The following is a 121,896-nucleotide window of genomic DNA, read 5'->3' as shown; positions in this document are numbered from 1 at the left end:
TATGACGAAATAAAGAGCAGGATGGAGAATTGCAAAGAATAGTTTGGGGTGGGGTTGAGGATTTGCTGTTTTAAATGAGGTAATCAGCACTGGGCAAAGATTTGCAGAAAATGATGGGGTTTCTCATGCAGTTATCTTGGTGGACAACATTCTAGACAAAAGGAATAGCCAGTTCCAAAGTCCTGAGGTTGTGGCACACTTGGCACATGCTAGGAAAGAAGTTAATACATTGGATCCTAGTGCGTGTGGGACAGAAAAACAGAAGAAAGTAATAAGGGCCACATCATGAAGGTGCTTCTAGGGCATTGTAAGAATTTTGGCTTTTATTCTGAGTGATATGGGAAGCCATGAGGTTTTAAGCAAAAGAGTGAGATGATGCGATGCAGTTTTAAAAGAATCATTCTAGTTGCTTTATTGAGAATCAGCTTTAAGGAGGGTGTGAGATGGAGGCTATTGCTATAATCTAGGCAGATGAAGGTAGCTTGGACCAGGTTTGTAGCCATTGCTATAGTGTGAATCAGTGGAACACTGGATATCTTTTAAGAACTTAGAGGATTTCCGGATGCTTTGAATGTGTAGTGGGCTGTTGACGATATCTCACTTCCTTCTCTCTTTCCCCCTTCATGATGAGTTGGTGGGACAGGGTAGGGTATGCTTGTATCTAAGTGGGGTTAAGGGGCTGAATCAGAGAAGATGTCCTTGCAGCTGGAGGAAATGGAGAGGCGGTGTGGGTCATTGCTGCCTCCTAACATGGAATTGTCCTGGGTATTCTTCCTCAGAGCACAGGGGAGGAGGCGGTGAGAGAGCAGTCAGTGATGCTGCCAAGGAAACCTGAAAAGAAACATTTCTGCTTTTTCTCCCTCATCTATTATCTTCTGAAGTTGAACATTTTTATTCTTCAACCTAAAATGGCTGCATCTTTCCTAAGAAATGAGTTTAGTTGAACATGTCTGAAGCCACTCCTTCTATTAATTGGCCATTTCTAAGCCTTCCCCTTTACAATTTTCCCTACCCAGGGCCCAGGGACAAATGGCACATTTCCAGAACACGCATAAAATCCATGAGAGCTTGTGCAGACTCTGAAAACAGCCCAGGGCTATGGGATAGGAGGCTATAAGGCTAGTTATGCCCATCAGAGAGCTTTGGATGGGAACAGGATAATACAGGCAACAAGGGTTTCTTTAATCCCTCCAGTCACACAATAATAAGGTGATGTTTTTGAATATTTATTTAATGTTTGACTCTGCCTTATTCATGCACCAGCTCATTCAATCCTCACATTAGCACTTTGAAGAAATTTTCTCTTTTTTGCTGATGAGTTAAATGAGGCTCAGAGCAAAGAATCACTTGCCCCAGGTCCTGCAGCTACCAGATGGTGGGGCTTAGATTTAAACTTGTCTGTCGATTGTTAAAGCTCTGATGCCATGGCTCTGAAATGCTATGCTCCACACTCAACTACGTGTACTTCTGAGTCTACGTCCCAGTTCATCTGTTCCTGCTTTCTACTCAGAATATTTCTCTTCATTTTGATACCTTTGCTCCCCATAGATGCTTTTTCTGAATCAAGGTATTTTAGGAAAACTAGACATTTTTATAAGGAAAAATAAGGGAGGAAGCACAATATAGTTTTGAAGGATGGTTAGGTGAGTGTGTTTAGATAAGATACGACCTTCCAAAACATATGATATGTTAACCAGTAGGAAAATATTAGGGCTGCTTTTATTTTTAATATTATTTTTAATGTTCTTACAGGGAAAAGAAGAGAAATCAAATCTGTTATGTATTACCACATATATAAAGGATAATGAATGTATTAAACTTACTCTATAATTACCACAACTTAAAAATACTTTATCCACTAGCTACAAACTTTATATACATTTATTTTTTATGTACACAGGATTTTTCCCAAGCTATTTTACAACACAATTACTGACTTTGTTCACAACTATTAGATGTTATTCTCCATTTCTGCTTGGCGCTAAGGGAAATTATTACAACCTGGTGAGTGTCATTCTTGAATTTTCTTAACTTTTGGCATACTATCAACAATAAGTGGGAACTCAAATTGTTACTGGTAAAAGTGTTAAGAAATTGTTGTAATTCTCCTGCCTTTGTATTTGATGGGGTAATTTACCAGATACTAATCAGAAGTTTTCTGATGAAATTCTGCATTAACAAAAATCAAATTCAAATTCTGAGCTGGCCAACATTGATTTTTCAACATTTATTTTGTGCTTCTGAGGTTTGATACTGAGCTGCTTGGCATTCTCCTGGGTGCTTTGTAAGAGTGGAGTTCACTTTGAAGTTGATCAGATCTCTGTTTTTAAGAGATTGGCAGGATCTGGAAAAGAGTATGAATTTGTCTGATGGGTCAGAAATGTCATCATCATGAAGTTGGGAGATGAAATAATGCAGCAGCATACTGAACTTGCTAAAAAAAGAAAAGATATTAGATTGGACTCCATAGTAATCACATTTGCTTTAATTTTTTCCCGTGCAAGTAATTTCAAAAACACTTTGTTTAGATGCAAAATATTGAAAATTCAATGTTTGTGATTTTTTTTATTTTTGCCTTTTAAGAAAGATTTTTTTGAGTCATTCAGAGTTCTCTCAGAATAGTTTGTATTTTTCTGCTGCTGATCCAAGTCCAAAATATCTTAGGATGTTTTGACCATCTGCCTGGCATTTCTAATGAGTGTTTGCCTGCAAACACTGAAAAGATTCACAGTGAACTTGAACATCAGTGGATAGAGCGAATTTTTGAGGCAAATCTTTCTGAACTCTGAAAATATGAAAACACTGGCATAGCTTTATTTAAAATGACTCCTACGAAAGCTTATTTCCATGTGTGTTATTCTACAATTCATACTGTCAAAATTCAGATGAAAGGACTAAAATCTTAACTCTTTCATTCTTTCATTTTGTACTCATTTATTCTATTATTATTTCTTTTCAAATTTTTGAACTTAAAATAGTCTGCTTTATAAGATCTTGGTTTATGAGTCATGAGTACTGAGGAAATAATGTCAATTTTCCCTAAAAAAGTATTAAAAGAGATTGGACCTCGGGTATTTCTGTCATGCGGGAAGAATGATACTTAGCGAGCACAGCAACATCAAAAACAAAAACAAAAACAAACAAACAAAGCAGATGATTGGAGCGATATTTTTCCTTAGAAGTTCTAGTAAATCATACTGAATTTCCCTAGCATGTGTGGAGGCCAGGAGTTATGTTTTTCAAATGTATTAGTGTATTTTGGTGATGGCTGACTGCACTGAATTTGAGGGCCAAACTCACACTCCTATTCTACAGCTGAATACAGCCCCATGTACCTAAAACATTCATTGGTGCTAGACTCACAGTTATTGATAAGCTAAGAAAAAGACATGTTTGCTTTAAAATATTAGGCTTTTTCTTGACTTTCACATTGTATGATAAGCATTTCCGTTTTTTGGAATGAACACTTAAAATCATTATATGCATGATTCGGTACCAAGTGAGAACACATTTGCTTGTCTAAAGCACGCATGCAAGGCGCAGTGACTTTACTGAGCTGTTTGTAGCAACTCAGTAATGACCACTTACTATTTCAGCATTCGGCTTTAAATTTAAGTCTTTGAAATGCTTACATACAGTAAACTCTATGTGTCTACGCACTTGTATGTGTCTGTGTTTATGTGTGTCTATTTATTGGTATAATCAGAAGAAATTCAACTTACACATATATGATAGGGGTTGTTTAGACTTTTAATGTTTTAGATATTTCTGGCTTTGGGTCCAAGATAGTGGGGAGGATTGGAAAACTTAACATTGTGGCATCAATAGGCCACGATATTCTCTTGAAATAATTGCTTTTATCTTGTTCTTAAAAAACTAGTGAGTTCTATATTGGTGGAGGCATAACACTCCAGTAGTGTTAGAGATCATTATTTTACCTGGATAGCTTTAAAAATCTAACTGAATATTTTAAAGGAGAAGTTTGTGCTGCACATCTACATTCTCAGAAGGCTTCCTGCACAAGAAGAGCAGGACTGATGGTATCTCTAATTCAAGAAGAAAAGATGATTTACAAGCACTGAAATCTGGAAGATAAATTCAACGCTTAATGGTGTACCTTGTTTTGTCATGGCTCTCAGAAATGTGTTAGTATATTTTTTTCTTGTAATAAAACAGATGCTTCTTTAGGACCATTAGCTCATTTCTTTCTAGGGGAACTTCTAAATTATCTAAGCAGACAAGAGGAAAGCTCTCTCTGTGGAAAGGTGTGTGTTGTACTTTGGTTTGCCTGGCATTAGTTGTCATGTATCCAAATATTGCCCTGCTTCCTATTCTAACAGTCGATTCAACTTTCTACATCTTTCTTGATTTACCTGTATGTCATACTAGTATATATAAGTAGTACATAGACTTTTTAAGGATTTGCATATGAACATATTTTCTGATACTTTTCCCTGGTCCTTACACTTTTTTTCAGTGGGGAAAGAGGACAGACTAAGGGCACTGTACTGTCGTTAAGTTGATATTCACCTTAAACTTTTTCCTTGAGTTATGGAGGAAAAAAACTTTTTTCTTTAGAACTAGTAGATGCTCTTGTCTGCCATCATAACTGAATTACTGTCTTTAATTCTTGCCTAAAAATTGGTAGCTAGTTTCAGAGATAAATGGGATTCTTCCCTTCTTCCTTAAGAAGCATCTTTAGTGTTTTATAATCTACCTATTTTTTAAAAATTAAAAGTATTTGTGAAAAATAAAGTAAAGAGGATCATAGGGATTTGCTTTGACTATTTCTTAGCTTGACACCCTAAAATATGTAATGGTCAAAAAGCACATGATTACTTCTTGTCTTTTGAAGCCACTTTCCCAGAAAAAAATAATAAAAAGAATGACATGTACAGCTGCCTAATAATTTGCTTAGGTTTCTTTTTCAGTTATATTTCATGGAGAAAATCTTTAGATCTTTAAAATTTTTTATTCCACAGAATGAGTTCTTCTGTGGAAAGATTTTTATTAAATCTTACTTTTGGAGGTTAATTTTCCATCATTCTAGTGATAAAATTAATCATATAACTTTTTCCTGTTTTACAGCTGAAGATGAAAAAGTTTAATTTTATATAGGCTTCATTTTTATTCACTTTTATTATATTTTAAAGCTTTTAAAACTTGTTTAATCTTTTGGAAAAATTGTGTGTCACTTTAGCGTCACAAATGTATACTGCAATTTTTAAGTGAGAAAAATGGAACACTTTACAAGAATTTTCAGATACATTTTTCTGTTACATATAATAATTTAGAGTTTTCAAAGAGTAAATTTAAAGCCCCCTTTATTTTTGAGGGGGCAAATATCTTAATACTGTCTTTGTTAATTTATATGCTACCTTTCTCATCTGAAACAGCTACCAAGAAATTGCCCTTCTGTTTCCAGAGAGTATTCAGGACAGAGTAGTAAGCAGTCAGGGGCATGCGGGCCTGTGGTGGCACCGTGGTGGTGTCATACTACTGTTTCAGCTCAGGAATGGATTTAGGAATATTCATCCACAGAGGTGTGGGGTGAGCTTATGAAACTTGAGGTGGTGGAGGCAGATTTGGAATTCCTGCGGGAGCAGCCATGGGAGCTTGGGTCTCTTGGAGTCACTCTCTTCTTCCGACTGGATTTGGCGTTGTCCATCTCACTGGGGTCACACACCACCGTCATGGACTCCATCCTGGTCACAGTGTACAGGCTGCTTTGCCGAGTCGGGTGAAACCTGGTGGTCTTGAGCTCCAGCTCATCATAGCTAGAAACTTTGATGAAAGGACACCAGCGAAATGCTCTCTTGAAGCCAGCTCGAAATCTAAGGAGAAGCAGGCCACGAGGAGAAAAAGTCGTGTTTTCAAGTGGAAATTTCCTTCAGCTGCCACAAAAAAACTCTCCTTAATGCCCTTAAGTGAACTCAGTTTTTTAAATTTAATTTTCTAGTCAAAACTCTTAGAATTTATGCCACAGTATTGGTACTAGTCTTCTAAGTTCTCCTTTGAATTGAAACTTAACTTTGCGTCAGTGAGAAGCAAGTCATCAAAGAGTAAGCTCACAGCATCAGTAATCAATATGCCAAAGAAATAGTGTATATTTCTTCAGTAATGTTATATATTTGCATACGTGTAATTTAATTAGGCTTGCTGGTTAAGGCACTTAAAAATGAAAGTAGCTTCTTACAGAAATAATTACACATTTATAAATTAAAGTCTCACTTAATATTAAAATTAATTGCTAATCTAGATGGTTTTTATCTAATCATATATGAAAGTACAAAATCCTTGGCTTTGTAAACCATTAAATAAAGTTAATTAGAAATAGATGTACTACTTATGGAGTGGCTTGAATTGATATATGGCTTATGCAATTAATGAAAAATAGCAAGAACTAAGTAGTTTTTAACAAACCTAAGACATAGTATGGTAGAAGCCCAACTGGAAAGAGAGCTTTGGATTTAGGTCATGTAGTTACTTACTTGAAGTTCCATTTCTACTTGTACTAAACCACACTGATCTATTAAACAAATTTACCCTATGAAATTTAACCCTACCCCTCCATGTGCTGACCTTATAAACAAGGTGTTTTTTTAAGTCTGGAAACCACAGTTTTGTGTTTTTTTTTTTTTCCTGCAGTCTTAAATTTAACTGTAAATATTTCTGCTTTTTTTTCAACTTCATTTTAAAAGTAGCTTTCCCCCTGACCACCTCAGTTTCCTCACAACCCATTCCCTAAAGGCTGCACCCTCTCTTACCCACTGACCTCGTTATGCAGGAAGGAAGACTGGAATTCTTCCCCTTACTCTTGCTTCTATTACTGTCATAACACCTTCTATTTTGAAGACTACTTATAAAACATCCTCTTTAATAGAGTCTACTCACATATGCCATCATCTCTCCACCTGTGCATTTCTACAAAGCGTCTTCATTTCTTTGAGGATTTGAGCACATTTTCAACTCCCTTCCTTTAATAATAGGTTATTTCTTTTTCTTTGGCAAGTAAAATTCTGAAGAGTTTGGAGGGAGAATTTGGCCTATATAAAAATTGCCTAGTTGTGGGAAGGGTACAGCTCGGTGGTAGATTACATGCTTAGCATGCATGAGGTCCTGAATTCAATCCCTAGTATGCCCATTAAAGCAAACAAACAAACAAACAAAAAACCTCCTAATTTCTCCCCCTAAAACAAAAAACAAACAAGCAAAGAAACCCAAAACAGACAAAAATCATCTAGTTAGAACCTCTAAGAGCATTGTTTTGAGGATATAATTGTTAAGGTGAGATATTTCATTAAAAAAGGGAGAGTCTAGAAAAGTATCTCTAGCTCTGTGCTTCTCTCACTGACTTTTTCAATTTTCCCTTCCTTTTGAATTTTAAAAATGCACCAAGAAGCTGGAACAACATTATATGCTTTCAGCAAAGCCAGAAGTGACCACGAACTTGCACTTGGTAATCTGGTTTTTACCTCTTATTCAGACAGCAGTAGATGATGGGGTTGTACATGGTGGAGCTCATTGCCAGCCAAAAGCTAGCCAGGTAGACCTGCTGAATATATTTCCACCTATTTAGTTGCTGATAGATTGCAGTGAGGATGAAGTAAATATGATAGGGCAGCCAGCAGACGGCAAATGTCACCACAACAATAATCATCATTTTTACAACCTGGAAAGAAAGAAAGAAAGAGGTCATTTCTGGCAAATGTAAAAGTTATTACGTATATATTAGTTCTAATAGCTTACTGCAAATCATGTTTTTCTGCCAATACAGTTAAATACATAGCATTCCTGAGGAATAGTCAAAATATTAAAAAAAAATGGTGAGATAATACAGGGACAGTTACCTAAGGTAAATTTCAAGAAAGCATGTTTGTGTCACCTAGTGAATAGGTGGCACTAACTCAAACGGAAACAAATATATTTCAATTGGCCTCAAGAAAATAAGTGTTTACAAAACACCAAAGAACCTGAGGGAGAAGGAAGCAAGAGTTAGGATTGGGCTGTGCTAGCCTACACAGTAAAATAGCGAAGACAATGTATCTAGAGAAACTGAATTTTATATCTAGTCATTATATCTGGAGAAACTGACCCAGCTCTGTGATTGTTGAGTCACAGTGCGGTACATGAGGCCATAATGGCTGGGCAGGTTCCTAAGTATTTATTATAGCCTGAGTATAGCTTATGATTGTTCAGATGTCTTTAATACCATGCTCTCTAGACAAACTTCTGAATTTTAACTTGGTTTCTTTTGTAATCTGATATTGGGAAAGGTTTCTCTGGATAGTGATAAAGAATATTCACATTAGTCTGAGGAAATATCACTAACTTCAAGTTTATAAATAGGCAATTGGCTTATACAACTGATTTATATATCAATTTCTGTGAGTTTGGTTAACATGGCTCATTTCCTCTATTTTCACACTTCTGAACCACAAATCCTGGAAGGCCATAGCCAAAGTAGAATGTCAATCTCTATTTCTTCTCCACTAGTCTTTAAATTTTTTAAAGGCATAGATAATGTCTTAACTGTCTTAATATTCCCAGCATCTAGTGCAATCCTTAGTATATTGCTGAAAGTAGATAATTAGATATAAAGTGAATGAATAATGAACGATGATGTATAATTTGTAACAGGAAGTTGAATAGGAGGATTTTTTTTGTCTCTAATGAGATAAAATTTGTTCCATTGTTTGTATCTATAAGAAAGGTAAACACAAAGATACTGAATACTGAGCAGCTTGACTTTCTAAGTAAAAGGAAATAATAATAATATTCTAGAATAATCTCATTTAATATTTCTCATTACCAGTCTGTCCAGTAAATTTGTTCATACTTCTTTTGGTAATTTGGAAATAGGAAAAAGTTTAGAATAATATGTATTAAACGAAATGATTTTGAGGCTTACGGTCACGTTTGAACACAAATCAGAGTAAGTCCTGGCATAAATGGCCTATGTGGCTTCTGAGAACTGTGAAAATACGTTACTTAAGTCCTGGACTCATCATTTGATTGCAAATTGGGATTTAAATGAAAGTTATGAAGGTTAAAAATCATGAGAGACATGATTTTAGAAATAGACAAAGCATGAAATGGATCAATGTATAAGGCAGAGCTTTCCTAAGGGTCTAATCAAGGTAACATCCAAGTATCTAGTATGAGCTGATGGAAATTGGCTATCAGAGCTGAAAATCCAGGTCAATAGCTCACAGAATGTCATCACTGGCCACATCATGCAAAGTGTTTTGATTTTCTCATTGTTACTTGCATTTTTTTTCTGAAGAACTGTATTCAGAATCCTGCATTTTAGCTCTCCTATTTTTCATCCATATATTTGTAAAATACAATTAAGGGCCATATTTTATTATAATTTACATTAATATTGTGTTTCACACTCCTAACAACTTATTAATTGGTTTTTAATTGCACTTTATGAAACTGAGGCAAAGGCCAAAGAGTTGACCATTACAATTCATGGAATGTAAGTTAGAGTCTTTAAACTCAGACTCTTAAGTCTGTTTTTCCTGCTTACAACTAATAACATTTATTGAATGTCTGTTGGGTCTAGAAAACAGCATAGAGAAAATTCATGAGTAGAAGACCGATTCTTTATCCTGAAAAGATTGCAATATAATGGAAAAAATGTAGATTAAAAATGCATGGAAATATGGTAAACATACGCATATGTAAATAAAATTGAAAATAATATTTATGAGAACTTACTAGTTTATTATAGGCAGGAATGACTCAATGCATGTTAACTGTAGGCTCACAGAATATTAGACTGAATGACATGGATTTGATTGACATATTCACATTTGACTATGTGAGCATCATACCATTCCTTGTACATGTTGGACAAACTCCTGTGCAAGATCATCCCCCTCGGCTCCTCCCTCTGGGACACGCCTCCAGCTGTTATTCTTGCTGGCTAACAGCCTCATCTCCTTCCAGCTGTTACACAGTTGTCACTTTTTCTGAGAATCCTATTCTGACCAACCTATTTAAAATTGCAGTCCGTCCTTCTAGCATTCCCCAGACTCCTAGCTTTTTCTTTATTTTCAGTTTATTTGTTATGTCTGTTTTTCACTTTGTGTCTCCTTTTGCTAAAATACAAAAGGGCAAGAATTTCCTGCTTGTTTTGTTTGCTGAGGTATTTCAGACATATAGACTGGATTTCACAATCGGTTTTCAAGTTTTTTAGAAATAAATAAAAGTGAATACAAAAAGAAAGAAACTAAAAGACATGTAGTTGGTTAATCAGTGTTCATAATTTTACTCTGTCATTAATTACTGGGTCATTTGTCCTCCAACTTCAAAATGAGCCTGTGTATATATAAAATGAGATATTTCCCTTTTCTAGGCGAACAAATTCAGGTAAAGAGAATGAATGTACAATATAACCAGTGTAGTATCTTGGATGCATGAAAGCATTGCATTTTATTCTGAACAAATGTTAAGGGCAAGAAAAAACATTTATGACAATGTGAACATGGTTCAGGCTACTATGTTAAATATAGTATCAGCAAATGTACATAAAAGCTTATTTGAATGCTTTTATACAGACTGATCACAAACTCCCTTTGTATGAAATTGTTTTTCAACAATAGCTGAAGAGCTACAAAGGCTATCAGAGTCTTTTAAAGTGACTTGCAACCATCAGTGTGGAAGAATTCCAGAACGTGGGAAAATTAAAGTGCATATGGAGAATTAAATGAAAATGCATCTGAAATGGAGATATCAGATAACTTATAATTCACATATATATATCCTTAAAGACCCTATTGCAAAACATTTAGAAACTTGTTTGAAAATTTTTAGGAAGAATCTAAAAGAACCTAAAAGAAAGAATCTTTTGCAGTGAAACAACTGGTATAATATATTTTATCTATTTATTGCTATAAAATAGGTTTTAACCATTACCTTGGGTTTCTGCTCACAAAATCTTGTGCAGTGATTTCAGACATCAAATTCTCAGCCCACCAGGTTTGACGTAAATGCAAAAGCAGGCTCTTGGGTGGGCAACATTGCCTTGCTTTGTGAAATGCTGGAATCATGAAATTGTAATCATGCTTTTTTCTCATAAAAAGGCAAGGGAATGAAGCACAAATCTTGAGCAATGATAGATGTGCAGCTGCTCTGTTCCCTTGTGTCTCATGACTGGACCATGGCACTGACACAGAAAGGCTATAAATGCTGAGCAGGAAAATTGGTAGACTTCCTGAAACTCCTGCTATTTTTTAGGCAAGATAAGAGACTGAGATAGAGATGATTCAAATCTTTCACCATGTCTTAACAAACTTTATTGTAAATTGATTGAAGTTGGGTGTTTCTTGAAGCTGAAAGACATATCCAGCTTCTGAAACAATGGGATTTACTTCCCATGACATGGACAGTTGTGGACACCCATTGTCCTTGGCACGGGAAATTACTAGCAGGAGGAAGAAGGGAGGTGGGACAAGGGAGGTAGCTCTTGCACAACATAGTCTCTTTTTAATAGTTTAGAATCCACTTTACTCACGTAGGCAGGATTGAAATGCGTGTCATACATCAGTGAGAATAACCTTTGGGCACGTTTTCTTCATGTATCAAAGGGAAAAAGCCTCCCTGCATAGATGAGACTGGGATGCCTGCTGCAGCCGTTCTTATCTAGCACATTAAATTGATGCAGGATGGGTGCTTTTGAGGTTTTAGGTTGTGAAAGAAAAAGAGTCAGCAGAGGAAATTAAATACTATATTACTGACCCTAAAAAAATCTAGGAATTATATTCTTTAGGGAAAAATTTATTCTTTTTAAATGCCTGACCTTGAAATGATTAATTCTAAGTGAGACGAAACTTCTTGTTTTGATTGAAACTTCCTCAGAGCATGTTTTGGAGAACCAACCATGGTCCACACCTTACCACTTCTCTATACCTTTTGTCTACACAAATATTCTTAAAGGACATTATATCTCTTTAAGTCAGAGTTACAATCCTGCTTATTCTAACTTCCCATTAGCAAATTCAAATAATGGGAAAAAAATTAATGACAAGCATCAGAATCTAAAGTACTACTTTTAGAACTATTTAGATTGGGCTTTTGCTGCTTCAGAAATCATGCTAAAAAATTTCAATCCCAAGTGAGAAAATAAGAACTAAGCAGTAGCACTTGTGAAAAAAGTGCAGGATGGTCCAGAAGATGAGTTGAATTTTGCCAGTAATTTCAGAATTAGATGAAAATATAGGCGTATTGTGTTAGTGTCATCCAAGGAGTTTGACACTGTTGCCAAATCCAACTAGCATGTCTATCCAATTAACATTAGCTTAGAGCAATGCCTATAAGAAATTATGTGAAGGCCAAACAAATGAAGAAAACCCTGTGAATGTGCATGCAGATATGGGAAATATTTCTCTCTGTGTATGTACGCAGTATTGCGTTAGTTTTATTGAAGGAAAAGTTGATTTACAATATTGTGTTAGTTTCAGGTATAAAGCAAAGTGAATCAGTTATACATACATATGTATATATATTTCTCAGATTCTTTTCCATTATAGGTTATTACAAGGTGTTGAATATAGTTCCTTGTGCTATACAGTAGGTCCTTGTTGTTCATCAATTTTATGTATAGTAGTGTGTATCTCAAACTCCTGATTCCTCCCTTGGTATTGTGTTTGGATTCTACTTATTTACATTTCATTGCTCATGTTTCATTTTTAATGTGATTTCATTTTTCCATTGGAAACTTAGAATTTGAAAGTATTATAAGAATTCAGGTTTACAGTGATCTGAAGCCAAAAAAAAGAATTCAGCCACAAAAACGAAAGCAAGATAACATTAGAAAAGGAAGCACGTTAAGGCAAGAGGAATAAAGACTTATGTTATGGGATCATGATTAGTGATAAAACCTTATAGAGGCTTGTTATGGATTGAATTGGGTTCCCTACACCCATTTTTTTGTTGTTGTTTACAAGTCCTTTTTATTTAATAAGATTTTTTCTAGATTTATTGAGGTATAGTTAGCATATAACATTGTGCAAGTTTACAGTGTACAATATGATGATTTAATACATGTAAATATTGTGAGGTGATTACCACAATAGGGTTAGTTAACATCTCTGTTACGTCACATAATTACTTTGTGTGTGTGTGTGAGAGCATTTAAGATCTATTCTCTTAACAACTTTCAAGTATATGATACAACATCGTTAACTATAGCCATCATACTGTACATTAGATCTCTATGCTGTACTTAACTTATAACTTGGCCAGTTGGGGGACACACAGGTGAGGCACCCCCTGTGGCTTGTGAGCTGACTTCCTGATGGAGCCTAGGATGTGTTAGTAGGATCTGAGTCCCTTTGATATGTTCAGTTTGGAGCCCTGCCTGCTGTTCTCCTAGCTGCTCATTGCCCCCTAGTTGTGCAGCTCACCACAGTCCTCTGGATGGAGGGAGAGAGAGGAGGCCCCATTGGCAGGGCCCCACACCGCTGAGGAACTGGGCACTCACCCCATCACATGCTCTTATTACCCACCAAGGAGAAATCACACATGAGAAGGCCATCCTGGTACTGAGCTGTGTTGCCTTGTGGCGAGGGGTGACGTGTAAAGTCAGTTTGTTCCTCTTACTCTTTCCGGTGCATCCAGTCTCAGATTTATTGGCTCCAGTGATGTGCTACAATTGCTCTGCTGGACTCTTGGACTTCCACAAAGGCCCTCTGGTCTGTGGGTGATTGTCTAAATCAGTTAGTTCACGGGGCTTTGGTTTGTGGCTGAGGGAGGGCGGAGCTGGTTCACGGGTTCACAGCAAGACCAAGGTCTGTGTCTTTCACCTGACTCTGGGTGGGCAAGGCCCTTCCCAGATGTGGTGCTGGTGACATAGCCAAAGCCAGATGAGGCCATAGCCACGTCCTCGGAAGTACGGGGCTGTTTCTGGGTGTATAGCCGGAGCCATGGTAGGCAAGTCACCAGGGAGCAGGCCTGTCTTCTCAAAGTGACTCTCCTCGTTCTTGGACTGTTTCACAGTCTCCTACCTGCATCCTCCAGCTCCCACAAAGGGACTTTGCCCATGGATGGATGTCAGATTGTTGTTGTTGAGTGGGGATATGACGAGGGACATCTTGTTCCGCCATCCTCCTGATGTCACTCTTCCAAATTCATATTGAAGTCCCCAGTACCTCAGCATTTGACTGTAAGTGGAGATGGAGTCTTTGAAGAGGTTAATTAAGCTGAAATGAGGTTGTTAGAGGGGACTAAACCAAAATGTTTGGTGTTCTTAAATGAAGATGTGATTAGGATAAGACACACGGAGGGACGATCATGTGAATTCAGAGGGTTACAGCCATGTGCAAATGTAGCAGTGAGACCTTCTAAGAAATCAACCCTGCATGACACCTTGAACTCAGACATCCAGCCTCCAGAATTGTGAGAAAATATTTCTGTTGTTTAAATGACCAGTCTATGGTATTTTGTTATGGCCTCCTGAGCAGATTAGTACAATGTTTGAAATGCTGAGGACAGAATATTATATGGTTTCATTCCAGCAAAGTAGGAGACCAAATAGATTTCCAGAAAGGTTTGGATTGCCTGAGAATTACTTTCGGCGATGTCAAGGACAGACCAGGATCTCTTTTTCCATGAGTTGAGCCTCCCTTAGGTTATATGTGGTCTTCCTCACAAGCACTGTTTTCCATGATAATTCCTTTGCAACAGAAATGACAAGCACACAGAAAGCTCACTTGCTAGGCAAGGTGATAGATTCTTCATGGTTGTATTACAAGTCAGAAATCCAATTGAATCTGTCACTTTAGCTTAGACTGAAGAGTTGTTCCTTTGATTAAGGCAGAAACTTCTTTGTTATCACACTTAGGTATTCACTTCTGAGGAAGCAGAGCTGGCTTGTTAGTATTTAGAGGAAGATAATTAAAATAGAAAATAGCCAGAAAAACTTCTATTGTTTTTAAAACAACAGAAGTAGATTTATTTACCATTATTTCAGGTATTCAAATAAATAAGAGCAATTTCAACAAGAATTAAAAAAAATAGTCACAAATTATGAATATTGGGACCAAGTGATGTTTTTGAGGCTTCTGTTATAGTAGAATAGGGAGGAATGTCAAAATATGGTTAAAAATGTGGTTTACTTTAAAGGTATACATCTAGCAAATAACACAAAAATGTAATAAAGCTATAGTATTTGCAACATATAGACAAAATATATAAAATTACCATTCATAGTGGACTACAAGATGGTAGTCTGGTAATGGGACTGGAATTTGGAATTTTTTAATCAGTATCTTCTGCTCTTACTTGTGGAGATGGGCTGGGCTGTTACACTGTAACTGGAGAGCAATAGAGAACTCATTCCTGACTCTACATTTCAAATTTCTCTCTCATAAATTCTAGAAGGTATAGCAGTGTTTTCAAATTTCTCATTCTGTGCCCTACGTAAGGACTTTCTCATCCTGCTTTTCAAAACTTGTATTTCCTTATCTTCCTCTTTACTACCTTCCTGTGCCAGTTTCTGTTGTTACAGGTTCTTGCTATATAAAGCAGTGCATAGCTTACTGGAGGGACACACTCAGCCAGGTAGTTCTCATAGTCATTTTGAAATCATCAAAGGAAAATCAAGCTGAGAAGTACATTGTCCTTTGAGAGAAGCAAAGCCAGTGGATACATTTGAGGGAAGCACTGGTGGACAAGTCAGTGGAGTTGTATCCATTTTTGATTCTAGTAATAGGCTTAGTGCTTTATATATTCATTAGAAAACCTTTCAAATATATGAATTTATTTAATCTCCATGATAAACCTTTGACCATATAGTTTCTCCATTTCGTCGATGGGAGACTTAAAACAAAGGAGGTTAAGTGGTTTATTAAGATCTCAAAGGCAGGTTCAGAGATAGGATTACTGGACCTCTTAATTCTTCATTAGCTAGGGATCATTTTGTATACATTCTGCTTCTCAAGACCCTGAAAAATAGCCCTTGCTTCTTAGCATTCTCAGGGGATGCTTAAGCAAAACGTAGTCAAAGATATTCCACCAAGGAATGGCCCAATTGAGATTTATGTGAGATAAGATATTTTCCTAAAGCTGGAAGAAGTGAAAGAGTGAGAAAAGAAGTTGGAATGGTGGAGTGGGCTCAAGAACTTGAGGTTGGAGTCTGACTTATCTAATGCTACAAGAATAAGGACAGATTTATCTGCACTAGTACCATGAAATAGGGACTCAGGACTTTACTGTGCTCATATGGTACCACTTACTTCCACATTATTTATTTATATCTAGCACATTTAAAGACAAATGGAAAAAAGCACAAATCTGTGACAATCTGATATGTTCCTTATATCTAGAAACCATAAAGCAGGTCTGCTGAAAGGACTGTCTTAGTCCCAAATAAATAGTTACTATTAGGGCTTAGGATCTTTGACACTCACAGAATGGGAGAGAGTCGAGAAGATTTCTGCCTCAATTACCTTTCTGGGGAAGAGGTTGTAAAAGAGGAAAGAGCTGCCATCAACTGTCAGGTCATTTAATCTTTCTCTGTTCCAGGAGTTGCAGGGAGATATCTGGTATATTGAGTGTACTTGACCCTGTGAAAAGGACTAGGCTGCCACCATTGCCGGAACAACAGATTTTATGTCTCGCTATATATTGACATAACTTGTCCTTTTACAAACACAGTGTTGTTGATATATTGCGGTCTGAAATGTTGAGCCAACCAGTGTCTTTTGCAGTTGGCTTTTTATCTTGAAGGTGTGCATACTTTGTTTTTTGGAAACAGTAAAATCTAGAATATTTAAGATTACTTTTTTCTGTATTTCTATAGAAAATAAGATCAGTCACTGAAAATTAATGTTTTTCTCTGCAGTATATGACAGACTAAGAAAGCATAGTTTATAAATTACATTGTCCTTATTTGTAGTTACTTTGAAGTAAATCTACATGATTTGCACATGCTTACCCCTGTAATGCCCTGATCCAGTTTCTTTCCCTGTAAAATTTTCTAGCCATCCTTTGGGAGGGTAACTCAAGTTCACCTCCCCAAGTAGCCTCCCTCACTTCTTCATGTAGGTAGTGTAGATACTTCCTAATTAACCTTAGGATTTTATAATTATATCTTATAACACAGATACACAATATAGTCATGTGCAATTCTGTTTCCTTCCATCTGGATATGGGCACATGCATTATTCATCTTTGTGTCTCCAGAACTTAGCATAGTTCTTGACATTCAATAAATACCTGTTGACTGAGGGTATCTGATTTTCCCATCCATTTTATGACCACTTTAGCTGCAAGAAATATCATTTATCTTGTGTTTTTCCCTATCATGCACATAATAAGAATTCAAAAATATTAAGTGAGTAAAACAAAAATAATTTTAAATATTTTACACCTAAATTAAAAATTATTATTGCCCTTGGCTTTTGTGTTTAGCACAGGAAAGCACAGATATTTGAACCATGTGATGGAACAGCCTTAAGAAAGAAGCTCTATTATGTTATCTTAATTAATCTAGTATATCCTTAGATTACAATTGTTCTTCAACAACACCATTTTTTCTAAAGAAACCAAGGCCCTAAGCTCTAGAGATACTGTGCTAAATTAAAAAAAAAAGTTGTCTAGTTTCACAGCACTCACACCCTATTAAAAATGTCATTAAATAATAAATACACAAATACACATGAAATTACAAATTATGATGAATTCTATAGAGAAAAATAATTATATCTAGGTTGTAGAATACAGTGGAAGTTCTATTTGGGGAAGTAATATTTAAGCTGAAATCTGAAGGATGTGTAGAGAGAAGAATGAAGGGCACATCATTCTGTGCCCTGATAGCAGTGTAAGAGGAGACTGGGAAGTGGGGAAATGTTTGATGTGCTCAAGCAACTGAGATTAAGAATCACTGGAACATAGTGTATGAATAGTACAGTTGTATAGAAGTAGGTTGGCAGAATAAGTGGTAGTAAGATTCCGCAGGACCTTGTAGGTTATTTTCAGGGTTTACAATTTCTTTTATCTATTTTCTTATATATATCGAGGAACCACTGCAAAACTAAGCAGATTGCATGAGTTGATTTAGAATTTCAAAGCATTTTCTTGTACAGCATGGTGACTGTAGTTAATAATACTACATAGTGTATTTGAAGGTTGCAAGTAGAGTAGATCTTAAAAATTCCCATCATAAGAAAAAATTACAACTATATGTGGTGATGTATATTTACCACACATATTGTGGTGATCACTTAGCAATATATACAAATGTGGAATCATTATGTTGTACACCTGAAACTAACATAATGTTTATGTAAATTGTATCTCAATTTTAAAAACCACATCTTGGATGCTGAATGGAGAATAAATTTGAAGAGAACAAGTGTAGATCTGGGGAAATGAGTTGGAGAGTTAGTTCTAGTGGATCTAGTGGCTGTTATAGTGATAGTCATTTCATGAAAGAGTTATTTCAATGGAAGAGTTATTTCAATGGAAGTGGAGAGATGTACAGAGATGGGAGGTATTTTGAGGGAGGAGAATCATTAGGGTTTAGTGATGAATTAGATGGTGGTGGGAGGGAAAAGGAGGTTTCAAGAATGATTGTTTTCAGAATTTAATACCTGGGTAAATGGAAGTACCAGGTACTAATATTTGGATGACTGTAGGAAGAGTCTACTTTTATGACAGATGTGAAGACTTGAAACTCAAAGATAAGTTGTGTATATTATAATTTAAAAATACCTCGGAAATAACCAGTGCAAAGACATAAAGTATGCAGCTGATTATTATGTAACTTAGAGCTCATAGAGGAAGTAGATTTGGAATATACATTTCAGAGTCAGTGATATATAGATGATATTTAATGTCATGGAAATGAATGAAAATAGTAATGAATATAGAAATATAGGAATGAATATATTCTGTACTTTTGGTTCTGTTTCTCTGGAGAAATCTGACTGATACAGCTACGATATCCATTATACTGCACAGCTCCCTACTATATACTCCGTATTTTTGGCCTTCTTAGAAGGAGTAAAATTTCTGAGCAATTTCATTTTCATTTAAAAATATATTTGATCTAAGGGAGAATACATTTCTTTTCTGATCATCTAATCTCTTCCTCGTCAGTTTAGCTGGTGGCATTATGGCATTGCTTCATACTTTATTAATTCATTGATTCTGCAAATATTTGTTGAGCATTATATGGTATGGTATTGACTCAAACAGTTATGGAGACTGAGAAGTCCCACAACTTGCCTGTAAGCTGGAGACCCAAGAAAGCTGGTGGAGAAAACTGATGTACCAACTTAAGTAGTTAGGCAGAGCAAATTCAAACTTCTGCTTTTTTGTTGTATTCAGGCTCTCAGCAGATTAGATGATGTCCACCTACATTTGGAGAGGGCCATCTGCTTTACTCAGTCCACCAGTTCAAATGCTAATCTCTTCTGGAAACATCCCTCACAGACACACCTGAAATAATACTTAACTACCTATCTGGGTATCCCATGGCCCAGGCAAGTTGACACGTAAAATTAACCATTGCAATAGCAAAGGCTTCATTATGCTATTGAATTGAACTGTAATATGTTACTAGTAGAGAAAGATAGGTACATGTTTGCATCATTCATTGCATTCTGTTTCAATGGTGGCTTAGAAACTATTTCCATACACCAACTTATTTTTATGGAATATGATACTATGTCAGTCTGGATTTATTTATATCCTAATGTAAATATAAGTCAAAATATATATTCTAGAAGCTTGTACTTTCTTCCCTTAATAGCAGCAATGATAAAAAGAAGTTGCTTTTATTGAAAGGAATTTTATTAGGAAGGAATAAAACATGGAGGTACATTTAGTTTTATAAGACTGTTTAGAAAAGAGGAAAATCAATCAATCAATCAATTAATCAGTCCTAAAAAAGTGAAAGTAAGGGACATTTGCCTCCGAGGCAGAAAGGAAACTAAAATTGTTGAGTCCCTGTTAAGCAAGGTACTGTGCTTGCACTGTATGCATTGTATACTCACTTTAACTAATGCTATTGGTACATATTGGAGGTGCCAAGATAACTGTGTTTCAATTACAGTGAAATGTCTAGTAGGTAGGAGTTTCTTTTCTAACAAGGAGTGTTGTCAAGAAGTTGAAGAGGCTGATTCTGGAAATAAAGGTAAATAAAACATTTTTCTGTGCATTAAATTCTATTCAAGTGAATGAATCCGTATCACTGAGCTAGACCTCTCCTTTAACCTTCTGTTATTTGTTTCCCTTGTGATCCTGGTTTTGATATCTGTTTGTGTTTTGAAATATTTCTTCACTTTTCAACATGACATTTTCTTTTTTGACAATTGCAGTTTTAAATTTTAAAAATGTTATATTTTGTCTGATGATTTTCATGCCATAATTAAGAGATTGTATCTTTTGTGTTTTAGTCCATGAAGTATGGCTTATTCTAGGTGCTCTGCTTCTTTGTCTTATTTCCAGCAACTGGGTTCCCTAAGGTCTGTTTTTATTTCCTTTTTCCAATTCTAGGCTCTGTCTATCTTTGCCTGTAAGGATAAACTGAAAGTGTTCTTTTCAGGGCTGCAAATCTGGACATCACAGAGGGAGCGCTGTTTTCTCTCCTGATGGCCAGCTGTGTGTCCTCGGAAGATGGCAAAAAATCAGTCTGCTCCATGTGTCCCTAGTGAGTGTGTTAGCACCCTCATAGTCTCAGGAATAATGCGGTTGATGCATAAAACCCTGTGCCTTTCTCTCCTTGACTGTAGCACCCTCTGGACATCACATACCCCTCTGAACTCTGCCCACTGTCTTATCACAGTTGCTACTTCACTCAGGAGAATTAGCAAGTGGTAGATGAGAAGGCAGAATTCAGGACACCATCTTCCCCAGAGAGGTGATCCATCTGACTATCACAAAGACATCTCAAAATTTTATGTGTTAAAAAACAGCTCCCTCCATTCTCCACTCCTCCTGCCCCCCACATAGTTGTTCTTTCTGTGAACATCCCTATCTCAGTAAGTGACACCACCACACATCTAGTACATGAAGCTAGATACTTAGAAATTGTGCGTGTCTCTTTGTATCCCCTCATTTCTACCACCCTATTCAATATCTAGGCAAGTCCTGTTGGCCAAGTCACCAAAATATGTGGGTAAATCTTACTGTCTTGTCATCTCTATTGCTAAAACTTCTTATAAGGCATCTTTAGTTTTCTCCGGGACTAATGCAGTAACCACTTAATTGGACTTTGCTGCCAAAGCAGCAGGTACAGTGATTTTTTAAAAAAATATGCAAACTAGATTACCTCTCTGCTTTAAGTGGTTTCCTCTTTGTATCTGGAATTAAACCAAATTTTCATACTTTTGCTCAGAATTTCCACTGTATTTTGCTTTTTTGCCCTTTTCTCCAGTCTCACCCATTACCTACTCCCATTGGTTCTTTATGTTCTGTACTCTTACTTTCTCATCCTTAAACACATCAATAACTTTCCTTTTCCAGGCATTGTTCCTGTTGTCCTTCCTGCCTGTAGCACTCTTCTCCCAGCTCTTTGGGTACCTGACTCATTCTCACTGATAAGCGCTCAGCTAGTCATCTTCTTCAGTAGGTATTTCCTAACATCCCATTTAAAGAAGACGCTCATTGCAGTTATTTTTTTTCATATTACTTGTTTATTTCCTTCAGCATTCCCAGCAAAATTTCTCCTTATTTTATTTGGGAGGCCTCTCTGCTCTACTTAAATGCAAATGCCATGAGGGCCTTGGACACTTCAGTTTTGTTTATCCTTATATCTCCAGCTTAGAAGACTACAAATAGCCCATGATGACTTCCTTTGAATAAATGAATACATAAATACATGAATGAGGTAGTTCTGGGTAATTCAAGATGGAATGAGTGGCATTCTCATATGTGGTCTTGGCTATGTTATGCTTAATAAAATACACCTTTAATCTCATACAGGCTGCTGAGAGAGCATTATAAAGTTTCTCTTTAGATTCTCTCTATATTGCAAAACTAATTAATAACATATGGATAATTTTGTACCATTCAAAGTGGTTTATAGTATTAGTCATGTTTTTAGCAATTATAGACATCGCTGGTGATACTGAGTCCTCAAATAGGAAAAGTGCTTACTATTTAGTATCACAACATAGGTGTTGTGACAGAAGAATGGATGAGGAGCCAGGAGATGTGAATTCTAGTCACAGCTTTGCTAGTAAATAATCTGTGTAATCTTGTGCAAGTTATTTAATCTCTCTAAGCCTCAGGTTTCTCATAGGTAAAATGGGACTAATCTCATAGGATTGTGATGAAGATTACTTAAAATAATGCTTTCAAGCATCACAGAGCTATTGTTATATTTTAATAGCTAATAGTAATTATCTTAATTAGCTTGGGCTGCTATAGCAAAATAGCATTGACTGAATGGCTTCAATACCAGACATTTATTTTCTCACAGTTCTGGAGGCTGGAAGCCTGAGCTTAGGGTACCAGCATGGTTGGTTTCTGGTGAAGTTCTGCTCCCTGGTTTGTAGGTGGTCACCATATGCCCACGTGACCTCTTTGTGTTTTTGAGGAGAGGGAGAGTGAGTGAGCTCTCTGGTGTTCCTTCTTACAAAGACACTAATTCTGTTGGATCAGGGACCCATCCTTATGACTGCATTTAACTGTAACTATCTCCTTATAGACCCTGTCTTCAAATACAGTCATATTAGAGGTTAGAGCTTTAACATGTGAATTTGGGAGAGACACAATTCAATCTTTAGCAATACTAATTGTAAGATATTCTAATTTCAGATTCTCATTTGTGAATGTGTTTAGTTCTATTATTTTCTAGACTTTCCCTTTGAGTTGGTAATTACCTATTGATGCTTTCCAGAAAATAATGTTTTTCTTCTAATATTAGTTTTAGTATTTACATTAATGTACCATAATTTATTGTTTGGCTTGGGAAGAATAATTCCCAAATTGGGAGAGACACACAGCTTATTTAGGGAGTTGCTGAGATGAATTTTTTCCTGTGATATTTTAAAGTGAAGGTTTTATTAACTTGTTTCTATTTAGTATTAAGGCGGAGAATTTAAATGACTCATCAAATGGCTGATCTGTGGTATCAGTGGAAACACAGAACTTTATGGAATAGAAGCAGACTTTGAAGTCTTCATTGCACAGCAGTGTACAGCAGTGTTAAGAGCACTGGACTCCACGGCTTTGATTTAAATCTAGACTCTGTTTGTAAATAGCTATGTAACATTGGGTGAATTACTTAAATCTTTCTGGACATCAATAGTTTTATTAGCAAAGAAGAGATAAGAACACTCGTCACAGGGGATTGTGAGGATTAGATGGAAATGAGGATGCTGGGCTCATAAACTACTCACGGCATGCTGAGATACTCATTTTTCCTTCATTCCCAAGATCTGACCAACTTATGAGCATTATTTTAAATTACTGATATTATGCCCTAAATTGGTTATGAATGTGCTTTTGTAAAGGCAAAGGAAGGCTATGTTGGTGGGTTGGGGCACAATGGGTAAAATGAAGATTGGGTACTGAAGGGCCAAGGTCTTCTGTCAAATTTTGTGACATGCAGACAGTAAGAGTTTTAAAAACAGTTCTTTTAAAAATTATAATGCCTGCTATCTGTGTATGTGTGTCTGTGTGTGTGATTTGAATGATAGAGACAGAGATACGTGACATCAAATCCATATTTTTCATTACAGCTTAAAAAATAACAAGCCTAATCATTTTAAAGTCACAATGGCTTTGTCACTTCTCCATTATGGCATATTTCTATAAAACAACAAGATAACAGGTATTCCTTGAAAAACTTTCTTATAGAAAAAATTATTTAGATGATTACCAGTAATGTAAATGTTCTGTACTTGGTATATATTTTAGTTTTATAACTGGAAAATCAGGAACTTGAAATGTATTAATAAAATATTAATTGAACAGTAAAAAGACCACAAATTTTTTTTAAAAAGTTAAAAATACTTAGACTCTAATGGACATTTAATTGTTAACTGTAATATTTAGGGCATAAAATTAATCCAAAATATTTAATCTCAGTATCTTTCCTATTGGTATTTAAAATCTCAATTTGTTTGAAAAGTTTTCTGAGAAAAATAAAAGTAACCTGTCTATATATTTACTCCTTTAAATGCATGAATAATTTCTGGAAAGGAGAAATATCCTCTACCCTCTCAATTCCAGAAGTAATATTTTAAAACATTAAATTTAAGTCCTCTACATAATATGTCAGGACAATTGGTGCTGTTCCAGAAAATTAAACTTTACGGATTCAGTTAGATCAGTGATGTCAAAATTTAGTGACTTGTGCTAGAGGAAACTCCTAGACAGGATATTGGAGAATACCTAATTATAAGTGCAATGTTAGTACAAATTTGTGCGTGACTACACAGCATGAAAGACACAACAAAGCAAAAGGACAGGATATATTACAAAGATCTTTCTAATATCAGAAATATCAATACAGTGTATAGTTTGTACATACTGTATATATATAATACACTGTATATATATATATACAGAGTATATATTGTGTATAGTATATACAGAATAGCTTGTGTGTATATTTATGTATATCTATATCTATCTACTTATCTATCAAACTTTTTTTCCTGAGAACAACTATTAACTTTGGAAAAAACAAATTACAATAACAACTACAAAACTGTTTCATGGCACTGGAGAGTGATCAAAAGAGTGCTGAAACTGGAGACTATATACCTGAGTGAGATTCACATATATATAACCATCTCCTAAATCCTTGGCTGCTCCTGCACTGAGCATGCACAGGACAAGGGTATGAGCAGCTTAAGAGTGAAAAACAGCTGAAAGGCTGTAGAGTGGAGAGATTTTTAGCAGCCACTCCTCCTAAGGGAGACAGAGTTTAGAGTTTGAATCTCATGAATCTAATAAATAACTTGGGTTTTCCCAGAAGATCTAGGCTTCAGGAGTAAATACTATGCCCAGGATTAAGAGATCAATCTTAAACTAAGGGCAAAACTAAAATAGATTCACCCTAACAAAGTACCAAACCTCTGCAAATTTGAATGATCCACCAGTAATGTAACTGCCTGCTAAGAGAAAGCACAGCATCTTTCAGATGAAGGCATCAAAAGTCTTAACATCGTATCTCACAATATCCAGTATACAATCCAAAATTACCATACATGCAAAGAAATAAATATCATACATGTAAATAAACATTTTAAATGTGACCCATAATCAAGAAAAAATGAGTCAGTAGGTTTTGCAGTTAATAGGTAAGGTCTTTAAAAAACTATGATAAATATGTTAAAGCATTTACAGAAACGGATGGCTATAATGAGTTGAAAGATCATTTCAGGAGATACATGAAAACTGTAAGACTGTAAAAAATTCATATGGAAATCTTCGAACAGTATCTGAAATCAATATAAAAGCATTAGATATTTTGTTTCAATTCAGACTCTGTAAATATTTGATAAGTGCTTGATAATACTTGATTCATTTTCTCAGTATCTCTTGTCATTTTCCAAGATTATACTCCTAGAATAAGACATTTCTTGTTTCTACTACTACTAGAAGGGAAATAATTTTTTTTAGGACCATTAAATTAGCAAAATCATTGAAGTGCTAAGTTTATATTAATTGCCGCGGTTCCTGGCCAGAATCTATAATTGCTAGCAATTCATAAAACATAAGAATTGGTGTTGAATGTCTTATTAAAAATGAAACCAGATTTGGAAAGCCAAAATGAGTCATGATCTTTTAATATTTTATTCGAGTCATAAATTTAGAAGATCATAAATCACTTGAGTCATGGTTTAAGACAAATAAGCAAATAAATATATAGCAAAGTTTTATTCATTTTGAAATATTTTACTCTTTATAATAAATATAAACTTTCACATATAATAATAATTATTTTTAAAGTAATGACTCACTTGAATAGAGGATTGAAAATTTAACTAGCATCTGTCTTCACTTTGAAAGAAACTATATTCATCAGGCATCCAAGAGTAATGGCAGTTAGGAGATAAAATATACCTCAAGACCTCATGAGGCTTGTAGGAAAGAAAAAAATTGAGGGGTGGAAAAGATTGCAGTATACTGAAAATTCAGTGTCTATGAATTTAGAAGAATCAAATTTTCACTGGTTTTCAGTCCTCTTTCAAGGGTATTTGATAACCAGGAAAAAAATCTAAGGAAACAGATTCATTCCTTCATTTTATGAGCATTATAGTGTTCCTGAGTTATGCTAGACACTCTGAGTTGTTGAATATCTAAAGGTGAGTAAGACACAAACCCTTCTCTCAGTTTTGTAAAGTTTGTTGGAAGAGATAGTTGAGCAAATGGATGTTTCGTATATAGTGTTGTTAAGTTCCATGCTAGAGTTTGCCATGTGGTATAATGGGAAATCAGGGACCAACACTGAATACAGCTTGGGGGTGGAGGTTTCAAAGAGGCTTTCTAGAGAAAGAAGTGCCTGTGGTACAACTTGAAAGACAAATAGGAAATATTCAGGTGAGAGGAGCAGAAAAGGGTTGGGAGAGTGGGGAGAAGAGTGTCCTAGTCACAGAAGGAAAATATGCATATCTCACAGTTGGCTCTGGGAATACAAAAAGTTTGACTAACTGGGATGCAGTGCGTAATATAAAATATACTGATGAAGAAAGTGAGAGAGAGAGATGGAAGTGAGATTAGGGAGGGCCAGAGAAGCCATTAAAGAATTTTAAGAAGAGTATTAATAAATTCAGATTTTAGAGAGAATACTTTGAAGGTAGAATCGATTTTATTTGAATCAGATTTAATGGAAGCAGGAGGATCTTTAATTGACAAGTATACTAATCCAGGCAAGAAATTATGTAGATCTAAACAAAAGTAGAGAAGGGGCTTAGGAAAGAAAAAAATGTATTTGAATGCTTTTAGAGTTAATTTGAAGCACTGTCACTGACTGAATTTTGGTTGAGGAAAGAGATAGTTATAGATTATTTTGCTTTTTGTCTGGGCCACTCTATGGGTATTAGTAATATTCTATCAAATGGGAAGAAGACTTTCCAAGAATCAACAAAGATGGCTATTTCATTTTGACAGGCTTATTTTGAAATTTCTGTTGTACATGGGGTACAATGAGAGATGGTCAACAGAATTTTAATCTGGAGCTCAAAGCTTGGACCTCAGAAAAGAAGTCTAGATATGGGCGTATTGTAAATGTAGATTTGGAAATAATTTTCAAAGATGTTGATGTCCTGGGAGTGGATGAAATTATCTAAATAAGACTCTATATGAAAGCTATAAAAATATGAAGAATAGGCTTTTGGGGTAAAGATTAGCATGTAAATAGTAGAGGAAGAAAGGCCAGAGAGAGGAATGGCCTGAGGAGAGGAAGGAGGCAAATACCATGGAAGGAGAGACTTCTCATGGTGGGAGTGATCAGAAGGTATCTATTGTGTCATTCTGGTCAAGGACTGAATATACCCCATGAATTTAGCAACAAAGAAGGCAATGGTAGCTTTGGCAAGGGTAGTTTGTGCAGAATGGCTTGTTGGAAGCCACAAAGCATTAACCAGAGAGGCGGAAAAGATTGATAAACAAAAGGAGAGAGCAAATGTAAATAACACAAGATGGAAGGAGATGTGAGTGTGCTTAAATTTTGAGGGAGAATCACAGTGAAGTGAAAGAGGTCATGGTTTAGAAGACAGATGGTTTAATTGATTGATGACTACTCTTGAGAAGGAGGTGCCAAGGATCTAGAACACAGGTAATGAATGGATCAAGAATGTGAGGAGACAGTGACCAGAGAAGGCTGCAGCAGCTTGATGAGGTGTGCTGACAGTGAGCCTAGTCAGCAGTCTGGTGGCCACTTGAACACCCAACCCCACAGTGAAATGAATCCAAGTATGATACAGAAGAGCTGTGTTGTTGTGAAGACGTGGAGCTCAGTTGCAAGGAGCAATCAGAACCAGAAAAGAGCAGTGTCAAGGTAATTAGGCAAGGGTATTCATCAGCTTTAAGGAATTACACTTCCAAAAATAAAAGGAAATGCGTATTAAAGTTTTAAACAAAATGAATTGTAGGGCAGAGTAATAAGTAGGAATGTCGTAAGGTCATTTGCTTGATCTACCTGCTGTCAAATCGGAGTTATACCTACAACTCTCTTGGGTAAGGAATTCAAAATGAATAGATTAATTCTTTCTTCTAATACTTAAAATTAATATAAATAAAGCTCTAAGCTTTTTTTTCCCTACTCAACTATATAACCTGGTACTTTGGTGGGATGAAAAACATGATTGTGTGCAAAGCAACTGACTTCAGAGAAATGAGAATCTGATCTGTGCTGTCTCATTACCCAAAGACAGGGACTCTGTGACTTTCCCCTAAGACTTTAAAAAACCATTAACAAATTCATGTGCTGGAAACTAGTTCCTTTTGCCTATGACAAATTTTGGGGGGGTTTGGTTTGTTACCACAAAATATAATAGAACAGTGATTGATATGCCTTCTATGTATTAAGAAATGAGATTATTATGGCAAAATGCCTCTGAACTATGCCTCCCATTTCAGGTTATGGGACTCAAGGAAGGTATGGGTAAACACCTTCATGTTTGACTCATTTGTTCAAAGCTGCCTAAATTCTCAAATGTCTTATAGGAAGATAGGAGAGCAATAGAAACAGAATTATAAGGTGTAGGGTCCTATTCATTGTGTTACAGGTGATCATTAAATAAATGTAAATTTATTTATTTATTGCCTCAAAGCACTGGAGTTTGCGCCACTGTAGAGTCCTTCCTGGTCAAAATAAGTGGTCTGGTAATGAAATGTTGCAGGAGAGGCTCATGAAATCTTATGTCCAGGAGGGAGACAGGTATTGTAATGATGGAGAACTGGCTTGTATTTTCAGTCAAGTGAATGAAAAAGTGTCTTCTAGTTCTCCATAAAGCCTTGTTTAAAATAAAATAATCTCCCTTGTTCAAGCTGGATTAACTGTGACACACAAGCTTATGGTCACCAATTATTAGTTTTCAGGCACTGTGTATGAAGGGAATTATTATCCCATACTTGATCTACCTGCTTTTTAATCAGCATGGGTAGCATTTGAAGGACCTGTTGTTTATTCTAATTAATACTGGAGTTTCTATTCCCTTTGGTATGCAACTACTATTGTGTCTATTGTTTTCAGTTCTTTTAGAATGCTCTTTTCCTTTACAGATTTAATATGCGAATCATGTATATATTTCTTTGAGTTGTCAGTGAAAACCATTCTTCTCATCTGGGCTTAGATGGCTGCGGCAAAAGGCTTTAGAAATCCCTGTTTCAGAGATTTGTATAATTTGTATTTCAGATCATGCTGGAGAATGATGAAATAGTGAGGCAGAAATAATCTGAGGATAAGACCTGAGAATCCAAAGGTAAGAAGTATTCACAATGTATTATTTCACCCGTTCTAAATATTTCCAAATAAAACACAGGTTTTGGAGAAATACAAATGATTTGAAAAAAAAATCATAAGTTTGGAAATACAGTGAATGAAGTATACAGAAGTACGGATTATCATAGTCCTTTTGGAATCTACTACTTAAGCAAAGTAATAGTTTCTCTGAAATCTTTTCAAAAAGACATCTGAAAAGACTTGGAACAAGTAATTAGCATCACATGCATAAAGGGTTCACATACGACCTGGTGTGACAGAAAACAACTTCTGTTTATGATCCTCTCCTGACTTGAAGGAGAGTGAAATTGGGTCTATGTCGAACATTTTGTTTGCTGAGAAGGATAATGGAAATAGATGGAGATTTGCACGTTTGGAATTATTTGAATCATAGGAACTGTGCTGCAGTTTGAATTGTAGGAACAGTGCTAAATTTGTCTTGAAAAATGATGGGTGAATGGTCTTTCTGCGGCTGAGAAATAGACCAAGGAGAGGCTGCAAGGAGGAAAGGTGAAGAGGGAGAAGGAAAGTGGGGGAGGGAGGTGAGGAGGGAGAGAGGGACACACGATTGCCTAGGGGCTGACTCGAGAGGATGTGCCAAAGGAGTTTTGTGTCCTGAGAGGCAAGTTCTCCCATTGGACAAATGTACAAAATTTACACTTGTCATTGAGGACACATAAAAATAAAAAATGTGATACACATGAAGTTAGTTAAAATATAGGTCATATAAATAATGGTAAATGAAAATAGTAGGTTACTGGGAACTGGCTATCATACAAAGCCAAAGGAGTACGAATTCCTTCCAGAGCACTCTGGGGCGGTGGACGGGTATCGTTCTAGGCACTTTAAAAGGCTGCACTGTCTCTTGCTGCAAAGATTATGAAAAGATGGAAAGTCAAAATAATTTCCAAAGGAACTGTCTCCTCTAAGGTAGGAATGAAGAAAGAGGAGTAGAGGACAAAGGGGAAACAGAAGGGCTCTGAAAAGCAAACTGCCACCTGGGGATGAGATAAAGGAGTAAAATGTTCAAATAAAACAAGCAGAAAAACAGTTTCCTCACCTTTCTGCTTAAGGATAAGCCTGTTAGAAGGAAGGAGAGGCATGTGACCCACCCTAGTCCTTCATTAACAAGCACTCTCACTTGCTAAGGAGCCTGTAACTTCATAGCAGGGCAGAAATCCTCCTTGGTGCCAGGAAGCCCTTGACTATATCAACCCCTGTGTCCTAGCTGTCAACCAAAGAGATACTAAGAAAGAAATGTATTCATGTATTCTTTGGGTTTTAGAAAGAATTGTTGTTTTTAGGAAAAAAGATTTATAACTGATGACAGCCTGGGGCAGAATGGGAGGCATGTGGAAATATTTGCTAGGCTAGTAAATCTGTTGTGGAGTTATGCACCATTTAAGCCTAAGAGTATACCCTGACTAGCCATCATTCTGTTAACAGAACCTCTCTATTAATTATTTTACTTGGCCAGGAAGTTTATATTTGATGTTAATAAAGTTAGTCCGGCAAAACACTGAGGTGATTTTTCCCTCTATGAAAGAAAGAAGACTTTTTGTTTGTTTGTTTTTCAGCACAGTTCAATGTTAAGGGAATTTGGAATTTTGCAGTGAGAAATAAATGCATGGTATAAATTCTTTTTACTAACATCAATTTTTGGTTTATTGGAATACTACATCAAGAATCTATACAACGGGGAAAATCCTATTTATTATTTTACTTGTGGCAGAGTAAGAAATATTTTTATTTAATGAAATATGGAAAAGTTTCAAGAACAGTTTAATTTATTCAAGAATAGATAAGTAGACCTCATTTTTAGTTCTGAGGCTATTAAGATAGTCCTGGAGACGTTGACTTTGTCCTGAAGATTCAGACTAAAATCTTTCCTTTGTGTGCTGGGTCTCTGGGCATAGTATCAGGTTGGAACTCAGGAAGCCTAAAGTCTAGAACTGGTTCTCCTTTGAATGATTTCTGACCTTTTGAAAGTCACATCACATGACTGCACATTTTCTCATGTATAAATTGAGAAGGTAGCTGACTCACGAAACTTTACGTTTTCAGTTGTTTATTAATTCACTATCCATCCATCCATCCATCCATCCAGAAAGCATCATGCTAGGCACTGAGGATACAGTGGTGAATAAAGCACATCTCTTGCTCAGTTGTCTACAGTAGATCTAAGAATTTACCTGTGATAAAATGCTCACATTTCTTAGGGAAATTACCGAGCACCATTTAAATTTAACCTAATTTTAAAGCACCTTATTCTTTCCTCCTCTATTTTTTGTATACTTTTGAACTTATTTTTAAATGAGGTTTAATTGTAAACTAGAGAATTGTAAGTGGTTATTAAATGATACACTGTTGTTGACATAAGTGAAATTTCAATTATTCACACATTGTCTAGTTAAAACTATTTAAATTTGCATTAAAAACTACTTGAGCAAAGTAAAATAGGATAACATGACTGACATTTAGAAATAGTCATTAGTCTTAGCAGAGGGAAGAGACAACACATTTGTAGAGAGTTACCTTTATCAGATTAGAAATGGAGAACATTAAAATAAATTCTGACAAGAATCTTGCCAGCCTAAAAGCTGCACTGAAAGCTGGATGAAAGCTCATGAATAAAGAAGAAAATAATACATTAAGGACAGAGACCAATCTGTTTCCAGATAAGGGGTGTCATATGGAAAGGGAGAGGAGCACTTTGGCTTTAAATGCAAGATCTAACAATGGATCATTCCATTATAATGGATCATTCATAGATAACTGAAGGAGGTGAGGTGTACTGTGAATTATGTGGACAATAGAATTAGAAGGATTTAGTTTATAGAAGGAATTTTTCTTCTTAAAATTTATGTGTTGAGTATACATTATAGAAAAAGCTAAAGTGTTAGAATGATGGTGTTATGACTTGTTCCCCCTCTTTTTTTAACCTCTTTTATTGACATTACAATGTACTTTAACTATAAAAGGAGGAAGAATGGTAATGGATTAGATCCTTGAGTTTAGTTTTAGCTTGGGTTCCAAGTCAGATTCCTCTGCTTACTTGACACATAATTTTTAGCAAGTTGAACTCTCCAAGCCTTGGTTACATCACCAGTCAGCTAGTATGATAATACCTCAGACTGTTAATGAGGCTACTAAATTAAATAATACATGTAACTGACAGTACTTAGGCATATGGTCTTAGTATGCCTTATAATGAAAAATAATTAACCAGATAAAGAAACATTGAACATCTGGAGGAAAGTATATCTAGATTTTATAATCTTAATGCCCACTTGTTTCTAAATAAATAAACAAAGATCCATGGTAGCTTATTGACTATGAATTTAAATGAAATTATTTCCTTCTTCAGTTGAATCATTTAAAAAATCACCAGGTGGTTTCTTGAACTCATTATCTTAGAGTTTAGGTTAGTTGTATTTGCTCTATTTTTCTGGCCAGAGATTTCCCTAAGTTGACTATTTTTCCAACAAATGGAATCTTTTGAAATAGAAACTGGAGTAAGTCTGTAAATGTCAGTATCAATCAGTCTATCACTTTGAAAATCAAAACCACAACAAGATTTCACCTCACCCATGTAAGAATGGCTATTATCAAAAAGTCAATGTATCCCTAAACTGAATAAACAACTATAAAGTCATCTCTTGCTGGCAAAGGGTCAGAAGCTAAAATACTACTTATTAATATTAACCCAAGCTGGATGATGATGATGGAAAATGAAACAGGGACAGAAGACAAATGGTATCCACTCTCCTGCTTTTGAGAGCAAAAAAATAGTTGTGTGAACTGTCAATTAGCAGCTCATCTTTTTCAAAGGACATTTTGTTAACCTGTTATTAACTGTTAATCTCTAGTAAAGAGGCTATAGTGTTATCAATGGATTTTTCTGCATTGGTTTAAAATCTTCTTTTAACTAAATTAGAAAGAATAAAAGGTAGAAATGATGAAATAAAGAGAAGCTGAGAGGTCTGGCAAAAGAATTTTTCTCTACTTCTCTGACCTGGGCTTCAGGTGGCTGAGGGTGTGGAGATTTGGAGGGAAAAACAGGAGATGTGAGTAGAGGAATTTGTGCTCACCTATATTCATAGAAGGTGACACAATTATTGTGTCATTCAGAGGGTGTGATAGAATGTTCTTATGAACATTTCTAATCAGGGTACAAAATACCCTGTGCTGATAGATTAGAGATGTATGAAATGTTCTGTAATAGCGTGTTATCTTCATCAGCATACGTAAGCATTCTCTCTGCTGGAGCATACCTCCAGCTGCATACAGGCCATTTCCATCTTGCTGGATTCTCCTAAAATGAATTTATCTGCTTCACCCAAGATTGCTGCATTTTCTCACAGATTCCATATTTCTTGTCAATAATGTCCCAATTTTCTTAGTGATTGAATCTTTAAATAGAATTTTTCCATTTCCTCTCCCTCAGTCTTTAAATCTAATAAGTCACCAAACTGATGATTATTTTGAAAGTTTTCCCACTGATCCCTTTCTATTTCACTGTTAACTTCTCTAGCTTCAATGTTTTCGCTTATGTATCTCTGAAGATAAAACCCTTCCTATCTATCCTAGAATATTCTTGTTAGTGTTAAATAAAATACTGTATAGACTGTGTTCTATGAAAGGTTATAAAATTGGAAAATTTTTTCCCTATAGATTCTGAGCTAGTTTTGGACTCCATTATTGCTCCTTTGCCTTGCCATCTAGTATGCTATGTATAAATACATTATGCATATTTCATATGCATATATACATATATATATCTTTGTATAATATGTATTATATGTATTATACATATATACATATTCATGTAAGTAGTGGACACAGAACTACTACATATAAACAGTATTACAGTGCAGTAGAATTTGATACTATTTGTATTAATGCTTCCTGTGATTTTCCTCCCTGTTTTCTGTCCCATTAGTACTCCTACGAAACACTTACTTAAGCATATGTCAAAGCACATAGTTCTTTTCTCCAAATAGATAGGGCTGGGGTAGAAGAAGAAGGAGATGGAGGGGTGGCTGAGACTGGAGAGAATAAAGTGTAGGGACTGAAATCTTACAAATTAGAAGAATAAATTTTATTTTCAAGTGGAGGGGACTCTGTGCTGAACTGACCTTAAGTGTTGGTCTTTCCATCCCAAACCCTGCATAATGCATCACTTGCAGACACCAGTTTAATATGGGTGACTGGTTACTTGAATGGGGTCAAAATTGTGAGGGAAATCTTTCGCTCTAACTAAAATCTACTATACAGAGCCCATTAGAAAATTTCCTATGACCTGGGCCACTAATATTTCTGACTGAAATACATCTTCTTTTATAGGATTTTGTAAGGTTTAAGTAAAATCATTTGTGCACAATGCCTAGTACATATTAGATTTTAAATAAATATTTGATGAATCTCAATCATGGGTATTTATATTTGGAAGAGAACTCAGAGGTAATCTAGTTCAATCTTCTCATTTTACAAATAAGACAATGAGCCCAGAGAAAAGTGGTGATTTATACAAAATAATGCTGAAATATAATACCAGGTCTGGCATTCATCTGTCCTGAGTCCCAGTTCTCTTTCCACTGAATTACAAAACTTTGCATCTCTTTTGTTTTGTGTCATCATATCTATCACTCTTCTTCCTAGTTTTCTTTCTGTCTTAGGCACATATAAAACATCATGCTCATTTGACTTTACAAACCTAGATTTTCTCCAAATATAAGAAACAATTACATTTATATTTGTCTACTGATATTTGCCAGTGGCAATGTATTTATGGTAGAATTGCTTTAGTTGCAGCAAAACCATCACTATCAGGATGCTTTAGGGTGTTATATTAACTAAGGAGAATTTGTTAGGGGGGATTGTGTATTGCTTTTATTCAATATACATTAAAAGGAGCTTTAGCTATATATTGAGCTGATTTACAGTTTTTAACTATCAAAAACATATTTTAGTGTACATTTTTGCATATCTAAAATAGATGCCTTCTCATTTTCGTTACTGCATGTAGTCCCAGTTTACTGATAAATTGTTTTCTAAGAATTAATTTTTAAGCTGATTACTGCCACTGGAAATAAATTTTAAGTTGACTGTTGGTACTGGGAAATAACTTTTCCTTAAAGACAATGTCATATATTTTGGTTAGTTTGATCTACAAAAGCTTTTAACTCAGAATATGTCAATAAATAATACAATAATATTATTCAGTTGTACTACTGGTAATTAAACAAATAGAAAAATAAGAAAATAATTACTTTGTCTTATTTAGCCCCACCCCCTTTAAGCAAAGTATAGAAATGATCAGTCTAATAGGGAAGTGAAGAACACATTCTCTAGAATCAAGACTTTCTGGGTTCAAATCCTGACTCTATCATTCCATAGACTAGGCAGTTACTTAACTCATCTAATGACTGTTTCTTCATCTGTCAAATGAAAATAACAATAGTGCCTCCCTTCTGCAGTAGTCAGAATTCAATTGGTTAATCTATTTAAAGCACATACATCAAGTCTCTGGCACATAACAAGCATAATAAGTGCTAGATGCTTTTATAGAGCTATCACAAGCATTATTCCTTTTATTAGTGATAATAGTTAGGTTTATTTTGGTCTCATGAATAGATGAATGTAAGTGCAGGTTGGAATCGCATATTCATGAGCATTAGGTACCAGACACTTTAATACATACATTATCTTGATTAGCCCTCATCCAAAAAGATTTCAAGAAAAGAAATAAGACTTCAGTATTTTATAAATGAGAAAATGGGCAGAAGATTGGCCTAGGGTAGCTGCCGGTTCTTTGCAGTTCCGTTTAATGGAAGGAACAATGGGTCATCTTGCATTCCACAGGACTGAATGGACTCCACTTGAAATATTACCAGTAGTATGAATTTGGGTACTTTTCACCTTCTCAGAGCTTCAGTTTTCTGATTTGTTAAAATGAAAGAAGATAATTTCCAGCAGCCCTACCTTCAGGGGGTATTGTGAAGATTGGTACAGTTAGTGTATGAGAATGCACTTTGTGTAATTCAAAAAAGACTTAAACATGAAGTACCATTCTAAAACTTGGTCCTTTGAGCTAGTTCTCTAAAAGAACACAACTCTAAAAACCTTCATCCAGGATTCAAGTCCAAGTTCTGCTACTTAACTAATGTTAAAAGTTTGAGATTCAGTTTCATTTTTCTATAAAACAAGAAAAATTCACCTAGATATTGTGAGAATTAGTATTTATGTAGAAGTTATTTACAAACTATGAATCACTATAAAAGGTAGGTCAACATTATGTCTAAAAGATAAAAGGCCAGTGTTACAGGCCAGTTTTCTACCTCTGTATTTTTCTACCACCTGATGCTTTCTGAGTGCCATAGTGCTGGCGTGTATATTCACAGTAACGTGCCTAAAGTAACAGGTGCCATTTACTGAGAGCAGTTCTATATGCCAGGCACCTTTTGAAGTACTCAACATTTATTGCCTCATTTAATCCCTATACAACCACATGAGTATGCATTATTATCATTTTCATTTCATCTTACAGGGATTGTAACCTCTCTGAGGCTAAGATAGGTTATATTACCCAATATATTTGCCAGAGTCAGCATTTGAACTTGGCACACTAAGAGTCTTTGTTTCTAGTGATTACATTCACTTGTCTAAGAGTAACAAAAATGTCATTCGTTTATCTGTTCATCAAACCATTCGATATTTCCTTTTCTGAATGTTTAGTGTCTAATTCTCTCAAAGTTAAAAAATATAATCTAATTCCACAAACAAAAATCATTTTTAAGTAAGCAAAATGATTTTTATGTAAAAATAAGCAAGAATGGCTAAGAAAATTTTGGGAAAAAAAAAGAATAAAAAGAGTGGAGAGTTGCCCTTTTAGATATTAAACTATGTTATAAAGCTTCATTAGTTTAACCAGTGAGATGATAATGCATGAACAACCAGATAAAACAGGGTAGAAAGCCAACAGAGCTTTGAACACATCGGAGAATTTAGACTATGATAATTGTAACATTTGAAGTTAATGTTGAAAAATGGGTTACTCAAAAAACGGCAGTAGATACAACAGGAAATTATCTAAAAAATAAAACTGGGGTCTCATTCCACAATTTACCTAAATAAACTTAAGCTAGATCTAAAACAAACACATTCTGAAACCACAAGAAGATTTTGATTCAACCTAATCTATCCATATAAAGAGTGATCTTATAAAATTGACAATAATTGATACTTTTCTCACATGCAAGAGTATGTTCAGAAGTATTGAGAATTTTAAGATAGTAGTTCAGGATCATTCTTTTTGCATGTGGCTCTCCAGATTTCCCAACACCATTTATACAATCCTTTCTCCATTGTGTATTCTTGGCTCCTTTGTTGTAAGTTAGTTGACCATATATGTGTGAGTTTATTTCTGGGCTCTCTATTGTGTTCCATTGATCAATGTGTTTATCTTTAAGCCAATACTGCATGGTTTAATTATTATAGCTTCAGAATGTAGTTTGAAATCAGGAAGCATGGTGCCTTCAGCTTTGTTTTTCTTTCTCAAGAGTGATTTGGCTATTCAGGGTTGTGGTTTGTGTGTGTGTGTGTGTGTGTGTTGTGTGTGTGTGTGTGTGGTTCTATACAAATTTCAGAATTATTTGTTATACTCTGAAAAATGCTATTAGAATTTTGATAAGAATTGTATTGAATCTATAGATTGCTTTATGTAATAATGACATTTTAACAATATTAATTCCTCCAATCCGTGAGCACAAAATATCTTTCCAGTTATTTATGTCTTCTTCAATTTCTTTCATCACTGCCTTACAGTTTTCAGTGTTGGTTAAGTTTCTTCATAGATAATTTATTCTTTTTGACTGAATTGTAAATGGTATTGTTTTCTTAATTTCTCTTAATGATAGTTTACTATTAGTGTATAGAAACACGACAGATTTCTGTATGTTGATGTTATAGCATGTGTTACTGATTTCATATGCTAAGAGAAATCCATGATGCGTAAACATGGCTGCAATCTTGCCTGCACCTGTAACTGCAGCATGAGAAATATTAATGGGTAACCATAGAAGAATCTTTTCAAGTGATTGCCAAGCATTCAAGGGCTGCAGATATTCTTCTTAAAGTGCTATCTTTTCTTACTTTTTTTTCAAGGAATAAACATTTCTACTTCTCAAGTACTAGTAGGAAACCAAAAAGGAACACGCAGAGACTTTTTTAGACTTTTCAAAATAATTTCTATCCATTAGTCACCCATAAAGAGCAGGGAGAAGATTTAATCAAAGCAAGTGGCGTTTGTGATCACTGCAAAGCTGAAGTGTAGGAGGCATTCTTGATTACAGCTTGTATCTCTGTTGGGGTAGACGTTAGAGGGAACAAACAGCTATTAGTTTTCTTTACACTTCACTGTTTCAATATCTGTCATAAATTTAAGGTTTTTTTTAAACTTTGTTTTGATTTTGGTTATTTTCCTTTAAGATAATAGGGTTTTAAAATAGTTGGCTAAATTTTCATCATATCCTGAAGAATTAAAATTTTATATAATTTCAGAAGTATAAAAAGCAGATACATTCTAATGGTGTTCATTGATTCATCAACCAAAATACAAACTTTTATCAAAATATTTGAGTGAAAAACACTTGATAAACAATCATGAACTTCTGTATAAAAGTGCTTACAATATTAATTTTTATTTATTGGGGAGTTACTGTCTTATACATGACAGAAACTTAAAAAGATAATTTTATGGTTCTTGACTTTCATTTCCCTAGAAAATCTACCATTGAAATGTGGGTTTTATACCTGGATGATAATATAGATTTTTAAAAGAAAGCAGAATACACAAGATATATATTTTTAAAATATGGAAATATTTTTAAAGGAATATATGGTTTTATAATTAATAATAATATGACAGAATATGCATGGAAATAACTAGAAATGTGTCATGGAGGTGTAGAAATGAGGGAAGGACACAAAGGTAAATCACATTGCAGTATACACAAGTTTGTACATCTACATAATGTATTACTGTTTGAAGTCTAAGTCATATGGATAATACCAAGTATTTTTTATTGCAACAAAGTAAGCAAAGTACATAAAGAAATTGGTTATGGGGAGAGTCAGACAGAAAAATTCTAGTTTATTCACAAAGCTAGCATTTCAGCAGATTCTCAATTAACGTGAACATTTACCACTGCTGATACTGAACAATAAGTGCTCTTTTAGAAAAATATATACATATTATGTGACTTTATTTGTTTAAGCTGGTTAGCTAAAGGAAGACAACAAGAAAAAGTTCAAATTAATATTACAAAATGTTATATAACTACTAAAACACAGAAAAGGAAATGTAGTATCAAATTCTTGATTCATCTTTAATGGATATTCTCCAAGAGTAAGAGGTTTATAGGCTAAATCTGAAAAAGTTGAAAATAACTCTTTTTTTCCCTTCTATGGTTGAGCTTTGTTTTAACTTCAGTTAAATATCACCATAGGAAATTTTCCATTTACATTTCTTGTTAACTAAATGCAGAGAAAAAACAAGCAACTTTACGCCACTTGGATACTGATTTTATCCTTAATGTAAATTATTTTAACTGTAAATCTTGATAAAATCTACAGCTGTCATAAATACAAATTCTTGACTAATTAAAAGAAATAGAATAAGAGTCAAATACAAATGTCTTGAAATTAGTTCTGCATTCATTTTAAACTGCATTTGATTTTAATCAAAATTTTTTAAAGAAAAAATAATATTTATCTGCAATATAAACAAAGTCCTGTTGCTGATTTGAGATGTGTATTATATATAATATCATATATAATATTATACACACACATATATATAATATATATACACACATTTATAATATAATACATATATACAGTCACAAATTTTCTTAAGATCATAAAGCAAATCTGTCTTGGCATACCCTCATTTACACAAATCTGATGCATCTTTCTGGGTGTTTCTTTTTAAAAGTAAAAAAAAGACAAAGAACCACATACACCATGGAAGCTTTTTGCCAGTTTCTCAACTGTGGCAAGATTTTAATGTGCTACCATAAAGAATAGCAGTAAGATAAGGGATTAATGAAATTTAAGGTGCTGATCAAATCTATCATTCTAAAATAGATTTTTTTAAGCTACAAATGTATTTTAAATCAGCTTGTGAGTTGAGCACTAGATATTTAAAATTTGGCTTTTCATATGCCAACATATATTAAATAAAGAGATAAGTTTTTAAATTTTGTTGAGTAATTGGTATGGCTTTAATAGATAGCTTTAATAATAATTTTCATTTATAGTACTTTAGCCAAGATTTCAATAGGTAGCCAAAATCTATGACTATATCTACCAATAAGTAGAACAAAATAGACAAAGATCACTTTGTTTTTCTAGACACTAAATTATTCTCACACTGGAATGTAAACATTAATACAATAAGCTCAGCAAATAGGATAATGTTAGAAAAGCATTCCTTCCTAAAAGTTTATAAAAATGTTATAATTTTAATTTTCAATTTTAATTTTATAGCAATGTACTGAATAGTATATATTTCCTAAAGGTGAGCTTTGGCAAGAATATTAACCAATTACCACCAGAAACAATAGAACCAACCTTAGCCAAGGCTTTGGGGATTGTGTGATATTAATATTTTATATTTTGCTACTATCTGAAGATACTGTTATTTAAAGTGCAGGAATCTGTAAGTTAAAGAGATATTATTATTTCAATATACACACTTAACAGACAAATTTAAAGTCAATGGGTACATATCATACAGGATCTTAAAACTCAGAAAACTATAAATTAAGGATACATTTGGTTGAGTTATGAGGCATACTTTGTCCTTTAAAATTGTAAAATACATTATGTAAGAAAGAGTATATTAACGTGCTTGCTAACTCTTTCGGAAAACCTAGTTCTATATTATGTGAATCAAATGTTAGACAATCCTACAGATTGTCTCCTAGGGTTTAAGAAGCTTCATGCAGCCATAGAATTTTAATACTGATTTTCAGGTTCAATACTCCAATTTTAATGGTGAGGAAATAGTTCTAGAAGTATTAACTTTTTTCTCAAGGCTAATATTTTGTCTTTTTACCTGTTACTGGATAGAACCACTGGTATTATTTTCAAACTATGTATGTACTTAGGCAGCACAAATGTCAAGGGCAAGTGGGGGTTATTAATCCTAAATTATCTAAAAGTTTCATATTAGTTTAATTTTTAGACATTGCTAGGTTCTATATAACTTAGACATATAATTTATTTCTACTGGCTGTTCTTCAGAGAATTTAATCTACGAGGCTTGAAACTGAGCACAGTTCCTAAAGATTGTGGGAGAAAGAAAAATGGAATCAATGTTTCTCAGTAGTTGCAAAGATCTTCTCAGTGATTTGACTAAAATTTCTTAAGCTTTTCTTTATTCTTGTTCATGTGTATATGAGAGCTCAATCAACAACCACTATTCTTTTATTAGTATTAGGCTGTCTCATAGTTGTTTACGGAGTTGTTTTTTCCCAACAGTCGTGATGAATTTGTACTCCTATAACCGATACTCTCTTATCTCTCAAGTACGATCTGTAAAATCAATGATGTATTCTCTAGGAGACAGCATATAATTAAATGGCCCATCCAGGGTACGATTCATATCTTTGATATAGGTAGTCATACTAAAATATGAAAATAGCATGATTACTAGAAATAACTGTATTCCAAATCATAGCAGACAATATTTTAATTCAAATTTAAAAAGAAATTTGAGAAGAGCTATTTATATTTTGAAATTTAAATTTTTTTTGGACAGAATGGGTGTTAATTCTGAGATATTGATGGTCGTACCACTAAGTGACTGTGAAAGAAATCCAAGGACAAGGTGATTTATTGTGAAAGTCCATGCACATGTGTCATTTTATGCCCAGAACACAATCTGAGAAAAAGAAATATGGACTTAATGTCTTAATTTTTGAAAGTTTCTAGAAGAGTCACACTCTCAGTTTGAATTGATATTTGTACTTTGAAATTATACAGTAATGAAGTAAAAAGGAATATTTATGCCTTACTCTCATCTGTTATGTGGGGGCAAATATAAAAACAGTTCCTTTTGCTTTTGTTTCTTCTGGGACTCAACTCAAAGGAGAACTCATTAAATTTTCACTTTTTCCTAGAAAAATGTTACATGTATATGAAGGAAAAGGATCTATAATCTATAATTTCTGAACTTAATTTGTCTAGAATTGAACAGGGGAAAATGTTTTTTAAAAAGATGCTTAAACCAGCAGGAAAGAAATAAAAGACAAGAGACTAAGTGGGAAAGATTAAGACAAATTCTTCTGAAATATAATACATCACATCAGTTATTTAATATGATTATGCCTAGAACATAGCTGGTAGAAAATGTTTCTCTAAAAAAGGATGCAATATGAGCAAGATGTTAGAAAGTGAGGGTTGAAATTATAAGGAGAAACTTTTTATACAAGATGACCATGTTATTGAAGTTCTGGTAGTTCTCAGATTCTTTTTTTAATTTTGTAATGTGATAGTTTGGTTGTTTGTGTACTTCATTTTTAAGGTTTTTTTCCATACAGAAATATAATGAAATTATGTATATTATAGGCTGAAATGACTAAACTGATGTGAAAAAATTGTTTTCAAATACTAGACATCATGATAAAATATTAACCAAACATGCTTTGTTTGTCAGTAACAAAGGAAAAACATACTAGTGTTAAGATAGAATCCATTTTCTACATTAGATTGATCTAGTCTTAAAACCTTATTTATCATTGTTAAGTGAGTGTCTGTAGGTAAGTGGTTTTTAAATTGTTGAGTGTTTTTTTAAGCAATGTCTAGACCATGCAGAAGAGATGAAATGGTTACTCCATCTGAATTTACGGTGGCTCAACATTGTTTTATCCTGTGCATATAACTACTCATACCATTGAAAGACTATGGCAGCAAATAAATGGAAAGATTAAAAATGCCAAGTGTTTTTTAAGGGAAGTGTCCATGTAGCTGATTGTAGTTCTACATAAATAAATGAATCACAAGTGGAATAAATAGTAAGTGGCATAATCAGTACGATTTGCTTATCCTTGGAAAAACCTCCCTGATTTGTACTAGATACTCACCAACTGGAGAGAGGAAGATAGAATAGATGACTCTAAGATTCTTTTTTAACTGCACACATTTATAAAAAAAAAAATCTCACTCATTGAGTCACATAGTGGTAGACAGAAAAAAACTTAATGAAAAAAATAATCCTAGTAAAACATCACTATAATAATTTTGATAGGTTTTCTTGTTTAATGTGTCATTCCTGGGATAAATGAAACTTCTGAAAGATTATATAGTACATCAAAGGCATTCTGTTCAATAAAGGAAAAAGATGACTAGAGCTACAGAGAGCAATCAACTGGGACTCCCAAAGGGAAATTTCAGAAGTTTATGGTGGAGTAATTAAGAATACTCTGCAAAAGGTAATAAAAAGTCTTTCTGTAAGGAAGAGACTGTTCTATCACAAACTGATATTATACATGGACAGTGGCTTATAGAAGACAAAAGGAAAGTAAAATAAAATTTTGATAAAAAGAAATAAAACAATGAAAAAAGAGAAGTAGGAGTAAAGCATCAAAGCTTACTATATTAAATTGCCATAATTAGGTGTTTTCCTTCTCTGATGTGCCACAATTTACACAAACGCTAGGTAAATTATATGGAACAGTACCTTCCTTTTAGCCTTTAGCTGTTCATGATACTTGTCACAGGTGTCTCCAGGGATCTCTCCTCCCCAGAGAGTGATTCCAACAATGGTGTATGTGATACCCATGACGAGCAATGGGAAACAGTACACCAGTATAATGACAATAATATGGTAACTGCAAGAAATAAGAAAAACACATGCTGAAGAGCATAATAGAATAAATAGTGGGACTTTGAATTCATTCCACTTTAAATCTTAATTGAAAATGCCAAAGATTATCTCCACATTTTCTCTAAGTCCTCATTTCACAAATCCATCAAAATACCATACTGTTGTCACCTACAATCGTCCAAATGCTATCAGTTGATCTTCATCAGTCTTTACCTCATGTATGAAAACTATAGCTGAACTGCAGTGCCTGTTTAAACTACACTCGTTCTCCCTTGCCTAGAGGCTCAGGATGGATGCCTTTCCTCTGTTTGGTAATTGTTGATCTAACCTTATTAAATGTATAATCAGAGGAAAAGAGATGGGACAGAATAAACTGATCAACTGACATTTTCTCCTATGTAAAACTATTATATATATCCTGTAGTATCAGTCATATTTGAAATAAATTGGTTTTCATCCAAATGAGAAAAAGTAACTAGATACTCTGAGTCACATTGGACCCACAAGCTATTTGACTATGATTTAAAAATCAGATAAAGACATTTACATGCATTTTTCCAAAGTCATGGCACATGTGATTGCATCATTAATTTGACATATCACATACAGATGTGTTAGTCACACCAAAATCAAGAGACTATAAATTATCAAACTAAATTCTGAGATTTCATAGCTTTCAATCAAAATTATAAGGATGTAATTAGGGAGGAATAGGAGGACAACCAATAACATGATAGTGAATTAGAATTTGTGTAAACTTTTGTGTGACTTCCAGTTTTAGGAAGGCTTTAAAGTGATTAAAGAGTCTGGTATGCTGGTATTCTCAATACCTGTGCTTTTTGTGTAAAGGGACTCAAATCTCCGTGCCTTTCTGTGCTTGTTTGCTTATTAAGTATTAATGTCAATGGGGATTTGATTCAGTCAACAAATAATATTATTATGATGATTAATTTTATTTTGTTATCATACAACTAAGATTTATTAATAATACCTAAGGGAAGGAATGCAGTTTTCAGTTTAATAACTGCTGCCTGCTTTTCCTTCAGTAAATACTTTCTAGTGTTTTTCTTTTAAAATCTGGACTCTGAGTAGAGCAGAATTTGATTAAATGGGTACTTTAAAAAATGACCATTATATTTGCATCATTTGCTGTTTTTAAAGGCAAAACAGATCACTAGGTAAGAATTTTATTGAAATAAAAGTTAAATGGTCAGAATAAGAAACAAAATGCAAACAATCACACAGTTATGTTTTATTTTTCCCTTTGCTTTTCTTAAGGTGGGTCCAAAATATGAAATACTAAATTCTGTTGTATAGCATCCCTATTTCCTTTCCAGTCCAGTGCTTAAGTTTTTTTAATGCTAAAACAAAGGAACACAACCAAGAACCTACCAGGACTCCCTTTCCCTTCAGCCAGGCTTCTTAAAAGATCAGTCCACACCTTTCAGTTCTTCCCTTCTCACTTATTTCTCAATCTATAACAACCTCACTTTCCTTTGCGATTTCATCTCCAGTAATCTCATTGCCTCCTCCAGAAATGCCCCAGAGCTTCCCCATATAGAGGTCGTCACATTTTTCCAATCAGAAACCTTTGTAACTTATACAAACTAATTGGCCATATCATATTGTAGTATAATATTTTTATGTGTCTCTTTTCCCAAGGAATGTGTGAGGTCTTGGAGGAAATGTCTGTGTCTTATCTGCTTAATTGTTGCTCCCAACCTATAGTTCCTCAAGTGATCAATACATTTAATTGAAAATTGTAATAGAGCATTAACTTACGTGAAATGTTGTTTGGGACCTTCTGGCCATTGCACATAGCAAAGAGTACGGCCCGGCAAGACCTTGGTTTTAGAGTAAAGACACTGAGGGAAGGCCAGTAGAAATGCGAGAATCCAAATACCTCCAATGACAATCTTGGTTGCTGTGGCAGAAAGTCTGGGTTTCAAGGGATCAATAATGGCCATATACCTATATAAAAACAAACAAAGCATTTTGTTGGCTCTCTTGTTAACAGAGTTTAAGATGAGTTTCAAAGGAGTTTCAATGGCCAGGGTTCTCTCTTTGGGTAAACAAATTGGTAAAAGATTTTGCTTGTGGAGAGGCAACATAGAATAATTATGGCAAGTCTTAGGAATCAGGCAGATTAAAGTTCAGATCCTATTCTGTCACCTATTTAACCTTTTTGAACCTCAACTTCATTATTTTTGAAATAGAAATAAGAACGTGCACTTCTTGGTGGTAAAATCAAGATCAATAGAAATAATGTAAGTGAAAGGTGTTGATTATTTGGTGCTGTGCCTAGCACATTATCACAACTCATAAATGTCTGCTGAACAGAATTGGAAAGGTGCATATTAAGGGCTTAAAAATATGAATTATGTACCCCAGGACCTCCATTTTTCTTCTGTATGTTTAACTTTTTTTAAAAGAAAATTCTAGAGAGCTAATATAGATAATAGCTATATGATTGACAAAGATAAGGAACCCCTAGGAAGGATATTGTCAATATATCCATTTAAAAGCACCCAGAGACAAGTTCAGGATTTACATAAGGACAAATAAATCAAGTTTAATTGAGGCGGTGCTTTCCTGTTACTTTCAAAATTGAATTCATACTGCATCGTGTAAATATTCATAGTGTCTATGTAACTATATATATCAGAATTGTTATAGGAAAATATATTGAGGCTCTGAAAAAACACACATATATTTTTTTAGAGTGCGACTTTTTGGGACATTGGAAACTCTTTGAACATAATAACAAAAAGCAAATTTTATTCATGTGGTAAAATAGTAACAATATGTCTGGGAGAATCAAATTCCTGCCTTAAATTTGATAATATGGCTAATGGCCAAATTATGGCTAATATTCAGAGTAGACAATAACATGCACTGTAGCATTTCTCTCGTTATATTGAATTGTTGCTTTATGGTGTTCCCAGAGTCAGACACAGCATTTATCAGTAAATTTTACTGTGCTGAACTGAATATTCTTCAGTTCTATCATAATCTTTTACTTGTTTGCTTGCTCTAGATATTTTTGAATGCAATTTGAGTGGGTAGGCAGTTGATTTTTTAAGACTAAAATGAGAAGTTGAGTGACATGAGCAGATTTACAGCCTTGTACACCTACTGTAGCATGGATAATTCAAAATAGACTGCAAACTTCTTATTTTTTTTTTGTCAATTAGTTTAATGTAAATAAAATTATTTCCTGACAGGTAGAATATTATTTTATTTGAATTGTATAGACACAATCAATTTATGTTCTCATTAACTAACACTTCAGTGAAAGTAGAAATTTTGAAACTTTAAGTTGACATTTTTGTCATTTCTGGTCTGATCTATTATTCATTCATTCAACCAAACATTTATTGGATACCTACTATAGTATTCCAGACACTGTAGTAATACAACAGTGAGAAAAAATGGCCTTCACAGAGTTAATAGCCTAATGAAGTAGATAGATAGTAATCAAATAATCTCACCAATAAATGTAAAATTACAAATGTAATAGATGTCACAAAGGTAATGTTTATGGCCATCTAAGTGCATTTACTGGAAAAAAATATATTTAGATTGTGAATTAGTCTTTCCTAAGAAAAGCATTCTGGGTTGAAACTTGAAAAGGTGACTAGACAAGGCAGTGGAAGGGTGAGGGTTGCCAAGATTTCTGGGAGAACAAACAACATGTGAAAAACTCCTGTGTTAATGGTGAGTTTTTATATGTTGAATTATGTCCCCTCTAAAAAGATATGTTTAAATCCTAATACCCAGTAACACAGAATGTGACCTTATTTGGAAATAGAGTTTTATATAGGTAATCAAGTTAAAATGAGGTCATTAGGGTGGGCCCTAATCCAATATAAGATACAAAGGAGAAATCTGGAAACAGAGAAACACAGAGAGAACGCCGTTTGAAGATGAAAGATCCATCGACAAGCCAAGGAATGCCAAAGACTGCCAGCAGTCCACCAGCGAACAGGAAGAGGCAAGGAAGAATTTCCTTACAGGTTTCAGAGGGAGCATGGCCCTTGCCAACACTGTGATTTCAGACTTCTAGCTTCTGGAAATGTGAGAAAATAAGTTTCTGTTGTTTTGCCGCTCAGGTTGTGCTACTTTGCTACAGTCGCCCTAAGAAACCGATTTGATGGGTAAGAGTGGGAGAAGAATTGTGCACCTGAAGAATTAAGGGCTAATATAACTGAAGCATTGAAAGTGAAGGAGGAAAGTGGTTTGAGAGGAAGTTGTAGGGCAGATCATAGAATTTTGTCGTATAGAAAGTAATTGAGGTGGTTCAGTCAGAGGAGGAGAGTAATCAGATTTTAGTTTGGAGAATGGCTTGAAGGAGAGAAAGAATTAAAATAAGGAAATAAGTTACCTTGTTATTATTTTGGTTTGGGTGAGAGATGATTGCTGCTTGGAATATAGTGTTACCCATGGAGACTGACTTATGTTAATGATTGAGGAAAATAAAGAAATGTTGAACTATGGTAAAAGTGGAGAGCCAGTTGGCCAAAGAAGTAGATAGAATTGCCAGGCACTGCTGAAGACCAATCTGAAATTGGTAATTAGGAATTCACTGCGGCATTTCCTATTCTGTGACTCTCTCCAGGAATAATAATTTGCTCAACAGTATGCATGAAGAAAATGGATCCTTAGGGTCATCCAAATAAACATCCTCTGGACCTTGAGAAGAAATGATACAATACAAGATATAATCTCATGCTAATGGTTGTCAGTACTTCATTCTTCCTTTAAAGAAATACACATCTTTGACATGATCACATTATTTTCCTAGGTGTTTGAGCTTCTTACCACCACTTTTTCCCCACAATGAACAGATTATCAAACACATTAGAGTCATTTTAGTATGATTATTTCACAAGGAATAGCTGAGACTGGATTCTTCACTCTTCCAATTAGCATATCACCAAAACAAGTTTTAAAGTCTATTTTTATTATCTTTTATAGAGGCTGAAATTCCCAGAAGTATCCATTGAAAGCTCGTATTTTTAATGCCATCTATTATTAGTTTTCCTTTCCACTCTAGTACTAGACCAGTTTCCTTTACCACTAACTTTTTTTTTTCTGATATAATCGAAGGGGTCTTTTCTATTTACTTTGATGTCTTTTGCAAAATAGAATTTTTTGACATAATTTTTCTTTACTTACTCTCAATAAGTAAGCTTTTCCTTTGAAACAGAGCAGTACCCTGCAGAGCCTTCCCACGGACAGACCTTTTACTTCTCCTCATGTCTCCCACTCTTGTTTATAAAAAAAGCTTTAGCCTCCTAGGCCTTCCCTGAGTTCCAAAGAGCAGATTTAATCAGAGAAGAGAGATAATGTAGAAACAAAGGAAAACAGTCAAGCAAGACAAAATAGTAATAGTTTAGTCATAAAAGAAAGTCAAGGATCTTTAGTTCCTCCTCAAAGGCTACAGATAATATCCTGAGCCATATCCTTGAGTTTTTTTTCAGAAACTAAAACCCCCATCAGATGGAAGAAGCTAACTGCACGCTGACCACTAGCACACAGACCCCAGACTGGTTGGAACCAGAAGATTGACATTGTTAACTTTAGAAATACCACCTTGTTACGTCACCACCAACCAATCAGAGAATTGTGCATGAGATAATCACACAACCTGTGACCTTCACCCTCACACTGTCTTAAAAAACACTTCCCTGAAAGCCATTGGGGAATTTGGGTCTTTTGAGTATGAGTTGCCTGTTCTCCTTGCTGGCCTTGCATTAAATGCTGTGCTTTCCTTCACCACAACCTGGTGTCAGTAGATTGGTGTTGCTGTGCATCAGGTTTGGTAACATCATTTTGCAGTTGTTCTCTGTATCCTGTTTAATTCTTCCTTTTGTTCGCGTTTTATTAAGCTCTATTTCTGGATCCTTATGTGCTTCTATACATTTAAAAATTTTGGTATAAAGACAGTGCAGCCTTCAGCTATTTACTTAATTATATTAACTATGCAAAGAATATTTGCCTGAAGTGACATGGATTTTACTGTTCTCCAGTTTGCTTCTGTCCACAGTGTACACTGCTTTGGTGTAAATCCCAAATATAAAATGCTTTCTGGCTATTATCTGTGCAAAATAAATATTAGTTGCAGTAGCTCATGAGCCAAAAATCTTCAACTTAATGCTAGATCATTTTCTGCTTTGACAGATCACTAGAGAGAAATATAATCTTTTTTGAAATTGCATTTTCTCAAATTTTATTTTGTACCTTTTCATAAATGCTTTAAACATACTTAAGGTTGAGCCAATTAATTGTTTGTGAATATTATCTAAATTTCTAAGTGAATAAGCATTTATTAAAATAAACACATACATATACATATATACATTCATAAGTATGTACACATATAATAGGAACTTCAAAATATTACCCCTCAAGAAACAAATCACTTGTTCATTTACTCTGATTTCTTTATTTATATAAGTAAAATGTATACACTAGCATTTGAGGGAAATTATATTAAAAAATAAAGCATCAGAATAGTAAAACTATTTGATTTTCATTGCATATTCTTTCAGTTTAAATTTAGCAATTAGATTTATCTATTCATTTATTTTCTGAATATCAGCTATTTATTTCCAACTATTTCTTGAATGCTAACTTTTTCCAGGATTGTATTACATTCTTTGATCATATTGATGAACAAAGTAGATATGATTCCTACTCTTGTGGAGTTTAGAGAGTAACACGGAAGAAATACATAATTCAAATAGTTACAAAATACATAAGAAATTATTACCTAAATGTTGCTTGGGATAGCATTGCCTCTTGGATTTGGTTAAACTTTCATTGGATCTTTAGCATAATGGTCTGTGTGAGTTCAGTGCCCTCTCGCATCATTTCTAAAAATTTCCAACCTGACCTAGTTGGTATTCTCTGTTTCCATTTTTGAATCTCTGTAAAATATACTCATTTTACCTAGTGTGAACCTGAATGCAAAGTTGTATTGTTATATGACTTCCACAAAATATCCAATTGTATAAAACATTTCAGATTTCAAAATTTTATTGTGTTTAGGAGTTTACGGGAGGGGAGAATACACCACCATTATTCATCCTGATGGTTCCAAACTCAACTTTCTTCTCTTTGTTATACTCCACTTTATATTCTGCAATTTCCAAAGACCCTATATGCAACATAGGTGACCCTATCATTTATATTCCCTTGAGAAGGTTAGCCCAGTCCCCCATTTCCTCGTTAGACTGGTCTGTCTAGCCCAATCCTGTGGTAATTCTGCTGAATAAAACTGTCCCCACTGTGTACACTGTGATGTTATGAAGTCATGTACTAGTGATTGTAAAACATAAAATAGGGAATTTGACCTAATCTGGGGTATAGGCCAAAATGATGGTAGATATGTTAGGTATGTCTTCCCTGAGGAAGCAACATCAAATCAGAAGGATAAATGGGGGTTAATCAGAGTGAAGGTGGGATGAGAATAGAAAGTAGAACAATGAGTCCTGAGGTTGGAGAAAGCATGAGATACTTGAACTAAGGAAGGCCAGCTTCCCTGTAGCACAGAGAGAGAAAAGCAGAGGTGTTAAATGAAGATGGAGGTGTAGGTATTAAGCATGATTTCACTAATACAATATATTCAATATACATTTAGATTTTCTTTTTAACAATTAAAGCAATAATTGCTAATCCCTGTTAAATATTTATTATATACCAGACACTATTCTGAAAGCTTTGTATATAATATATAATTATATTAGATTGTATAATATAATGATCTTTATATTCTAATTATTTATAGTCATTAAAACTATACCAAACATTTATAAAATGATTATATCAAAATGCTACTTCATTAGTGATCATTACATGAAACAGTTTCTCCTTAAAATTTCAGACACAGATTTAGAAATGATTTTCTGTATCAATATAAAACTTACTGCTAAAAATTATTTTCTGCTTCTTATACTATCTCTCGTAATAGATAATTTAAAAATCAGAACATAGTAGATTATTTCATCCATGAAATATAAAATTCTAAATCAATTTTTTGAAGTCTAATTACTAACATTTTGTGTCATCTTTGTATTGTCTCAGAAAATTAATAGGAAAGTATTTTAGATAACCACTTTTAAATAAATCACTTCAAAAGCACCAATTGCACAAAGTCACTCTTATGTTATCAACCATGTATTAAAAACAACTTTGTTAAGATCTTAATTTCCTATGAAAATACTTTTGAACTCTTGGCAGGTTACTTTTGTGGAAGAAATGCCTTCATTGAAATATATTTGAAGTTGAATTCATGTATAAATATTTTTAGTATTCAACATTTTATAGAGATGACACAAGATACTATACATAATAGTGTGTAGTATATGTAACTATATATGATCTTCTATTTATACTATAAGGTAACATGCTTCCTAAAATGCATACAGAGACCTTTTTCAGGGTAATAGAAGAGACATTTAATCAGTTTTATTTCATTTTATAAATGGAAGAATTTTTTGATGAGCAGAGAATTCAAACAGTTGTCCAAAAGTGGAGGAGTTAGAAGAGTAAGAGCTAAAGAAACTCCCAAGTGGGAGCAATAGACGTATCACAGAGTAATCAATGGGTAAAGGAGGTAAAAAATTTTAATGAGAAAAGACTCAAGACACTTGCTGGCTCTAGTCAAATATATGAAGAAATGTAGTGTAGAACAGGCATTAGAACAGTTTTAGCTCACCCTAAGGGGTAGAGCTAAGACTATAGTTTCTGGAGAAAGATGAGTTACAACTCGCCAAGGGCATATTGGGTTATCTCCAGTGGTATGGAGGTTTTTGTTTTTCTTTTGGTCTCTGTTGTTGAAAGTACTCAAGAATAGAATGAGTGACCATTTATTGAGAGAATTAAAGGACTATAAACTTCCAGATGAGTAGCTGAAATAGATGAAAGTGAGCTCCCTCACAGCTTTGAGGTTCTAATTTAAATCAGAGGTAGATTGTCAGAAAGCTAATTATAGTTCCAGGCCCTTGTGTTCAGGGTTATGACAAGAAGCAGATTGATGGGGACAAGTAGTGTTGGAAATTGTGTATGTTCAAAGTAACTGTTATTACTTTGCGTAACTTGCGGAGTACTACAAGTATAACTCATACATCAAATTGTATGGAACCAAAATTTCCTTCTATTTATTAGCTGCTTCTTATGATTATTTAGCTTCTCTTTTTATATGCCTTCTAAGCATATGATTGAATAAAGCTACATATTATAATTAGCACTACAAGTCAACAGGCTTTTTTCTTAACCAATAGCAACATTAAGAGTGCTATGGGAATGAATGAAAATGATTTTATATCTACTCTCCTACAGTATGAATGATTACAGAAGAAACATAAATATTTCTATATATATATGAAAATATGTTTATGTTTCATTAATAGTTTTCATTCTTGGTAAAGTAATACTTTTTGCATATGCTCATTGTAAGTATTATTCATATGTACACAGGAGTTATTCTGAATCTCTTCCTTTTGCTCATTTCCTTTGCACAATCATACATCTTATCAGTCTAATTTCCTACATCACCAAATGTGCTCCTTCCCTCCCTTCCCACTTTCAATGCTTGGACTATTGAAACATTATCTTTATGGGCTTCCCTGCTGTTACTTTTTCCCAGCTTTTTCATAATGTCTTCAAAGTGATCTTTCTAAAACTTTTCACTGTTTCTTCACTTCTGACAGGATTAACTGCAATTCTGCAGACCCTTTACTACAGTGACACTGCTTGTCTTATCTCTTCCCCAAATTTACTGTATTGTATCAGTCAGAGCTCCAGGAAAAACAGATAACAGACTGGAATGGGAAAACTGAGGGGAGTTTAATAAAGAGGCCGTTTACAAAATTTAATGAAGAAGCCATTTATAAACCACATTTTATGATTGAGATTAAAGGAAACCAACTTGAAATGAATGTTCCCAGGACTAACAGTAACAAGGAGTAGGTGTCCCCCTTGCTCCAGGCCTGGAGGATGAAAGGATCCCATAGTCTGAAGTGAGGAGATGGAGGCTTAGCAAGGAGCACTTGATAAGAGATGTGTGTACAGCTGGAGACTAAGCAATCCTGAAAGGCAAGGCAGGAGAGGTAGAGATAGCCCCGGAGTCACTCTCCTCTCTTCCTCCCATCCCCTCCAGGGGCTCCCATTAGCTCTGGCTCCAAGAAGAGGCCAGAGAACTAGGGACCCTCTTGATACAGTCAGTCCATAGTTAGCCTAATGGGAAGGGGGCAGAAAAAAGAGTGGATGGAATTGATGGTGAGTAGATCTGAACTGAAAAAAACAGAAATTATCCAGCTCAAATATCTGTTAATGATTTCATGTTTTTTACATGCTAGTTTCCTTGCTGGAATGATTTTTCTCTTGCTCATATGTTATTCTGAAGTTCTATGACTGGAAAACTTTTACCTAATCTTTAAATTCCATTCAGGTTACAGAACGATCACTGTAGGTTCCTTCCCTTCTTTCTGTCCAGAATTAGTTTTTACCTATTCAGTACTGCAACAGCATTATGCTCATACTTTGATTTTAGCTCATTGGAGATTTGATTTATTCTTCTCTGTTCTGTAGCACCTAACAAAGTATCCGTAGTAGTCAACATGATTGTAGAATAGTGACTGCAAATGGTGGTTGAATATTTGGACACGTGGATGAGTGAAGAGTTGTTTATAAATGGAAACTTGAGTGTGTGCACAATTTTTAAAAGAAATTTTTTTCTTAACTTTGCTAAATGGGAATAATAAACATAACATATAAAATGATTATGAGGTAAAAATGACATTAAATAACACAGTGTATTCATGGAGACTTTATGTCAGACACAATATACACATAACCTAGATCATCATAAATTATGTTGAAAAAATGAAACACTTGATACCAAAAAAAAAAAAAAGCTATTGTGGAAAGCTTGAGACAAAAACAAACAAAAATAACTTATTTAAAGTGATTCTTAGGTAGTTATGATTACAGTGGAAAGAAAAATGAGTTCATTCCAAAATTTTGATCTAAGGATTAAAAAACTTGATATCATCCCTAGCTCTTCCACAAAAACCTATTCCATCAGAGTAGTGCATTATAGGTTATTTCTCTTCTAAATCTTTCCTTTTAAAACAATTTCCTCCATGGAAAGTAATGAGGTCTTCGATGCAACATCAATCAGGGCAACTAGTGCTCAATGGTTCAATGATTAAATGGAAATATTCAATGTTATAGTTGTAGATTCTGTAAGTCCTTTGGATGCACTAGGAATCTCCACACTTTATTCACTGCTAAAAAGAAATTTGGTATCAAACCATGAAAAAACATAGAGAAACCCTAAATCCATGTTACTAAATGAAGGAAGTCAATCTGAAAAGGCTACATACTATCTGATTCCAATTATGTGATACTCTGGAAAAGGCAAAACTATGGAGACAGTAAAAAGATAAGTATTTGCTAGAGATTTCAGAGAAGTAGGGTTGAATAGGCAAAGTATGGAGGATTTTTAGGGCAGTAAAAATATGCTGGATGATATCATAATGATGGATACCTGTCCTACACATTTGCCTAAATACATAAAATGTATGACACTGAGAGTGAAGCCTAATGTAAGCTGTGGACTTTGGGCAATTATGAGCCAGCATAGGTTCATCAGTGGTAACAAATGTACCACTTTGGTGGGAGATGTTGATAATAGATGTGCATATGTAGGCGTAGAGGATATATGGGAAATCTGTACCTTTCCCTCAGTTTTGCTGTTGACAAAATATTTCTCTAAAAGTAAACTCTTAGAAAAAAATATAAAGGTATCATGAGTAGTTTGAATAGTGTTTACCTTCTTCGTTCATATAACTTTAAGAGCCAACATCTCTTCTATGCCTTGGAAGAGTGTCATACTCTTTTGGAAGTTTGAATCATCTTCCAACATTTTATCCTTGAACCTTAAAGTGGTGAGATATCTCTGAGAGTTTTTTTTTTATGTGAATATTTTTGCCAATGTCACCTCCTCTGGGACATCGTCATCATTTGTCACTATCATCTTCCTCATTTATGCTAATAAATTCACCTTTACTCATTTTCCTCTGCCTACATATTTAGAGTCCCTTGTAAAGTGACTGTGAATGTTCCCTTGTTTAGCTCTTCTTCTTTGTCTCCATCTATACTGGATGTGAATTTCACTTTCAGTGTTACCATTTTTTATTTCTTCACTATACTTTCATCTTTGTTGGCAAGTCCTTCTTTTGATTAGAAATTTTTGTAAGATGTCATTTGAGCTTATCACTGAAAGACAATGCGGCAATGCAACTATGTGCTTTGCTGTCTGTGTGTGAACTGACTAACAGATAATCAGTGAGCAATCAGTAACAGATTTTGAAAAATAGGAATATGATTGTCACTGATTATGAAGTACATCTGTTATTGATTCATGGACTGCGGAGCTAGCAGCTAAATTTTTACTTTATGTAAGTATTCACAGTTAATATGACATGGTAACTAAACTTTGAGCCATGCTGTTGAGGGGACTGGTGTTAATAATGTTAGCAACTGAAATTTGTGCAAAACAAGAAGTGCATATATAGAATTGTGCATGTATAGAATTGGTTATTGTGTGTGTGTTCTTTAGCACATGTGTTTTATTTTTGAGCTGCTAAAACTTTAAAACGGTATCCTTTTATATGTTTCTAAGGAAGCCTGTTTCACTCCTGCTTATTAAAGATATTCTCAGCAATGGTTTTGTGACTGGTGAATGGGGACTGTCAGTAATTTCTTACATAGAAGAGCTTTTTAATCTATTGTTAAAAGTAATATCATTACACTAGTTTTGTTTGATTCTGAAATAACATAGTCTTCAACATGAAATTTAGGTTATGTAAATCTTTGTTGCAGAGTTATTGAAATATTTTTATTTAAGGAGTAAACATTTCAAGCTAATGAAAACATGATATAAGTTTAAGAGTTTTGATTTACTTTACACCATGCAGTTATCTTATTGGAAAAAAACTGCCTTCATATCCATATAATTTGAAGATATAAAAAAATCCATACATATGGTACTGTGACATCTTTTAATTCAATAAGTTTATTCACTCAGAAATTCTGAATTGTGACTAATAGTACTTAATCAACATAAGCACTCAATTTGTGAGTATTTTAATTTCTTCAAAATTGTTCCCTATACTCATTTGGAAATCTCCAAATCTTTTTCTTGTAATCATCTATAAGGTGATTCAGCTTAATATGATAATCACATATTAGGTTGTATAGAATATTTTAAATGTTTTGTTTTTACTTAAAATAGTAACTACTCATAGCCAATTTATTAGGAGATATTTTCTATTCCTGTGTAAAATAAAGAACTTTAAAAATGCTTCTACATTTCTATGCTTTTCTGCTCTATCACTGTAAATGTGCTTTCCCCTGCTATGTTCTCATAGTTACCATAGACTCTACTTATTATTCATTTACTCAGTTGAGGCACAGGTCTAGCCTTGTCCTCGTGGAACTTACAGTCCAGTAGCAAAAAACAATAAACATTACAGATGAACTAATTATGTAATATTTTAGAAGGTTATATATGTGATAAAGAAAAAAATTAAAGCAGTTTTAAATAGAGTATTCAGGGTTCAGAGGTAGTACAGGTAATGAACAATGCGGCTTATATGAAGGAAGAGTGTTTCACACAGAGTGCAAAATCCCAAGATGGAAACATACTTAGTATCTGATGGTGGAGCAGAGCAGGTTGGAGCAGGGCGGTGGAGAGGTGAGTAGTAGAAGATAATGTCATAAAGTTACAAAGGACCAGCTACTATAAATTGTAAGAACTTTGATTTCTATCCTGAGAGAACTGGGGAGCCATTGGAGGATTTGTAGAGGGGTTATAAGATTTGACTCATTACAGGATCACTCTACTTGTTGCACTGAGAACAAACCAAAGGGGAACAAGAGCAGGGGTAGGGAAACCAGTTAGATGAGAAATGATACTGACTTGGATGAGGGAGGCAACAATAGACATCTTAAAGAGTGATTAGATTCTACATATGTTTTGAAAGTAGAGGTGATTAGATTTGCTGATTGATTGGATATAGAGTATGAAAGAAGAGATGAGCTGAGAATAATTCCAAGAGTTCTGACCTAAGGTTCAGATTTTGACCTCAGAAGATAGAAGGAGGAGTAAGTTTTGGAGGAATGGCAGGAACTTAGTTTGGAACGTGTAAATTCTGAGATGCTTATTAGACATTCAAATGGTGAAGTCCAACAGGTTGTTGGATTTGGGACTCTGAAATACAGCTGAGGGGGTTCAAGTGGAGCTATTAATTACAGTTTCTTTAGAGTATGGGACATATTTATTTTGCTTATTCCCATGAATAAAAATAGCTTTACAATGTTTGTTTAGTACTTAGAAGGTACTCAAGAAGTATCTGTGGAGTGAATGACTACAAATATAGTGTAGTACGCTGGTAAATGTCTAATCACAAACACTCTGAAGGGAAAAAAAAATACAGAAACAAAACAAAACTGATTTCTAGCATTTGCACATTTCTGAGGTGTAAATACTCCTGCCATGATTTCAAGCTACCAAAGGTAACATCACTGAATGCAAAGTTGGGAAGAAATGTGCACAGTTAATTCCTTCTAGCCAGTATAAACCAGCTCCAGAACAGAACTGAGCCCTCTTATTGCTTACATAGAATCAGATACACATTTTTCTTACTTACAGGTGTGTGTAAAAGAAGAATTAAATAACCTTGATACTTGGGCAGATTTGAAGGAAAAGAAATTCATTGATGAAAACACAAGCTCAAACTAAGAGACTTAAGCAAATATTTTAAAACCTTTGTCATATACCAGACTAAATAATAGAAACCCTGAGCTAATTTATCCCTGTACCTTTAGGCAGTATTCTAAATTACTCCACACAGGTGAGATAGCTTTATATGGTTCCTGGATAAAAGATTTCACATTTTGCAAAATTATTCATTGTAATATTAACAGTTCTCTCTTGCCAAAGATGTCTTCATGATTTCTAAGTTAGCCTAGATAGTGTGTTTTAAAATGTTGCCATAAAGCATCTATTAAAAAATATCTATACAAATTTAAGCAAGTTGTTCTTTTTTGGAGTCCAAACTCTCTGGCATATATAGCAGAATGATTATTAGGTCTTTAAACAGTATTTGTTTAAGTAATTAATACTTTAAAATTTTTACTGTGGTAAAATATATCAAACATAAAATTTACCATTGTAACTATTTTTAAGTGTGTAGTTAAGTAGTACATTCACATTGTTGTGCAATCATGACCATCATCCCTCTCCGGAATTTTAATTAATTAATAACGTGTTTTGTTTTATGTAAAAGAAATGCATTTTGTTGTAGTTAATTAAAAAAGGAAAAGTATAAAGGAAAACAAAATTACCCAAAGTCTCACCATTCACAGCAAATCAAATTTGTATCTAACTTATTGCACATATAGAATTACATCAAACTGTCCCAATCCATAGTCAAAAAATTCCTCATGTGTTAGAGATCCTGCTGAGTCTAAAATGGGATTCAGGCTCTGACTCTGTCCAATGAAGTGGTGGGCTGCAAACCCCACCATTTTGCAGCATTTATTTAATGTACCAGTGAGAAAGCCTCAATAAATATGATTTATGCTCAAAGCAATGATGCATAGGGAAGAAGAGGTAGGGCCAATTCCTCATCCTGGACATTTGGTTTAGAGCTGAGCCTCAGGGAAAATGTGTTGCAAGTAGGAAATGAAGGAATGCTGGTCATTAAGAAATTGTTAGTGGAGCAAAGATTAGGGACAGGATTTTTGTTCTAAATTCTATTTGGAACACAAATAGACATCACAGGAACTTCAAGCAGAGGGTAAAGTTTGTAATTTATGAGTTTTGCAGATTTGGATGCAGTATGTCCAAAACAGCCATCTGGAGAAAGACGTGGCTTCTTCCAGAGAAACTGTCATGCTCTGTACCGAAGTGTTGACGTTGCTTTCTTTTTTCTCTCTCTCTCTCTTTCTTTTTCTTCTTTTGGGGGATAGGGTGGGCAGAATGGAAGTGCTAAAGAGGACTACTGATAAACTCTCATCAGACCTTCCTAGGGACTCTTTGCAGTAATTGGAGACTAGCAAGAAATAGATTACAAGCAAAGGTTATGGACTGAAAAAATTTAGATATGTATGTTAATGTTAGCGCATTTTCCTAGAGACTTGAGAGAATTGATACTGTATTCAAGTGTGATTTTTAAATTTCTACATAGAATTTTATTCTTAGATGACCCATCATTTATTCGTTCATTTTTTTAAATTGGGATTTTTAGTTGTTTTCAGTTCTTTGAATTTTGTTTTGAAAAATATCTTTGAACATATTGGCAAATTGCACCCCTGAAAGATTTTTGACAATATATACCCAACTGTTAGGTTAAACCACATGAAATGTTAATTGACATTTTAAACTATAAAAATTGGCCATTTCATATAGTTCAATCTAAAAGTGTGTGTAAAAATGCCATTTATTACATACTTAGCAATCTCTGCCAATTTTAACAGAAAAAAGTTATCTCATCACTTTAATTTTTATTTATTTGATGACTTTTATGATTCATTTATTCAGCAGTCTGGATTGTGCACTTACCATGTACAAGCCAGCGTGAGAGGCATAGGATGCAAAGAGGACTAAGAACAGAACTGAACTTGTCTTCATAATGTTTACAAGCTTATTAGGGGAGATTATTAATCACATATTCTTAAGTATAAATGCGAAATTTAATATGTAAAAATGCTATGACTAATATGTACTAAGAGAACCTATAAAGGGACATTTAAATTGGGAGGCTTATGGAAGGTTTCTCTTTGAAAGTGACATTTGAGCTGTTATCTAAATGAGGAGTACATTCAGCTGACGAGGAATTGGTAGAAGGGAATTTGAAATAGAAGGAAAATCGTGTTTAATTAAGGCTTTATGGCAAAAAGATAGCATCATAAATTTTGGGACTTGAAAGAGGATCAGAATGGCTAGAACATAGATTAGGACAGTTGAGTTATGGTATCAGTTGAAGTCGGACAGGTCATGGGATCAGGCTATACAAGGCACTACTGTCTGGGGTAAGAATATTCTTCTCATAAGAACTTGGGAAAACATTACAGCATTCTAAGAAAGGGTGCAGAAACATGTTCTTACGTATGTTTAGATGGATTACATATGCTAGGGTGGATTAAGACTGGATGTGAGGGGGCCAGTTAGGAGACTTTTTCAGTAGGCCAGGAAAGATGTGATGGTAGCTTGTATTAGGGAAGTAGGGGTAGTGATAGAAAGAAAGTAACAGATTTGGGAGCTATTTGCAGTCAAGTGCTCTACCACTGAGCTATACCCCCAGATTTGGGAGCTATTTGAACAACTGGATGGATTCTTGAGAACTTCATTCACTGAGTTCTGCTTTGGCACAAGCCTTTGACCTTCTCAGAGAAATGCTAAACAAACACCTGTGGGAAATCTTCTTTTGCATTTATGACACTGTGGTTGAGGACACTGTCCTCTTAACTAACCATACAAAACATTTCTTGAAATTCATATATCGGAAGTTCCTAAGCCCTCAAGGAATGTGTATATATTGCTTTTATGGGAGTGCAAGCCATATTACTAACTGTATTTTCTTTTTTGTGTGTTCATCAAGAGTCTCAGAGACATGTTTGAAGTCTAACTTCCGTAAACGATTAGGAGTCTTTGACCTGAATGTCCACATTACAAATTCACTCTGGTGTTGCTCTCATTTTCTATTTTCTCCAGTTTTAATTTTTCATTTATTAATATTCATCTATTTTATTGTATGGATTACTATGTATCTTCTATAATCCATAAGAAAACCAATTAGATAATAGAAAAAGATGGAAACTCTTCATTCAAAAGTGAAAAATGGAGCCATGGGTTTGAATGAGATCACTTGGGAGAGGAGACTAAGTAAGGACAAAATCAGGGCCAGGATTTGGCACTGAGGAACCTATGCATTTAATCAGTACATAGAGGCAGAGAATCAAAAATACATCCATGCAAAAGAGTCTGAGGAGGGAGGGAGGTGGTCAGGAAAGTTGGAAGCCAAGAGGCAGTAACCTCCTGTGAGGAATTCTACTGATAGGTCAAGGAAATTTAGGACTGAAAAGTGCTCACCAGATTCCTCAGGGAGGCTCTTTGGATAGAGTGTTGGGAAAAGAGTTCAGATTTGAATGCCTTGAGAAGCAAATAGCAGGTGAGGAAATGGAAATACAGAATATAAGCAACCCATAATTTAATGTTTGTTAGACATTTCTATTTCTTCTTTTGTGAATTCTCTACTACTTTTATTCTTTTTATATTAGAGTTATATATTTTTATTAGTGTAAGGATATGTCATATATTCAAGGGTTTTTTTATGTCTATTAAATAGAATGTAAATTCTTTTTTTTCCCAGTGTAGTTAATGTAACTTTGATATGAAGTGGAGTTCTGCTAGTTATGTAAGAGCCACTTCTGATTACATCTTACTCTGTGATGATCTTATATTTCATCCATTCAATTAATATATATTTATTGCTTTCACTATATACTCAGGGTTAATTTTATAAGAATTTGCACTATAATTTTAATAGAACATTCACAGCTCACTACAGCAGTAATTTTAGTGAATGCAAATGAGATATTTCAAAATCCTTGAGTAAGAACTACAGATTGTAAAAAGAGCTAAAGAGTCATAAATTTTCTAAAAATAATCTTTTCCAAAACATAATTTTAGTTACTATTTTGCCAAGAATGCAAACATAAAGCAATTGATCTTAGGCTAATCTCATGCAGTTTATCCTCTGGGCTAAATAATGTCAAGTCTTACTGTCACACTAATAAAGCATAGTAACTGCATGGGCAGTGGCTTTCCCCAAAATAGGGAGGAATGAGGGGATTGGCTCAGGCACTGGAATTAAAGACTGATAAAGGAGTTTTTAAAAACTCACCAGGTGTTTGTATCCATAATATTTAAAGCAATGGTAAAATTTACCACAATACATTTAGATAATTTGTTACCAAATTGACGCCTCATGATTATTTATGACTATATATTTTATTTGTCCATAATAAATTTCAAAAGAAATAGAGGTTCTATCAGTGCTTTGCATAACAGTTAGCTTTATGAAAAAGAAATTAAAAAACAAGGTGTAGCATATAAGATAAATTTTTAATCTACCTCGCTAAAAATAGAACTTAGTTCAGTTGGATTAAATATTTATTTTAATAATTACTTCTATCAGGTGTCCCTGGGTTTGAAGAATGTAAAGTATTTTTCTGTGTTTGTTAATGCTTTTGGAGTATTAAATAAAACATATTGTATTACTTCCTTAAGATTTCCTGGTAAAATATGGTGACTGTCATTTAAAAAAATTCTTTAAATATTTTAGTCAATACTGGACCCTGTGCCGTGAAATTATCCTTTTCTATATATTAACAAACCTTCCTAGAGTTTCTCACTTAACCTCAAAAATGTGCTTAGAAAATGGAACAAAATATAATCTATTTTCTAATATCCCCATATATCAAGTGGTGTTTGCCATAAATTTAAAAGGATAATGATTTTATTGTACTAACTGTTCTATTAATAATTTTCTAGCATCTACATTTTCAATGAAAACATAGGTTATATATGTAACATGTGTTATACATACATGTAAGATATATAGCATATAAACAAGTGCTAAATTCTAATTTAAATGAAAGTAATAATGTTGTCTAATTAAACCCTGCAGTCATCACAACTCCCCAGGAGCCATAAGAATGGAGAGGCTATGCAACACGTCCTGGAGTGGACTGCAGTGGTTTAAATCTTGGCTTAACTCTGTGATCTTGGGAAAGCTGAGCATCTTTTAGATAAATGTTATGTTTAAATGTTACATTTCAAAATGGCAAATTTGTGAAGGATGGTAGAGAGAAACAGGGACTTTTCATTGGCAAATAATTCCTCTGTGTGTGTGTGTGTGTGTGTGTGTATGTGTGTATATGTGTGTGTAGGGATGGTGAAGCAGCCTGTGTAGAACTGAAAGATGATTTATTTGCCAATAAAAACACAGCTTTGCAAGAATTTGTAACAAAGCAAAAGGATAAGATGTTTCAGGATAAGATCAGAACCTGTGAACTCACAATGAAATTTTTAGTAAAGTTACTAATATTATATTAAAAATGTGGAATTAAAAATCAAGCAATTCTCTCAGTGCAGAATGAGTGCAAAACACTTCAAGGAAAACCCAATACCTTTTACTCAGCAAAATTTGTGACTGTTGGCTTGAGGTTCTCCATTTGTAAAATACAAGTGTTGTTTATTAAAGTGATATCTACAGTCCTTTTCAGGTCTAAGATTTCTGAGGTCATAGGAGGTTGCAAGGACTTTGATGAACGAAAGACCTAAGCGCCTGAGTCAAAGCTGAAGTAGTCTTAAAGCTTAGAGGATCTTTTGGTTTTAGGCAGAGGGACAGAATGAGTTGAATACATTTTCCATGTAGGCTGTGAGGACACAATTCAGTTTATATTAAATGGGGATAAAAAACACTCACAATTTGACAAGCCAAGTGTTAACACTGCAGTCTAAATGATGTATTCCTTTATCAGTTGAAACCTAATTAGGGCTTATATAACTTGACTGTTACTTCAATAAAGCATTAATTACATAGGAAAATATAATTTCTCTGAGCACATACTGTTAACTATGTTCTGTATGGGGCAGGAAGCCCATGCAGCCACAACCAAAGGCACCATGACTCACCTGAACTTCCTCAGAGGGGTCAACCTTGCCAACTTGAATCAATGCAATAACTGCAAATACCACAGGACTAGTTTTCTCAGTTCATGTTTTATAAAACACTAATGCAGAAAGATTTTGTGGACTGGTAAACTTGAGAATTCTAATAAATGTTGTATTTGTATAGCCTTTGATTCTAAAATAAATTATCTCTATTTCTGTAATTCTTTTTGTCAATTTTCTGCTCAAATAAAAGTTTTTTTAATTAACAATTTTTAAAAAATTGTCAGTATCCAAATTGGGTATGCTTCAGATTTTGTTGGAAATTGTGTGTTCCTAAACTTTGAAATGTTTTGGTAATTAAATAATATTTTCTAGTAAGGAAATATTAAAGAATAAGTAGTAAAGTATTTATCGATTTCAAACCAGTAAGTGTGGTGAAATACCATTATATTATCTGTTAAAATAACTCCAAGACCATTTCAGATTTTGTGTAAATATTGGCAGAAAGGAATTAGGAAAATGACCTCCCTCGCAGACTTGAAATATCAACTTCACGTACTAAATTTTTATCAAAATTCATAATGCATTATTAGCATTTCAAGAAGATTGTGAGAGTTTTATAACCTACTATCCTAATGTGTCTCCTCTAGATCAGAATGAAGAAAAGTAAATCAAACCAAAACAAAAAAGAAAGATGCTCAAACCAAAGAAACAGTCCTTTCTTGGTGGAGCAAGATTAGAGGCAATTTCACCTGTTCTCCAACTTGGGGCTGATTTTGTTTCTTCTTAGTACTCACTTCAATCCCTACAGAAATGAAAGGGTGAGATACTTGTGGAATATCAGAGACAAAGGGGAAAGGGAAGATTGGCAGTTTCAGAGACTTAAAAAAATGTGGTTTTGTGCTTATTTAGCCCAGTTAGTGGCAACTAACCACAGCTCCTTCAATTTACCCTCTGGACCTGGCATGAGAAAATTGTTTCTAAAGATTTGTGTCATCAATACCTCTGTGCTCACTATTTCAAAACAGTAAACACAGAGAATGGACTTAGGGCAGGAAGTTGTTTTTTTCTTAATTTCTCTTATAGTGGTGGCTTAATGTAGTAAGAATCAGTATTAAGCCTCATTTTACTTTGAAACAACTTGCTAATGTAGAAAAGAAGTGTTCTTTTAGTAGATGAGAATATTGAGACTTGAAGTTAAAGTGACATCACCTCCCACCCCATGCATCCCCCATGCAAGCTGCCAATCACAAAGTGGAGACTGGAATCTACTGGATCTTTTTAGCATAACATTTGATTAAAGTGTAACTATTCAGTAACAGGTAAAGATTTACCACTGTTTTAACACAGTATGGGTATTTCATAATGTTCAATATGAGAAAGCAAATGCACCCAGAAATTTAAAAAACTTAAATATGAGAACAAATATTAGAGGTCTATTCAGCTTCTTATAATTGCTTAAGAATCCCAGAATCCCCACTCTAGATGAGGGAACATTCTAAAAATTATCTTAAAAAGTTATAAGGCGGTGTGTCTCATTTGTTAACCATTTATTCTTTGGGTTTTTTGTTGCCCATCATCTGAAAGATTTGGATGCCATCTTCCAGGAGCAGGGTTTACCCAGCTCATGGCCTGCTCAGATTACTGGAAGTTAAATCTAATCTGAAATTCTGCGGAAACTTTTAGCTGACAGCAGTCATTTAGAGGGAGCTTGTTGCCTCTGATAAATCCTGCATAACTGGAAGTCCAAACCAGTGTTGGCTTTGGGGCAAGGATAGAGATTGGAATGGGTGGTGATGAGGACCAGCAAACCAGAAAGAGGAGGGTAACTCATCATTCATTTCTCGTATGCAATAGTGACTGACAGAGAAGGAAGACCAGAAAGTACATTTTACAGATAACATCTTTTTATGGCAGTTGTTTGAAGCCATTTGAGAAAATGTGCTAGTATTGTTTCTAGCTGAGTTTGTCCTGCTTGGGAGGACACATTTTCCCGTCCTTCTCATTTGCTTTCTTCAGTCCCTCAAGATGCCCTAACGGAGATCAGGGGGTTAGGGTGGGAGTAGGGAGGCGGTAGAAGCAGAAACCGGCTCAATCATTAGACTACAAATGGCTTAGTGACCTCCTTTCCTCAAGAACTGTTTTCTAGTCCCTCTCCTTTTATCAAACCAATTTTGTCACCTTTTCGTTTGTAACGTTCTCCCACTGCCCAGCTCCTCTTTCTCCCTCCACCATCCTCCCAGCCTTCTCCTCACCTGTCCACCGCTATGGCCGTCATAGAGTAGATGCTGGCGAACACCGCTGTGATAGGAAAGAAGTTCTGGAAGCGACAATAGTTGGCGCCGAAGTACCACTCGCTGTGAAGCGCATAGATGAAGTTGACCAAGGTGTTGAAGGCGGCCATGGAGGCATCGGAGAAAGCCAAGTTCACGAGGAAGTAGTTGGTAACGGTCCTCATGCGCTTGTGGGCCAGGATGATCCAGATGACGATAAGATTCCCGAAGACCGCCACGGCCACCACCACGCCGTACGCTAGGGACCAGAGCGCGATGCGCCAGGACGGCTGCACGAACTGGTTGGTGAGGTTGGCCAGGGGCTGCGAAGGCGCCGGGGTGGCGGCGGCCAGTCCCAACGTGGAGGAGGAAGCAGAAAGATTGCCAGCTTGGACTAGCAGTTGCAGCCACCCAGGCTCAGCCACCCCCGTGCCTGCCCCTGGCTGGAACGCAGCGCTCGGGCTCCCGGCGTCCGCTCCCGCTGTTCCTGCACCTTCCGTCCAGTTCGCGGCTGCGGGGAGCGAAGCCATCGCGGTGGGTCTGCAGCCCCGGGTCCCTCGACTCACCCACCTCCAGCCCGGGCCGACTCCCGTGAAATTCTTCTTTGCCTCTTGCTTGCTTTGCTGCGGAGCGGACCTTAGCCCCTCCCGGAAGCGAAATAGGGACGGTATCACAGCCCTTGCTGGTTAAGCGATGCTCTCAACCCTCAGGTGATGGGGAGCAAGGGCGGCACTTTCTCCGAGGAGTTTGCTAATCTAGCAGGTAGAAAGGATGAAATGGCCGGAAAGAAAGGTGTTAGGGGCAGTCACTAGCGGAGAAGCCCGGCGCGGTCCCTGCGCGAGTTCCGGGCGCCAGCTGGAGCACCGAGGCTCAGGCGCCGCCGCGAGCTTTACGGTCTCTTATAGTCCCTGCTTCGGTGACGCTGTGGGGGCCGCGGCACTGACGAACCCCTTCGTGGGCTACCATTGTGCTGCTTTCTTTCAGCCCGCCCTTTGGGTTTCATTCACTAGCTCCTCGTGGGAGCTTGGCGGGTGGATACTCTCTAGGAAGGACTGCACTTTCTCAGATGCAGTTAAAATCTTTACAAGATTGCTTTCCCTCTTTCAACGTCAAGATATTTTGCTGAGGTCCCTGCTCTCAGACATTTATTGTGAGCTGTTCTTTTCTAAACCAATTAAACCATTCACCTGTAAGTCATGATCCCAGGAGATTTTTCGAAAATAGTGTGAGGACTCTGCGCACCGTGTGCCTCGCGCTTTGTTTAGGTGTCACCGGCTTTTGGAATTTCACTCAACTTACTGCTTGTGTGTTTCTGTCCTCGCTTTTCAGATGTCGTTTCCTCTTGCTCCCACTTCCAGAATCCACCCATCTTCCCCCTTCCTCTAATCTCTGTCACCAGGAAGGAGTCCCCTCGGCTCCGCTTATCCCTAGGTAGAGGGAGACTGGTTTTTCATGGAGAATTCTGCTCAGATTGGAATGACCGAACACACTGAGGGTAAACCAGAAATCCCAAGATGTAGATGTTTCTTAAAACATGGTGACAAGACTTGAATTTCTTCACTTCCCTGGGATAATTGTATTCTGTAAACAATCTAAATACATACACATAGCTATACGGTTTTGGACATTTGGAACCTTGGATTTCAGAGTCTGATCGTGAGGACACACAGATGAAAATAATCTTAATTTCCTGGGCAGACAGGCCGGCCTGACTTGTGAGTTTTGGATTAGAGCAGGTGAGGTAGGGTGTCCAGTGGATTACAAGCTGGATAAAGTAGTCTGTGCTTAGATGGACCTCACCGGCAACATAGCAGGATGTTCTAGAGCCAAGACTTGGTTTTATTAGTCTCTTGGGGGCAGGTGAGAAGGGATTTAGGGTTACACATATGTTAGCAACCCCCCCAAAACACTTGAACGCTCCGAGCCTTGATTTCTTCACTTAAAAATGAAGATTTAAAAAAATCTAGTTTTTATTTTTTAATTTTTTTTAGATTCCACATATGAGTGATCTCATACGGTATTTTTCTTTCTCTCTCTGGCTTACTTCACTAAGCATAAATACAAAACAGAAATAGACTCACAGACATAGAATACAAACTTGTGGTTGCCAAGGAGGTGGGGGGGTGGGAAGAGATAGACTGGGATTTCAAAATTGTAGAATAGATAAACAAGATTATACTGTATAGCACAGGGAAATATATACAAGATCTTATGGTCGCTCACAGAAAAAAAAATGCGACAATGAATATATGTATGTTCATGTATAACTGAAAAATTGTGCTCTACACTGGAATTTGACACAACATTGTAAAATGATTATAAATCAATAAAAAATGTTTAAAAAAATCTAGTTTACAGGGTAATTATGGGGATGAGTAGTTTCAACAGCCTTTCAGCAGCACAAGACAGGAGGGAGACCTCAATAAACGTTAGTGCCCCTTTCCCTTGTTGTCATTGTGTGTTTCATCTAAACATTTTTGGATTAAATGTATCAGAGCAGCAAGTTCTATTTGCTTCAAGAGAAGATAGCTTGTGATTTAAGAGCATTCTGTAATTTATTTCCTGGTTCAGTACCTATTCCTCAAAAACTCTGTTTATTGTACAAATGGACTTAGGGCTACTGGTAATGAATAACATTTTCCTTCTTTAATTTTTTTATGACAAAAAGGTAATATATATAAATAATTTTGAGACAACCTGATAATTATATTGACACAATCCAGCTTCAAAATACCATGCTGAAAATGATAATTATCAAGGGTTACTATTTTCTGTTTCTTCCCAGAAAGGCCTGCAAAAATATGTAATAAATCATAAGTAAAGTTAATAGAGATTCCACACTTCCTGCTTACTAATTTTAAATTAAATCATTTTCTCATGAAAGGCAAATTACTTCTTTCTATCAACTCACCATCTGAAATTACTTGAGTTACAAATGAAAGCCTCTTCTCTAATGAAATCAAAGAAGAATTAAAAAAATCCTTTGTATGACACACCATTTATCAAGATTACAAAATGGGCCATGTTGTGGTTTGGTAGTTATGCATATTTTGATCAAATATTTAAAGTTGTAAAATTACTCAGCTGTGTAGGAATCTATTCAGTTTATACTGTTGCTTTACTTATCCATACAGAACATTGTAAGTCTGTGATCTTGTCCTTATTAGACTTAACACATGGGTAGAGATGATATGAGAAAAATGAGTGGTGATGGAATTAGAAGAAGTTACAATGAAAGGGGTGTAAAGTGTTGTTTACTTTCAGAGGAAGAGAGGGATGCAGGTCATGGCTTTACTTTTAGACTTGCCTTACATAGAGAGAATCCCCCTGTGTCCCAGTAGGGTAGTCGTTACCCATTCATTCCTTCAGTCATTCCTTTAACATGTATTGAGTGTACTTCCTTCCAGGAGCTATACCAAGTACTAGGGAGGTAGCAATGAAACAACCAAATGTGAATTCTGTCCTCAGGGAGTCTGCAGTCTAGCAGTATTTTTTGACATTAAAACAAGTATTGTGAGTGGTAGAATAGGCAAATTCTGAGAAAAATGAGAATGTGTAGCTAAGTAGGAGGATGTTGTGCCCACTGGATTCTGGACTCTGTCAACTTCTCTTAAAAATTTCTTTGTGAGGATAAAATGAAGTGCCAAAAAGAAAGATAGGCTAAGCAGAAACTTATGCCTTAAAAGATGGGAAGGTTTAGGAGATAATGGTTACGGAGGAGGTTTGCCAACTAAGAGAATTTGATGAATAATATGGCCATTGTAGCTCCAGAGTCTGAATCCTGCCCTTATCTGAGTCACTCTGCTGGTTTTCCAGTTCTTTGTCTTACCATAAGAACGCCAAATGCCTTAGCCTTGGACCACTGAGGAAAGGAGCCGAGAGGCTGAAGATACGGTAGCACACTAGGTGACGGACGTAGAGAAGAATCCTATACTCCCACATTTAAGACCTGGGAGTATTTGTGAGAGTGTCCCTATGCAAATGCACGAGGATACTGGGAGATTAGCCAAGCATGGGACCCCAGGAGACATTAATAGGTTTTAGATAATAGTGTGTAAATCTTGGTTTGACTGCATAAATGTAATACAAATTATGATTATTTATGTGAATGCTTGAAATTTATTCTTGATGCAAGAAATGTTTGCCTATTTTATTATGCACAATAGATTACATTTCTTCTAAATTTTATTTACTCTCCATATTTTCACTTAGAATACATACTTGTTATGTTTCCCAGTGATTTGCTAACAATTTACACTAATAGAATGGATGCTGGTCATATATTAATTATTTTTTCCTCTCTTACAATTCAAGGAGATAATATGGCATATTTCATACTTGTATTATTTTAACAGGCTTCCTAAAAAATACATATAACAGAGTAGAATTTCAGGTAGTGTTGCTGGCTAGTAAAGGAGTTATTTTTGGGAAAAAAAAAGGTTGTCAAATTTCTAGATGTCTGTCTCCGACAATAATCTTCTGTTTGACAGTTCTCTTACATTTTTTTCAGTATGTTAATTGTTTCCCACTATAATGAAAATTTCTTTTTCACTTTAATCAGTGACAGATTCTGATAGTCCATTCTTTGACTCTTTTTTAAAAAATACATTTTTTAATTGAAGTATAGTCAGTTTATGATGTGTCAGTTTCTGGTGTACAGCACAGTGCTTCGGTCATATAGGAACGTACATATATTCACATTCTTTGACCTTGCTTTATGTTTTTTCCTTCTATTGTTTCATCGTCCTTGCTTTGCAGTTACATTGGATCATTTCTACCCTCTGAATTTTGGACTCCTACAAACAGGCTGCTGAGTATTGCTGACAACCAATCAATCAATCAAAAATCAATACATCTCCACTTAATTGTACTCCTTAGCAATTCTTGCTGTCTACCAGACACCCTTTCCATGTGGGTCTGTGATCAGTTCCCAGCTATTCCTCAGTTCTCTTTCTTTTCCATCTTCCTTTTTATGCTCAACATACTATATTGTTTCCAATTTATCTGACAAAATTAAAACCATCAGCTAAGAATTTCACATTTCTGTTCATTTCATCCATTTTTTAGTCATTTCTTATTGTCTCTGTGGAAGTGGTTTACTTCTTTTATCTGTACTGCCTGTTCTTTCAACAATTCCTCTCTCTTCTTTTCTCTTGAACACCTCTTTAGGACTGAGACATCCAAGGATCTATATAAAAAGCCCTTTCCTGACTGCATTCTGATTTAGTTACCACTTTATCTCTCTTCTTTTATTCCTAGGTGATCTTTTTAAACGAAATATTTATTTGTCAGTGCTCTGTCCTATCAATTACCTGCATGTTAAACCACATTTTCACTTTCCATCCTTAATTTTCTTGACCTCTCTGTAGCATTAGCATTTGACATTTGCGTTAGCTTCCTAGGGCTGTCATAACACGTTACCACAAATGGAATGGCTTAAACAACAGAATTTATCCTCTCACAGTTTGGGAGGTTAGGAATCAGAAAACAGGATGTGAGCAAGGCTGTTGTTGCTGTTGTTGTTGTTGTTGTTGTTGTTGTTGTTGTTGTTGTTTTGTTGTTTTTCTGGAAGCTGTGAGGAGAATCTGTTCCATGCCTTCTCTCTCCTAGTTTCTGTTGGTTGCTGGCAATCTTCAGTGTTCCTGGATTTATAGATACATTACTCCAATCTCTGCTGTCATCACATGATATTCTCCTTGTGGGTCTTTACATCACTTTCCCTGTGTATTTTTCTGTGTCCACATCACACTTTTCTCTTAAAGTCATCAGTTACTGAATTAAGACCAACCCCAAACTAATAGACCTCGTCTTCTGCAGTCACTTCAGCCTCGACAGTACCCAAGCTGAACTCACCTTCAAGGTCTTAAACCTTTTCTTTCCATTTTTCCCATGGTGATAAGGAAATGAATCTGGCTGAATTTAGTTCCCCAAACTAGGAACTGGGGAATTATTCTAGATTTCTTTGCATTTTTCTTTCTCCCCTTGTTCCACAAATCCAGTCACTTACCAACTCTGGTAGAGTCAGCATTCTTGGAAGTTCTTATGTCATCTGTTCTTACTTCTATTCTCACTGATACTTTCCTACTTTAAATTTCTATTAATTCTGTGGATTCTGTGACAGGCTCATGATGGATCACTTTGATGAATGGATCACCGCTGATTTTAGTCAGCATCATACCTGTCAACTATGCTTGGCAATGGTTTAGAGAGATCTTTCTAAACAAAAAATTAGATGGATTATCTTCCTGCCAAAAATCTTTCAGTGGAAATCAAAAAGTCCCTTCGATACTAGGTCCCTGTTTGCTTCTTTAACTTTATCTTTTCCTTCTTCCTTTCCTGGTTCTTCACTTTAGCTATCTAGAACTACGGGCAATTCTTCCAGCGTATCTTATTCTTTTACACATCATGTTTTCACAGTTCTGGTTCCTCTTCCGGGAATACCTTTTCCCTTCCTACAATTTGTCACCTATTCTTTAGATTTTGTTTTGATTATTTCTTTTTTGAAGAAACTTCCTATCATGGGGCAGTCCATTATAGTACCCTGTTTATGTCATTAGCTTGGCTCTTCTTACACCATCCTGTAATTACTGATTTACCTGTATGTCTCCCCAGCTAAGATATAAGACATTTAAGAGCCAAGTATGAACTTTATTCAGCTGGCTACCTGAGAACCTATACCAAGTATATGTAAATGGAATCACTAAATGCTTAACACTAAATTATTTAAAAGCACATTTGATTTATAAAAATAAGACCTTTCAGAAATAAAGTTTATTTTATTGGATTTGTTATTTATAGGTGAAATTTATGTTGTATTGAAAATGGTTATTTTAGAAGTTAATTTGTGTTTTAAATATTAGGAAGAAATAATTTTATGATTTATGTAGGAAAATACACTGATATGTTTTACATAAGAAGTAATATACTGGTCTTTTCCCCTTTCCCTTGCCCTAATGAGATTAATACCGTCTACCATTATCACTAGATTCACAGAAGATTGTATTAGATTTTATTTTGATAGTGAGTTTGTAATTATCTCAAGGTACATATTCTTGTGCACTTAATAGAATGCCATATTTTATGAAATCATTTGATTTACACACATACACACAGAATATTCAAACATCACATTCATTCCCTACAACAAAATACCATATTAAATATTCACAGAACTTCAGTTTTTATTTCTCTTTTGTATAAAATATATAATAGAAAATGGGGGATTTTCTTCTATTGCTGAGTAACTTCACTAAAAATATTTCTTTCATACCCTCTAATTACATATTAATAGAAATAAATAATAAGTATCCACAGTTATTCATTCTATTCACCAGGTTACTGGTAACATCTCCAATTCTTGTGTGTATTTTCCCTGTCAAATTTCAGGCAAAGAAATGTGATACAGATATTTATAGTTCACATTTCAAACAGTGAGTTTGAGAAAGCTTTGTACATTAAGTCAGCTGAGAAGGTTTTGCAAAATCTCAGTAAAGAAAAATTGTATAATTCCACTACACTGATTGGTAATGTAAGAAATTAAATTATTTGGAAGTATACTTGGTTTCCCAGAATCTCCAAATGAATCACTTGTGGAAGGGAGACTATAATAGTTTCTGATACATGATACAGAGAGCTATATTAATTTTATATATAATTAACTTTCCCTGAAAATGTGCAATTTTCATAAAAGAGAACCTAAAATTATCTTTCTTGTTTTGCTCATTTTTGTCATTTTTTTTCTTGTGATTTAGTTCTTGTGCTCATATTATGTGGAATGGGTTTTCATCCATATGGTTAACTGCTTCCTCTACTACTTCTATATAAAAAATAATGACCTGTACAGCTTAGGTAAAAAGAATAATAAGATCTTTGAAACACAGTAAAGTATTTTGAATACATAACTCTTATTTCTCTGATGTAATTTTTTTCTTCTTTCTTTTGTTCCTTCTTTTAAAGCAGAATACAACAAATGCTCAAAAATTTGGATATTTATAAACAGATCTTTTTTATAAGCTTTAGTTGAAAAGATGATTTTTTTTTTCTGGATCTTTAAAAGACTTGAAAACTCCAGTGTTGTGGCAAGAAGCTACTCAGCATTCACTCAGTCAGAAAATATTTATTGAGGTGCTGTTTTAGGTATAGAAATTATACAGGATTTTGCTTTGATGCAACTTGACTATGGAGTTTTTCTAAATATATTATACCTTTTTCTTAGGGACAGATACTATGAAAATATTTTATCAGCTACTTTTTAAAGATTGATTTTACATTTAATTTAATTAAATAGCTGTTATTTATGGAGCATTTATTCTGAAAGGCACTGTACTGACATAAATCTTAACTTTATCCTTAAACACTACTAAAGTACATGAGGTACCTACTTTACAGAAACAAAAGCAGAGACTTCAGGAGGTTAATTTGTCCAAGACACAGAGATGGTAAATGGAGGGAGAAACTTTGCAGTATAAAGAAATGGACTCACTTGCAATGTTTGAAAAAATTTAATGTTGAAGATAATATTTAAAAAGAGCTTTAAATTGCAGAATGACAACTCATCTGTTGTTTATAGCTCTTACAAACCAAGAACTGGGTGGGAAGCAATTAAAAAAAAAGAGCAAATCCCTCTCCCCTTCAAAATAGCAAGCACTCTTAAAATAATAACCCAAAATACTGATGTATAAATTATTAAGGAAGTAGAAATTGGTATCCTATAAAGCAATATAGGATCTTAATTATTACTATCACAGTCTTTGAGTCCAGTAATTTCACTCCTAGTGATTTGATCTAAGGAAATAGTCAGAAATTCAGACAAAAATTTATGTGCAAGAATGTATAGTGGCATGATATTTATGAAGTCAAAATGTAAAGGCATACATGTAAAATAATTTTGGCATGTTTGAACTTGGTATCTTCAAAGAAGAGTTTTATCCTGTCACTTGAAGAGCATATTTTAAATGTTCTAAAATTAGATAGAAATGATGGTTGTACCACACTGTGAATGTACTAAATAACACTGAACTGTATACTTTAAAATGATTTAAATGGTGGATTTTATGTTTTGTGAATTTTGCCTAAAATTTTAAAACATAAAATTTTATGTTATGTGAATCTTACTTAAAACAGGAAACTTTATTAAAGAAAAAAAGAGCTAGAGTCAGAAAAATTCATGTCACAATAAAAATTTATACAAAAGAATCAACTCTAGATGTACTCAATAAAGTTATTCAACCACTTGGTCTCTAGATAAGGAAATAATATTATATGTTGCAGGCAAAAAATAAATCACCCATAGGTTTAATAAATCATTCTGGTCTCAGAATTTAAATGATAACATTGCCTGCTGGAATAGAGTTGAGGAATTCTTTAAAAATTCTTAGGGAAATAAAACTGTGTTTGAAAAAAATTTATCTCATTGATTAAACTCTTTTTCAAATGTTAAGATAATAGAAAGACATTTTTAAATACACAGGGTCTCAGGTATAGCACTGATGAGTGTCTCATAGAAGACAAACAAAACTACAAGAAACCAACAAACAAGCAGACAAAAATGCAAACAGATAATCTGTTTGGAATTAAAACCAAACCTCTTAGAATAAACATAGGCAAAACATTATCTGACATAAATCTTAGCAATGTTCTCTTAGGGCAGTCTACCCAGGCAATAGAAATAAAAGCAAAAATAAACAAGTGAGACCTAGTTAAACTTACAAGCTTTTGCATAGCAAAGGAAACCATAAGCAAAACAAAAAGACAACCTATAGAATGGGAGAAAATATTTGCAAAAGATGAGACTGACAAGGGCTTAATTTCCAGAAAATATAAACAGCTCATACAACTTAATAATAAAAAACAAACAACCCAGTCCAAAAATGGGCAGAGGACCTAAACAATCAGTTCTCCAGTGAAGACATATAAATGGCCAATAGGCACGTGAAAAAATACTCAGTATTGCTAATTGAGAAATGAAAATCCAAACTACAGTGAGGTATCACCTCACACTAGTCAGAATGACCATCATTCAAAAGTCCACAAATGATAAATACTGGACAGGGTGTGGAGAAAAGGAACCCTCCTACACTTTTGGTGGAATGTAGTTTGGTGCAACCATTATGGAAAACAGTATGGAGATTTCCTCAAAAGACAAAAAATAGACTTACTGTATGATCCAGCAATCCCATTTCTGGGCATGTATACAGAAGGAACTCTAATTTGAAGATACATGAACCCCAATGTTCATAGTAGCACTATTTACAATAGCCAAGATGTGGAAACAACGTAAGTATCCATCAATAGATGACTGGATAAAGAAGGTGTGGTATATTTATACAATGAAATACTACTCAACCATAAAAAAGAATAAAATAATGCCATTTGCAGCAACATGGATGGACCTGGAGACTGTCACTCTAAGTGAAGTAAGCCAGAAAGAGAAGGAAAAATACCATATAATATCACTTGTATGTGGAATCTGAGAAAAAAAAAGACAAATGAACTTATTTACAAAACAGAAATAGACTTAGAGACATAGAAAACAAACTTATGGTTACCTGGGGTGGTGGGGGTGGGAAGGGATAAATTGGGAGTTCGAGGTTTGCAGATACTAACTACTATATATAAAATAGATAAACAACAAGTTTATACTGTATAGCACAGGGAACTATATTCAATATCTTGTAGTAACCTATAATGAAAAAGAATATGAAAATGAATATATGTATGTATATGTATGACTGAACTATTATGCTGTACACCAGAAATTGGCACAACATCTTAATCCTTCAATAAAACAAAACAACATAAACAAACAAACAAAATGCAACCAACAAAAGCAGACTAGAATAGTTATGGTTTAAAGACTGGGACTGTAGACTAGACCATATGGGTATGATCCATAGTGATAACTCCGAAGTGGTTGATATTGTCACTGCCAATGTTTTTAAACATACACATGCATAACATAGTCAGAGATGTGGGGATTAGCTACTACACTCTAAAGAGCAAATCACAATATCAAAGTCACCCTTGAGAATCCTCTGTATCACTTATAAAGTATAGTATGTGTGCACACCATATTTCCTAAGGAATAAAATAGCTAGTCTTCAAACTGGAATATATTGCTGCTGCTTCAGTTTAGCACAAGATAAAGTATTACATTGTATTCAGGGTCTAGCTGGTATAAAATGCACATTTAAACACTAGAATCATAATTATTTGTACAAAACAGTGAGAGCTGAGAATGACTGAATCAAAGGTTCACGTCTCCTACCTCCTCTTCTCCCTTAATAACTAAATGAAGGAGATGAGAAGTGTATTATCTGAACAACGTAGATCACATCTCTCCTTCCTTTCTTTTCTCCCTGCCTCTCATTCCATTTTTTACTTTCTTTATTTTCCAGGTATATTTATTGAAATTTCAGAAAATTAAATGCATATATGATGTAATTCCATAGTGTTATATGGTGATGATAATTTTGCCGCCTGAAGTCTTACTCTCAAGTAGTTTGGAGACAATTTTCCAGAGAAACAAAAACATATTCATACAAGTTAATTTAAAAAATAATTCTAGTAACCTTGGGATTTGTTTACTTTTTTGTGTAAGAGGAGAAAGGGTTCTTGTCAAGTAAGTATGGGGTGGTAGATCAAACGTGTTGATTGTCTGCAAACTTTGGAATTTCCCATGTTATTGCAAGACATACAGGAGACTAACAAGAGAAAAATTAATCTTTCATAACTTATTAAAGTATCTATCCTCGAAATGTAAGGACTGCTGAATTTGAGGGGGAGTGGTTGGGTAATTTAGCTTCTTTTTAGTCCTCAAAATAAGAGCTCCTTGGAGAGCTCCTCTCTGTTAATTGAATCAAAGTTAATCAGTACAATTGTAGGAGTGCATGATTGGTGTATAATTTCTGTGCCACACATTCATTTACTATCATTTAAAGGAGGAATCAGAAAGTAGTGTGTATAGGAGCTGCTGATACCTTTATTTGCATATGCTTCATTTATGGTTGGCATAATTTTTCATTTGAAATATGATCACTGCATAAGCACCACAGAAATGGAAGTATATTAAAGAGAAAATAGGTCAAATTTGTTCATGAAAGTGTGCAGAATTTTCTGGATGCACATTTATTCCCAAATGTTCTTAGTGGTCTAAGAAGATTTCTAATATAATCTATTATCAAATCAGCATTTGACATGGTTTAATCTAAATATGGTTTAGATTAAAAATTCAAATATAACTAACTCTCAGGTACAAATTACATTCTAATCTTTGTACTATTATATGCTGACTAGTGTGGTATTCTACAGATTATTGATTAAGAGCTGAAAAGAAAGAACATACTGTCAATTATGTATCTTTATTGATTTATAAATTACACATATCATATGATTGCACTAATGTATTACATACATTTAAAATATTCAAAAATGAAAAGGCAAGATGAGGCCATTGACAATAGTTTTAAAAATATATATGTGTAGCATCTTAGTATGTAATCTCTGTTCATACAATGTAGCTTTGGTCATGGGAATGAAAATTCTCTTTACTTCCATAATTAATTTAAAATTATATAATGATGGTGCATAGGCATTTCCCTCACAACCTCTACAAAATAGTTAGCAACCCTACTTCCGTGGCTCCCTTTACAGTTGGGAGTCAACAGGTGTATCTAGAAATGACCGTCCTAGCTTTTATAGTATTGATATACTTTCTAATTGATTGAAATGTACATTTTTTCCCTCTTTCTTCCCAAAAAGTCCTATCTTCTTCCCTGGGAACTTTTGGAGTTCTTTAGTATTTCAACAGTTAAAGATATTATACTTGATAGTGAAGTATCTGTAGGTGCTAGTTCACATATGATTGGCAAATGAGGGAATGAGAACTCTATATTGAGAAGTTGGTACATTTTAAACACTTTTATTGTAGTATAATTCCTGTGTAGTAAAATACATATTTCAAATGTAAAATTTGATGAATTTTGATAGTTGTATACACCTATGAAACCACCACCACAATTAAGATAGCTATCATTTCCATCACTCCCCAAGAGGTACAAATTTCAAACTCCTGATTTATCCCTTCTTACCCCCTTTAAACCCTGGTAACCATAGCTTGTTCTCCGTGTTTGTGAGTCTATTTCTGTTTTGTAGGTAAGTTCATTTGTGGCCTTTTTTAAAGATTCCACATATAAGCAAAATCACATGGTAGTTTTCTTTCTGTTTCTGGCTTATTTCGCTTAAAATGACAATCTCCAGGTCCATCCATGTTGCTGCAAATGACATTATTTTATTTTATTTTTATGGCTGAGTGGTATTCCATTGTGTGTGTATACATGTATGTGTGTGTGTGTGTGTGTGTGTGTGTACCACATCTTTTTTATCCAGTCATCTGTCAGTGGACATTTAGATTGTTTCCATGTCTTGGCTATTGTAAATAGTGCTTCTCTGAACATTGGGGTGCATGTGTGTTTTTGAATTATGTTTTCCTCCAGATATATGTCCAGGAGTGGGATTGCTGGATCATATGGTAAGTCTATTTTTAGTTTTTTAAGGAACCTCCATACTGTCCTCCATAGTGGCTGTAGCAATTTACATTCCCACCAACAATGTAGGAGGGTTGCCTTTTCTCCACACTCTCTCCAGCATTTATCATTTTTGAACATTTTAATCATGGCCATACTGACTGGTGTGAGGTAATATCTCACGGTAGTTTTGATTTAGTTTTCTCTAACAATTAGTGATATTGAGCATCTTTTCATGAGCTTGTTGGCCATCTGGATGCCTTCTTTGGAGAGATGTCTATTTAGGTCTTCTGCCCAATTTTTGATTGGTTTGCTTGGCTTTTTGATACTGAGTTGTATGAGCTGTTTGTATTTTGGAAATTAGTTACTTGTTAGTTGCATCATTTGCAAATATTTTCTCCTATTGTAGGTTGTCTTTTCGTTTTGCTGATGGTATCGTTAGCTGTGTTGAAGCTTTTAAGCTTAACTACATCCCATTTGTTTATTTTTTGCTTTTATTTCCATTACTCTATGAGCTGGTTCAAAAAAACTATTGCTGTTTTTTATGCCAAAGAGTGTTCTGCCTATGTTTTCCTTTAGGAGTTTTATAATATCTAGTCTTACATTTATTTCTTTAATCCACTTTGGGTTTATCTTTGTATATGGTGTTAGAGTATGTTCTAATTTCAGTCTTTTACAGGTAGCTGTCTAGTTTTCCCAGCACCGCTTATTGAAGAGACTATCTTTTCTCCATTGTATATTCTTGCCTCCTTTGTTGTAGATTAATTGACCGTAAGTGTGGGTTTATTTCTGGACTTTCTATCCTGTTCCATTGATCTATCTATGTGTCTGTTTTTGTGCCAGAATCATACTATTTTGATGGCAGTATAGTCTGAAAGTTAGGGAGCATGATTCCCCTAGCTCCATTCTCCTTTTTCAAGACTATTTTGGATATTTGTGGGGTTTTTTGTGTTTCCATACAAATTTTAACATTTTTTAATTCTAGCTCTGTGGAAAATGTTATTGGTCATTTGATAGAGATTGCATTGAACCTGTATATTTCCTTGGGTAGTATGGCCATTTTAACAATATTGATTCTTCCAGTACAGGAACACAATATATCTTTCCATTTGTTTATGCTGTCTTCAATTTCTTTCATCAATGTCTTACAGTTTTCAGAGTACGGGTCCTTTGCCTCCTTGGGTAGATTTATTCTTAGGTATTTTATTCTTTTTGTTGTGATGGTAAATGGTATTGTTTCCTTAATTTATTTTTCTGCTATTCTGTTGTTAGTGTATAGAAATACAACTGATTTCTCTATATTAATTTTGTATCCTGCAAGTTTACCAAATTCATTGAAGGACTCTAGTAGTTCTTTTTTGTCACTTCTTTAGGACTTCCCATGTACAGTATCATGTCATCCACAAACAGTGACAGTTTTACTCCTTCTGTTCCAATGTGGATTCCTTTTATTTCTTTTTTTTTCTCTGATTGCTATGGCTAGGACTTCCAAAACTATGTTGAATAAAAGTGGTGAGAGCGGGCATCCTTGTCTTGTTCCTGATTTTAGAGGAAGTGCTTTCAGCTTTTCACCAATAAGTATGATGTTAGCTGTTGGGAGAAGTTGGTACACTTTTAATATCTGCTGAGGCTGCCTGCAGTCATGCTGAGCAACCTGCTTCAGTAGTCCAAAATCTCTTTCTTAGTACTGACTGGAACTTTTCTTAATGCTCCTGTAATTAAATTGGATAAAAGTTAAGAGGTGTCACTAGTCCTTTTTCCCCATATGTGCTAATTTTTGAAATGTAAGTTTTTCCCTGAATCAGACTCTTTCAGAAGCATACATAATGGAATTATAGTAGAAATATGTATAATCTAATAAATAATATACATAGTGCCATAATTGTTATTAATATCTCTATTTTATGAGTGAGGAAGCAAACAGAGAAGTAATTTGTGACTTAACTGGCAGGACCAGGATTCAAATCCAGATGTTTCAACAGCATAGTCCATAGTCTTAATCACTCACTCTCTAGCCTCAATTTAATTGGTAAGTCATTGGAAGAGGCTAATGTGGTTTTCTATGTCAAAACATCACACAGGGAGTGTTAAATAGACAAGGTGGATAAACAAGCAATACACCAGTATTTCTTAAAAGCTAACAAAATGAAAAAAAAATGTAAAAGGGAACGTATTTCAAAATCATTTACATGTCAATTTATATTTAGTTTATATTACGACATCAATTAGAAATTTTGAATGGAAATGAGTTCTTATCATTTTCTCACAGAAACAAAGCATCTGTGAGGATATTTCACTCGACACTTTCATTATTAATCTGAAAAACCATGGATTCCTGATAGTATCAAATTGCTTGACAGAAAAAGATCAGGGGTTTCTAGGAAACAACAGCCAAATATCTAATAATGATAGAATCTAGAATTTATAAGATTATGTGATCAAGGGCAGGAAATATTTCTCTTTCTCTCTCTCTCTTTTTCAATTAACAGAAACTCCAATTTTAATTTTACAGTTATATTTTAAGAAAAATACATTGTGTAATATATGAATTAAACTGATTTTAACTTGATGCTTAAATATGGGAGAATTATATTAATTTTGAAATAACCCTCACAGTCTCATTATTTTTGTGGTTTTCTATGGCAAAGCAAAATTCCCAGGGTAGTTGAATCTCTAGGTTCAACATTCTCATAACGTTTTGAAAATGTATTAAATTTATATAAAATAAGCCAGTATGAGAATCTGAAAAGGCTGAGAAAAATAACATTTAAAAGTCTCTAGGAATAACAACATTTATAAAACAATAAAATGGGAGGCATTATTTTATGTAAATGAATATACATGATTCTAATCCTAGCATCTCTCCTTTGTACCATTGGTCTTCAAGTGAGGTACATATATTCCATTTAGTGCAAGATGATTCATTAGGATAGGACATATTCAAACTTTCATTATTTTTATTCTTCAGTCTTATCCTTTAACTGTTTTATGTTGTTGATACATATTTTTAAATTTTCATAATGTATTAGTAAAGTAGAACCAAGATATAAATTGTGCCTTAATGATTGTGTGTGCACGTGCGTGCGCGTGTGTGTGCCCATGCTTGATGCACTAATTTTTCAATTGGTATCTATTATAAAAGATCTTTATGTTGTACTTCCCTTCCTTGTTCCTTTTCTCCCGCTGGCACGACATTCCCCAGCCACAGAGAAGCTGCCTTGCTTTCTGCCCCTAACAGATTTCCCCCTGTTGGCTTAAACTAGCAGGACTACAAGGATGCTGGAGTAACAAAGACCACGCTTACTCTCTTGTTTGTGCCATCTTTCTGAGTCTCAGTGGTAGTATGAAAAGTAGGGTTATGTAATAGACTTTTTCTTTGCTTTAGGAGATTATGCTTATAATTTCCATTCTGCCTGGCAGATCTTTAATCCAACCCTGATGTCTTGCATTCTGTTCAGCAGGTATTCTTTGTCCAGAGATTTAAAAATGTATTTCTCCAGAAACTTTAGACTAATAGACTTATTGAGATTTTTTCTAGCTTATTATGTTAGTATAGATCAAGTATAAGTGAGAGGGGAAACATCTGAGTAGATCATTCTTAAAATGGGAAAATTCTGATCTTAGCCTTTGCACTGATTACCACTCTTTTTTGGGTGCTGCAGTTTGTTATTTGACAGCAAAAATTATTGCCTGCTGAGCTGTAAATAGGACTGTTTATGAAACCTTAGAGAGAAACTTGTAAAAAGATGCAGTTTATTTATAGAAATAACTTTTCAGATAAGAGGCTATAGACTCAATTGTTGTCCCTGGGCTTAGAAGAAAGTGATTGCTTCATCTACGTAAATAATTTCCTTAGATGGCTGAAGAAATCAAGGGACAGAAAAATCAACTCAAAGTATTCAGAGGCCTCTTATTTTGGAGAGGCTGTAGAGATCACTTAATCTAAATCCCTTAGAGACCGGAGCAATTGAGTCACCAGGAGTTGACAAGTCATTTGCATTTGTATAGATAAAATGGCTTGGGAGTAGTGAAGAAATTTTTTAAGTATTGCTGGACACTGGTGCTCAATATACTGTCATACCTAGCTAGTAATTGCTAACTAGTTCTTGGGCTTTAATTAAAACTGCTTCTATTGTTGAATAAAATGCAGTTATTTTGAGACTTGATATACTTATTGTGGCCTATGTTATGTACGTTCATCATCATGACAGGGTGGTAGATGCACAGAGGCTTTCCCCAGTAAATGGAAATGGTATATGCAAGCACATGCAACAGGGGGAACCACTGAGGGTATTAACCACATAAATGAACATGTAGCTGTTATACTTTGAGTCCTACATTAAATGTTCCTGAGAAACTATCTAATGTTCTGATTAAGTGAGCCTCTCCCAACAATTATGCAAATATGCAACATGGTTATAGATGTCTCAAGTGGAAGGTTGTCACTTCATCTGGAAAGTATCTGTACTGTGACTGTTTGATAGTAATATAGCATAGATTTTTAACATTTATAGGGCAATAGCCAATGAACCAGCAATATATCTAGAAAATTAGCCGTACATAACTGATGGAAGGAATCTCAGTAGTGCTGACAGAGACAATGGATTATAGATTATGGATTTAGAAGGGGAAAACTTGCCTATTTATTCATCTGTGAGCATTTGTCCATCATCTAGGAAGCTATGGAGGAGTTGGCTGGCTGTCAAACAGGGCTGATAAATATGACTCAGTCTCTTTCTCCTCACCCTTTTTTATTTCTTCCCTCTTCAGTATTGCTCCAGCTTCTTTGTTTGATGAGATAGTCTAGTAATTTTGATCTTTAATTTCATTTTAATATCCCCTGAAGTATAGCTGTTTCAAGAAAATTAATTATCAATTTTCATACACATTATTTGTCTATCTTTTAATATTTTAATCTAGATTTATATATATTGCAAAATTTATTTCTCATCACTCTTTTTTTTCTTAGTCTTACTCCATCTTCAAGTTTCATGGTTGCATTCCACTTTCAGTCTGTAGATACTATTCATTTATATTTTAGCTGCCAGTATTATAAAGAATTCTGATGTAAATTTTATTTTTTGGTTAATTTTTTTGTAGATAACATTTTACTTCTGTTTGGAAACTTGTGTAATTATTATTTTCTTATTCCTAGAGTTTAGATTTTTTTCAAATTCAGAAATGACATGACCAGCTGTGAGTTTTTTTAATCTTCAAACTTTGTTTCTTTCCATCTTGAGGCCATTTTCTATTCTTAGCTTAAATTTTTATCCCCCTGCATCTGTGCCTTCCTTTAAAAAAATAACTACTATTATTTATACTTTATGTACCATTAATATATTCTCCAATCTTTCCATCTTTTTCTTCATTATATCTATTTATTTACAGTTTTGCTCTGTGATTTAGATATTTCTTCAACTTGATTTTCCAAGCCATTAACTTAAGTTACAACTGTTTCTGTCTTCTCATTCAGTCCATCTACTGACTTTCTTAGGTGGTAAATCATGTTTTTTGGCTTATTTTTGTTTTAACTCAAAAAGACTTTTCAACCCACAGCAAATTTTTCTTAATTTCGTTAATCATCATTATCATCGTTTTTAAGTTCAAGTCTCTCTTGTGTTCAAGAGCCTCTTCCATCAATCCTATTTTGCTGGATATTCTTCTGTTTAACTCATCTTTCTCTCCCTTGGCAACTGGATCTTCCTGAAGCACTAGGGGAAAGCTTATTTCCTTCTAATTTTCCATCATAAGAAGCAGAAACAACAGAGTAACTCCTTCAAACTCCTAATGCCCTCTTGGGACCAGAGAGACTAGGCATAGTTGAGTTGTCAGATATTATTCTATTCCCAATGGCACCTGCGGATCGCTTAGAATAAATTTATGTCCAGATAGTGAATTGTGGCTTTGCAACATAGTATCTCTTTTAAAGTGGTCTCTAAACATACCCTCTCCCTTGAGTGAGAATACCTATTTTCAATAGAGATTTCAGAACACCTGAATGAAGCAGTCTGAAGGCCTCAGAAACCATTTGATTCAAGAGAGAAAAATGGGATGGAGAGAAGGCAGGGAGGAAGTAAGATCTGCCTGTTCGGTTAGTTTTGTTCTCAGAATCCTTTTACGTCTACCTCAACAGAGCCATCATAAATGAAATTTAAATTCAGGGATATGCTAATACTCTTTTTGAGGGCAGAGAATAAACTTTCTACCTTTTCAAAAAATTTCTTCAGCATAATAATGTAGGAGATACACAGTGCACAATGTAAGAGCTAAATAAATATTTAATTGACTGTAGAGGCCAGCATTTCAAAATACTACACATGAACATCATTCTGTGCTTTATAATTTTTTAAGAAGTTGTTTGTTAAGCCTCTGCTACCGGAACATGAAAGAAATCTCTTCCTCGTGTAGTATAAATCCCTTTAACTTTTGCTTTTTTTCTATGAATAATAATTTCAAAGAAACTTGTATGTATAAACAACTATTTATATGTAGTTTCTGTATTCTGATTTTTGCTTCAAAGCAGAACAGAAAAACACATGAAAAATTATATTTTAAATGTATTTTGTATGTTTAAATTCATACCACAATGTGAAAAAAGGGATTCCTCAATAGTTTTTTGAAAAATCGTCTGAATATATAAAAATCTTTTACTAATATGAATGATTTTTTAAAAATCTGGTATTTCTTTACAGATTTCTTTTATCCATGGAATTGGAACTAAATAATATTTTGAACAAAATCACATTTCCACTAACTTACTAGAATCACTCTACTGAAGGGAGTCATCCGTCAAATAGTAAAGAAAAGAAATAGTAATAAATGCTCTTGAAGTCTATGATCTCAGAATGCATGTTACCCTTAGCATATACTGTAGTTATAGCCAACTTTATCTCCCCACTTTGTACAGTATTTTGGAAAATATTTTTATGTGATAGCTCCTATTGTAGTTGGTACCCACCAAAGAGTTAGAATATAGACTGCTTATAGTGGAGAGGTATTTTCTTATTAGTTTTCAGAAGCACATCACAGAAAAGCAATGTATCAAGTACTACACAACAAAAAGGACGATAGCAAGAAGAAAGAAGCTGTGATAATGCTGTGTGAACTTGCTCTATTTCTATAAATATTCAGGGCTTTCAGTGTAAATTTTTTTGGAAACATAGCCTAATGAAATATAAATATAGCTCTACAGACTATATTTATATTTAATTGGCAGGGTCTGATGTAGTTACAACTGCTATTGGAGGATTTGGGAGTAAGATGAGGATTCTCTTTTTGTGTATGTGGTTTTCTAAGGTTGAAGAAGTAGGAAAGACATTCAGAATTTGAGTGTGATTATATTTGTAATTGCTCTAAACTATTTGTTTTCTCTCTGTGTTTTTCACCACCATAGAGATGCCATAGAGAATTTCTCTGAATCCTCAGAGGGGAAAAATAAGAGAAAGAGATTGAGGTTCTATTTTGTCTCGTTAATAAAATTAGATTTTTATCTTTAAAGATTTTATTTAAATGAAAAAAGTCATCATTAAAAAGTTTAAAAACACTGCTCAGGAGGACTTGGTAACCTCAAATAAGAGAGGTCATGATGACCAATTCCAGTAAGAGACTGTCTGGATGAGTTGAGTAGGTAACAAAACCCACTGGTCGGAAGTACAGTTAATTAATTGCTTTTATATTAAAAATGTAAAGTATTAATTTGCATTTTTGAGAGTTGAATGAGCCCAATTGGGTCAAATTTATTCTTTCTGGGAAGTGATTTCATGGTAATGCCAATTAATTCCTTCTTCCAGGAGGATATTTAATAGTGTTTTTTAAAAGTGCTTCATAGGATTATTACACAGTTGGCTATTATTTTTTTCCACTAAAATAATTTCAGTCATTTTTTTCTAAAGCATGCAGATAAAAAAACAAATTACAGGGAATATCACATCCATTGAAGAGTAGCACATATATAAGGTGGAACTCTCAGGTATAGAAAGGCAGAGAGCTTCAGCATAACAAAAATGATTTCATTAACTGCAGAGCAGTTGATTGTCTTCAATTGGAGAGTTTTTATTTGTCCAAAGCAAAACTTCAGTAGATATCAATAGACAGAACAAACAAACAAACAAAAAAACAGTGCTTAAAGGCTTTATTTTGAGCAAGAACATAAGCAAATAGTAAGACACTAAGTTTATGCTATCTAACACAGTGGCCGCCAGTCACATGTGGCTAAGGGAGCCCTTAAAATGTGGTCAGTACAAATTGAGATGTGTGTTAAGTATAAGATACACACTAGACCTCAAACACTTATTATGAAAAATTAAATTAATACATCTCATTAATTAATGTATATTGATTACAGGTAGAAACAATAGACATATTGGTAAAGGATTATTGTGTTTATTTGTGAGATCAGAAAAATGATACATAAGAGCACACTGATGATTAACTTTATATACACACAAAAGAAATTATATGTAACTCAAGCACTCAAATTTGGTTCATTCTCAACAAATATTTTGCTATTTTTAACCCTCTCCATAAAAGGAGTCTTTCAGATATTGAACTGAGTCAACTTAATCTGATAATTAGAATCAAAAATTCCAGGCCTTGAATGGAATAAATGATTTGAGCAATTTGCTCCCAGATTTTGGTCAAATGAGACCCTTTTCTGTTTACAGGGGATCAAAGTTTTAATGGCTAACAATAAAGCAATAGACAGTACTTTTGTGTCTCTAAGTTAAATTTAACAAGTATTATTGAAAATAATTATGCATACTGCACACTATCTGTCCTTAAGGGAAGTAAAATTAAATACTATCTCAACAATGCAACAATTAATCCGTTTTTATAATACATATATTTTGGAGCATCTACACTGTGTGGCATTGTGTTAGGAAATATAATATTAAAAGGCCAAATGTATTAAATGCCAAGAGAGGTCACACTAAGAATCAGAGATGTGGAAAGTCACATGCATTTTGGTTGCTTACAATACATTTTGCGACATTCATGAAGTATTTACTATGTGTCAGGTACTATTCTAAAGTTTTACATTTATTAACTTATCATTATAACAACCTTATGAATTAGGTATTTGATTATCATCATTTTACAGATGAGAAAATTCAGGCTAAAAGAGATTAAATGACATAACTCACAGCTACTTAAGTAGGAGAAGAAGGATCCAAACTCAGCAGTCTGGCTCCAGCAATCATACATTTCACTCTCTGGAAATTGAGAGAAAGAAATTTACAATGGAGTAGACAGCATGAGTGAGTAGGTCAACAAAAAAACATGTATGTATCTAGGGAATATGAACTGATCCTGCTGTGGGTACTTCGTTTGTACTGACTCAGATTCTTTGGTTACAACAACATCAACTCTTGCTAACTTAAAATGATGTGTTTTGTTTTGTTTTGTTGTTTTTTTGTTTTTGGAAGGCTATTGAGTTGTTCACAACATTAATAGAAATGCTTGAGAAAGAGTTTCAGAAATGGACAATATCAGAGCTGTTCTAGATGTTCCAGATTTTACTGCAATTATTGATACACTCCATCATTTCCCCCTTGCATCATTCCAATAACTTTGAAATAATATCAATAACGATTCAAAGTATTAGACACTGACTGTGAACCCTGAGTGAGATAAACTATCAGGACTGAAAGAACTTCAAAGGAATTCTGAACTTTACATGGTAGATTTGCTTTTAATAGTGGTAGTAGTTTTGTAATTATGGAGCTATTTTTAAATAACTGTAAGACATAGAAAAACATTAATATTAAGTGTATGTGGAATGAGGGTTCCCCTAATGGGAGAAGGGAGTTACAAACATTGAATGAGCGAAAATTAGGGGGGACTCAGAATGTTGGAATTGAGTTGGTGGTATCTGTGTGAACTCATGACTTAGTTTCCTTGCTCTGCTCACTGAAGGGACCTAGAAACAATAGCATCCTACTATCAGTATATACAATGAGAGGTTAAATCTTGGTTTCTAAGTGCTGTACTCCGCTAAAAGAAACCAGGAATTATTAGAGAATTAACAGCTTTCAGAACTGGGGCAGGGAAAATACAGGGAAAACTGTTCTGTCTTATTATGGAGAAAACACAGAGGTGTTCAAAGAATGATAGAATCAGAACAAAGGGGCAGAGAGCCGACTTGAAGGCGCCTCCACTGGTCAAACTGGGCCAAGTCAGCATCAAAAAATAATCATGATAGTAATGCATAATACAAATAAACTGTGTCCATTTTAATACCAAAAAAAAATGGTGGGAGACAGGGACTGCTTTACATAAAAATGCCAACTAACACATGTGTAAGGAATCATATGGTTAGAAAAGTCATCATTTTGTAGTCAGGATGTAATATTTAATTCTGGCAACCACTATCAACTGATGCTCAAATGCTCACAAAAAGAAAATTCCACATTGTTTATTGCTTCGATTCATTGTAGATATTCTTTTAATATGTCTTATGTTCAGACCATTTTCAATTTACTTTATCATAAAATTGATTCCTTGGGAGCTACATGAGTTAAGGGAGGTGTTGTTCAGTGACTATTCAGCAGTGTTTGGAGAAACCATCACAATAGCTATATTCAACAGCAACAAGGATTCACCACAGAATGATTATTGCCAAATTGCCTAATGAAAAGTGACAGTGATATTTTCTACTTCACTTCGTTCTTTCAAAAAGAAAGAGCCTCAGACAAGAGCTATAATTTATAAAGCAGAACAAAAATATTTAGACATTTTATAGAACAAATTGTTATTTCATGTAAGTAATGTAGTCATTAATCAATTAGCTTTGAGTCCCTTTTGCACCTTATAAGTGCATTAGATTTTTAAATATGTGAGCCAGTAATTAAGCTATCTAGCACCTAAATTTATCTACATCTGTATATAGGCACAGGGAGTATAAGGAATGTACATTTTGGCAATAAATATATTTGTTCTCTAGTACTGATAAATATCTGTTTAAAACTCAATAATTTACCTCCACAATGAGATTTCACCTCCCATCTGTCAGAATGGCTGTCATCAAAAAGAATACGAATAACGAATGTTGGTGAGGATGTGGAGAAGAGAACCGTCTTACACTGTTGATAGGAATGTAAATTGGTGCAGCCACTGTGGAAAACAATCTGGCAGTTCTCAAAAAAACTAAAAATAGAACTATCATATAACCCTGCAATTCTACTCCTGCATATATATCAAAAAGAAACAAAAACACTAATTTGAAAAGATACGTGCACCCCAATGTTCATAGCAGCATATTTACAACTGAACTTTTGTCCATCAACAGATGAATGGATAAAGAAGTAGTAAGTATATATATCTATATACATACTACAATGGAATACTAGTCAGCCACAAAAAGAATGAAAATTTGCCATTTGCAGAAACATGGATGGACTTGGAGGGCATTATGCTAAGTGAAATAAGTCAGACAGAGAAAGACAAATACTGTATGGTATCACATACGTGGACTCTAAAAAAAACCAACACACTGGTGAATATAACAAAAAAGAAGCAAATTCACAGATACAGAGAACAAACTAGTGGTTACCAGTGGGGTAGGGAAGAGGCATTACAGGAGTCAGGGAGTGGATGGTACAAACTGTTGAGTGTAAGATATGCTCAAGGATGTATTGTACAATGTGGAGAATATAGCCAATATTTTGTAATAACTATAAATGGAAAGTAACCCTTAAAATTGTATACATTTTTTAAATTAAAAAATATCAATAACTTACCCCCATTTTTATACTGAGTATAATCAATTCATGATTGTACTTATCTTAAAAATAATTTTTTTATAAAAAAGATGCAAAGATAATGCAGAGATTTCACATGTACTTCATAACCCTGTCCTACTGTTAAAAACCTTACATTAGAATAATATATGTGTTAAAACTAATCAACCAATATTGATACATTATTATAAACTAGAGTATATATTTTATTCAGGTTTCCTAAGTTTTTTACATAATGTCATTTTTCTGTTCCAGAATGCCATCTAGGCTACCTTAATGCATTTAGTTATCATATCCTTTGGGCTCCTCTAAGCTGTAGAGTTTCTCAGGCTTTGCCTGTTTATGATGACGGTGTTTTGAGAACCACTGGACAGGTATTTCATAAAATACCCCTTAATGTGAGTTTATCAGATGCTCCTCTCATGATTAGTCTGAGGTTACGTGGTTTGTGGAGGTCAACCACAGAGATAAAGTGCCATTCTCATCATATGATATTAAGGGTGTGTGCTATCAATATGGCTTATCGCTGTTGGTGTTGACCTCGATCGCTTGACTGAGCTAGTGTTTGTCAAATTTAACTACTTAAAATTTCCTCATGTTTTTCTCCCTGGCCCTATTGTTTTCTTTAGCAGTACTCACTATGCACAATGCATGCTTAGGAAGTTTGTGGTTATGCTTCTCCTTGAGGGTGGAGTAGCTACGTAAATTATTTGGAGTTCTTCCACATAAAAGGATGTTTTTCTGTTCCCTCCCCATTTATTTATTAATTAAGTCACTTATTTATATCAGTATGGACTCATGGATATATATTTTATACTTTGGGTTATAATTTAATACCAGTTTATTTTTATTTTCTTGCTGAAATTATTCTGGCTTTGGCCCTTGGAGATCTTTTAGTTGGCTTCTCTGTCTCTTTGACAAATTACCATTTTGTTATTATTGTTTTTAGCATTCTTACTTTCTAACACTACAAGATGCTCTAGCCTCATCCAGAGTATTTCCTGCTCCAGTTCAAGAATCAGACATTTAACTGAGGAGCCCTATTTCCTTTGATTGGAGAATAGTATTAGAAAATAAAATCTGGACTCTGAGTGTGTTTATTGCTACTAAACCGTTCTTGCTTCTAGACCCTCCCAGAGGACAGAGCAGGACAGTATTTGTGTATACACCAGCCTGTGTATATACCTACATCGACAAATATTTCTATGTGTATCTATCTCTCTCTATTGGACTAAACATGGATTAGTATTAATGTCTCTAACCCAGTACTACAAGGATCTTTCTGCTTTTTCTTTACTCGTCCATATTGTTCCATTCCAACTGTGATAAACCTGAATCTCACCATCAGACATTAATTTACTTAGTTGTTCAATTCCCTTATACCTGTGTTGTGATTTCAGAATTGTTAACTTGTACCTCTGTGAGAAAACAACTTTACCAATTAGAGTACAATGCTTATGTGTAGTTTCTTTTACCTTTAAACATACAACTTCCAGTCATCGCCACAATTGCTCAGCTCAGAACTTTCTCTTCCACCCTCACAAATAAGGTTATTTAATATATTTTAATGCAATTAGATTCTTTTGTCACAGTCTGCATTCCATTCTGGGATACTCTCAACCTCATAAGTGATTTTTAAATTTAAATTTGCATACATTAAGATTTGTGTTATGGTTGTAAATTATCATGGGTTTACACGGGTGCAAAAAGTCATGTTAACTAGTATTACAGTATAACATATCTTGGCTCAACTACTCTAAAAATATCCTTCTACAAAACCCTGACAACCACTGCAACCACTGATCTGTTTATCAACTTCATAGTTTACCTTTCCCAGAATGTCATAAAAATGGAATTATATGACACTTCCAGACTGACTTCTTTCACTTAACAGTATACACTTAAATTCATCCATGTCTTTGTGGGGCATGATATTTATTGTTAATATTATTCCATTATGTGGATGTCTCACAGCTGGTTTATTCATTTTTCTGTGGAAGGACATCTTGATTTCTTGCAGTATTTTGTGATTATGAATAAAGCTGCTATAAGCATTGTGTACAGGCTTTTGTGTGGACATGAGTTTTCAAACAGTTGTGTAAGTATCTAGGAGGGCCATTGCTGGATCATGGTAAGACTGTGTTTTGCTTTATAAGATATTGCCAAACTGGCTCTCAAAATGGCTGTACCATTTCACATTCCCACGAGCAATGAATGAAAGTTTTGTTGCTCTGAATTCTTGCCAGCAATTTTTATTGTTAGCTTTTTGTATTGTAGCTATTCTAATATATATGTAATGCTTTATTTTTGGAGGAGGAATCTGGAATCTGAGTGGCTAAGTCATGTGGGGGCTGCATCGCTGTGTGACTGATCTCCAGTAAGAACTCAAGACATCAAAGCTCAAGTGAGAGTCCCTCGTTGGCAGCACTTCTCATGTGTTCTCACATGTCATTTCTGGGAGAATTAAGAGCATGCCTGTGTGAATCCCTAGGGGAGGATACCTGGAAGCATGTGCCTGTTTTCACTAAGACTTTGCCCCATGTATCTTTTCCTTTGCTGATTTTCATTTGTATTCTTTCACTGTAATAACCTTAATTGTAAGTATAACAGCTTTTTCTGAGTCCCAAAAATCCTTCAGGGAATCATTGAGCCTGGGGGTGTTCATGAGGACTCCATTACAAACCCTTAACATTAATCATAAATATTTTTATTTCTCTTCTGATAACTCCAACATGTGTGTATTGTCAGTTTTAGTTTAGATGATTGTGTTGTCTTTTCTGCATAGATTTTTTTTTGCCTTTTTGCATACTTTTTGATTATTTTGCTGAGAGCTGTACACATTGTATTGAATAATAGGAATTAAACTAAGAAATAATATAAATAGATCTTTAGTGTGAGGATTTATGTGCATTTGTCTTACAGTTAGACTGTGTTTAATGATTATTGTAGCTATAGGTACCAGAAGCTTCAAATTCCTCTAATGTCCTTGTTTTTGTCTTAGAGGCTTCTCTGTATATTGTGTTTCAGAGAGAGTCTGCTTTGCAGCTCTTTCTGTTGTAATTACTGTTATTATACTGGAGCCTTTTTGCTGGAAGGGTAAGGTTTAGGGGAGGGAAAACTTTCTATAATCTTTTGATTAAATCTGTCTTTTAGTGGGACTTTGCCTTGGGCTGGCCTATGGCCTTCGCAAATGTTCTTGATCCTCTTCCAGTTTATAGGTTTTTTTTTTTTTTTTTTGTAAACCTTGTCCACTATTCTCTTCCCTGTCTGCAGAATTCATAATTCATATCCTTGAAGCCCTGTCCCTTGTTGATTATAGTTTTTCCCTATAGATGAGACAGAAGGTAGGAAGGGCTAGAGTGGGCAGGAATTCCCTTCACCCTGCTGAGATAGGATTTCGGGATTTCAGACAAAGTTCTTTCCCCCTGGAGAAGACAGCTTTTGTCCGGAGGAGGTTTGGGGAGTGTTTCACACTGGTTACTCTTCCCCTCACCCAGAGCTACAAGAGGATCTTTCCTGGAGCCTCACAGTGAACACCTAGCAGCGTTCTTAGGGGATGCCCATGAAAGGATAAGTTCCTCTAAGACTGTAGCCCTATTCTCATGCTCGTCCATCCTCACTCTCCGATAAGTCATCAGAATTACCATATGTTTCTTCAAATTTATAGCTCTGTATGCTTCTGCTTCAGGTAAGCAAATCTTAGTTGTTGTATCTCTCTGAATGCACATTTCTCTCCACATTTTGGGGTAGCATTTGCCCTAGGATTTCAGTTCTCCGAATAAGTCCAAACAAATTCATCAAATTTCAACTTGTCCAACTTTTTCTCATTGTAAGGATGAGAGTGAAGTCTTCCAAGATCTTTACATGTCAGAGCTGAAACTATTATTTTTAAAGGAATGCATAATTAGAATAGACTAAACTTTATATAAGCTTATTTAAAATCAAGAAATGTCTTCTGGAAAGTTTATGTTGAATTGTGTAAACTTGAAACAGAAATAGAAAAGGCATTGTGTGTTTTAACACTTTGTTGTACTTGCCAGACAAGGAAGGGAATGGACATGGTTGTTTAGTGAGAAATATAACATATAACTAGAGCTTGCAAATGTGGGTATTCTAGAGGGACCCAATGAGATTCTTTTATTTGAATAATACATTGAGAAGACTACGCCAGGTAGAAGACTGCAAGATGTAATTGCACAAAGCAGCAAGAAGAGCAAAGCAGGACTCACCATATAACAAAAACTGTGGTGGTCAAGAGAAAATTATAACAAATCTTGGTGAATGAAGCCCAGCTTTTGAAAGTCCAGTATTTCCAAAAATGGCATTTTGGCTAAGCCATCTTATCTGTGGCTCAGTGTGCTTCATAATCCTTAGATGTGTTTTGCAAGAAGACATAACTGTTCAGTATACAAATACAAGTTTATAAGGTAAGGCATTTTTATTTTTTAAAATTTGATATAATTGCAGTTGTTTTATTTTTATATTTGAAACATCACTACTAATCTACTAATTAATAATATACTTTGCCACTAGATTAAGTATATTCAGAATTTTTCAGGCAAGTTTTTTAAAATTATAAATTGATTTTTTGAAAGTAAATTCATCTTTTCTAGTTTTTCAGAGAAAGAATGCTATTTCTAGCAACTGATGTTCAGAAAATATCTTTTGTAAAGTGAGTCATATGTTTTGAATCAGGCTGGCTCTTAGAATTTTTTTCTCTTACTTTCGAAGTTATTTAAAGATTCTCAAAAAGTATTTTTCAAGAGGTATTTAACATGAAAATGGAATAACCATTCATTGATATGTTTTCAATGAGGAGTCTTTAGTTTCTATCTTTCTTTCTTTAACCCGGGATTTTATGACTAACCTGGGAATTTTGTTCCTTTTCACAATTAAACAAAATTTTGTGCTAGCTATATTAGGAAAAAATAGTTTTTATATAAACAGCTATGTTTTAGCCTATTTTAGAAGTTCTTACTCTTATATTTGTCATTGTCAGTAATAATTAAAATTTCTTTTAAAAAATTCACAGACTATAATTGGTTCTACATGGGAAATGAAGACCAGCTGGGCATCAATGTTTTTCTTTTCTGAAGTATATAGGGATTGTTAAAGGATATTGCATATCTTTTAAGGTCCAGTTCAGGGCCAGTCTCTTCCATAAGGGTCTTTGTTGCTAGAGTAGCTTTCACTGATTTCTGCAATTCCTAAAATTCATTCAGATTCATAGCATATTTCCAAAATTTGGCAATTAATTTGTTTGCTTTTTAATATGATCTCTAGTTTTCATATATTGTCATGCTATATCTCTGTGGGAGATATATTTTACAAAAATAGCTATACTAGTATTTCCCATCCTATATGTTCCTTGGTAATTTGATCTTGACACTCTTCACATCCTCTTCCCTTGAATTCTAAGTAGGCTTGTAAGTCATTTCTAACCAACAGAATACAGTGGAAGTAATGCTGCATGACTGCAAAGGCTATGTCCCAAGCGGTGATCACCTTGTCACTGGGACATTTGCTTTTGGAACCCTGGAATTCTATTTAAGAAGTTTGATTACTCTGAGACAACCAGGTTATGAGGAAGTTAAGGCCTCATGAAAAGGTCATGTGGAAGTCTCAGCTGAGGCCCTACCAGACAGCCAGAACCAACTGCCAGACATATGAGTCAATAAACCTTCAGTTGATTCCACCCCAGGCTGTTGAATCAATGTCAGTCATCTAGTCTCCCAGCAGAAGCAAGCCATAACTGCTTGCTGCACCCCATCCAAACTCCTCATCCATAGAATTCATGAGAATAAAAAATAATTTTAGGTAACTGAATTTTGAGGTATTTTGTTATACAGCAATTGTAATTTGAACAATCTTAAATTATATGAAAAGCTTTGGAAGGAAAGGGATATGTACTGCAATTATTCATTCCTATGTAGTCTGTAGCAAATGAGGGAGGAAATTTGCTCTACCCATCTTGCAAGCCATTCTGCCAACTACTGAGGAATTGTCACAGATTATTCAGATTTGAAGTCTCTGATGGAGCCATGATTGCAAGTTGGTGGAGCTCCTGAGCTAAAAGGTCATGCACAAAGGAGTTCTCTTTCTCCCTTTTGTGGTGAAGTGCTCAGGCTGGTCCCACACAGGATAACATCCAGGCATCTTACTTCGCTTTTACTCTCTTCTTCAAAGTTACCAAAAAGATTCTGGTGAATTTCAAAGATTCAGGCCATGGCCCAGAAGGGAGAGAAGTTCCTTAAATCCTCTCTAGCTCATCTCTACATTATTCCTAAGGTTAGAGTTTGATGCTCAAATTCAAGTAGACTAGATTGTGCTCTGTTTCCTTTCATCATTCTTTATCCTGTGCTTTCAACTCCCCTGAAGCCTTCCCATTCTTGAAGGAAGGAGTGTGAGTGCCAGGGTTTTAGCTTTTGTGTGTCCATTAGTCAAATATTAACTTACTAATTCTTATTTCCAAAAGTAGGCAGAGATGCCCCATTAACTTCTAGTTGGAGAACTCACAAAATACTGGTTAATTAGTTGATCATCAGCAACCAAAGCATATTGCTTGGAAAATAATTGGGAATAATAATAAGAAGAAGAATAAAATTAATATCTAGAATAAATTGAGAACTTTTTATCTGCTGGCCTCTTTGTAAACCCTTTGCATGTGTTCTGCCTTTAATAGCTCTGTCACACTTGTGAGGTAAATATTAGATAATATTTTAGAAGGCATGTTTCTATTTCAGACATGAGAAAACTAAGGCACAGTCATTTGTTGCAGGTCACACAGCTAGCAGCACTAAAATAAACCCAGGTATCTGACTGGATGAAATTACTTCCTCAACCTATATTTTGCTGAGGATGGAAATAGATGGCTTGGGAAGATTGGATTTTTATTGTTGTCCTTCAGGGATTAGTTATGTCTTCAAGCACATTTATGGTTACTACTAGAGTCTTACCCTGCTGGAAGACAAAATCTGAGAGTCAGAAAATACTTCCATTTTTAAAGTACTTTCATTTCTGAAAGCTTAAATTTAAAATTTTGAATACAAAGCATATATAGATTTTTACTACATAAAATTTACCCAGACTAAACTATACATAAAATCGGTTTGTTTAGTGTAAGTCCAGTTTTTTGATCCTTTGGTTTATTATATCTTGTGGTCTGTGAGCTGATGTTTTACCTCACAGGTGTTAGTACCTTTGACTGACCTAACTGACTTTTGTCAATCTAACCTCAGCATGAAGGTAATATTTATTTATATATTTCCACCATTAAGTTGAAGGAATCTGGACACAGAACATAGAATGAAGTGAGTTACATGGAGGCAGGCGATAACTGTATCAAATACATAGTCATCACTGCAGTAATGCAGTTAGCCCTGAGAAAATTTCTCATAGATTAAGCCGAGATGCCAAAGAGAATGGTATCATACGATTATATATTCTGATTCCTTTTTCAACTGTAAACATTTCTGCATACCACAATATTTTGACCATCGACCACAGAGGCTGCTTTATATCAGGTAGTCACTTTATTTGTCCCACAAACTAATTTACAGTTGTCACTGAGCATTAAATAATGTCGTGTTAGAGACTTTGAGGGACTTCTGTGTTTTTCTCTACTTCATATAAATGTTTACAAGTTTTCTCTGTAGGTTTTGGCTGTTTTTATTCCTAGTAGACTTACTTGTTAATGTATAACATGGTTTTGAGAAAAATTTGAGAAATGATTATTACATACACAATTAAGAAAACTGCTGTTAGTGGCATGCTTCGATTATAAATAACATCAATTCAAGGACTTAATAGACACTTAAAGAAATTTTTATAATGAAAATTACATATAAAAATGTTCAGAGGCAAAGTTTCAAAATAATAATATCAATATACTACCTTTTCATAATAAAAACCAGGGTGCAAAATTATATATTCTTGACAAAGTGATAAATTGACTTACATTTACTTCATTTCAAAGGCTCTACATATGAGATTTTTAAAAAATCCATAAACTGAAAGATATTGTTAATTTAAATACCCACCAGAGGTATGATAAATGAAGATACTGATTGTCAACAGTTGTGAAGTTTCAACAAGAACATGTGTCTAAATAACCAATTTTAAATTGGCTTCTCTTTTCCCCTTTTCCCTAGAACTCATAACAGGGCTATTATTTGGACTCTAAGTTCAAGGTAAGGGATGAGACAGAAATGATTGCATACCTTGGTATGCACGTGAGAATTGCCTTTCTTTTAAAGTAGGAAGCTTTATTTCAGCTCTGATTGGGAAGTTAGAACAGACAACTCTTTCCCATCAGTCTTGCCCAGTCTCTTCCTCTTCCTATGCATCTTTATTGTATTTCCTTAATGCTCTCTATATACTATCATTTTCTCTCCACTTACATTATTTTTTTGCCTTTTTCTCTTCTCTGTTTATTCATTCCACTTGTCCTCATCATTGTACATCTTTATCTTTTAAAGTAATCCATTATAATAAAACAACTCAAGTATCATTTTATATATACTACTATAAAATGGGGGAAAATAATTATTCTTTAGTATTAAATATGGATTAAATAACATGAACACAAAGGATTACTATGAATCATTAGAGATAGCTGGTGAAAAAAAAGGAGCATAGGGCACTGAAAGGATTTTGAATTGTAAATTGACTTGGCCCTTTGGCATAACACAATATTAGTCTATTGATAATAGTGAATAAGCAAAATAATAATTTAGTATAGTAATTATAATAAGTCATAATTTAAAGAACTTAAGAATTTAATGAACTCCAGCTAATGCTTTGTTAGGTGCTGCTAAATTAGAAATTTTTTTATTATCTCCAATAAATATAAAGTTATTGGCATAATTACTGTTTTCTTACAGACATTGAATACAATTTAAATAACTACAGAGTTCTGACTGGTAGTTCTCCAAGTCTTTTTGATTTGTCTTTTTCATTGTCAAAAGAGACAGCAAGTTTTTATTGTTCCCAGAAGAGTAAATATTTCCAAAGGTAATGATGAGGAAATCATTTTTGTTCAATTGTATCAATTCGGTATGAGTCTTACAATGCATTCATTTGTTGAAGTATTGCATCCATTCAGCTGGTATTCATTAAATGTCTCCTGTGTGGTGTGGTAGATACAGTTCAAAACATAGTAATATCTACCTCTTAAAACAAGAAAGATAAGCAGTCACATTGGGAGGATTATCACATTAGACAGGTGTAAGGTTGAGTTGGGGAATAGTCTATGACTGCTACAGAAAGGGTAAAACACATTTCATGATATCAAAATTCTGGGCAAAGATTTTAGGGAATTTTTCTTCTAAAAGTTTCAAACAAAAAAGCAGGATATTTTAAACTTTAGATTATGTAAGTGCTACAAAGCAGTGTTAGAATTACAAATAAAACATGAATTGACATTGCCATGTACTTAGCATAACATTAAAATGCACAAACATAGAAATTGTTTCTAAAAGATACTTCATAAGATTCATAAATGATTTTCCATTGATTTTATAATCGTTTTGTTTTTATCACAAAGGCTCTTTTCTATAAGAAAAGTTTCCATTTGTATTTCACTTTTAAGAGTTTTACTTTGATTTAATATCATAAATTTATAAATTATGCTTTATAATATATTCTATAATTAGGGAGGGAGGGTTGTGTGGAGGAAGATAGGTACATAGCTTTAGTTACTAATTTGTTTTTGTTTATTTTATTTTTTATTAAAGTATAGTCAGTTTACAATGTTGTGTCAATTTCTGATGTACAGTGTAATAGTCAGTCATACATATATTCATTTTCATATTCTTTTTCATTATGGGTTACTACAAGGTATTGAATATAGTTCCCTGTGCTGTACAGTATAAACTTGTTGATCTATTTTATACATAGTAGTTCGTATCTGCAAATCTCAAACTCCCAATTTATCCCTTCCCACCCCCTTGCCCTTTGGTAACCATAAGTTTGTTCTCTATGCCTGTGAGTCTGCTTTTGTTTTGTAAGTAATTTCATTTGCCTTTTTTTTTTGTTTAGATTCCACATATGAGTGATATCATATGGTATTTTTCTTTCCCTTACTTCACTTAGAATGACAATCTCCAGGTCCATCTATGTTGCTGCAAATGGCATTATTTTATTCTTTGTATGGCTAAGTAGTATTGCATGGTATAAGTATACCACAACTTCTTTATCCAGTCATCTGTTGATGGACATTTAGCTTGTTTCCATGTTTTGGCTATTGTAAATAGTGCTGCTATGGACATTGGGGTGCATGTATCTTTTCGAATTTAAGTTCCCTCTGGATATATGCTCAGGAGTGGGATTTCTGCATCTAATTTGTTTTTAAAGCACCATTACTTTAACAATTGCTTCATGGTTATTAATGTTCCTTGATATTTGTGAACAAAAAATGGTTTTATGATAATGGAAGTCACTGATAGTTGCTTATCCAATACCCAGTATTCCTACATTCTTTTTTCATGGAAGCCCAATTTTAATTGCAACAGCAATATGATCAGACAAAAGTCATATTTCAACCTCTTTTAAGCTAGGATAAGTTGTCAGTTCTGGTCAATGCAAACTCAGTGGAATCTTGCTAGTGACCTCTGAAAAAGTTTGGCATTTCCTTCTTCTTTTTCCAAAATTCAAATGAGAGGGTGAAACTGTCCACCATCTTGGTAATATGAGGTGATTATGAGAGTAGTAGAGCAGAAGTTAGAACAAGTTGAAGACTTTGATGCTTTATAGATCTACTAAGTCCACCATAGGTGGAACTTCATGTTTGTGAAAAATATTAGCTAAAGGCACTGTAGTTGAGTCTTTTTTAAATGCAGCTGAACTCATGCAATGACCAAATAAAGAGTTTTGTTACTATAAAGTCTGCATGTTAAGTTCTAGTAGTTCTTAGAAAGATTTTTGGCCAAAGAATCCTTTAATTCACAGAATAATTATCAATATAGCAGTAGACAGTAGTGAAACCAATTTGCAATATTATGACATTATCATGATTTTAAAAAATTTAAATTTCTGTTTTCTTGCTACCATACTATATTGCCTCCAGGAAAATCATGGTATAATAATACACAGTACTTTCATTACTGCTGTACTATGCTGTGCTTAAAATATTAAGGTTAACTAAATAAAACAATCTGAATTCAAATAGGATAGGTTAGAAAATAAGCTACTGAGAGTGTACAGTTTTAGTATAGATCTGAAGAAAGAACTTTATCGCTATTAACTCAAGGAAGAATCAAAAAAGGGGATTTTGCTTTACCAATAAGAAATGGTGGTTGAGTAATTATATATTAACATATATATATTAACTGTGTGTGTATATGTGTGTGTGTGTGTGTGTGTACACACCCTATGTGTTGTATTTAGAATATGGAGACTAAAATACTTGTTTAAATGCATTCAGATCTATCAGGACACAAAGACCCAATAAAAATTACAATTCACCAGGAATAATACTATAATAGAAGTTTGCACTGGGGAGTTAAGGAGCAAAGGAGACAGGAAATTACTAACTCTTGGGGAAGTTCTCCTTAGGAAGGTAAAAGTGGAGCTGAAGTTTGAAAATTACTGGAATTTCCCTGGATAAGTAATGAAAAGAGTTATTCCCAGTGGAATAAACATGGTGAGTACAAAACCACAGAGGTGAGAGAGTATTACTGGAGCACAGAGTGTGTGATGGAAAGTAGTTTGATCTGAGATTATGTGAACTAGGGTCAGATCCATGAAAGGCCTTGTATCTCATGGTAAGAGCTTTGACCTATATACTAAAAAAGGCACTAGGGAACCATTGGCAAGAAACTTAAGAGGTGAGGTGATACAATTAAATATATGTTTTTAATAATTTTAGGAAGCTAATAATTGTAATAGAGGAGGCAGAGTGGTAGGGAGTGCTGGAAGAAAGTTAGAAGGAGAAAGATTAGGTAGGAAATTTTCTTTAAATTATTTAGCTAACACATACAAACTAAATTATCAGTTAATTTGTATTCTACAAATCCTAATAAACAGTGAGATTACAGAGATGTCACAAAAAGAATACGAAAAATAAGATTTTTATGATACCTATAAAATGTTGTAAAACACTTAAAAGAAAGCTCTTGAATTGTTTAAAACTGGTAAAGAAAGATGGTGTGATATCTGAATTTGTAGTTTCATCAGCTGAAGATTTTGTATGTTTTCCTTCTTCAAGTATCCTTGAAATGAAGAAGGGGGTATTAAAATATTCACCTTCAGTGTATGATATATCTATAATCCATGATATGCTTGTGGTGTCTTTGAAGTCTGTGATATGGTAAATGGTGGCTGAATTATGATTATTCATTTGATTTTTTTTCCCCACCACATTCTAAATGGTTTCAATTCGTTTATTATGAGTACTACCTCTCTGCCATTATTTCAATAGTTTAATTGTATGAGCAGTTATTAAATGAGCAAAGGTGCATCATAAATTCTGTGTACTTTCTCAGGGGCTTCATTCATATCTGAAAATATTAATTAAAAACTAAGGAAATAAGCTGCATTAATTTACATAAACATTAAATAATAGACCTAGGTTTTCTATATATTACTAGATAATAATGTGATTTCTCTATGAGTAAATTATCACTTCAGAGGTCAAGTATAATACTGATTTTTGGAAGTAAAATAGAACACAGCAGAGAAAAATAATTATATAGAATATTCAATTTATTTATATTTATATAGAGTTGTGCCAATGCTTCCTGCAATCAGAAATTAACATCTATTTCGATGAATGTAATGCACCAACCAGGTATAGGTGCTTTGGGGATAAACTACTTGAAGGATTGAAATCTAGGAGAAGCATATGTGGTCAATATTCTTCAATATAAAAAAATAAAGGATATATTTTCAGTTTTTCTGGTTTCTGCAAGGTCATATGTATTGCATTGTACCTGAGTGTTAGCTACTTGGAGAGAACAGTATTATCTTGTTAAAGCATTGGATATATATTAGATGGTCTCATTCCTTGAGAAGTTCAGAGTATAATGGACAGAATGAACAGCAAATTGACATGAACAGCAAAGATTTTGTTTTGTGAGAGGTGTTATGTTTGGGTTATGCAGATAATGCTTTTGAAACATTAAGGAAGGGAATTTCATTCAGACTTGGAAAAGGAAATTCTTTCTAAAGAATTTGACATTAGGAAGATGAGTAGTACTAACTTGGGAGTGAGTTCGTGGAAAAGTTATTCAGGGAGAGAAACTACCTTATTTAAAGTCATAGACCCATGAAATGGGATGGTTTCTCTCTCTTAGAGAGAAGGCTGCACGTGGAGGGTTAAAGCTAGAAAATGTAGGAATGAATCAGATCATCATATGTCTTATGTGCTACAGGGTATAATTGAAGGCTTTTAAGAAACACAACATAATGATAAAGCTTTTGTCGCTGAGTAGAGAATAACTGGAGAAGAATGAGCCTGAAGACAGGGCCTTCTGTGCTTAACTAGACTGATGCAGTGACTCACATGGGAAGCCTTAGACAACAAAATTGAAGCTCTTAGCTCTTAATTTTGGGGGGTCCTGAACTCCTTTGAGAATCTGATGACTGCACTACACTCTGGCATTGCATATTCACATATATTTGCAATAAGATGGAAAATATTATTCAACACACTTCAGAGGTTGCTCTTAAGAGGAAAAATAAAGTTGTAGTGGAGACTACACAGCACATCTTTGAAGATTTTAGGCTTCTTAGTCATGTGTATAATGGCAGTGTGTGGGAAGCTTATTGGTACTAAACTGTATATGAATGGCATGACAAAAAGGGACTATGTAGAGAATGAAATTATTTCTATCGAAATACATTTAACAACTGAATTCAATAAAGGAAATGTCAGAGGATTTGAAATTACTAAACTTTATCTTAGAAAACAAAATAAATAAATGGATCAATTACCAATGACTTTAGGAAAATTTTAAAGGCAAAGAGATTTCTGAAATAAATATCCACCCTTTTCTCCTCCCAAAATAAGCATACACAAAAAGCTTCACAGGGGAATTCTATAAAAAATTGATAACTAAAATATGAATGAAATACCTATAGAGCATAAAGAAGAAATCTCCCACATTGTTTTCATATAGGAAGCATAATATTCATACAAAAAACTGACAAAAAATAGTTCAAAAAAAGAAAATTACAGATCAGTCTCAACATGAATATTGATACAAAATCCTAAAAATATATCTTAGGAACATAATCCATAGTAATACAACTTGCACAAGGGGGATTTATTCCAGAAATGAAAAGGCAGTTCCAGAATTAATAATATAAATATACCTAAAGAGAAAAATTATACAATCTCATGCAATCATGTCTACATATACCAAAAGACATTTGATTGAACATCTATTTTTGATAAATTATTTAAGTAAAGAGATATGTATATATCTCATCCTACATGCCAACATTATTCTTAATGTAAAAATTTCTAGCTTCTTATTTTTTTATTCACCATGATGTAATCACCACTCCTGCTAAGTTGTTGACACAAAAGGAAAAATTTAAATCTATTGATTCCATGGTGGAGAAGAATAGGGAAACAAAACCAACATCAGTACTTCTACTGGAAGCAAACAAATTATAATATATTGTAAATATATAGCTGTTAAGCTTTGTTACAAAGAAGTTCCTAGCATCTTTGTTCTGGTATAATTTTCCACTGAAGATTTGTTTTGGTTGTTTCATTTTAAAAATTTGTTAACATTACAAATTACAGTCATGTTTTCTCACATTTCCATATACATGTACATGTATGTTTGTATCCTTCTCTAACTTTGTCCCTTACCTTGTTCTTCTCTCTTCATAATTTAACTAAAATTGAATACTTATTTTGCAACTATTTAACACATTTCAGCTATTATAGATTATGTTAAGAAGATGTTTGAATATAAATTTTTAGTTTTTTTCTGTTTTTACCTTAGTTTTAATTATTTTTCACAGAATTGAGTCAGAATTCTGAATATCTTTAAGGATCTTGATATATATTATTAAATTGCTTTTCAGAAAATTTACATGAGTTTATATATCTACCAGTCATATATGAAAATGTCTGCTTCACTTCATCCTCAATTATAGAATTCATTAAATGTAAGTGCCTATTCTGTCTCCAGTACCTCATGAGAGTCCTAAAAGTTTACACAAAGTATCAAATATTTTTATCAGCTCTATGCAAATGTGCCAGGGACATAGTAGGAAGCAGTACAAATTTATGTAAACTGAGTATCAACAATCTTATTCTTTCATACCTAATAAAGTTAGAGGTAGTGTCAGTGTGATTGGGTAAATCAAACTTATAATGCTTCTGATTTATAATGAATTAACTTGGTGTTTAATGTTTAGAATGATTCATTTAAGAATTGATGTTTAGGAGAGATCAAGATGGCAGAGTAGGATGACACTGGACTTACCTCCCTTCACTAAAACATCAAAACTACCACAAAATATAGAAAGACTCTCACTAAAATTGACTTAGGGACTAGCAGAACAGCTCTTCTACAACCAAGGCTGTAACAAAATGTCCGCACAGACTCTGCTAAGAAGAGAGAAGTGATCTGATCAGGACCCTCACCCCTAGTTGGGGACACAGAACAGGAAGGGGATATCAGAGGCTAGAGGGTCCTCCCTGGGGAGCAGGGGGTTCAAATCACATATTAGGCATCCCAGCCCTGGGGTCTGACACTGGGAAGATGAGCTCCCTTAGCTGATTTGAAAACCAGTGGGGCTTACTATAGGGCTGTAGGAAACCAAGGCTCTGCTCTTGAAGACTGCACATACAGACTTGCTTATTCCCAGTCACAGAGTAGAGGCAGCAGATTGAAAACTACCTGGGACTCTGGCCATCTTGCCAGGACTGCCCCAGTGTACACTGGGCTCCTGCTTGAACCCCTCTTGCTGTCATGCTGCTCCCCACTAAGGGGGAGGCTACCATTGTCAATAAGAGTGTGCACACTTAGAGGAAGTAGAGCCAGCTTGGACCCCTGCCTTACCTCTGACCAGGGTGGGGGCAACCATTGCCAGCTTACGTGTCCCTGCACACACTCTAGAGGGAGTGAAGCTAGCTCCATGGCAGAGACTGCCATCACCAGAGCAGGCATAACTTTACACACTTGGGAGAGGGTGGGGCCAGCTCCATCGTGTGGCACCAACCCCTCTGGCCTGATCCAGCCTCTAACTAAGACATGCACAACAGGGAAAAGTGAAACAAGCACAGAAATGAATCCCCAAGGCTCTCACTATGCCCCAAATTCGTCATACCCCAAGGCAAAGATAGCCTTTACACCTGGGAGAAACTCATACTACCTCAGGACTCCCTGCTCCCCGACCTGTCTGACAATAGGATAGTGATGGCCATTGAGCATAGGAGAAACCCCAGCTTGTGCCTGGCTCTGGCCTTAACCCCTCAAACTTCAACCCTACCTCCCACCAAGAAGGTGGCTTCCAGCACACCCTGGGAGAAGATGTAGCCCATCCTTATGTTAGGTCCAGCTCTTCCACCAAAGCCGCTGGGCACACACAGACTGCGTAGGAACACTCCCACACAAGAACGTACCTTCAAAACTGGGTTAGGTAACTGTTTTACCTAATTTCATAAAGTTAAATTTAAACAAAATGAGAAGACAGATGAATATATTGCAAAAGAACAAAAGAACAAGGTAAAAACTGAAAAACCCTAAAGAAACAGATATGAATAATTTACCTGAAAAATAATTCAAAGCAATACTAATAAGAATGCCAACTGAACTGTGGAAAAAAACAGATGAACACAGTGAGAAATTTTACAACCCCCCCCAAACCTAGAAAATATAGAAAAGAACCAGTCAGAGTTGAAGAGCACAATAACTGAAAAGAAAACACACTAGAGGAAATTAACAGCAGATTTGGTGATACAGAAGAATGCATAAGTGATCTGGAAGGGAGAATAATGGAAATTCCCCCTACAAGAATGGGGAGAAGAAAAACCCATTTTAAAAAATGAGGCTAGTTTAAGGGATCTCTGAGACAACACTGTGTCCTAACATTTGCATTATAGGGGCCCCAGAAGGAAAAGAGAGAGAAAGGGATAGAAAATGTATTTGATGTAATTATAGCTGAAAACTTCCAAAACCTGAAGAAGGAAACAGTTATCCAGGTACAAGACGCAAAGAGAATTTCAACCAAGATGAACACAGAGACCTACACCAATATATATCATAACTAAAATGGCAAAAGTTTAAGAGAGAATTGTAAAGGCAGCAAGAGAGAAACAGTCATATGCAAGGGAACTCCCATAAAAATATCAGCTGATTTTTCAGCAGAAATTTTACAGATCAGAAGAGAGTGGAATGATACACTTCAAGTGCTAAGAGGGAAAAATGTATAAACTAGGATACTCCACCCAGCAAAGTTATCATTCAGAATTGAAAGAAAGACAAAGAGCTTCACAGACAAACACAAACTAGGAGTTCATCAATATTAAACCAACCTTACAACAGTGTTAAGGGTCTTCTTTAAATGGAAAGGGAAAGGCTACAATAGAAATAAGAAATTATAGGGAGGAAAAAATCCCATTGGTAAAGGCAACTATATGGTAAAGGCTGTGGGTCAACCACTTAATCTAGCATGAAGGTTAAAAGACAAAAATTATAAAATCAATTATAACTACAATAAACAGTTAAGGGATGGACATGAAAACATAAATTATGGCATAAAAACAAACACAAGAAAGCAGGAAAACAATCCTATTTAAAATCACATTAAAAAGAATAAAATACCTAGGAATAAACTTAATCAAGGAGGTGAAAAATATTTACTGTGAAAATCCTGAAGATGTTGATGAAGGAAATTGAAGATGATGAAAAGAAACGGAAAGCTATCACATATTCATACATTGGAAGAATTAATGTTGTTAAAATGTCCATACTACTACTCAAAGCAATCTACTGAATTAATGCAATCACTATCAAAATACTCATGACATTTTTCACAGAACTAGGAGATTTTCATAGATTATGAATATTAATTTAGGCTGCAAATATTTTCCAATGTGCTCATTTGTCCATTAACTTTGTGCTGTCTTTGTTATAGTGAAGGTTTTTTTTTTATTGACTTATAGTCAGTTTACAATGTTGTATCAATTTCCAGCGTAGAGTGCAATTTTTCAGTCATACATGAACATATATATATTCATTGTCACATTCTTTTTCACTGTGAGCTACCACAAGTATAGTGAAGGTTTTTAATGTTTTAGCAGTCAAATTTGACAGTTTTTCTTTTGATGATGTTGAATTTTGTCCTAGGAAGAAATTCTCTGTCTTAAGGTATTTTTCTTGAATGCTTTTATAGTTTATGTGTGTGTGTGTGTGTTTAATGTACATTTGTAGTTTGTCTAAAATGTGATAAATGCCTTGAGATAGAAATCTAATGTTGTTTTTCCAAGTGGACAGCCACCTGTCCCACAACTGTTTGTAAAATAGTGTCAGCTTTCACATACAAAAAATAAATGTTCCATTTCTCTTACATTAAATTCTCACATTAACAGAAAGCAGTGTCAGAGAAGGGTGTAGCTCAAGTGGTACAGTGCATGCTTAGCATTTGCAAGGTCCTGGGTTCAATCCCTAGTACCTCCTCTAAAAATAAATAAATAAATAGACAAATAAATGGGCCTAATTACCTCCCCACCAAAGCAAACAAAAAACCAGAAATCTGTGTTCACCATTCTAATCCATTGATCCCCTTTGTATTTCTGTGTCAAAACCACATGCATATGTTTATAATAACCTAGTAGTTACTTCACTGCTCTATTATTCTTAATTGTCTAAATTAGCTGTTCCTGAACATTTTTTTCAAACTAACTGTAGAATTCATTTTCAGGTTCCATGAGGAATCCTTTGAGGTTTTGTTTGGAATTGTATTTAGAGGAAATAATCCACTTATAATATCAAATTTTCCCATAGAGAAACACAAGAAATCTCTGCATTTATTTGTGATTTCTTTTATATCTCTAAATAAAACTTCATAGTTTTGTTTTACGGGGGCTGTTGTTTGATCTTAACATTTTCAGTAAGTTTATTACTTGCATTTCTGTAATTTCATTTTTGTGAATTCATAAAGGCAAGAGGAAAACTTTCTTTGTTAGTTGACTAGCTTGAATTAGAAAGCCTATTACATTTCTTTGAAAAATGGAATAAAAATATTCACCTTCCCAGGATTTTTTAATGATTAAGTGAGATGATATATGAAAACACTTTCCCTACCTGAAGGGTTAGGTAAGTATAAGGTGATATTACTGTGAGTATTTGAAGGACCAGGGCTAGGCCTTGGGTGTATGGAAATAATACGTATTGTATATTAATATATACAGTATGTAGCATTTTAATTTTGATTGAACTTCTCTGCATTTGAACAGGTCCTATTTCTTAATGATTTCTCTCTTTATTTCCCATATTAAAGATAATAAGTAGGAGTCTAAAGATTCTAAATATTATGTTGAGCTTAGAAATAAATAATAAGTGTTAATTTATACTATTTGTTTGTCAGAAAAGTCAATTTTATCAATTAGGAATATGGCTTGAACTAACTGAAAGACACAAATGATGAATCCTGTTATGTTTTTCTCACATGAGAGAAATTTAAATGTGGGCACTTGCTAATGCTGACCTCTCCACTAGATAATTCCATAAGGAGACCTAGATCATCTCTATCTTTATGCTCTGCCATTCTTGTACGATGATCTCTATTCAGTACCAAGGTGAATGCTACACCTATAGACTTCATGTTCTCATTCAAGGCAAAAATATGCCACCCCAAAATATAAATCAAGCAGTAATTCAAGTGGCATCTGTATACTTTTATCAGAAAAGTAATAGCCTTCTCACTGGAATCTTTCTTTGTGCAAAGCTATGTTATATGTACAACTCTAGGTTTGAAAGAAGACTGAGAAATGAAGTTTAGCTTTGCTAGTCTTGTGATAGAGACAGGCTAGGGTGAAGAGGTTTAAAGGGTTTCATAATGTGTTTTGGATCAACCACTATACATTTCCAACCAAATAAATCTGAGAAGAAATGAGCTGAAAAATCAAGATGTTCATTGACTTATGATTTATTGTTACAAATGATATTTATTTTGATTATTTTAAATGTACCCTTGTTCTCAGTAGGTCAAATTACTACACACAGAGAGCTTTATGACATTTTTCAAAGAATCCCAGATAAATAAAACTTTTTTTAAAATGTAGAAGCAACATGGGCCATCATGAATCACTTATTAGTACACAATTTCCACAATTTCTTCTTCTCTCAGGCATGACTCATCATTGAAGCTGGGAAGTATTTTTATCTGTTAAGAGTAAACTGAATTATACAAAGGATGGAAATAAAAAGCACACACATAAATAGGTTTTAATGGATAGTTATGAGAATATTCTAATACTAAGTAATAACCAAAATGAGGGAAATTGGAATAAATGTGCAGTGTCTACTATCTGACAGGCAGTATCGTGGGCACAGTGGATAAATTCTTTAGCAGTGTAGATACAATCCTGCTCTCATATAGCGTATTGTTCAGTAGAACAAATAGAGGAGTAGTTCTGTTTTAGAAATTTACATGCATGATATATAATCAAGGCCAAACTGTCATGCAGGCATCATTAGTCTCCTTTTTTTTTTTAAAGGGAAAAAATGAGGCTTAGGGCTAAAAGTGACTTAAACAATGATGCAGCATTTGTAAAGGATCAAATATGAGTCAAATAAACCTGAACATAAATTTACTACATTCTTCTACACTGCTACCCAGTACTAAGTTTCTATTACACAAAAATTTGGTTATTTATATTTTACTGAACTGAAATGTTTTCAGTCCATAACAAATGCACTACGTATCAGCCAACAAGTCTAAGTCCTATCTCGTAAGCTCTCTGGATCTTGACTTTGTCATTTGTAAATCAGGTAATAACTTCCCAATTAAAATTGCTATAAAGTTTTAACCATAAATACATATGAAAGCCTTCATTGTAGTACCTAGGAGAACGTGATTGTTCATAAAATGACAGCTAGTTTATGATTCACAATGAGATTGTAAACCCTATAGAGGTAATGACTTAGTTCTTTTCAACAAGAACATAGATATAATCATGAATGTAACAAGGGCTCTATAAATATGTGAGGCTGACTGTTTAGTGTTTAGAAAGAGTAAGCCAACATTCTGTTAAATTTAAACAAATCACAATTTTTCTCCCATATCAAGATTCTATCACTAATAATCCAGTCAATTTAGAGTAAAGCAGCGATGACCAATTATTTACTGCTTATACAACTCGGGAAGAAAGGAAGACAGCTGTTGTCTTAAAGAATGCGTAAATATTGACACTCTCATTCTGATTGCGGTAGCGTTAAAATGGGCATCATATGAAAAGCTTTAAGTGGTGCAATTTTTTTTGATACAACAATTACAATTTTAGGAGTTTATCCTAAAGGTATTATCATAAATTCCATAAAATAATTAAGATATGAGAATGTTCATTATAAGTGTTTATAATAGTAACACTCTAGACTAGTTAACAGTTTATGGCCCTTCCACCCACACACAATATTAATATGCAGCCATTAAGAGAAATTATCTTAGCAAATAATAATAGGGGAATTTTTCAAATCTATTATTAAATTAACAAGCATACTTATTCAACTCCGCAGGCACTATAGGGGTCATGGCTGTATTTGTGTAAGTCAAGAATTTTATCAACAAAAATATGTCACATTGAGAACCTGTAGTTTCCTCTTGCTGCCATAACAAACTTCTCAAAACAGAGTAAATTAAAGTAATTCAACTTTAATCACAGTATAGTTTTGGAGGCCGCAAGTTGAGCCAGTCTTACGTTTCTGGGGAAAATCTCACTAGTTTATGATTTTTAATCCTTTTTATATGTAGCTAGATTTGGTTTGGGGGCATTTTGTTGAGGATTTTTGTGTCTGTATTCGTAAGAGAGATTGTTCTGTTGTTTCTTTGTTATATTTTTCCCTAGTTTTGGCTTCAGGTTAATTCTGGCCTCATGGAATGAGTTGTTAAGTATAATAAAAGCAAAGTTATCAAATCATCATTAAGTGATGGAGACATGGAGGGGAATGGATTTGAAGTAGTTAGGTAAGTAGTTAAGTTTTAGGAGAATTGCTTTTGAAGTGCATCTTAGACATCTAAGTGTAGATCACAAGCAAGCTTTTGAATATAGGAGTCTGAGATAAAGGACAGGTAAGTTTAGAGCTATAAATTTGAGCTATAAATATGTTTTCAACATATATAGACAGTGTTTAAGATCTTGGTACTAAACTTAATGAAGAATGTTACTATGGTTACAGAAATTATTCAAAGATTGCATTCAGGGATACTCTAACATTAAAATGTCAAGAAGAAAGGGGAAACTACCAAATAAAATTCAGAAGAAGCAGCAAAAAGGCGTAAATACTAGAAGTCATGCAGTATATACAAAGCTGGAAGAAATAATCAACGAAGTAATTTGCTGCTGATACTTCAGGTACAAGAAAAAATAAAAAGAAAAACACACAATAAGAAAACAAAACAAATGTATTGACCATCAGATTTAGCAATGTGAAGTGGGATGATATTGGCATATAATTCTGTGTTCAGAGATCAATAGCTATAGATAGATCAATAGATATATCACATATAGATATAAGTATAGATTATATATAAGTAAATAGCTTTATAAGAATTTATTCTTGTGGTAGCTGAGTGGGCAGAGTAGGCAGTTGGGAAAAGAAGATGAATGTGAAGTGGAGGAAAAAATTTCCAACTGGAACCGGCAAAGATTAAGTAAAACTCAGTAGAATCAACTAAAATCCTTAGTGCCTCTCATGCTTCTAGCCTCCAACTTGAGCGCTGTAAGTATATTACAAGAGAAGCTGACACTTCACAGAGCTAAGTCCGTGCATAAAGAATCAGAAGAACTGAGGGGGATTCAAGGGAGCTGGGGTTGCTACAAGAAAGCTAACAAAGTGAACCAGCAGGTAATCAGCAGTCTGTATGAGATATAACAATGCCTCATGCTCTGACCTTCCCAGGTGTATGTATTTCATTTCCACTTTCTTTTCCATTTTCCAAAGATTGCATACAATGTTTATTGTGACCCATAACTCAGAATCTTGCAGGTAAATAGATTCACCTTAACTAATCTAATACAAGTACACCACACTTGATAAGCCTTTCAATGTAATAACGTGAACAAAACACATAAATTTAAATTTACATGGGAAAGTGGAAATTTACATGGAATTGGTGGAAATATAGGCAGTTCTTTCAAAGAATATTACTCTACTAAGGGAAGCAGAGAAATGGAGCAATGTTGGAGGGGAGGTAGGGCAAGAAGGGTTTTTTTAAAACTATGAGTGGAATGGGAGCGAATTTGTATGTTAATACATATGAGCCAATAAAGAGGGAAATTTTAGAGAGAAAGGAGACAGAGGGAAGAAATGCTGATGAAATAAGTGTCTTGGATTTGAAAGTGGGGTTAAGATTCAGTTCACAAGAGGTTGGCCTTAGATCTAAGTGTACAGAATCTTTTTAAGACAGACTATATTCAAAGCCACAAAACAAGTTAAATAATTTTCTTTCACCATATTAAATAAATTGGATTTCCACAAAGAAAACTTCAGTTCCAGATGACTTTACTGGTGAATTCTACTAAACATTTAAGGGATAAATATTACCAATATTTATGCAAACTATTCCAAATTATTGAAGGGAAATGAATACACTCTGATTTATTTTATGAGGCCAGCATTACCCTGACAACAAAACCATACAATAACATTACAATAAACTATAACGAGTAACCCTCAAGAAAATAGGTGAAGTTTTGAGCAAATGGATTCCAACAATATATCAAAAGGCTAAAACATTAATGAACAAGTGAGAATTATCACACAAGTTTAAATTTGAGTCAACATTCATAGATCAACAAATGTAATTAACCATATTAACCACTTAAGAAGAAAAACCATATGATTATCTTACCATATGCATAAAAGCATTTGACAACACCCTACACGCATTCTTCATATAAACATCATAGCCACTTCCACAATTTGATAAAGGGTATCAACAAAAATATACAACTTTTACTTTACTTAATGGTGAAAACCCAAACACTTTTCTTTTAAGATCAGAATCAAGGCACACATATCTCCTCCTATCACTTCTATTTGACATTGTGCTGGAGGTTCTGGCCTGCATACTAACATAAGAACTAAAAGGCATTGAAATTGGAAAATAAGTGCTCTACACTGCAATTTGGCACAACATTGTAAAATGATATAAATCAAATAAAATGTTAAAAAAAAAAAGAAATTGGAAAATAAAAAGACATGATAGCCTATGCAAGAAATTTAGTGAAAAATATTTTTTAAAAGCTATTAGAATTAAACAAGTTTTGCAAGGATATAGTATATAAGACCAAGATATAAAACAATTACATGTCTATATTCTTGTGATAAAAAGTCAGAAATCAAGATTAAAAAATCATTAAACAGCATCAAATACAGAAGCACTTCCAGAATATCAAAGTAAGGATTTCTGAAAATCTGCTTTTCATAAAAAGCAAGGATAACTGGCAAAATTTGTTAAAATCAACTTTTTCAGAACTTTGGAAGTTAACCAAAGGCATACAAAAATCCAGGGACCATTAATTCAAGAAAAATGGCTGAATTTTATAAAGAACCTTCCTATCTTTGGGAATGGCAGGAAGGGGGAAGGGAATGTCAGGACATTTTTCTATATTGCTAAGGACTCTGGTATTGCAGAAAAAATAATATAAGCATTGAAAAATGAATGGAACAGTGCCTCTCAATAACACATTAAATTATGTGTAATAGAATGCCTTTCTAAACGATAATTTAAGATTTTAGCTTTATATTTTATAGGGTATAACTACAGAAGCTTGAATGTAAGATATTTTTTTAGTAAGGCTAAATTATATTTACATAGATGAGAAAACAATTGTTTAAAAATTTGAAATTATTAACCAGATCAATTGTTTTGTCTATATAAAGCTGTGATTCATATTTCTTAATATCATAATTGTTTTAGGGAGCTAAGATATTTAAACATCAAGTTATTATTTCACTTCTATTAACTACATACATAGCACATTAAAAAACTATTTTGTCCTCAATCAAGATAATTAAATATTTACTGAAAAATAATATCGTTAAAGAATAGGTAGATGTTTAACTGATATATTGCAGTTTTACCATGTAAACATTTTTTGTTCTGTAGTTAGTCTAGCTAGATGCTAAAAATTAAGCCAAATGATTTGATATCATAAAAAGCAGCCTGATCTGGGGACTCTGAACCTAACAATTGCTATTATTTTTATTAAAAAAATAGCTCCATACAGGAGCTTAGTTTGTAATTCAGTTTGTAATTTAATAGTTTGTGATTCAGATCAGTTAATAGAACTTCTGAATGACATAAGCAGATAGAGTCTTGATTATATTTCCTCTCTGAAGTTCTTATTTCTAAAATCTAGAAAGTTAGAGAACAATGGTCTCAACATATTGAATTTGTAACACATTACATTCTAGGAGTTATGCACTTGGAATTAAGACTCAACTTGACATTTCTGAACTTTATTAAATTTACTATCAGTCAGAACATTCTTAGAACAGAACATTTTCAGTGAGTCTATGGCAGACTATTTTGGTCTGGCATTTAGGACCCAATTACTTTGGAAGGCCGTTTGCCCATAGAAGTTGACTTATTCATTCATATTCTGTAGCCAAAGATATCAGAGCTTTAAAAAAATGAACTCCATTCTCACTCTTTGTTTTTCATTAAATGATCTTTATCATTAAACTTATATTTCTGAAACAGTAACTTCCTTTGAGATTACTTTTACTTGGGAAATACAGCAAGTACTAATGTACTTAATTAAGAAATTAAATTAGTGACATCATGAAAACTCGATTTTATTGCCCACTAAGACTTAGGCAGTGTTCAAACATCCTTAGTGAAATAATTAGCCGCTTGATTCCATGTGGTCTCTCAATAATTAGATTAGCTATATTGTTATTTCCATGGCAAGAATATGGATTAATGAAAGCAAAGATTTGAAAGGCTGAAGGACCAAATGCCTAAAGACTATATGGTTGCGAGCTGTTTCTTCACCTCAGGTCTTTTGAACAAGTTACTGCCCTTCTGAGCATTATAATGTTTTAATTTTAATTTTCTTTGAAAGCAGTCCAAGATTTTTATGGCGTCTCTTCTTCAAAAATAAATAACACCATTACATAAACTAAACTTTATGAAGAAACGTAATTGATGTCTAAACTGAAAAAAAACCAAAATAGATATTTTCTCCTTCCTGTGTTGTGTGTCCAATCCCGTTTTTCACAAACCTCTCTTAGATTATACATCTTCCAGCTATATCTAACATGCCACCTCTTAAAATCATCTCTTATCCTTGCCACTGTCATACAGAAATCTCTGCACTGGCTCCTTGAGGTCCTATAAATCAGATTTGCCTCCCCTTTTTAGGGTTTTACCATCTTGGTAACACTTTATATTTCCAATACTCTTAACATTATTTCTTATTAAAGGAAAATCTTTTGTCTTATCAAGAAAATCATCTTTTTGTCACATTTAAATATTCTGTATCAGAGTTCTAAACTTCTCTTGTGCTATGGACCTCTTTGAAAGTCTTAAAGCCTATATACTTCCTGAGAATATATATTTTTGAATTCAGACTTTATTTGTTTAGAGCAGTTTTAGGTTCACAGCAAAAATGAGGGGAAAGTATAGAGATTTCTGATATATCCCCTCCCTGTCCCCTATGGGGTATAGCCTTCCCCATTATCAGTATTCCTCACAGGAGTGGTACATTTGTTACATTTAATGAACCTAAAATGACACATCCTAATACCCAAAGTCTATAGTTTACACAAGGGTTCACTCTTGGTGGTGTGCATTCTGTGGGTTTGGACATATGTATAATGACATGTATCCATTATTATGGTATCACACAGAGTAATTTCACTGCCCTAGAAATCCTTGTGCTCTACCTACTCATCCCTTTCCGGCACTCCACCCTCTGACAACCACTGCTCTTGTTACTGTCTCCATAGTTTTGCCTTTTCTGTAATTGTATCATATAGTTGGAATCAGACAGTATGTAGCCTTTTCAGGTTGGCTTCTTTCACTTAGTAGTATGCATTTAAGGTGCGTTTCTATGGCTTTTCATGACTTGATAGCTCATTTCTTTTTAGTGCTGAGTAATATTCCATTGTCTGGATGGACCATAGTTTATTTACTTTCACCTACTGAAAGACATCTTCGTTGCTTACAAGTTTTGGCAGTTATGAATAAAGCTGCTATAAACATCTGAGTGCTTGAACTTGACCTCTTTTCATTTGAGAAGACAGCTAAGTCTTCCCAGAAAGGTGGAGCACAGTTGTAGTGATGAAGTGTGTGGGCACAGGGGGCCAGTGACCTGGGTTTAGATACTTTAGATAAATTGCTAACCCTCTGGATTTTAGTTTCCTTTTCTATAAAATGAGATTAAAAGTGTATTTTACCTTAAAGAATGATGTGAATAATAGTTGAGATAGGCTTGTAAAGTGCTTGACACCAACTGGGCACAGAGTATAGTTCTTACTAAATGTTAACTAACAGCATGTTATGTTAACAATGATCATGATGATGCAAGTAGTATGATACTCTCCTTCCACTTCATTCAACACACCACTCATAGATTCATTTTCCTGGGGTACATGTTCTGACACCCACTCAGCAATTCACAGATGTTTTATCTCATAGGCACTTCATTTGAGTCATTGCTCTAGAAGCTGGGAATGCAGAAATGAATAAGATAGCATTCCTCTGTTGAGTGGCTTACAGTCTCTCCCTCATGTTAAGGAACTTTCACTAACCTCTAGTTGCCTTTGGAACCAATTATTCTAAAGTTCTCATGTTTAAGGCTATCTGCTATATGCCTTTATAGTGGCAGTTTCACCTCATCTTTTACCACTACTCCCCTGAGACCATCAAATTGAGTCACTTGCTGTACCTCAAATGATCTTAAAGCTTTTCCATCTTTAAAGTATGTGCTTTTGAGAGCACTTTTAACTGTACCTTAAGCTCTACAACCATTCTTCAAGTGTTATTTTACCCTTTATTGAAATTTTATAACTAAATGCAAATTTTGATTTCTCTGTAATCACCCCACCTCAACATTACTGCACATTTTTGGTGACACTTTATTTAGCCTCCTGACTTAATTATATAAATATGCATAGTTGTTTTTTGCCTTCTGACTCACATTAGCCATTATTATAAACACCTAAAGAGCTGTAACCATATCTTGTATATTGTAAGCCTTTTAGCACCTGGCAAAATGCTGGTACATAGAATAGGATAGTAGTTTATCATTTCAATAAAAACAAATACATTCAGTCACTGCATTAACATCCTATTGAAAGCAAATATATCTCTTTTTTGATATGAGCTATGAAGCAAAGGGGTAATTTTTCTCCCACATAGTTAAGGTATCCTATTTTGATGGATGGTGAAGGCCACTACTTACCCACCAATATCCATTCTTCTCTTTTCCCTCAATAACATAAGTTCTAGCTGAGTACATGACTGCCCAACTGAAGGCTAGATATCTCAGTCTCCCTTGCTGCTAGGTGTGCTGATACTACTGCATCCAGGCCAGTGAGATGTGAGCAACAGTGATGTGTATGAATTCCTGGCTATTTTTAAAGAGCAGGTAGGCACTCTTCCTGGTCCCTGCTCCTTTTTCACTGGCTGAAATGTGGTTTGGTGAAGCCTCCTGTGAGTGTGTAGATGGGAGTGATGAAATAAAATTCATATTTTAAGGCAAGACAAGAAAAATTTAAACATAAAATTTTTCTCTGTCCTTTTGGGCCTCCTCCTTCCTCTCTAGTGTGCATCCATCTGTGTTATATGTTAACCAGACCTCCCCATGGCAGAAATACTACACAACTATAAAGATCAGTTTTTCTTCTTTTGACGCCAGCCAGCCATGTAACTCCTTGGAAGCAAACATTCTTTTCTCAATCCTGTAAGGGATCACAATGACCCACCTTGTACGTGCAGATATCTTGGGTGAACTTTATGTGCACTGCTAACATATCATTTCCCTTAAAGATAGTGATTGGTACAGAACAAAATGGATCAGATGAATTGGAGAGATACTGGGCTGCACCTAATGACAGTTCTTGGCGTAAATACTTACTTATGACTTTATTAATG

At 34.4% G+C, this 121,896-nt stretch overlaps 1 protein-coding gene and 1 non-coding gene across 2 annotated transcripts; both read right to left on the bottom strand.

Moving 5' to 3' along the window:
* Positions 1 to 5,343: 5,343 nt before the first annotated feature.
* TACR3 (tachykinin receptor 3) lies at positions 5,344 to 68,219 on the bottom strand. Its single transcript, XM_010980658.3, has 5 exons — positions 67,326 to 68,219; positions 46,095 to 46,283; positions 44,166 to 44,316; positions 7,476 to 7,672; positions 5,344 to 5,834 (listed from the first exon to the last, which is right to left on the bottom strand). Exons 1-5 carry the CDS (start codon positions 67,871 to 67,873, stop codon positions 5,522 to 5,524), a joined length of 1,398 nt encoding a protein of 465 aa, XP_010978960.1. The 5' UTR covers positions 67,874 to 68,219; the 3' UTR covers positions 5,344 to 5,521.
* On the bottom strand, positions 43,282 to 43,411 carry LOC116149004 (small nucleolar RNA SNORA20). The gene has a single exon (XR_004132650.1). It is a non-coding gene; the product is annotated as a small nucleolar RNA SNORA20 (small nucleolar RNA).
* Positions 68,220 to 121,896: the final 53,677 nt, after the last annotated feature.

The sequence above is a fragment of the Camelus dromedarius genome, chromosome 1 (assembly GCF_036321535.1).
Source record: "Camelus dromedarius isolate mCamDro1 chromosome 1, mCamDro1.pat, whole genome shotgun sequence".
NCBI classification, from domain to species: Eukaryota; Metazoa; Chordata; class Mammalia; order Artiodactyla; family Camelidae; genus Camelus; species Camelus dromedarius.
The sequence above is the reverse complement of the archived record's forward strand: the minus strand, read 5'-3'. Positions and strand labels throughout refer to the sequence as shown.

What these genes read in the sequence shown, in the direction of transcription:
- TACR3 (XM_010980658.3), bottom strand. Translation starts at nt 67,873, where the DNA reads ATGGCTTCGCTCCCCGCAGCCGCGAACTGGACGGAAGGTGCAGGAACA. An exon ending in ACGGCCATAGCGGTGGACAG is followed by an intron (nt 46,284 to 67,325) that starts GTGAGGAGAAGG and finishes GTTTTTATATAG; the next exon opens with GTATATGGCCATTATTGATC. An exon ending in AGCTAAAGGCTAAAAGGAAG is followed by an intron (nt 7,673 to 44,165) that starts GTACTGTTCCAT and finishes CTTTCTTTCCAG; the next exon opens with GTTGTAAAAATGATGATTAT.